This window comes from Rhinatrema bivittatum, chromosome 12 (assembly GCF_901001135.1).
Source record: "Rhinatrema bivittatum chromosome 12, aRhiBiv1.1, whole genome shotgun sequence".
Lineage (NCBI taxonomy): Eukaryota > Metazoa > Chordata > Amphibia > Gymnophiona > Rhinatrematidae > Rhinatrema > Rhinatrema bivittatum.
In genome coordinates, this window is record NC_042626.1 from 20,700,860 (window position 1) to 20,820,624 (window position 119,765).

The 119,765-nt window shown below is 46.5% G+C and overlaps 2 protein-coding genes across 6 annotated transcripts; both read left to right on the forward strand.

Moving 5' to 3' along the window:
• Positions 1-34,895: 34,895 nt before the first annotated feature.
• On the forward strand, positions 34,896-54,502 carry OAF (out at first homolog). Its single transcript, XM_029573016.1, has 4 exons — positions 34,896-35,510; positions 51,083-51,217; positions 51,582-51,762; positions 53,400-54,502. The coding sequence occupies exons 1-4, from the start codon at positions 35,292-35,294 to the stop codon at positions 53,672-53,674; spliced, it is 810 nt and encodes a 269-aa protein (XP_029428876.1). The 5' UTR covers positions 34,896-35,291; the 3' UTR covers positions 53,675-54,502.
• Positions 54,503-58,337: 3,835 nt separating this feature from the next.
• POU2F3 (POU class 2 homeobox 3) lies at positions 58,338-118,375 on the forward strand. Of its 5 annotated transcripts, XM_029572276.1 has the most exons (14): positions 58,341-59,018; positions 59,608-59,725; positions 67,047-67,112; positions 89,293-89,327; positions 92,704-92,808; positions 93,857-93,959; positions 100,612-100,676; positions 106,079-106,261; positions 107,314-107,455; positions 113,529-113,665; positions 115,037-115,198; positions 115,610-115,667; positions 116,341-116,473; positions 117,814-118,375. In XM_029572276.1, the coding sequence occupies exons 3-14, from the start codon at positions 67,055-67,057 to the stop codon at positions 117,851-117,853; spliced, it is 1,221 nt and encodes a 406-aa protein (XP_029428136.1). In that variant the 5' UTR covers positions 58,341-59,018; positions 59,608-59,725; positions 67,047-67,054; the 3' UTR covers positions 117,854-118,375. The 5 variants fall into 5 exon arrangements, with proteins under 5 accessions (XP_029428135.1, XP_029428136.1, XP_029428137.1 ...); XM_029572275.1 differs by lacking the exon at positions 59,608-59,725 and having other exon boundaries at positions 58,338-59,018; XM_029572277.1 differs by lacking the exons at positions 58,341-59,018; positions 59,608-59,725; positions 67,047-67,112 and adding an exon at positions 86,839-87,091.
• The last annotated feature ends 1,390 nt before the right edge of the window (positions 118,376-119,765 follow it).

The window sequence follows — 119,765 nt, forward strand, 5'->3', positions numbered from 1 at the left end:
ATGGCCCTTTTCTGCAGCAGTTCCCATTGCTCCCTGGCAATGCAGGTTTCAAGGTCTCTTCCCCGTTACTTTATATATTTAATTTGCAATGTTCCTTGTCCTGATAACGGTCCCGTCCCCACAGGATGTTTCACTCTCCTCAGGCAGAGGCTGTTTGTCGCATAAGCTTTATCTTCTGAATTTTGTAAACAGCTTTTAGGAGTTTCACTCCTTGCCTTGTCTTTGGACCTGGTGAAGGGAGAATAAGCCCACAAGCTAAGTCAAGAAATGTATTAAGTTAGTCCAGTAAACAGGTATCATCACTAACATGGCAACCACAAGTACCATATCCAAGATGTAAACAATGCTGTGAGGAGGGAATCGTGCATAAAGTCTTACAGCTGTACATATTAATATCAGGCACTCTTACAGGTATAATAATGCAGCTATTACTACCCACACGGCACATGGCTCAGCCAGGGGTGCCAGTGGAGAACATTAGAGGCTATGCATGATGGACCTCTGAGAAGAACCAGACGGTGAGACGCAGAGAGAAAAGCCGGGCCTGCAGGAAAGGGGAAACAAACAGCCAATAAAAAGGATCTGTTTGGGCACTAACTCACTAGAGATTGTGCTGGGTGTGCACAGGAATAAGAAGGAACCCCTAGCCATGCCTGGGAAGTCTTCGGATTTGGCCAGGAGACTGCAGAATTCTGAAAGGAATTGCAGGGTCTCCGGACCAACACCTGGAAAACTCTGGGCGCTGTGGCGGAAGAAGAGCCTCAGTTACATCGGAAGAAGCAGCAGCGTGGGACCTGCGCAGCCGAAGGAGGAGCAGTGGACCTCCAGAAGAAGAAATGGGCAGCAGAGAACGAGGAGGAAAGCAGTCATTGCCTCAATCTGAAGGAAAAGACTTCTGCTACCCCAGGGGGTCCCAGGGGAGGGGAAGAGAATAAGCGAGCATGAAAGTGTGAGTGGGCACAGGTGTGAGAGTGAGTGGGCATGTGTGTGCGTGTGAGAGAATTAGGAGCGAGAGTGAGTGTGTGAGAATGTGATTGTGAACATGTGTAAGTTTGTGCACATCCGGTCTTGCCCGGAAACCCCCTCCCATCTACGGTGATCTCAGGATGACTGGAAATCACAGGTTTCCAGGAATGCCCTCACAAATGCTGGGAAAGCAAATGATATCACATTGCTCATCCAGCGCAGACTGTGATTACCACTTTGCTGGGGGCAAAGGCGGCTTCCTTGGCACATTCAGATGAATGCACAGACCTGCAGCGTCAGGGTTTCCCACGCTGCTCCTGCCCTGCACAAGGGGACGCTGACATCAGAGCCCTGATTGCACTGAATTTGCTTCCAGCAGGTTTCTCATGGCTTTAATGCCCTGAGGCGCCTCTGATCTGGAAGGGTTCTCCCTGGGAAGCCAGTCCTGGGAGTGGTCAATACTCTACAGCGCGACTGCCCGAGAGACACGGAATGAACCTGGCAGCAGTCTCAGAGAGGCTGAAACTTCTGAGCAGTAGTGTAAGTTGTCAAGGCTTCAACCCCGGCTGCTTACTGTCCAGGGAGCAGAAGGCTCACAGTGCCAGCACCTGCGCCACTGGGCTGTTTGGTTTTTGGTTTGTTTTTTTTAGCACGTACACTATTGGTTCATAAGCACAGAATATATTTTTGTGGTGTGAATAAATGCGTATTTAGAAGGAAACTCCAAAATCTGCGTGCCTTGGTATCCTTCATTTGGAAAAAGAAGTGCGGGAAGACGATTTATATTTCAAGACCTGAGGGCACATCTTTCATATATTTTCATATTTCAGTCATCTTAAAAAAAAAAAAAAATTAAAGTAGACCCTGTAGCTCACATTTACTTATCTCATGCATTCAGGCTGCAAACCAATCAGGAGTTTCCTTAGAAAATGTAAATATCAATAGGAGAGGAGTGACCCTGGGACTCTTGGCACTCTCGACCCAAAGGGGAGAGAGGGCAGCGGAAGCCATGTTTTATCAGGTGATCCCGAGAGGGGCGTTCCTTAACATAACCTGGGCAGAGCTGTGCAGGATGCCCAGAGCTGCTGCGGGCAGAGGAGAGTCCCAGGCACTGTAAACCAGATCCTCGGCCAGGATCTAATAAAGCCCCAGTCTGGCTCTTCTTTTCCGCCATTCACGTTTATTCTCCACACCGTGCACAGATGTGAGATCATCTCCTTAACCTCTGCATTTCAGATTTGCACTAGAATAGGGGCGATGCGTGTCAGGATGTGTTTTCCCAGTTGCAATTGCTTACTGAGCATCATTTGTCCTTTCACTTTGCAGTTAACCAGTTGCCCGAGGTACATTTGGCCCGCCCAATAACCGTCTGTCCCTACACTAGCACAGGCACCGTACTGGACTTGAATCCCCCAAGGTTTGGTGATGTGAGTCTTCCTTATGTTTGGGTGCTAGTGTGAGGAGGGGGCCGATGTGCCAAGACTCAGCCCTTCATCTTCCAAATGCCATTTTCCATTGCATGCAGCCCCTGAGATCCATCGATGGAAACATAGGGTCTGCATAGTCCTTTCACTAGTCCTGTAGGCCAGGGCTTGGAAAGCTTCATAATGAGCCGGGGGCATGGGGGAAGGACCGGTCCATATGCAGAAACTGGAATAAGACTGGGTTTGCTTTCAGCAATTGCACAGCAAGAGTGTGGGTGTGAGTGAGCGTGGTTAGCCTTAACCTCACTCACTTCCTCTGAGGTCAGCTGGAACCAGCCCCACTATGGGGCGGGGGAATTGGGAGCTCAGCCTGCTGTGGACATGATTTTCACCTTGCAGCCGCCTCAGCGAGACTCCACCATCTAACCCCTCTAGGATAGAAAACACTCCATCCCTACCGTGGGGGAAATGAAGGATCCCCAGCCCTAGTATGAACTTCTTTAATGAGTGCACATCCTGCGCTCAGGGACAAGAAATCTGATGCTGCTGGAAACCACACTTTTCTTTTCTTCATATTAAAAGTCTGAAGTTTGGGGCAAGGAAACGCCATTCAAGAGATTTTTAAAAAATACTATAGCTCTGGGCTTCCAGTTAGGTTTCTTTTGTTTTTTAAATGCTCAGTCTTCAAACTAAAAAGATTCCCATCCAGGGCTTGTCTGGGAATTGAGGTCTGAAGATCCTGGCCGGGGGGGGGGGGGGGGGGGGGGGCTGGCAGAGAAGGGAGAGAAAGCAGCAGGGATGCGAGAGAGAGTGCAGCTTGGAGGAGAGAGAAAGAGAAGGGGAGGAGAGAAAAAGGGGATGGGATATTGTAGATGAGTGACAGGGAAATGGGAGAGAGAAGGCTGAGTAAGGATGAGACATAAAGGAGTAGAAACAGGAGGAATTTTAATCTATTATTCAGCAGTCTGTTTTCCTAATAGGAGGTGTATTGGTGTTCTAGGGACTGTTAATATTTGCAGTGCTGGCTATTCACGTGCAGGATTATTACTGTGCAAGTTATTGCTGTATTGTGTGGTTGGTTTGCTACACAAGTACTGAATGTGTTTTTTGCAAGGTTTTCTGTGCACAGAGTGGCTGGTAGTGAAGGAGTTTATGTTGCCATGACCAAGGTGGCACCAGAATTAGAATTTTTTTTTTTAATATGGCGCGTAGTACGGGAAAACCTAGTTCTATTTTGCACCCATTGTTGGGGGAATTTCTGTGGATGCAGAGTGTTTGTTACAGAACTGGAGATGCAGGGTTTATATTGGGATCCTGTTTCCTTCTGTAAACTTTTGGGATTAATTAGTAATAGACTTCAGACTTCACTTTCATAATAAGAGAATTGGTGAATGATGCTACGGAATACTTTCAATAGTAGTTTTACCAGGGGATGCCTGGAAATAAAGGGCAGCAAACAAATATAAGGTGACACCTTTTTATTGGACTCACTTAACACTTTTGAGAGGATAATTTTCAAAGAGATTTGCATGGGTAACTAAGCAGTTATCCAGGCTAAAAACTGCTCTCCGCTTAGTGGCCAAAATGATGTGCCCTGTGCAACAACACACATAAGGAAAAGGAGCAGAGATAGGGATGGGCAGTCTTTATCATACGTCCTTTACATCTGCTATGCAGGGGACCTAGCAAGCTCACAAGTAATGGGGTCTGTCTGTTTAGATCAGTCTGCGTTGACAGAATCAAACCAGCAACTGAGCCTGTCCGCCAGGCCGCAGTGATAAAATTAGCGAGCAGCTGGGTCTGTCTGGCAGGTTGCGTGTACAGCAATAACTAGAAATCCTAAAAGCAGAAACCAGTATGGCAGTTCTTATAAAACACAGGCGCTCGCACAACCAGGTGAGTCTGGTAGGTAATGCAGGTGACCAAGATGTTCAGGCAATGACCAGGCCAAGATTGCTGGTTATTTAGATTCTTACAGAGCTTGTAGGCTCATTTGGCCAAGATGGTGGCGTACAAAGCTGCAAGACAAAACAGACTGTCCTGGATAAGGTGAGAAATCTTGCAGGTGGTCACACCCTGTAACTAGCAGCCGGAGTTATTATATTTTATTTATTTCTACTTACAGGTATATCCTGCCAATGCCGATGGCTCTAGGAGGCTTACAGAGTTACATATACTATCAAATATTGTTAGTAGTGTGGATGTGGACAGGGGGGGGGGGGGGGGGGGGGGGTTGGTTGGCCTTTTTTCTGCCATTATCTGCTATGCTAGTATGTTCCTATGTATTTTTGTACTTGTAGTCCCTCCTGGCTCTGAATTTTCAAAGGAGAACTCTGCCGGTACTTCTTGCTTCCTGGGCAGTTTCAAAATGGCCGTCTTCTTGATTAGCTTTTGGGATTTCATCAGATGAAAACCTTGGGGTTGAAAGGCTTTCTTTTTTTTATTGTACTGAAAGTCCTAAGAGCTTTTTCTTGTTGCATCTTTATGGCTAACTTGTATGATCCTGACTTCAGGCAATCACATAGCTAACACTACTCCATTTCTTTCAGCCCCATTCAGGATAAACCTCCAAGGCTCTCCAGAGTGCCAGTAACAGAGCTGGACACTATTGTGGTGTTCCAACATAAACTTTACTGAAAAATTAGTTCAAGCATGAAAGGTATGGCACTTGATACAAATCTGTTAGATAATATCCATAAATCAACTGAAAATAGTAAATCTGGGAATCTGTAATCCCTTGATCTCTCCCTCAGAATGTGAAGCCTCCCTGGGTACAAACTGGAATGGGTTCTTCTTTCTGTTAAGAAGTCCCCTGCAAATATCTGGGATCCGTTGCTTCTCTTCCCATTCTCCACTTTTCTCCTCTGCTCTACCATGTACCTTGTAGATACCTCCTTAGCTGTGTGTGAATACCAACATGCAGGGCCGGTGTAAGGGTATTAGGCACCCTAGGAGAACCTTCTGCCTTGCGCCCTCCCCTTCAGGCCCCGGCGCCAGCCTCAACATCATTCACTCAGACAGGCCCCTTCTTTTACACACACTTAGGTTTCCTTGTCTCATTCACACATGCACCCTTGCACAGGCTCCCTCCCTCTCTCTCACGTAACATTGATCTCTCATACACACACAATCCCTCTCAGTCACACACACACACACACACACACACAAACAGTGGCGCTGCTCGTGGCCGCCAAGACTGCTTCTCTCGGCTGCGAGCAGGATAGGCTCCCCTCGTGACCCTGTATGGCTGCTCTTTGCCGCCCCCTAATGGCTGGCGCCCTTTTGGGATGCGCTGGCCCTGCCAACGTGGGGGTTCAGTTTGTCTGCTCTCCTCCTTCCTGGTGCGGGAACACGATGGTATCCACTCCTTCTTCACTAATTGACAGATGAACCAAGGAATCCTTTGGACTGTGGGCGCCAAGATGATTTCTTCTTTGCACTCACTGCTCTCATGAGGAAGGGTAGATAAAATTTTCCTCCTAATAAAAATCACTTAAACAGCAGACTAGTCAAAAATCTCCTAGAGTTAATTTAGCAACCACTGGCTTTGAGTTGGAAATTAATCCCTGTACTTTCTAAGAGTCCTCAACCAAGGCTTTGAGCTTTTACTATACAAAGTTAAGGGAACGTGAAAGGAAGATAACATAAGATTTGCCATGCTGGGTCAGACGAAAGGTCCATCAAGCCCAGTATCCTGTTTTCTACAGTTGCCAATCCAAGCTGATGGATTTCATGCTGTTTATCCCAGGGATAAACAGTGGATTTCACCAAGTCCACCTATGATATTTTTTCCCCAGGAACTTGTCCAAACCTGTTTTTAAACCCAGCTAAATTCACAGTTTTTACCACATTCTCTAGAAAAGAATTTCAGAGTTTAATTATGCATTGAGTAAAAAAATATTTTCTTCTATTTGTCTTAAATGTATCAACGAGCAATTTAGGTACAGCTCCTTCAAATGCAAACTTAAAAAATTCACACAGACACTAGGGGGCCACCTACACTGCTCTGACTTAAATACTTGGCCATACTCCTTAATAGGGATCCCAGTGGGGCCATTCACTTGAAACTTCTAGATGCACTGAGTGTCAGGCCAAGGTATTTATAGGGTGTGCTACTTGGTGCTTGTTTAAATAAAATTTTCTTTTGTGTTGGAAATTCTTTTGATTATAATTTTTCACTTTTCCAGATTCGTCTGTAAGGCCCATGATTTGCAATCAGTTGCTAGCAGGTTTCACTTCTCTTACAAACCTTCTGAGGTAGGGGATAAAATGACCAGATGTCTGCAGGAAATAGGCGTTTGATAGCTGATCTCTGTGTTCAGATTCAGGAAACTTTCTTGGTCCGACAATTTTGTTCCTGCTGCCAAAGTAATACACAAAGTAGATTAAAAAAAAAAATCTAAAAAATGAGAAAAATATATAATATGGTACTGTATCTGTCTTTCTCCATGAACAGAAAGTCCATTTAAAACCTCCAGAGGGACTGAATTCAAGGCAACTCCCCCCCCCCCCCCCCCCCCCCCGCACAGTTCCAGGAAAAGGCCATGCCGCCCCCTAACACAAACATAGGCTGGGTCAGGGGAAGGCCTGGCGATGGGCTGCGGCAAGCAGGAAGGGGGCCGTCCAGGATGGCGAGCGAGGAGGGGGGCGGGCAGCTCTTCACATGACTTCCAGGGAATTCCAGGCCCTTTGTGTTCCGCTTTCTGTTTATCTTGCGGTCAGATGACGGCCTAAGTCTCTGCGAGTCTGGATTTTGTGTCTTGCGCTCTGTTAATGAGAAATCCCTGCACTTTGTCCCATGAAATGCTGCCAGGGTCACGTGACAGCGTGGGCTGATTTCAGACAAGGCTTAGGCTGTGCTGCCGAAAGAGCGCGCGGCAAAGTTGCCAGAGTGTGGGAGCCACTCCCCGGCCGTACTCTAGTCAGAGGAGCCGACCCCCGACCCCTCAACTGTAACCCCTTTCAGCAAAACCGGCTGTTATGTATTCAGCCTCACATCTGGGATTTGCTACCGGCAGGGCCGGTACTGGCTTTTATGCTGCCACATCACCCCCCCCCCCCCAGTTCATGCAGTCTCTGCCCCAGCCTGTCAAAGCCCAGCTCCTTCCAGCAATCTATATTTTTTAACAACTGACCCCCCACCCCTGCTCCCTCCAAGGAACCCATGGTCAGTGGATAGTACCCGAGGCAAACATTACATCCTTGCACACACAGCCCTCCACTCACACCCTCTACAGATGCATACACACATTCAAACTATTCATTTCTAACAGATTTTACATGAAAAAGAACATTCAAAAGTACAGTCTTCTGAGGTAAAAATATCACATGCATATTATATTTACGTGCACTGCTGTGGTGCCAACCAGAAAACTCTGCAAAAAAAAGATACTTGGAACTCCTATGAAATTAGACGTTTTGAAATGCATGCTGAGTGTGGGCTTGGCCCTCAGAAAACCATGAATAAATGGAATTACCATTCAAATATAGTAAACCTCCCATACCAAAACAACCCTAACTGTCAGCATGCAAATAATAACAACCTTATATATAGGAAAAGGCAACACTGCATATATTACACCAGGACCTAGAACACCAATTCACCTCCTATTAGGAAAACAGAACAAATCAGGCTGCTATAGATCCTTACACAGAAACTACAGGTCACCAAAATACCTCACCTCAAACACATATGCAGAACATAGATGGGCCCTGACCAAATAAAGAGACCATAAAGTATAAATAGAAATGTGCAGAAAAACAATTGAACCGGAACCCACAAGCCAACCTCTATATTCAAAGCAACATTGGAAAAACAGAAATAGTACCATTCTTCATAAAACATAAAACAATAAAATCAAGAAATATAAAACATCAAACACTAAGCAATAATTAAAACAAATAAGGATAAAAATTCCCTCTCTCTATACCAAGAGACGTTTTATTTCCAGATGCCCTGAGATTGTTGTGGATTAATAGGGGAGAGGAGGGGAAGACTCACACAAACACACACATAACCCAAGCAAACATCCATTCACACACACACACATATCCCAGGCAGGCTTCCATTCACACACATCCCAGGCAGGCCCCCTTTTCACATACACACACACACACATCCCAGACAGGCTCCCATTCACACACACACATATATCCCAGGCAGGCTCCTATTCATGCACACACACATCCCAGGAGACTCTCATTTACACACACACACACACATATCCCAGGCAGGCTCCTATTCATGCATACACACTCACATCCCAGGCAGGCCCCCTTTTTTCACGAACACACACATCTAGGCAGGCTCCTATTCACACACATACACCCCAGGCAGGCTCTCATTTACATACACACACATCTCCCAGGCAGGCTCCCATTCACATACAAACACACATACAACCTAGGCAGGCTCCTATCCACACAAACACATATATCCCAGGTTGGCTCCCATTCACACACATACACACACACACACACACATCCATCCCAGGCAGGCTCCCATTCAAACACATATAACCCAGACAGGGTTCCATTCACACACATATACCCACCCGAGGCAGGCTCCCATTCACACACACACACACACACACAGACAGACATAACCCAGGCAAGCTCCCACTCATACACACACATAGCTACCAGGCAGGCTCCCATTCACACACACACACACACACACACACAGACAGACATAACCCAGGCAAGCTCCCACTCATACACACACATAGCTACCAGGCAGGCTCCCATTCACACACACACACACAACCCAGGCAGGCTTCCATTCACAGATGCACATACATATACCCACCCCAGTCAGGCTCCCATTTACACACACACAACCCAGGCATTCTCCCATACACACACAATCCAGATAGGCTCCCATTCACACACACAGAACCCAGACAGGTTCCCATACACACTCACTCACAGCGCCTCCAGGCAGGCAACCTTACACATACACACACCCCAGTCAAGGTCCCATTCATATTCACACAACCCAGTCAGATTTCCTCTTACACACACACACATACAGGCAGGCTTCCTCTCTCTTGCGCACACACACACATATACAGGCAGGCTTCCTCTCTCTCTCTCTCTCTCTCTCACACACACACACAAACAGGCAGTATTCCTCTTTCACACAAACACACATGCAGGCAGTCTTCTTCTTATACACATTCAGCAGGCTTCTTTTTTCATATAAACACACATGCAGGCAGGCTTCCTCTTTCACACACACATATGCAGGCAAGCTTCCTCTTTCACACACACATGCAGGCAGGCTTCCTCTTTCACATATAGACACACACACTCAGGTAGACTGTTCCATGGCAATCAGCAGAACCGCAGTCTCTCCTCTTTTTCAACTGCCGGTGGGTTAGGCTCTGCCAACAGCTGCAAGGCCTGTCCGCTGGCAGGTTGGGCTCCACCGGTGGCCATACTGCATTGAACAGGCTGAATAGCCCCCAAGGCCTCAAGGAAGGATACAAGAGAGAATAGGCCAAAGGCCTCAAGACAGAGAACAAGGCAAGACAGGCCCAAGGCAAGGCAGAAGGCTCATAAGCCACAAAGCAAGACAAGAACAAAGGTCAGATCATGGAGCCAGAAATGACACCATGAAAAGACAAGGAGAAACAGGCAAGGCTGGTTTACATAAGGCTGGGACTTGGGCGTGGCAAGGGCAGTGAGGAGGAACTTGGCAAGAGTAGTGATGAGACACACTGAAGACCTCTGCTGGTGGGGAGGCTGCATGGCAGGTGAAATCCTAACAATGAGGCTTGGCAATGATGAAACCAATCAGTGCAGTTACTGAGGACAGGCCACTGAGCTGAGGCCACACAACCTGACAAAAAGAAACATGTTGCATCCTCTCGGGGGAACCAGAAGAAGTTTTAAACCGATTGCCGATCAAACTGCCTACCACCTCCAAAAGCATGAGAGAAAACCTCTGGTGGAAATTACACACCAGGTTTGTGCCTATTCACAGATGCCGAGGAGGCAATCTTCAAAGTTTGCAGGTAATCTTTACACCTTGCCTTTGCACCAGTTTTCAAAGAGAGAGTACGCACATGCTTTAACTTTGAACCTTCTTGGGGGTACAGAGTACCCACGGTTGTTTGCACCTGCTTCTCGTGTGGATAGCATTTTTGTGGCCATACATGGAGCTGAAGATGCGTTTTTTTTCTGATCTCACCCAAAGCACACTGCCAGGAACTCCTCCCCCAGCAGTCTGCCCTTCATTGGGAAGAGGATTCATTTTATCAGGGTGTGAGCCTGAGTCCTGCATCAGAAGGCGACTGTACCTGGACCCCGAGTGCTGAATCGGGTGGAGGGCGTACGTGGCAGGGCGTGAGGCAGGGGTTTGATTTCTGGAGCTTTTGCCTTGCATTGTGCCTTTCTCACCTGCTCCCATTTGTAGAACTGAAGCTTTAGTACAGCTCTGCCGAATGATACTGGAGAGACAATGCCACATCAGCAGGAGTCCTAGCGCTCTCAGCCAGGCTCACCATGACCTCAATGAGAAACAGATTGTCTCTCAGCCCTTTTACAGGCTCCTCCCTCAGCAAGGCTGGGAGCTGGGAGCCCTTGAAAAGAACTGAGAGTTAAAAATAGGGAAGCAGGACATTAAATCTGCCAGAAATCCCTGAAAGGAGCTGCAGAGATGAAGCCATGTTGGAGGAGAGGGATAGAAGAGTGACACTAAAAAAGCTGAAAAAAGCAAGAAAACCAAATGTGTATTTATAGTCGGAGTGTTTACAGCAGAAGGAATGTTCTCTGAACTCTTGACAGTCAAAGATTTCAGTGATTGTTGTAATCTGTTTGTTGCTGATTTATCTGTACGTGTGTTGAAAGTGTTTGGGTGGGTGGTCTGTATGTCTGGGAGACAGAGGAGTGGTCTGTTTTTGTGTACAACTTGGAGGGTCTGGTATGAAGTGCTGCACCTCTGCCACACCTAACCTGTAGGACTCCACAGCAGTCATACAGGAACCTATACCTTCACATATGACACTCCGGCCAGGACACAAGGACACTGGCCATCACGTCCATAATCAACGTTGAGAAAGTGACCTGTATGATGGAAAATCATGCTTATTTCCTAGTGTTTCAGCACAGTACCAGGATACCGCATATCAAACATGCCAGAAATTGTTACGCTTGGGCTCCGGACAGGAGTCGTGCACACCACCCAGCAGGGTGGCTCCAGGTGGAGAGAGACAGGAAGCTCGAACAGAGTCAGGTACCAGGCTGGGTCAGGGCAGGCAGCAAGAATCAGAGTCTGGGTTCAGGCTGGGTCAGGGCAGGCGGCAAGTGGCAGTGTCTAAGTACAGGCTGGGTCAGGGCAGGCGGCAAGTGGCAGGTCAAGTACAGGCTGGGTCAGGGCAGGCGGCAGTCAGCAGTGTCTGGGTCCAGGCTGGGTCAGGGCACAGTAAGCAGGGCAGGGCAGGTCAGAAGGCCCGTAGGCCACACACACACACACGGAAGGCCCGTAGGCCACACACCAATAGCGGGGCAAGGCAGGTCAGAAGGCCCGTAGGCCACACACACACACACGGAAGGCCCGTAGGCCACACACCAATAGCGGGGCAAGGCAGGTCAGAAGGCCCGTAGGCCACACACACACACACGGAAGGCCCGTAGGCCACACACCAATAGCGGGGCAAGGCAGGTCAGAGGGCCCGTAGGCCACACACACACACATGGAAGGCCCGTAGGCCACACACCAATAGCGGGGCAAGGCAGGTCAGAAGGCCCGTAGGCCACACACACACACACGGAAGGCCCGTAGGCCACACACCAATAGCGGGGCAAGGCAGGTCAGAGGGCCCGTAGGCCACACACACACACATGGAAGGCCCGTAGGCCACACACCAATAGCGGGGCAAGGCAGGTCAGAAGGCCCGTAGGCCACACACACACACACGGAAGGCCCGTAGGCCAGGTATGGAAATCAAGGAAGAAGGCCCAAAGGCCACGCAAGGCAAGGATAGGCCCGAAGGCCGCACAAGGCAAGGCAAGGATAGGATAGGCCCGAAGGCCGCGCAAGGCAAGGCAAGGCAAGGATAGGCCCGAAGGCCACGCAAGGCAAGGCAAGGATAGGCCCGAAGGCCACGCAAGGCAAGGCAAGGCAAGGATAGGCCCGAAGGCCACGCAAGGCAAGGCAAGGCAAGGATAGGCCCGAAGGCCACGCAAGGCAAGGCAAGGATAGGCCCGAAGGCCACGCAAGGCAGGCTAGAGCAGGGAGCCCAGGTGAGCTCGATGCCGAAGCACCGAGGCAACTGTCAGGCAGGGTTAAGAGGGCACACCCAGAGCATAGAGTGGACATAGGAGATGGACTGGGCCTGTCAGGAAAGCCAGCACTAGAGGGACCCCTGGTGGTGAGGCGGTAGCACAGCAGCCACAGCCGTAACAGTACCCCCCCCTCAAGGCCTCCCCCTCCTCCTGGATCCCATCTGTGCAGGAGGTAATCAAGAATAACGGGAGACCACTCCGGGGGTGATGCGGCAGGTTCAACTCCTTTCCGAGGCAATAAGGCAGTCCATAACCCCTCCTGGGACAAGGCGGCAGGGTTAGACCCCTCCTGGGGTAGCAGAGGCGGTGCAGATTTCCATAACCCCTCCTGGGGTGACAAGGGGAACACAAACTCCACCTGGGGCAGAGAAATAGTCCGTAACCCTTCTTGAGGCGATAGTAGGACCGGTCCGGACCCTTCCAAGGTCGGCATTAAGACCGGTACAGGCCCCTCCAGGGGCGGCAGCTGGGCCAGTACAGCAGGCTCGGATCCTACTCGGGCAATAGTAGCAGGCTCGGACCCCTCTCGGGGCGTTGTAGCAGGCTCGGACCCCTCTCGGGGCGATGAAGCAGGCTCGGACCCCTCTCGGGGCGATGAAGCAGGCTCGGACCCCTCTCGGGGCGATGAAGCAGGCTCAGACCCCTCTCGGGGCATTGTAGCAGGCTCGGACCCCTCTCGGGGCATTGTAGCAGGCTCGGACCCCTCTCGGGGCGATGAAGCAGGCTCGGACCCCTCTCGGGGCATTGTAGCAGGCTCGGACCCCTCTCGGGGCGTTGTAGCAGGCTCGGACCCCTCTCGGGGCGTTGTAGCAGGCTCGGACCCCTCTCGGGGCGATGAAGCAGGCTCGGACCCCTCTCGGGGCATTGTAGCAGGCTCGGACCCCTCTCGGGGCGTTGTAGCAGGCTCGGACCCCTCTCGGGGCGATGAAGCAGGCTCGGACCCCTCTCGGGGCATTGTAGCAGGCTCGGACCCCTCTCGGGGCGTTGTAGCAGGCTCGGACCCCTCTCGGAGCGATGAAGCAGGCTCGAACCCCTCTCGGGGCGTTGTAGCAGGCTCGGACCCCTCTCGGGGCGATGAAGCAGGCTCGGACCCCTCTCGGGGCGATGAAGCGGGCTCGGACCCCTCTCGGGGCGTCAGCAGGACCGGTATGGACCCCTCCAGGGGTGGCAGCAGGACCGGTATGGACCCCTCCCGGGGTGGCAGCAGGACCAGGTCAGCAGACTCCGATGGCTGACTCAGGAAGTCTGTCAGTAGGACTGGTTCGGACCCCTCTGAAGACGGCAGCAGGGCCGGTTCGGCAGGCTCAGATGGCAGAGTTAGAAAGTCTGTCAGCAGGGCTGGTGCGGACCCCTCCGAGGACGGCAGCAGGGCCGGTTCAGCAGACTCAGGCTCTTCTCGGGGTAGTGCAGCAGGTTCAGATGGCAGAGTAGCATGGTTAAAGGTAGTGTGCATGGAAGACACAGATTGTACTGCCGTGGGCTTGATACCTCGAGCCAAAGTCTGATGCTCCTGATTTTGTTTCTGGAGGAGCAGTTTAGAGAAGGCACAGGCAGTTCTAGGACGTCTAGGGAAGGTGCTCGTTAGTGTCCACTTGGCAGCTGTGGGAAGCTGAGCCCTGCTAGAGTTAATCAGCTCTCTCCGTTGTAGAGAAACCTGTTCCCGAGGCTCTAGCACTGGTCTCACAGAAGCCTTCTTGGCCAGGTAAGTCCTGGGTTTTTCTACCCACAAACTGCCAGCAAAAATGTCTGTTTTAATTGAGTCAGAAACAGAATACTGGTTAGGAGAGCTGATAGCTTTTTCTAATTGCACAGCTGGTCCTAGAGCAGAACAACAGGGGCAGGGTTTGCCTGGAGGTAACAAACACGGGAGACAGGAGCATTTCCACCACCCTGGTTTAGGAGCCAGACAGTTCAAACACTCCTGATAGACAGAGACATTTTTCTTGTTGCAGTTATTGCATGACCAGTGTTCCTGACCAACAAGTTCACAGGCTAGACAGTTCTGATAACTTGGATAATTCAAAGTCTGACAGGAATGGCAGGTATAAAACTTTAAAGAAGGAGGCATCTTGAATAGTGAAAAGTTGACTCACCGGCAGGACACAGACCTATCTCTTCCCCTGGAAAATGTGATGGCTTCGGCATACTGTTACGCTTGGGCTCCGGACAGGAGTCGTGCACACCACCCAGCAGGGTGGCTCCAGGTGGAGAGAGACAGGAAGCTCGAACAGAGTCAGGTACCAGGCTGGGTCAGGGCAGGCAGCAAGAATCAGAGTCTGGGTTCAGGCTGGGTCAGGGCAGGCGGCAAGTGGCAGTGTCTAAGTACAGGCTGGGTCAGGGCAGGCGGCAAGTGGCAGGTCAAGTACAGGCTGGGTCAGGGCAGGCGGCAGTCAGCAGTGTCTGGGTCCAGGCTGGGTCAGGGCACAGTAAGCAGGGCAGGGCAGGTCAGAAGGCCCGTAGGCCACACACACACACACGGAAGGCCCGTAGGCCACACACCAATAGCGGGGCAAGGCAGGTCAGAAGGCCCGTAGGCCACACACACACACACGGAAGGCCCGTAGGCCACACACCAATAGCGGGGCAAGGCAGGTCAGAAGGCCCGTAGGCCACACACACACACACGGAAGGCCCGTAGGCCACACACCAATAGCGGGGCAAGGCAGGTCAGAGGGCCCGTAGGCCACACACACACACATGGAAGGCCCGTAGGCCACACACCAATAGCGGGGCAAGGCAGGTCAGAAGGCCCGTAGGCCACACACACACACACGGAAGGCCCGTAGGCCAGGTATGGAAATCAAGGAAGAAGGCCCAAAGGCCACGCAAGGCAAGGATAGGCCCGAAGGCCGCACAAGGCAAGGCAAGGATAGGATAGGCCCGAAGGCCGCGCAAGGCAAGGCAAGGCAAGGATAGGCCCGAAGGCCACGCAAGGCAAGGCAAGGATAGGCCCGAAGGCCACGCAAGGCAAGGCAAGGATAGGCCCGAAGGCCACGCAAGGCAAGGCAAGGATAGGCCCGAAGGCCACGCAAGGCAAGGCAAGGCAAGGATAGGCCCGAAGGCCACGCAAGGCAAGGCAAGGATAGGCCCGAAGGCCACGCAAGGCAGGCTAGAGCAGGGAGCCCAGGTGAGCTCGATGCCGAAGCACCGAGGCAACTGTCAGGCAGGGTTAAGAGGGCACACCCAGAGCATAGAGTGGACATAGGAGATGGACTGGGCCTGTCAGGAAAGCCAGCACTAGAGGGACCCCTGGTGGTGAGGCGGTAGCACAGCAGCCACAGCCGTAACAGAAATAGCATGTACAAAGAATCAAACCATGACATGTTTTTCAATAAAATGTGTTTTGTTTTTTACATTTTTCCTCCTCTGTCATTAGAGGTACATACACATGATTGATGGGTATGAGTGATGGAGTACGGGTGCATGTGTACATTGTGAGTATACGTAATGTATGTACGCGAGAAAAGCTGTGACAATGCAATATGAAAAAAGAGTAGGGTATTAGGTAAGTAAGCCTATTAGATTGCTTGTGTAGAGCCTGCCAAAGCACTTTTGAAAAGGCACTAAACGTGCTATGAACCCCAGCAGAAAAAGTGGTACTGTCTCCTTAAAGGCGGTAGGGAAGGCAACCAAAATGGTATCCTTTGGGATCTCTGGCCTGATACTACTTTTGCATTTCTTGTAAATGGAGTATGAAAGAGTGAAAAGTCAGAAGATGGCCCAATGCCAATGATTTTCCTTGGGAGAAAAAGAAAATAACGTGCCACAAATTCACTCCCAAAAAACATAATATAAGCTGCATAGCATAAGAGAGGAAAAGTCAGACTTGCTTTACACAGGAATAAATATATTCAGGGTGAAGGCCTCTAGGAGACAACTAAAATCACATAAGCATGTGAGCAAATAGCACCTTGGGATCAGGCCAGGGGTTACTGGGTGTGCAAACTGCAATTGCATGGGGCGGCACACCTAGAGGGGCGGTGGAATTGACAGTCGACTAATGCAAGTTGGGTATGAAGACCCAAGGTATGCTATCCATAGCTGCCTCAGTGAAAAACGTCCAGTTCCTATGATCCAAAATATACAAATTGACCCCCTCCTCTCTTCCCATACCCATATTACCCCACTTGCAGGTCCACAATGTCCAAATGGGGCAGGAACAATCCCAGATGCTCCTGCCTGACCTGCTGGTATTCTAAAATGGCATTGACTGGCTTTTTGGCCACCATACAACAAAATAGCACTGGCCAGCAGTAGCCGACGCAATTTTCAAATCCCAGCAGAAGGACAGGAGTGCCTAGGGATTGCCCCTGCCCTATTTGAACATTTTCGGCTAGGGTAAGATGGGTTTGTCAATTTTTACATCTTGGATTGTGAGCTGGGCTCTTTTTGATAGGGGAGAGGGGGGGGGGTCATGCTGCCTAGGTAGAGAAAGACAGGAAGTTGGGGTTCACAGGGAGAGAGAGGAGGGTGGGAACAAGGAGAGGGAGAGAGCTCCTACTGCTGAGTATGGTGGGGGTGAAAGGGAGGAAGCTGCTGTGTGGGAGCGTGGGCAGTGCCAATACTAGCTTTTGTGCCATCCTGGGTGAACAATTACTGGATGCCCTCTCCTAGTTGTTTTTAACCCTTCATTTTTATTGTTTTCCCAATGACCAACACACAATAGAAATGATCTGTCAGACTCTCTGTAGAACAAAATGGCTGCCACTGTTACATACCAGCAGGAGGGGAAGAAGTACCTGAGGATCACTTGTCCCTGATTTGGACATTTTGGACAAGCAGATGCGGTTAGATGGATTCAGGAGGGAGGTGGCGGGCAGGTGTCAATCTTAAAATTTTGGATTGCCAGAGCTGGGAGGCATCTTCAGGGACTCTATCCACACTGGCCACTGATGCCAGCCGATTGGCCCATTCTTGAAATCCACCCACACTGGTGATCAATGCTGCTGCCTCCCCTGATGTGCCACCCTGTGCAATTGCATGGTTTGTATATCCAGTAGGGCTGAGCCTATCATGATTTAAATTAATATGTCCTGGTTGTTCCTGAATATCTTTCCCCTTTTTTTGCTGCATCAGCTCCCACTGACGTGTCACTTCATTCCTGAGTAATGAAGAGACCTCCCAGAAGACTTTCCATAGGAAACAGAGTGTGAAGCTGCTCAGTACTGTACATCTGCTGGATATGCAGCGTTACTGAGACAAAGAGCCTAGGGTACCACAGTATACTGGAGTATTTTATCGTCTCCTAAGGGGCACTTTCAAAAATGTGTCCATGTGCTACCCAAAAGCACTCAGAAATGTTTCTATAAGTATGCTTATGTTTCTGAAATCTTGTACCGAACGTCATTAGGTCTCATCTGCTTTACAGAAAGTTTCATAGTTAATTCCAGAGGGAAAGGGGAACATGAACTAGCAGAAAACAGAGAGGAGCTTAATGGAAGAAATCGCAACTACATCTAAATATCCTCATACCATGTAGAAAAAGGAGGTGTGGAGGGGAGGAGTCATGGTCATTGCTTAAGGGTGGCACCTGATGGCTAGATCTAGAGCCAAGACCATGTCGGCAATGACTGGACTAAACCGAAATTGGGAGGGATTATGAAAAAAGGAGAAATAATCCCTTGCTAGTATCAAATGAAGACTCGTGGTGCCAGATCCCACTTCTGGTTCTGACTTTATATTCACAATTATTAAAATGTATTGATCACTCAACTCAAATAGCCTAAGTTAAGTCCATAAAACCATTTATATCCAGAATGTTGGACAATGCAAACATATCCTACAACATAAAATGTATACAGATCCTTGAATTCAATCAGTGCCTAGAAGATATTCTTATACAGAAGTCACAACCATAAATATTAAGACCCTTGAGTTCAATCGCCTAGAGGATAGACTTGACAGAATACAATAACTATTGCTCTTATAGATAAGCCTGCCTGAAAAGAAATGTCTTCAGAAGACCTCAATGTTTTTAGACATTCACACAGTCATAATTCCATTGATAAAGAGTTCCATAAGACAGGAACCGCCACAGAAAAGGCACATTCTCTGGTCACAGAGAGGCGGGCACACCTCATGGAGGGGACATCAAGTAGACCTCTCTGCGATCACATTAACAGACGCAACGGCTGGTTCAGTTTGAGGAGGGTATTGGACCATGGGCACTACCCAGAATTAATCAATTTAAAAATAGTTATTCCTATTGTATATGCCACCCCCTGACGTATGAGGAGCCAATGCAGAATCATAAGAGTAGGTGTGATATGTTCATCATGTTTCACGCCAGTGATAAGTTGCACAGCACCATTCAGAAAGAGCTGTAAGGGTTGTAAAGAGATGTCTGGAAGACCTAGGTAAAGACCATTGCAGTAATCAATTAATGTAAATATTGAAGCTTGAATGATCATATGAAAATCTACCTTATGTAGGATGCAGTGTAGACCAGAAGCAACTCGTAATTTACAGAGGCCATTTCTTAATACAGCCTTGAACACAATGAGAGATTGGAATCTAGCCGAATTCCCAGACTTTTGACACATTCACTAATAGGAAAAGAAAAATTATCAATAATTAACAGATGATTACTGAATCAAGGAATGGGATCTCTGAATCAAAAGAAATTCTGCTTTAGACATATTGAGAGCTGGAAGGACAAAAGAGCAGGTAAGAAACTGCCGGGTCAAAAAGAAAAGAAAAAAACTATATCCCTGACAAGGGAGGTTTAGGGGATGGCCCCACTTATCCAAAGTGTTACCCTCAAGACTAGCGGAGGTCAGCAATGTCTTAGTCCTCCTATAGACCCATCAGGCCTGACCATCCAAACAAAGAAAACACTGTACTCAGATAATGAGTGAAGTCAGGAGGCATGAGGACTGCTGGGCCATAGCACTCCAACCAGTTCCTACTGATCTGGAAAGTCATGGGAGGACGAAAACAGTTCATATGAACATAAGATATGCTATACTGGGTCAGACTACGGGTCCATCAAGCCCACCATCCTGTGTCCAACAGTGGCCAGTGCAAGTCACAAGTACCTGGCAAGTACCCAAACATTAAATAGATCCCAAGCTACTATTCCTTATTGATTAATAGCAGTTTATGGACTTCTCTAGGAATATATCCAAACCCAGTTACACTAACTGCTGTAACCACATCCTCTGGCAATGAATTCCAGAGCTTAACTATACGCTGAGTGAAAAATAATTTTCTCCGATTTGTTTTAAATGAGCTACTTGCTAACTTCATGGAGTGCTCCTAGTCCTTTTATTATCTGAGAGAGTAAATTACCAATTTACATTAACTTGTTCAAGTCCTTTCATGATTTTGTAGACCTCTATCATATCCCCCCTCAGCCATAAAATTCAGCATCGTTTTCCTGAACCCGCTGACAGCCACCTCTCCTGGGTTTCTGCTAATGAGGCGCTAGGGACGTGCTATTGACCCTAGACCCTCCTTTTTAGTGCGACCCCCTCATTTAAATACAGGATCAAGCGCCCAGAAAAGGTGGCTGGGCACACGTTGGGAGAGCTGAACTACAGCAAGTGTTATTTTTCCCTATATATACACATCACCTTGCACTTGTTCACATTAAATTTCATCTACTGTTTGGAAGCTCAATCTTCCTGTCTCACAAGGTCCTCCTACAATTTATCATAATCCGTTTGAGATTTAACTACTCTGCATAATTTTGTGTCATCAGAAAATTTGATCACCTCACTCATCATACCCCTTTCCAGATCATTTATAAATATATTAAAAAGCACCGGTCCAAGTACAGATCCCTGAGGCACTCCACTGTTTGCCCTTTTCCTCTGTGAAAACAGATATTTTAATCCTACTCTCTGTTTCCTGTCTTTTAACCAGTTTGCAATCCACAAAAGGACATCACCTCCTATCCCATGACTTTTTAGTTTTCTTAGAAGCCTCTCATGAGGAACTTTGTTGAACGCCTTCTAAAAATCCAAATACACTACATCTACTGATTCACCTTTGTCCACAAGTTTATTCACCCCTTCAAAAAAAATGTAGGAGATTTGTTAGGCAAGACTTCCCTTGGGTAAATCCAAGCTGGCTGTGTCCCATCAAACCATGACTATGTAAATGTTTTGTGATTTTTATTCTTTATAACAGTTTCCATGATTTTTCCCAGCACTGAAGACAGGCTAACCAGTCTATAGTTTCCCGAATCACCCCTGGAGACCTTTTTAAATATCAGGGTTACATTGGCCACCTTCCAGTCTTCAGGTACAATGGATGATTTTAATGATAGGTTACAAATTAATTTAATAGGTTAAATTAATCATAGGTTACAAATACATCTGAAATTTCATTTTTTTAGTTCTTTCAGAATTCTGGGGTGTATACCATCCGGTCCAGATGATTTACTACTCCTCAGTTTGTCAATCAGGCTTTCTACATCTTCCAGGTTCACCATGATTTGGTTCAGTTAATTTGAATTGTCACCCTTGAAAATCCGTCTTCAGAACATGTATCTCCCCCAACATTCCTTTCAGTAAACACCAAAGCAAAGAATTTGTTTAGTCTTTCTGTGATGGCCTTATTTTCCCTAAGTGCCCCTTTAACCCCCTCGATCATCCAACAGACCGTAACACCATTTGACAAGGTGCTTCCAAAATAAACAGGTGAGAGGAACAGGATAACCAGAAACGCAAAAGTATGTTGAAAGAAATAAAGAGAAAGAAAAAATAGGCATAGAACATAAAGGTTTGTAACAGGGATTCCAGCTCCCCACAGAAAGGAGAAGAGTCCATGAAACGGGCCACAATCTCGCCTACACCAAAGAGCACAAGTGCTCGGTAAGTCTTGGAATCAGGGCTGAACAGAAGGAGGAAGGGTGTCCCAGCAGGTGGCATCTGGTCAGGACACGAGGGCGAGGTGGGGCACAGGACTGCAGAGGTATTACCTGGCTCTGAGACCCAGACCATTGCATCAGTGACCTTAGGCTCAGGAGAAATGCAGAACTATCCAAGCTCCGTTTGAAATTAAAAACGATCAGAGCAAACATAAAAGGACTTAGCAGAGGCACGGGCTTTGTACCTCACTACTAGGCCTTATTCTGCTGCCTCTCTGCCACCTCCACCACCTTCACACCACCATGTAATGTAATCTGCGATTCATGTGGGGATTCAGGTAACATCATCCTCTGTCTTTCCCTGCTCATTTTGTTTCGATCCGATGAAGGGAGTGTAACTTCCGAAAGATCGTCAAGAGATGTATTAAGTTAATAAAAAGGGATCATCTTATATTTTTTTTGTTTGCTGACCTTTATTTTCACACATTGAAATGGATTAAGACGCCAGTCACACCACTTTAACCTAAAACACAGCATTAAACGGTGTCTAACACAAAATGCTCTTGCTTTCCAGAATCCTAAGGGGATTAGACCTCCTAGGGACCTACCTGGTCCTTCTTTCTCCCTGAAAGGGAAGGGCTAAGTGTGCAGCTTCCCTTTCACCACAGGGAAGCAGGAAAAGGTCTGCAGCCAGGGCTCCCAAGGCAAAGGCTGCAAAATGCAACCCTCCCTGTGGAGTTTGCCTCTCCCCGCAGAACGGCCGTGGGAGAGCAGGGCCCAGAGCAGGGGTGGGGGCGGGAGGGAGGGAGAGAGATCCAAAAGATAATGGGAGGGGGGGGGAGGTTTGAAAAAAAAATCTAGGGGTTTTTACTATTAAACTTTTGAATTTGCTAAGTTCAGCACATACCAAGGACTTGATGCAGGCGAAATGCTTTATGTAATTAAATAAGGTTTACTGCTGCGCTGTTTTGGGGGGATGCTGTGCTTCCTGTTGGTACAAGTAGAGTTTGTTAAGGAGGCTTGGGAAGAGGTCACTGAATAAATAGAGGGGCTGAGGTGAGGGTGGATGGGTGCGTGTGCACCTGGGATGGGGGGCAGGGCTGGAGCCAAGGAAGGGCTGAGATTTCCTTTCTTGGATTCCAGGACCACCTTCTCCCTATTCTGTACCCCCCCTTCATGATCCCAGAACCTCCTTCTTCCCCAATGTACCCCTAAGATCCTAAAACCTTCTTCCTCTCCTCTTCTTCAGCTCCTTCCCCGTCATCTATCATCTCTCTTCCCACCTTCCCTATCTTTCATCCTTCCTTCTTCTCTGCCCCCCATCTCTGAGATCTCCTCTTCCTCCTATAGCAATACCCGAAATGTCCCATACAAAAAACTCCCAAAAGAACCAAATAAATTATTCAGAGACAAAGATTGGAATAGCACGTTATTTGTATTATGCAAAATAAATTTACATTTCTTGACATGCAAAATAATTTTAATGTATGCAAATTTGCCATATAGTTGCCACAGAATTTGCTAATGCTTGTCGCAGAATCTTGAAAAAATCTATTGCAGGAAAGCAAGTGCACTGCTTATATGTAATCTGCCTCCTATCAACTGTTGAAAGGTGTTAACGCTTTCATGAGATCTAAGTGCAGAGGTCAAAACCTGTGTACTGGGTCAGAGTTTAACGACAGCACATTACCTCTTATTCCTGGTAGCGCTCACAACAATGAAATTTGCCCAGTTTGATTTCAACCTTGAATTTTTCCACACCTTCCTCATCAGAAGAGTGATAGCAGAGGGTGGCTTAGTGGCAGAGCTACGTACCGGCCATCGCAAAGGACCTGGGCTTGATTCCCCATGCCGGCCGCAGTTGCGAAGGCCACGGAGGCAGCGTTCACAGCCCCCCCCCACACACACACACCTTATCGGAGAGAGGGAGTCTCACTTAGCGCCCAGCAGTGACGCTCGGTGGCCAGACACCAAGTCCACGTTTAGCCAAATCGTGGAGGAAGTCACAATCTGGGCCCCTGGCTGAGGCCTGTCGCTCGAATGGCCACCCAGGATGGGGATGGGGGGGGAGTACAGAGAGTTGGGAATGCCCTCAGAGGTTGGTTCTCAAGGAGCAGGAGAAATACTGCCAGGCCACGAAAAAAAGAAGAGTGACAGCACACCTCCAAAAAGGAGCAGCAAGCCAGATGCATCTGTTTATTTTTCCCCTTTATATCATTTGTGGTTTTTTTTTTTTTATTTGGATGAGTTTTCCTAACTTGATCTGTGAATGCATAACTGTAAGCCGCCTAGAACCTGGGACAGTGCGGCACATAAATATTTTAATAACCAGATCTCTAACACTGCACTGAAGTTGCTAACGTGGTACACAGCAGATGGCAAGGGAGGTTTATTGGGAGTTGCTGATTTGCGCAGGGACTCTTGGCAGCAATCCCCAAACTCAGGATACGCTCACACGCAGTCAGCAGCAGGGAGTACATTTCTGCCAGAAATGTCATCATTTCATCTTAAATGTGGAACCTCTGGGATGGATGGGGGGGGGGCAGGGAGGAAGAGGAGGTCCCTGTTTTTTCAGTTTCTTTACACAGGGGCCAGATGGTGGAACGGTAAAGTTACTTTTCTTTCCTGGGCGTGTGGAAGCTTTGTGTGGGATTACAAGATGCAGCTGTTTGTCTGCCTCTCTCCTGCACAGCTGTAAAGGCTCAGAGGGGTCAGACCCACTGGTGCAGAAGGGGATTGGGGGGGGGGGAAGGGAAGGCAGGAAGCAAGGAATGTGCAGCCCATTAACCCCTACCTACTAAGCATTTGATTCCTTAGGCACAGAATGGGAGGAAAGGTTCAGTGTATCTGACCCTTTAACGTACACCCTCCCCCTCCCCCAGGCACTTTTATTGGTTTGGTAGCTCAAGGTGAGTTACATTCAAGTGCTGGGGGGGTTTGAGGGCTCACAATCTAAGGGGTCATTTGCGAAAGGTTTTCTCCTGCTTTGAGTCTTGGTAAACAGGGCCCTAAGGTTATTCCTGAGGCAAGGGAGGCTAAAGTGACTCGCCCAAGGTCACGAGGAGCGTCAGTGGGAGACGTTTGAACCCTGGTTTCCCTGGACCTCAACCGCTAGGCTACTCCTCCACTCCTCACTTACCCGACTGCTACCCTTCTGCTCTTCACCTCCCCTTCTCTTCACTCCCCCTTTTTTCCTTCCTTCCTTCCCCTTCTGCTCAGCCCCTTCCCCCCCCCCCTCTTCTTTTCAGGTCTCATTTGAGTTTCTTCTCCCCCATATCTCGCTTACCCTGCTGCTTCCTCCTTTCTGAGGATCCTGCTTGGGTGCTGGACTTCTTCTAAGGTGCTCAAGCCAGGGCCCTTCATGACAATTGTTTGGTGCAGGTGACAGAACCAAGCTGGGGTCGTTAGGCATTTGAATAAACCAGTTTGACAAGCTGGGTTCGGGGTTTCGACAGGAAGATTTGTGTTGGGGAAGGGCCACTGGAGATCAGGTGAAAACGTATTCCAAGGAGAGGGTGCAAGGAAGGAGCTATCCTGATGCTTAGGGGTGGCCTGTTTAGTGCTGGGATCCAGAGTAGCGAGTGAAGAGGACTATGGCAGCGGGCAAGAGGCGAGATATAATGAGAAGCTAAGCCCTGGGGTGCATGTAAAGGTGCGGGCATAGCATGGTCCACTGGCATCCCATGTAGTGCAGGGATGAGAGAAAAGGGTTTTGGAGAGGTCAAAGGGAGGAATCCAGGAGATTGTGGCACCAAAGCTCAGAGAAGAGCATATACTTAGATGCTGAGGTGCTGCTTGCAGAGGCTTTGATTGTAGGTATTGAGACAATGGTGTGCGGGTTTTAAATCATCAGTCCCAGCCAATGAACCTTAAGCTGTAATGCACAATTTTGCTTCAAAAATGTATTTTTTTTAAATGCTGAAAAAAAAGTAACACTCAAAAAGTGCAGAAAGAATGCTCTTGCATTCAAAATACGCCAAGAAAGGCTGAAATGGATAAAGCAGCAGCTGATGATTTAGGGGGACGGATGGATGGAGTCCAGTGTGTGTAAAAACACTCAGAGTCAGCGCTAAAGATGATCTGCTGCAGCACAAGCTGACACTAGCTCAACAAAATACCTAAAACACGTCTTCTATGTCAGTGCCCAGTCAATCCCATTCAAACTCACACTGATCACCAGCATATAAACACTTCTAAGTGAAATAATGAATTGCAAAGGAGGTTCATGGCCATTCCCAAAGTTCAGTGGCAGTGCCCTGTAGAAAGTCTCCAGTTTGATCCCCAAGTTGGATCTTCTACTCGCCGGATCAGCTAGGTCTAGGGACGCTGCAGAGGCAGCCTTCGCTTTCTTTGAGAGGGGTGGAGTCATAGTCATCAAAGGAAATGACGACAGGTAAAGACCAAATGGTGCATCAAGTCTGTCCAGCAAGTTGTTTATGGCAGTAACTGCCTCTCTGTGCAGGTTACCCCCATGCAGAAATATTACACCATAGGTTATGCCATTTCTTAATTCCCATCCTCCAGCCTCTAGGGATCCACAGCGTTTATCCCATGGCCTTTTGAATTCCAAGACTGTTCTCATCTTCACCACCTCCTCTGGGAGAGCATTCCAGGCATCCACCACGCTCTCTGTGAAGAAATACTTCCAGATGTTGGTTCTGAGTCATCCCCTCTGGAGTTTCATATCATGAACCCTAGTTCTACTGTTTCTTTTCCAGTAGCAAAAGTTTGATGTTTGTGCATCATTAATACTTTTCAGGTATTATTTGAAGGTCTGTATCATATCTCCCCTGCATTCCTCTCCTCCAAGGTACACATATTCAGATCCCTCAGCCTCTCCTCTTAGGTCTTCCAGTACAGACCCCACACCATTCTGGTTGCCCTTCTCTGGACCTCCTCCATCCTGTCTCTATCTCCAGGTGATGCCTCACCACCTCTAAGGAGGTGGTGAGGCATCACCTAGAGTACTGAACACAGTACTCCAGGTGATGCCTCACCACCTCCTTTTTCCTGCTGATTATTCCCTATGGCTTTAGCCACTGTCGTATTTTGTTGCCTTCAATTTGCCAAACACTATCACCCCAAGTCTCTCTCCTGGTCTGTGAACATCAGTCTTTCACTTCCCATTGCATACAGCTCTTTTGGATTACCGCACCCCAGATGTATGACTCTGCACTTCCTGTCACTGAATCCCAGCTGTGAAACCTTCAACCACTCTTCAAATTTTCTTAAACTGTTTTTCATTCTATTTTTTCAGGAGTATCCACCCTGATGCAGATCTTAGTTTTCTTTCTAATCCCTTCACAAGGTCAATCATGAAGATATTCACCAGAATCAGTCCCATAATGGATCCTTGAGACACTCCACTTAACACTGTCCTCTCTTCAGCGTAGCTTCCATTTACCATTACACTGTCTCCTGTCAGTCAAGCAATTTGTAATCCATTCCACCACCTTGGCACCCACTCTCTCATTTTATTCAGGAGCCTCCTAGGCGGGACCGTATGAAAAGCTTTGCTGAAAGCCATGTAGATTGCATTGAGTGTTCTTCCTTGATCCAATTTTCTAGTAAACCAATTTAAAAAAAAAATCAATCGGCTTCATTTGACAGGATCTTCCTTTGGTGAAACCATGCTGCCTCGCTCCAGCAACCCACTGGACTGTAGATAGTTCACTGTCTTTTCCCACTACTGAGGTAAGGCTCAGGTCTCTAGTTTCCAGCCTCTCCGCTATCATCTTTCTGAAGTGGGGCCACTACTGCTCTTCTCCAATCTTGTGGCACACTCCCATTTCCAGGGATATATAGAACAAGTCTTCCAGCAGTCAACTCATCTGGCCCAATGGCCTTGTGCACTTTCAGTTTTCCTAGCACTTCCCATACACTCTCTTCTGTAAATGGGGATGTACTGTATCTATCCAATTCCAGGGTCTTCTTTAGTGAACACTGAATTGAAGCATTTGTTTAATATTTCTGCTATTTCTTCATCTTTCTCCACACATTGCTCCCCAACCCCTGTCAATTTTTACAATAACACCACGGGCCTTTCTCCTTTCTCTGATATATCTGAAAAATGTTTTGTCACCTCGCTTTACTTCTTTGGCAATCCTTTCGTCAGCTTCACCTCATTCAAGGATGACACCTAGAGACAATTTTCAAAGAGTTTGGGCACCTAACATTGGCAGTTAGGCTCCTAAATTGGCCTTTTGGGAAATTTACTAGGGACGAGTTCCTAAATTTAAGATCATAGTTTCTGTAGGATCACAAATTTAAGAAATTACAAATTGGGTGGCTACAGGGGTGGAGTTAGGGCAGGGGAAAAAAGTAACTTAGATCTCTAAATCCAGGCAAATGAATAGCAGGGCTAAATTTAGGACCCCAAGTATTATGATGCTAAATTTAGGTGAATTTTCAGCTGAAAACCTAGGCGCCTAGGATTCCTAATTTAGGTGCCTAAATTTAAGGGCTCAGTCTTTAATCTGGATCCAGGTTCTAGGGTTCCAGAGGGGTCTCCAGTAAATGACCCCTCGCTGAAGGATTGTCACTGCAGTCAACATGCTAGATATCACTGGATGGGAGAGAGGAGAACTTGCAAAAGAAAGCTCATGGTGCCAGGATCTGATTATGACTGAGCTACTGACCCAAAGGAGCAGGCGGAAATCAGCAGGGCCAAGCAAAGCATCAGGTTCCTGGACTGGGACCAATGATGAAAACGTTTCCAGTTACAGGAGGCTTCTCCAAGTTCGGGGGGGGGGGGGATTGTTTTTTTAAAATGATTATCCCTATTAAATTTAGAGTATAAGTTCTATACAATGATTTTCTATCCAAATGAACTGAGATATGTTTTTATAGTTTGGCCTGGAATAAAAGGCCAGGGTGGCTGCTCATTAGACTTTTAGCAGAGTCAGCAAATGATGAGAGTGTAGGAGGAGGAAAGGGGCACATGGGAAGATGCTGGGGAGAAAAACAACAGGGATTTAATAAACGGAAGCTGCTTGTATCCAGGATACAGCAATGGAAAGAGAGGAAGACAGAGGGAAGAAATCGATGGACAAGTAGTGGATAATGAGCGTGAAACGTGAATGTCAGCACCGAAAGGGTGGCAGAAGCGCTCAGAGGAGGCGGCCTAGGATTAACAGTCGGACACAGTGGCCCCAGCAGGACACAAGCTTGTGGAACCCCAACAAAGAGCAAGCAGAGTAGCCGTTATCGACCTGGATTTTAAAGGCGTGGGAGAGGAGGAATCTAAGGCACAAGGGACAAAAAAGGAAGCTGGGTGGCAAGAGAGTGGTCAGAAGAACATTAGGGCCAAGGAAAGGTCCAAGAGAGCAGAGGAGATGGTGAAGGGGGGATTACATGGACTGTGAGGGTGGAAAGCATGGGTCAGCCCATAGACTGCACATTCCAGGCGATTAGCCTTCCTCTGTCTTGTGCTGAGGCTCACGCAGCCTTTCACGCCTTGTTATGGCATAGGATGGATCAGGTTTAGGAATGCAAAAAAAAAAAAAACCAGAGAAGTTCAGGAGGTAATTTTAAAAGGAGTTACACGCGTGAATGTAACATACTATCGAAGCAATTTTAAAAAGCCATTTATGCGCATAAAGTGCACTTACACGTGTATAACTTTGGACAATTCAATGGCATATATTGTAGCAATTTTCAAAAGCCCACTTACAAGTGTAAATATGAATTTTAATTCATTTAAATGCTTTTTTTAAATCAGGCCCATAGAGAAAGCAAGATCATCAAATTGAAACCTTGCATAAAATCAGGTGTAAAACTGGTTGCAGAAAAAAAAAAGAGTTAACAAACAATACTACTACAAAGAGGCTCCAGTCTTCAGTGAAGCAAATTTCCTACCTTTTATCGGGAGAAAGCAGTTTTTATACTAACCTGTGCAGAAACATGAGGAAAACAGACTGAGTGCTACAGGGAATGATGTCAGTAGAAGGGCATTGAATTTGTCTGTCTTATGTGTTTTGTTTTGTGCACATACACAATGAGACTTTAAAATAAATTAAGATTTCAAATTATCTGCACCATCCAGCAATATTTCACCATGAGCAGAAATGTGCTCCGAGGAAACACCGTTTGCTATTTTATCTACATAAAAACCTAAATATGAGAACAGATAAAGACCAATTGTCAATCACAAAAATTAAGAGATCACATTTCAGTGAACCCAAAAATAATATGGTATCCAAAACTATTTTAAATTACCTTCACAAAAGCAACCAATTGTTTAACAAGCAATCTCACTAATTGTGTCCAGTGTATAATATGCAAAAGGGACTCTCATACACACTAGTGTCAGGCCGATTGTACGGCCTTTCAGCTCAGACTCAGGAGCTTCTAGCTAGCAACATATTATCAGAGGTCCCCAGATCTCAAGTCTCCTTTAATTTTCTTCAATTCAAATGTATCTATTTATTTTTTTTTATAATGCAATAAAAACTTATAACACTTCACTTATGCATTAAAGGGTCCTTATTTCAAATGTCCAATACCCAACATCAGTGGCTGTGAGTTACAAAATGTTTTAACAGTAAGAGCTGCTGTTCAGCTTGTTTCTTCATGGACATCTGTCTCAAATGAATTACGAAGTAATTAATTTGAGTTGCAGTTGGAGGGTCCTGCCAGCAGGGCGGTTGCCTCAGAGCACCAGAATTTTGGAGGTGACAAACAGAGTCATTCTTGCCAAGGTTTGCAGATGTAGTGCAGACAGAGCACATCCTGTTTATCTATTCCCTCTCCAGCCCCCCACATCTGACATTTGTTGCCATGTTTGTTCCCGTGTCACATAATGATACATAGGAAGGGGAAAAGAGATGAAAAGCATATTTCCAGTCTGGACACTTTTGTTTCAGTTTGGATGGGCTTGCGATTCCTTCATGTGGTTCTGTGCAGGATTTTAGAAGTTTTAATAGTGTAGCTTCGTTCAGCTGCAAGATTTTGGCGCACAGAGCAAAAACCTCTGGCTCCACTGAAGCCACGAGCAGAGAAAAGAACAGGTCCTTAGACAGAGGATTGTACCTAGAATGGGGAACGAATTTTAGTGAAGCAAAACTAATCGTCTGCTGTGCATCTGGTTAATACTTTCCTCCTAATTCCCTGCTGTGTATGCCACCAAAACCAAGACTCCAGCAATCATGGGATGACAAAGATACTTCTTCATGACTCAGAGCAATGTTGGTTCCCAAAATGCACAAAATCTCAGGGGGGTGGGGACGAATTAGTTCCAGCATGCTTTAAAGCATTAGAGCTTACCCAGAAAGTTGTTCAGATGGGTTTCAAAACTGACATCATGGCATGATACAGGTCCAACAGTTGCAACAATGTGAACACATTAATAGTTATTAAATAAGTAAAGAACAGCAAGGAATCAGCAGTGATGTGCTGGAGATGCACTATTTAATGACAAGAGTGCCAGCCAGAGAGAGGGGCCGATGCAATAAGACGCACGTTAAAATGGGCACTTGTATTGAGCACCTGCTTTCCTAACGCGGGCACAGCCACATCCCCTGGGTGCCCGATGCAATATTAAAATCAGGTGCTGCATTAAAAAGGACGCGCTAGGGAAATGCATCGGGCGTGCGTCCCTTTTATCCCGCTTCAGTCCAGTTTCACCCCTTGCTATTGTGCGTTTGCATGTAAAGTGTGCATCCCGAATTTTTTTTTTTACATCACGCCATTACATTACACCTTAATTTTTATACATGCACAATAGCAAGGGCGAAATCGGCTGATGCCGGATAAAACAATATCCGCACCCATTGCAGTTCTGAGCACCCGATGCATTTTTTTCTCATGAGCCCTTGACTCGCGGATTGATTTAACGCCAGCTCCGGGGCTGGAGTTAAATTTGCCACGTTAAAAAATGCGCCCAGTGATTTTCTGCATCGTGGGGAAATAGCTAATAGCCTCATCTGCATGGAATTTACATGTGATGAGCACTGTCTGCTATGCATTGGTTTGGGTGCGCGTTTTGGACGCACTAATTTCCTTATTGCATCGGGTGCTAGACTAGCGCGTCCAAAACGTGCATCTAACCACACTTAAACTTGTGCGCTGGCTGGGAGCACTTTATTGCATCGGCCCCAGAAAGATATAAAAACGGGCAGCACAGTACTCTCTCCGATTACCCATCCCCTCGCCACATAAAAATAATTACTTCCATCTGCCCTAAGTCTAGAATATACTTGCTTAGAAGATAAAAATGGCATAGTTTTAATCCTAGCTCCAAAATGAAACTCACCAGCCTCTAAATTATCAGTGGGGCTGTCTATCCAGGCTCCCCAACAGCTAATACGCTCCATCTTTGATGACATCTCCTATGGAAAGAGGATGTTTGCATTTTTTTTCACAAATGTTCAGAAACTGTATATTTTATCAAGGCCAATTAAAAAAAAAGCTGAGCATTAAAACTGTGCTCCACAGTTTTCTAATGCACAAGCTAATTAAAAAAAAAAAAATCCCAATAAGGAAGCTAATGGTCTGTTAATGCAGCGAGAGTTGAAAAATATAGAAACATAGAAATGATGGCAGAAAAGGACCAAATGGTCCATCTAGTATGTCCGATTGCCCGGCAAGCTTATGGTAGATTCTGCCGTGCCATGCAGGTTACCCCCATGCTTATCAGTTTCCCAAACCATAGAAGTCAGGGCCCTCATTGGTTACTCTCTGAATCCAATTCCCTGTTGCCCCTTTTCTGCAGGCACATCCCAGAAAATGCACATGCAGAAAAGGCTTAATACACAGAAAAACAAGTTTATGCGCAGAAAACATGGTTTATGTGCACAAATCACGTTTTCCATGCATACAATAAGATTTCTGTGCACAAGAGATGATTTTTGCACAGAAAGCATTTTGGGTGTGCAGACATATTTTATGCATGAGAAAACCGCAATTTAAAAGAAAAACCAGCCAGAGACGCTAACAAAAAAGGGGCGCTCAGCACAGTTTGCCGATGTGCCAAGGAGCTGTGCGCACAAAAAACGCTCGTGCAACACTGTGCGTTTCCTGGTATGCAAATTCCATACTAATGATGGCATTAGCTACTACTCCCCAATGCAGAGAGCTGCGCTGCCTTCCCTCCTGTTTTCTTAGTGCTGGAAACTTAACTCTTAGTCCAAGGTGGCATAAAGTTTCCAGGGCTAATGTTAGTCTATGGCAGAAGCTGGAGCTCTGGTGCCAGGACCTCTAGTTGGGATTTTATGGACGTTGGAGGAGGTTTAGTGCTTAAGGTCTGTACAGTCCCAGGCTTCACAAGTTTAAACCTAGATAGAGCTGATTCCGCTGTAAGGCTGATACCACCATCTGTAAGAGGATGATAAGAATCTCGTTTGATTTGTAGAGAGGCAAGCCGAAAAATGGGACAGGGGTGCCAAGCTAAAGCTGCCAAACAGCAGTGTCACTTTATTAATTAGCACAGGAAAAACCCGTGGCGATCCTCAGCAAAATTAAAATGAACTCTTTTCCAGTTCCTAGACAGAAACATGGAGGCACTTCGATGCAGTGCCATCATTTTTTTTTTTTTGGGGGGGGGGGGGGGGGGAGGCAAGAAACATTTGGAGGCCAAATAGGCCTGCGGCAGTGCTGTCTCCTCCAATCAGCTATGGAGCTCCATCATGTAGGGTGGTGGTCCTAGCCCTTCCGGACCTCCTTCCTCCTGGCAGGAGCCATAAGCGAGCGGTGCCCTTACCTCCTCTGCTGCCACCATGGTGCCAGGAGAGAAAGGATGGAGAGAGGGAGAAAAGCAACAGTGGGGAGGATAGGAGGGAGAGGGGGAGGTTAAGAGAGAGAGGGCCCCTACTGGTGCTTTTCTATTTCCTTCCCCTCCCTCATCCACTAGTGATTCTCTCTCTGCTTCGTGCTTTCCTCTTCTCTCCCCTCTCCATGCTTTTCTCTCTTTCTCCCCTCAGTCTTCCCCCACAAACAAACATGCTACAGTGCATCTCTCTCTCCCTCCTCCCCAACATTCAGCCCTTCTCATCTTTCAGCCTTCACTACCACCACCTTGCTGGCAGCTGAGCCTTGAATCCCAGGAGAGCAGACAGCTGTGGGCCTGCTGCTGCTGCGTCCACTCCAGCCCCTCTCCTCCTGTCCCCAGGCAAAAGGCAACACATGGAAGGCGGAAGAAAGATGCCAGGAACAGGCTGCTCTCGGAGTGAGACTCAGGGCACTGGTCAAGAGGGATGAGGCAGCAGCCGTGGGTGACCCTCTGCTTCCTGCTCCAGCCAGACCTCTCCCCTCCCAGGCAGCAGGCAAGAAACAGGAGGGGAAGGGTGAGGCTCAGATTAGAGGAGAGGAGTCCAAGTCTGCTCCCTGCTGTCATTTCCCAGGGACTGGCATATACCAGCACTAACAAAGCCCAACCTTTTAACATTTTTTGTGCTGTCTCTGCTTGTTCCTTCTCTCCTGGCTTTTGTCTCTTGCCTTACTCCTCCTCAGCTTCCTATCAGTTTTGCAGCTTCTCTTTTGATCTGTCCTCTTGCGGTGCACCTGTCCATATCCACACCTTCCCTTCTCCCCAGCTCACCTTGCCTCTCTTACTCCCACTGGCCTTCAGTCCAAATCAACTCTGTCCCCTCCACCTTTATACCTCTGTCACCAAGTCTAGTGGTCCCTCCACTTCTATGCCCCAGTCCCTCCTGCTTGTCTACCTTTCTCCCACTCTAACCCAGTTCACCCTGTCCCTCCACCTCTTTTTCCCATTCCCCATCCCCTTCTCTCCAGCTTTTTATTTCCTACTCTTTCTTCCTCTCTGTCTCTTCTCCCCCAGCCATGTCGGTCTCTCTCTCTCTCCTTTCCCTGCCTACTTTCTTATTTCCTCCAAATTTGCTTGCTGCCTTCCATCTTCTGCTCACCCTGCCATCCAAAGGGATGGGAGAGGGAGGGGAGAGCTGCCCCAACAGAGTGATCCAGCGGGGCTCATCCCAGAAGCAAGTCCCAGTGAGGGCCTTTGTAAAAGGACTGCCCACCGCCCAGCTGTGCGAGTGGTCTGGACGGAGAGGGGGGCTCTGTGTAGGAAGGTCCTAGGCTATCCATTCCAGCTGAGGGACTTGTCCAAGAGTGAATGTGACCCCCCCTCAGGCACGGAGGGCTGGGGGAACAGGTGGTGTGATTTATTTAGGACAGGGAGCAGTTTGCAGGCACAGATGGTGGGCAGGGAACAGAGGTTGGAGAGGGCGTAAGGGCTGAGATCTCCTTAGGGCAGGGAGCAGTTTGCAGGCACAGAGGTGGGAGGTGGGTTCAGGTATTGTACTTTTTGGATGGAGCAAGCTGTGGTTTTGGTTAGGACAGGAGCAGCGTGCGCTGGCGGCAGAGGGTGGGGTGGGGGTGGAGAACCGCTGCTGTCCCTTTAAAGTTGCTGGTGCCTGTCTCTTTAAGGCAGCCCGTGGGGTGTGTGCCTGTGTCCGAAGGAAGTGACGGGACTGAATGAAAAGAGAAAGAGAGAAACAGAACCGAGCCAGAGCCCCGCGAGCAGGGAAGCTGGATCAGTGGGCAAAGAGGGGGGAGAAAGTCCCCCAAGCTCAGGGGCGGAGCGGAAAGATCCCCGGGGGCAGCGTCTCCAGCTCCAGGGGCTGGGAGGAAGGAGCCCGGAGCAGAGGTCAAAGAGAGGGACGAGAGTCCCTTAACCTCCGACGCACAGGAGGGAGAGGTAAAGAGGGGCAGAGAAGGGAAGGAGTCCAGGACCGGAGGCGGGCAGGCGATCCCTCCCCATCCCCCCGCCCACACAGAGCCAGCACCCGGGGAAAGTTTGGGGAAGTTTGCGGGGAAGAGGTGGCCGGTGCCCTGGGATGTGCTCCGGCCTCAGCCCCTGGCGGAGCCTCTGCCTCTTGCTGCCCCTCCTGGCCGGCACCCTCATGGGCCGGGCCGAGCTGCGGGTCCGGGTCCGGCTGCAGGATGGCCGCGTGACGGAGGAGCGGCTGCAGGCGGACAGCGAACAGGACTGCAGCAGCCTGGAGTACCGCAAGGAGGACGGCACCGTCATCACCCTGCTGGCGGACTCCCGACAGGTGAGGGGGAGGGGAGAGTGTCATCCCGCTCCCGGCCGACTCCCCAAAGGGGCAACAGGTTGGGAGGATCGGGGCAATGGGCAGAGGAGAGGGGCAGGCACCGTCATCACTTGCTGGCAAACTCCGGACGGGGGAGGGGAGATCACTTTCGGCAGCCTGCCCGACAGGTGAGGAAAGGGGTAAGAGGAGGCACCACCATTACCCAGATGGGGAGATGGGGGGGGGGGGGGACAACGTCATCAGCCCCTGTTGGGAAAACTCATAATAGGTTGGGGCAAGAGGGGACAAGATCCTCCGGCCCCCCCCCCCCTGCAGGAAAGGGGCATCTTATTCTGTTGGCAGGCTCCCAACAGGTGAAAGGAGGGAGTTGGGCAGGAGAGGAGAGGAGAGGCTTCCTGATGGCTCCGCTGGTAGACTCCCAACAATACAACCTAGAGAGAGAGAGAGAGAGCCTTCGTTTCAGCCGGGTCCCAGGGGAATGGGTTAGGCACAGACAGCATAATGCACGTACAACAGTACAGCACTCACATCAGATCAGTTTCAGAAATTGCAGATCCAAACATTTGCAAATATGTTTAGTCATTATGCATCTAGAGCAGATGTAAAACATTTGTGCAGGAGGTTTTCTTTCAAGACATTGGGCCCACATAGGCTTGGTTACTTAAAAAAAAAGAAATTATTATTTTTCTTTTTACACATTTGTTGTCCTTTATCTGTTCACCTCGAGGAGTAAATGTTCTGGTTAGAAAGAAGTTTAGAAGATGCTTGGCAGAAAGGGAAAAGCCAGATTTCAAATAGAGTGCAACATCTAGGGAAGATGAGCCTTGTGGGGTTTTACATGATGGCATGATCTCTGGTTTCTGCGCATTTTTTTTTTTAATTTCCTGGTGCCTTAGCATTAGTTTACTGCACCCAGAGTTAAAAAAATGTATATATAGTTTGTGCATTAGGGATTTTCAGTGCAGTTTTAATGTTCAGCGTTCTGTGTTGGGAGGTTTTGTGGGTCTCTGCTACTGTTTCACAGCAGAGTGAGAGCTGGTCAGCAGCCCGCTGTCTCTTTTTCCCCTGTATGTTGTAATATGATTATTTGTATAGCTCCATAAGGTGTAGGCACCTCTTTTTACAGAGAAATAGGAGAGAAAGTCCCTGCTCCTTGGAGCCTGCAATCTACATATTCTCCTGGGGGAATTCTGAGCAAAACAATAAAACATTGTACAAGTTATGCACGCAGATTTTATTCTGATAAAACAATTTAATCACTGTCTTTGAGTAATAGTTAATTTATAGTGCAATACAGAAAAAAAATTACTCAAAGATGTAAGATTTTAAATCTTTTTGTGCAGATTTTTCCTATCATAAAACTCGGCCCCACCAGATTGCTCTCCCCTCCCCCAGGACTCAATGTCCCTCCTTCACTGTCAGTGCACTGCTACCTCCCCCTCCCCCAGGGCTAACCCCTTTACCCCCAGATTTCTATCTCTGCCCCACATTGCTCAACCCTCCTCCCCTCATTCTCTCTCTCTCTCTCCCTCCTACATAACCCCCAGGAAGCCCCCACAATGCTTGAACCCCAGCTCTTTCCTCCCAGTTCTCTCCCCTCACCGGCTAAGACCCCCTCCCCCCCCCAGCCCCTCTCTTTAGCAAGTCCTCCAACCCTCGCCTACCTTTCCTCAAGCTTGCTGTCTACTGGACCCCACTGCTCCCTCCTTTGGCCGAGGCAGACACTGCAGGCTCATCTCTCCTGGCCTGGATGCACCAATGAAAACTCTCACTCTCTTCCAGACTGTATATGCTGGCTGGCTGCTGCTCCTTTCTCATCTCCAACTGACACTAGCTCTATTCTTCCCTCCCTTCTGGGTCCATGCAGGCTCCACTGCCATTGCTGCTGCTCTCCTCCGTGCCTAATTCTGTGGGGAAAAATACAGAATTCTGCACAGGAGGGGAAACCTGAGCCAATTCTGCACAACTGCGCCATGCATGACTGACGAGACAGGCAAAAAACATAAGAGGTTCTGAGGTAAAACAGTGAGGCAGTGATAGGAAAGAACTAAAGCAGGTGGGATTTGAGAAAGGAGGTAACTTTAACTGAGTAAAACTGCAAGGAATGATGTCTTTTAAGAGATTTATAGGGGGCTGGTGCACCAATATTCGCTCAGAAGTCATGATTTTACGTGCACAAGGGTTTTTATCTGAACTCGTATGCAGATACGTCTAGTAGAAAACTTACGTGCAGAAGTTGCCCACAGACAACTTTGCAAAAAAGATAGCTATGCTTCACGGAGATGAAATTATCTTTTCTGTAAACCAGCCTGCAAAGGCCTTATTGCAATGTATTTTAGCCCTGCAAACATAGTTAATGAGCTGCTTGCATGATTTTGCATCACAGCAGCTCATTACATTTAAATTTGCATAATATTTAGCAAGAGTAAATTTCTGAGCATGTTTACTATATGCAGAGCCAAAAAAAATTGCGAAGTGCACATCACGCAAAAGAAAGCACAATTTTCCCTATTTAGTCCAATTTAAGAACCTGATTTTAAAAAATATTTACACACAAAATTGGGTTTTACACATGTAAATGCACTTTATCTGTGGAGGTGAGCATTTGAAAATTGCTACAATATATACCAATGAATTGGCCATAGGATTTACCCATGTCAGTGGCTTTTTGAAAATTGCTACAATAGTAGTTAGGTTTACACTTGCAAATCCTTTTGAAAACTGCCCACAGGTTCAATAACTTTGAAACTGCTGCATGGGCATACATGTACATGCAAAAGCCGGCTCGTGGCAAAGGATGTGGCCATTTTAACCATACACACATATACGTGCGTATGGTATAACATAGGATGTACACGCGTACATGTGTGCAAAACTTTGATGCGCACACATGCTGCCTCTACTGCCTAGGTGGGGGAATTTTACAAGGAACATGTGCTGACACCATAGGTTCATGTCCAGATTAGGGATTGGAGTTCCCAACCCCTTTTTATTTTATTACTTATACGCCATCCATAGCAGTAGTAAAGTTACGAGGCCGGAGACCCCGGCGCGTACTTATGCACATAAATACTTCCTCACGCATTCCACGTTAAAATCCAGGAATGCCCATGTCCCACTCTTGCCCCGCCCCCTTTTGTGGGCGCTCTCACTTGTGCGCATACTGGGAGATACGTGTACACGAGTGGCTTTTAAAACTCGCTCGGTACACGCCGGCCAGATATATTCGCATATCTCCCGGTGCGCTGGGCTTTTAAAATTCACCTCCAAGCGTGTAAGTTGCTGTTTTTATGCACAAAGCATTCTTTACATGGGAAAACAGAAGGATGTTTAAGAATTGAGCCATATGCAAGCAGAATTAGGTTTGAGTTATAAAAACAGAATTAGAGGTGAGTAGTTAGGTGGGATTTGAATCTGGTAAGGGGAGGAAGATGCGTGTGTTCAGGAAGGCTAATCTAGGCATTGAGAAGGCACTGATACCTGCTCCAGTCTATTCTTCAGTTTTGTCGCTTTTCTCCAAGAAATGTTAGGCACTCTCAGCATTTTACAATACAATGAAAGGTAATAAAAACGCACAGTATACAAGTGTAATGAAATCCATAATCCAAACACAAATTCCCAATTAAAAATCATTCACCAATGCCATATCTTCCCTTCCCTCGACAAACCCCCCACTCTCACAGAAGGGTTAAGCTCATTCCAAATACCCACTTCCCTCAACCCAATAAACCAATTCTCCAGCATGAAATATAAACTGGGGCAAGGGAGAATAACATCACAGAAGGGTGATAATTTATAACCTCTCCTCTCCTCCTCCAGCCACTGTGAGAACAGCAAGGTTTTGTGGGTAAAGGTTAACCAAAATGTAACTCCCCCAGGTCATCAAGGAAGGAGCACAGCTCTGTGGTGGCAACTTCCCACCCTAGGAGTTGTAGTCCTATGTAAAAGCTATTTCTCGGTCCTGGGATGTTGGGAGGGGTCTCTATTATTTATTGATTTAGCCATCTTATTTTCCACAGATTCCAGAAAAATCTGTTTGCTGTGGATTCCTACAGTAATAATACATACAGGGTGATAAAAATACAGAATAGACTAACACATTGTACTATATGCCTGCTTAAAAAAAAAAGTTGGCTCTTAACTTTGCTCCTAAAATGTAAATAAGTGCATCCCCCCCTCCTCCAGGAGGTGTGAGAGTGAGCTGGCTCCTGTTTTATTGGGGAGGGGAGGGGAGGGGTTGCATGTGTGTGAGATTGTTTGTTTGCAGCGGGTAGGGTTTCTGTCTGGGCCAGGGATGGCTGCTGGGATTTACCAGGTCAAGCTGCCAGCAGGTCCCCTTTCAAAGCGTGGGGCAGTTGCAGCTGCACAAACTTGCGCTGGGTGTCTTTTGGCCCTTGTTCCAGGGTTGCCTGATCGGATGGATTTTCAGTTTGGTTTCAGAAAAAGGAAAGGTCCCTGCTGCTCTATTTCTTGAGCACAGGGGAAATCCCGCTGGGACAGCGGATGCCTGCCCGGGCTCCAGGAAGACCCAAGCTGCAGTATTTCTAGAGGCCCTGGCTCTTTCCTTAACTTCTTGTTCGCCACTTCTGCAGCCTCCATCTAGCCCTAACGAACGCAGAGAAGCTTTCCTTCCAAACTTATCCCATCCTCAGCCAAACCTCCTCTTCCCAGGGCCCACGGCCATGAGCTTTGCCTCCTGGAAAGCAGGAGGCCCCTTGAGGGCCCTCCCTAAGCAGCTCCTTGGCAGCAGGAAACCTGCGTTTCATCTGCTGCAGACTCTTAATATGCAGATTAGAGCAGCAGCCAGCAATTATTAAGCTGCGGTACGGGCCGCTCTCGTTTTTGTCTGCAGGGTTCCTAAGAACGATTTAAAAAAATAAATAAATAAAGTTGCAGGAGATTTGGCCCTCCTGCTCTGGCCACTGTCATCACGTCCTCAATGGGATCGAGTGGTAGGGACGTTAACCTCACTCCGCCACTTTGCACAGAGGCAAGCCTGGTCCCCGCACTTGGATCTTTATCAAAGGCCGGAAGCCATACTCCAGCCGATTGCCTGCTCTGAGAGAGAACAGAATGAAAATATTGGTAGCAGCACATGAGCTGGGCAGTCTCGCTCTCCTCCAGCCCGTGGGCTGCATTGTGAAGTACTTTTATTTATTTATTTTATTTAGTCAGTTTTATACACCGACATTCATACTGATTTCATGTCGGTTTACAATGATTAAAATAAGTCAGCATTGTCTGTTTACAAGGATTAAAAAAAATTCAGCATTCATTAACATATAATCACTCTTACATTAAACCTAATAAAATGCCCTTAATCAGTAATTATACAATATAAAATAGAAATAAAAACTACATAGAACCTTAATTCTAATATTATTACTTATTCATAAAACTAAAATTAAATAACACTAATTAAAAGAAGTAAAACTGCATTAAACTTATTTTAGTCATAAAATATACATAGGATAAGTAAGTATTCATGTAAGGGGAAGCCATGTATAGGTATTAATTAGCTTGAATAAAAGCCTGTTCAATAGCCACGTTTTTATCTGCTTCTTAAAGCTATTTATATTTGCCTCTGTTCGAATATCGGGGGGCAGCGAATTCCAAACTTTGGGTCCAGCCAACTATTTTTTTTTTTTATCTTTAGTATTCGAGAGCACCTACACATCTGTGGCCATTTCACCGAATATCACTGTGCCACGCGTGCACTGATCCTACGCAATTCTTTGTATCTATGAGCAATAAACCAAATGTGGGTAAGAAGTTAACGGCTAAGGTTTGATGCTTTTAACATCTGCCTTCCTGGCACAGCTGCAGGGTTAACCTCTGGGGGTGGGAGAGAGGAGGAATTAACTGGATTTTTATTTTATTTATTTATTTTTTCACTGCTTCACTGACACAAGTTAAACATGACCTAGCTTCCATTCACAATGATGGCATTATGGAGAGAGGATGCCATGGCGGGTGGGGGAGGGAGAGGCGAAAACCTATTACTGAATCAGAAGGTTTCATGCACTGCCCTGTGCTTTTCACCTCTTCCATTAACATCGCTTGAACCTAAGCTGCCCAAAGCTGTGAAGCTGCTGCTTCATGTTTTGTGAAAGGCACACTTGGACCTTGTCATATCTAAACAGAAAAAAAAAAATGCCGGGTCACACAAGGACCTTAGGGCCCATCTAGTCTGTGCAGTTTCACTTCTGCTGCATTGTGATAAGACACCTGTTGATCTCTGGCTTTCCCTTCACTCCTTTGTGATCAGGGATCCTCTCTACCTTATCCCGGGCTTCTCTGAATTCTCTTCCTGTCCTTATCTTCACCACCTCCTCTGGGAGGCCTTGCTAGGAATCCACCTCCCTTTCCATGAAGAAATATTCCTGATGTTGCTCCTGAGTCTGATATACTGTGGGGCCTTTCTTCTTGTTCTAGCACATTTATTTCCTCTTAAGGTCTGCTTCTTCTGCAATATTTGAATGCCTATCCTATTCTCCTTTCCTCTTCTGTAGGACGTATATATCTATATATTTATGCCCTTAAGCTTCATCTCATGCGTTGTTTGGTGCAGGCCTGGCACCATTTTGGTAGCCCTACAGCGAAGCACCTCCATCCCTCTTATCTACGTCCAGGGCCACCTACATATGTGTAGCAATGAGGCAATTGCCGAGGGCAGGTTATTTTTCACTATAGAAAGCTTTTCTCTCTCTCTCTCTCTCTCTCTCTAAAACACTGTGAGAATTTTCAGACTTCACGGGCTGGCATTTCCTGGATGTTGATCTCGTGTGTCGGAAGATCAGCAAAACAGGGAGTGCTGGCCCGTGAGTTCTGACAGCGCTCGCAGTACTAGCCCAGGGCAGCTGGGGGAGCCCCTCCTACCAGTCACCAAGAGAGCAGGAGGAGGCCCGCAGTGATGATCAGGAAATTAGGTGGGGGGAGGGGGATAGGCACAGACCACCATGGCAGGTGGTAGGGGGAGAGAGCAGGAAATGGCACACCATATCATGGTTGGGAAGGGAGAGAGACAAACAGTACATGGTTTTTAAAATGATTTTGCTGCTTGTAGGTTTGATATGAACCAAAAGCAGCAAAATCATTTAGAGGGCGGTTTACCTGTTTAAAGGCTGTCTGAAAAGTGCTCCTTTTTTACCCATGGGAAAAGTAGGTGGGATCAGGGGCGAGATTAGGTCTGGTGGGGGGAGAAAATACTGGCTTTGCATTTTCAAAACTGAGTGTTATTTTTCAGGGAAAAAGTATCCACAGAAACTCAGGAGCAAACCTCTGCAGGTGCTTCTCTAGGCAGCTTTTCAAGGGAAGGCATGCAGGTACTCTCCCCTATGAGAATTGGTGGGGAGTCTGCGGGTAGAAGTACCCCCCGGGTTTTGCAACCACCCACATAGTCTTCAGAATCGACCCCTTCATAAAAATTCCATGACCATTCCACCTCCACAAGGGACGAGAGAGAGAGAGAGTCCTGCATTCGTGCACACACCTCCATGGCTAATCTCAGGGGAGCAGAAAGCTGAACCTCCAGAGTTCCCCCAGGAATGGTAATTGAGCTCTCTGTGTAGGAGGGGTTCCTCTCCTCCGTCTTACATGTTGTCATCATCTACCACCCTGCTCACTCCCCCACCCTATAAGACCCACTGTGGGGAGGGGGGGAGGGAGCGCCAAATTTAAGGTTAATCCCGGGCTGCCATCAAGCCTATATCCTATTGTAGATATGGCCTCCAGTGTTGGACACAATACTTTACGTGAGCTCTTCCCAGTGACACCCTGTTCTTATTGATTATAGCCTCTCCGTGTGCACCTCCGCATTCCTCCAGATACCGCCTGGTCGCATTGTTTCGCTACCTTGATAGCGGACATTATCGTCCTACGGCTTCTCTCTTGGTGGCACACATTGGAATGTCATCTCGCATCACGTAGTGCTCTGTTGCACTTCTGCACCAGGAATGCATGTTCATGCATCAAACCTGAACTGACAGGTCCTTCACCATTTCTCAGATCATGCGTCATGCCTCACCTCATTCTGTTCCTTCCTGAAAAAAAGGCAAACTTTACCCCCCTTATTCAGAGCCACACAGCTCTGCCTTCCTCTTGCTTCTTGACTTTGGGTTTTTGGGCTTGGTTTGCCTGGACTCTGTGGATTTGTACTATGCTTCGGATGCTGGGTTTCATCCCTGGCCTAGCAGTGGCAATTTTGTGTTTCTGTGTAGCTGAGATAAGCTTTCACAGTTGCAATGAGAGTGATGAAAGCTGAGATTAGCGTTAGGGACTGGGATATCGTTACTTAGAAAGGTTCTTCATGTTGCATGAGGATTACTCAACAGTGTGACAGTTATATTTTTTCTGTTTCACGAGGTATGGGATCATGGACATCTAATTTCTGGTTTTGTGACCATAAGTGCCTGATACAGCAAACCAGTTCTGAATCAAACCTTTTCTAATAAAACTTCTCATAGCGCATTGATGGAGCCGGCTTGGCGTGGTAGAGGATGACAGAGCTGTCCTGGGGCTAGGGAGGCTGAGCCCTGCTCTTCTTCCCCTGTACCTCTGGAAGCAACTCTGACTGGAGTGGTTACAAATTGCCTTCCTCACACTGCTACCTAATTGGCTAAATGTGTGTGCTGTCATTTGTGCTGACACAGCCCATATAGGCAGACCTGGGAACTCCCTGGAATTCACTGGGGGTGTAGAAGTGGGACTGAAAACTTAACTCAGAATTTCAGTGAAATCCTCCATCTCTGGGTGCCAGACCTTTCCCTTCTGTTCCCAGCAGGCTGCCTGGGAGAGAAAAGAAACAGGAAGTGGGAGGGGGCTGGATTAGGGAGCAGAGTGACTCTTCTCTGCTCTGTCTATCCTTGCCTCAGTCTTGTGTTCTCTGCATGCTGCCAGGGAAGGGGCTGCAGAGGTCTGTTCTCTGCTGACTGGGATATGTCCCTGCCTAACCAGGAGTAGAACCCCGGGGACAGGGTTGGGGGAAGAGTGATGGTGTCATTCCAGAAAGGGGGCAGGGGAAGGAGTGGAAGACAGAGAGCGGACACATCCCCCATTACCTGCCACCATAGTCCACACCAAATCTCAGGGTGACCACAACTCAAACGTTCCCAGGCATGAATACAGGTCGTCAGATGCACTGTGAGAGATGTCATTTGCAGTTTTTACAAACATGGCGTCATTCATTGCCACAGAGAATTGTAGGGGGAAATTAGAAAACAAACCACCTTCCTAGTAGCTATTTTAAATGCTACAGGGTAAGTATTACTGTTTTCTGTATGTAGCCTTGAAATACTGCCCAGAACACAGTGGGCATGGTGTGTATAAGAGAATATGGGCAGTAGCGGGAAGACGGATGGACCTTGGAGAGCTCGGTGGGGAAAATTCTTTGCAGAGCCGGTCTTACTTCGCTGTCTGAACTTTTGCAGGCTCTCCCTGCTAAATACCGAGGGCCTGACCTAGAAAAGGTTATTCCCACCATATGGTCAAAATGCAAGAAGACGCCGTTATAAACCAAGGACTTTGTGTGCATAAATCAGTCGGTGGTTCGGGGCCAGTGCTTGGAAGGGTTAATGTGGCATGTTGGAGCCTGTCTTTTTGCTTTGAAAGAAAGCATGGGTGGAGCCTTTTGTCATATTGGAACTTGTTCTCTTGCTGGGAAATAACTTGTTAGGGTCAGGGGATTTTCACAAGTTTCTCTACTGACTTTTTTTTTTTTTTTTTTTCAAGAACCGGGTAAGTGCTGAATCATTCTGAATTCCAGTAAACTATTTTTTTTTTTTTTTTTTTTAAATAACAGGAGTCCTGCTGCAAACGGTCTCTCTCTTGCCCCCACCCTCCGAAAGGGTGTCTCCTGCTATGCACGGAGTCACTTTCCCTTTCGCCTTCCTCTTTGGTGCGGGATGGCCTATTCTGGCACTTCCTCCCCGTTTGTTGGGCTATACCAGTAGAATCTTGGGGTGGACTCTGCCCCTTTTTTTTTTTTTTTCAGGAAGTTGTCGTGTCGTACCAGTGCCTTTCCAACAGGGATCTGTGGAAGCATCCGGCAAGGGGACCGCTTGTGGAGCAGCTGCTGCACGGCCTGCCAGCGCGCGCAGCGAATTGTGCCCGAGCTCCCGTGCTGTTCCCGTGAGACCGCAGCATTGTGGGGCCAGGGCGGGAGTGCTGGCAACGTGCACGCAAATCGCAGAGCTCTGCGCAGCGCTGGAACAAGGCGAGGGGGGAATTGAAGTCCTCCCACAGTTCATACATGGCCATTCGGCAACAGCAGCCTTTGGGAGGTTTACCTTGTCACCTTTGGTAGCTGTTCCAGAAGGAAGCCTGTGAGCGCTCTTCGTTAATCTTGAGTGTTGCAGGGGTAGTTAAAAAATAAAAATTAAAAAAGGGATCTTCACCATCAGCAGAAAAATCCTTGGCAGTCAGCTTAGGTGAGAAATCAGCCTCTCTCTCACTGAGGAATATTGAGATCCTGGTTCTGGAGGGCATGGCTCATTAATGAGGGGAGATGAAGTAGTGTCCCCATACTTTGGATAAGATTTTAGCTCACTGGTGATGCTGAGAGTTTGGGTGTTGCTAGGTGCAGAAGTTGAAAAGGATGAAGTTCATGGCTGATACAGAATGAAGCCGGCAAGAATAAAGCCACCTGGTTTTATTCTTGCCGGCCTCACTCATTTATGCTCTTTATCCAAATAAAACCTCCTGGTTGCTGAGCTTGAAACCACGGACTAGCACTTCATGGCTTGGTCTCTTCGTCTTCCACTTTTGTTTTCTCTGCTGTGCTGTGCCCGGTCTCTGAGCAGAGTCTGCATGGGCAGGGGGAGAGGGGTCCCCATTTGGCACGACACCGTTTGTGGTTTGCACATAAAATGGAATACAGAAGGAAAAAACTATTTTCTTCCACAAAATGAGGATTCAAAGTGACTGATTTTAGCAGGACTGAGGCTAGTCTAGGTGGATTAAGAGAGTAGAGAAGGGGGGGGGGGAATGGAAAGGCAGTTGGCTCTCTTCTTGGGGGGGGGGGGGGTCTAGACAGTAAAGTTGTCCTGTAACAGTAACTCCTTAGGCCCTGATTCTTTAAGCCAGTTTTTAGTTAATAAACCTCCCTGGGAACCTCTGCTGTTTAAGCTTTAGTGAAACCTTCTGAGTCATTATCAACAGCTGTCATCACAATGGTCCAGATGTGTCCTGTGCTCTGCTAATTTTTTCTGTCTGGGAAGGAGAAGCAAAGCGGATTTCTTGCTTTCTTTTTCTGTGAATTTGCAGGTAACTGGAGAGTGTCTCGAATTTCAGGAAACACATCAAATGGCCAGAATACATTCATGGAAGAGCTGAAGAATTCTTCCTAAGAACAGAGAGACATTGCAAGATTTTTCTCCCTCCCTATCCAGCATCCCGCTTGTTGCTCAGGGTGGCCAGTGGATCAGCACCCTAATGGCCAGGATTATTCAGTTTGCAGAGGGTTCCTGTGGGATGTGGGAATACCTCCTGCTTGACATCATAACCCTGCATCTGGCAGGATTCAGGTTTAGATAGCCTTCTCCCCTTTTTGTGCCACAAGGTATATTGGGACTGGCTTTTGGGGCTGCACAGAACACCCCAAGCCTAAATTTGCCTTGCAAGAAAAGATTTGCAAGTGCTGGATGCTGCTGTTTGCTAGGATGGATGGGCATAAGAGACCAAGCTTGCATTAGCTTTCCTACAGAGCATGGAAAATATAGGCCAAGAAAAGGTGCACATGGCATTTTCCAGTGATAAAAGGAGTTGTGCTGACAGCAGTAGGTGACTGGATTCTCTATCTGAGGCAGGATCCATGGTGTCTTGGAGATGATTGGATTCCCTGGTGTAGGAGGCACAATCCAGAGGGTTTCAGAGGTGAATTTTCCTGGTGACTTTGCTGAATATATCCATGGGGTCTGTCTGTGGGGCTTTGGTAGAATTAATGTCTGCCTGTTCTGGGGTCTCAAACACTCACTGTGCCTGGAGTCTGCATTTTGTGAGGGGGGGGGGGCTAGAATTTTACTTTCACTTCCTTGCAGATTCCTGGGCCTCTGTACCATGTCTTCACACCCTTAATAGCCCTCTCTCAGTGAGAAGGGGGAGGGGGAATGTAACTTACAGAAACTACTTATTGGAAATCTGGCCTCTCCTTGGTGACCTCTTTACACGCTGCAAAGAGAAACAGCTGCTGGCATTAGCCCTAAGATCACGTTAACCCTTGGCTGCACTGTCGCAGGCACCCCTGCGTGATGGGATTCAGGGGGCACCAGAAGGGGGAGAGCATTCCATACTAAGGACATAACGGCAAAACGCAGGAGCTCAGAATTGTTGAGCATCGTGGGCGGGGGGGGAGGAGTGACGCGGAATCAGAATTTCTCAACGCTTCCCTCATCATGTGGTAGGGTGGGTGGTGTCTGAAATCTTGGCGCCATCATCATCATCACCATCACCATCATGCTATTTTGTAAAAAAACAGGATGACAGTACTTTGTGGTTCTGTATTGCCTTTTGGCCAGTGTGCATGCAGTGTGCATGCAGCCACCTCTGGGGTGAATGGTCTGGCAACACATGTTGCACTTGGACAGCACAAAAGCTTCCAGAGCAGAAGGGAAAGGAAGAGTTGGTGTATATTTATATATACGGCATGTTTGCAAGGCGACTGATTTCTTAGGTGGAACACTTATGATAATGCATGTATTAGGTGTCCAAGGAATTTGGGGGCTCTTGTAGTATTGTTTTATCTATTGTGTGTTTAGTTTGCTGTTACTGTTGGGTGATCTTGAGGAAGCCTTTATTGCTTGCTGATTTTGCATCTTCTATGGTGGTATTAGCTGTACCCCTCGCCAACAAGGCCAGGTAATGATTGTTCAGGATAGAAATGCAATAAATAGTCACTTACTAGAATCTGTTTGACAGCATCTGTACCAGCCAATGGCAGGGCAACTTTAATCGTGCCCAGAGACATCAAAGTGTCTTTTCCTAGGATTTCAACTCTTGTCTCTCCTGAACAAATAAAAGCAGGAGAGGATTCAGGGCATTAGGGATTCACTTCAGGCCCTTGAGACTTTTTTGGGTTTTTTTTTTTGGCTGACTGCCTTCAGCGCTCTGCCAGTCTGGAATGTGCTGCTTCACTTAAAATCTGTTTGGATGCTGATTTTTACAGTGGAAGTTTGAATCCCGTTGGCGTGTCAGTGGGAGCAGAGCACTCTGTGGTGACACTGGGCATTTTCAAAGCTGCTTCTCCATGGGTTAATACTTGGAGGGCAGTGCAGGGTCAGATGGAAACTCTCAGACAAGTCACAACACTTTCTCTGAAGCAGTTTATAAAGGATTTGAATGTACTTTGAAAATGTCAGACACTCCTCCCTTGGTTTTGTGGCTCACCATGCAGTCACCGTCTACAGGGAAATATCTGAGCGCACACCTTACCATGTGTGGGAGACCCCGCGGGGAAATTTAAAAGGTCTTGGGCTATGAGGTGAGGATAGGTAACTGGAAAGACAGGAAAAAGAGCAGGACTAAATGTTTAATTTTCCTGATAGAAAGAGGTAAATCATGGTGTGGCCAAGAGAGCTGTACTGGGAACTGTTGCTTGACTTTTTCATTAATGACCTGGAAAAGGAGGCAACAAGTGAAATGATCAGATTTATAGATGACGCACAAGTATTTCGGAGTAGCTCAAAGACAAGCAAAGGAACTGCGCCAGGATCTTGCCGGACTTGAGAACTGGGCATCTCAAACTGCAGATGAAATGTAATGTGGGCAAGTGCAAAGTGATGCACAGAGGGCGCACTCATCTAAAGCTGTAGATCCGTGATGCTGGGCTCCATATTAGCAGTCACCACCCAGCGAAAGGGCCTTGGAGTCCTTGTGGACCGTTGAGTGAAATCCTCAGCTCAGAGTGTGGCAGCGGTTAAAAAACACAGACAGACTGTTAGGAATTATTTGGAAAAGAAAAGAGAACCAAGCTGAGAAAATCATCACGCCTCTGTGTGGGTCTGGGCTGTGACTGCGCCTTGAGTGCTGGTTGGCGTCAGCTCCAGGAAGATACAGCAGAACTAGGAAAGGTACAGAGAGGAGCAACAGAAATGGTAAAGGGGCATGGAACGGCTTCCCTATGAGGAAAGGCTAAAGAGGTTAGGGCTCTTCAGCTTGGAGAAGAGACGGCTGAGGGGAGGGAAGCTGTAGTGGCTTATAAAATCATGAGGGGGGGGGGGGCGGGGGGGGGGGGGGGGGGGGGGAACAGATAGTTTGGACAACTTCTTGAAAGAAAATCCCATACAAAATTCCTAGCCAGAAAGCCACTGCTGCTCTTTGGGACCTGCTGGGTACTCGGCAATCCTGGACTGGCCACTGGGCTAGAGGGGGATCTGTGATCTGAATCAGTCTTATGGACTAAAGATTGCTTTATCTTCCCACTTCAACCTTATTCCACAGACACTGGAACCAACTCGCACCCAACATATTAGTGTAACGACACTGCAGGCTGGGCAGGCGACCCGTCTATATACAATCCTCTCTGGCTAGGATAAGACTGATAATAGCACGCGCTAGATTTTGGAATGACTGTTAGATATAGGTTTGCATTTTTATATTGTGGATGTGTTTTGTACCTTGCTGGGAGCAAGGATTTAGGACCAGTGAGTGGGAGAGCTCCCTTCTGCTCCCCGGGCCATTTCGCCTGCCCAGATAACGCACGCTCTCCAGGCGAGCGGATTTTTAAGCTGGCCACTGCCCGTCGTCGCAGGCCTCGTGACCCGTTCAACATCACAAAGAAAGCAACTAAAGGACTCTTGCCACGTTTCAGAGGGCAAGTAAGTCCTTCGAAATCTGGACCTATTCAGAAGCCCTCCCAAACTTGGTTTCAGACTGCATGAGCCTGCATAAGCAGCTGGCTCCAGATGCCTCCATTTACCCACCTGTAGTTAAGTAATAAACATATGGATGACAGGGTGTAAGCTGTTTAAACTCTCTCTGCATTAAAACATCACAAGCTTTAAACAATCGCCATTTATTTAGAAACATTAAGCCCTAAGCAGGCAGCAGAATTGTTTGGGGCCTGTGGGGGGGGGGGGGTGAAGAATAGAGAGAATGCGAGGGCTTTGGGGGGGTGGGGGGGGGGAGAAAAGAGGTAGGAGAGTGTGAGGGGAGGAAGAGAGGATTGCAGGGGAGGAGAGCAAAAGGTCTGCGCTGGGGTGGGGTAGCAGAGAGGTGCACTAACCAAGGAAAAAATGTTCTCCTTGCCTGCTCAAGCTATTGCATTTCCTAGCTGGTGAATAAGTCCCTGGGCAGTGGTGTCAGGATGCTCTGGATCTTGCAGGAAGGGTCACTGTACGCAACATCTGTTTTGCCTGTCGTCTTTCTGCCACCTTCTGGCAGGTGCACACCAAGCATGGGGTCATTCTCGTGTGCTGTCAGTGGGCCGCATTTCCGACAGGATGGCCCTTTTTTATGTGGGTTTTCTGGATGGGTGGAGGAAGAGGGGACCTTTTTTCAGGGAACGCAGTCCATTGTGAGCTTATCAGGCGCAGGCTGAGTCGGGGACGTTTCATTAATGGTTGGTGTTCTTTTCTCAGGGGGTGAAGATTTTCCGTGCCTTAATTCTTGGGGAGCTGGAGAGGGGCCAGAGCCAGTTCCAGGCCCTCTGCTTTATCACACGCCTTAACCGTAACGAAATCATCCCCAGCGAGTCCATGGCAAAGCTGCGGCAGGTGAGAACACTCCGTAAAGGTTCTTGTGCTCCAGTATACAGGAAAAAGGGGATTTACCATGGACAAGGAGAGATGTTCCGGTGAGGAAGCACCTCCGTGCAGGCACTTGGGAGGATGGGGATGCTGGAAGGGATGCTAGCTTGTTTTGTTTTGTGGTGAGTGACCACTAATGCCCTCCAGAATCCTGCCTGCTCATTCTGGATTAATCTCATGAAAGGTTATGATTTGCTGAAACTGCGCACACAGGATTCTGATTAGACCCGAGCTTGGCTTTAGCACTGGGAGATGAACGTTACAATGTTTCACACCTCCCTCCCTCCCTCTGTCTTCTCTTCTCATATATAAAACTGGTATTTCTCTTCAGAAAAACCCAAGGACAGTTCGTCAGGCGGAAGAGCTGCGCGGACTGGAGCACCTCAGCATGGACATGAATGTGAATTTCAGCCAAGCAGCCCAGCTGAGCTCCCACATTTACAACGTCTGCTCGGAGGCCAGAGACGCCATTTATACACGCGAGGAGGACGTCAGGTTCTGGCTGGAGAAAGGTAGATTGCTAATCTCTTCGCAGCTGCTGCTGCCTGGCCCTTGGTGGATTTTATTTTATTTTATTTTTTTGACACCATACATTTAGTGCCTACACGGGGAAGGTGTGAATTACATAGGTAGCTCAGGAGCTTTAAATCCATCAGAATTTGCTCATCCTGTTGTAGCGTTGGCTCTTGAAGTTTCTCAAAGCGAGCAGCACAACACATGACACTCATTCTAATATAAGACGCATAATAAGAACTTGACCTATATTTGAAATTCAGTGTAAATGAAGTGAAAAAAAAGTGTTCATATGAGATTATCTCCCTTCTTCACTGAGTTTTTAAATTGAAGGTATTTTTGTAATTGACATGTAAAAAAAAAAAAAGCACTTCAAAAGCCTTATTATCCCCAATAACACCCCTACAGAAAGTGATTGTAATACTTTTTATTATTACATTTTCACAAATGAATGCACTTTATATAAGATCCAGAGTGGTTCCTAGAAAGTGATTTTAAAAGATTTGTTTTCAGCACGCATCTTTAAAAATCAAACCCTCATGTTCTCACTCCTGATTTCAGATAAAGTTCCTTGGTTCACCCAACTCTGGGCTTCCTCAAGGAAATTTGTTTTAAACAGAACAAGCAGTCAACACTCTGTGGCTAAAGCAAACTGAATGTGTGGTCTTAAATCTTCTTCGTTTTACACTGTAAAATCTGAAAACCAAATTTGTATTTTTTTTTTAAATCATCTAGCTACAAATTCTTAAAGCTGGCTCTTTAAAGTGAGATCATGCACTTGACTCTCCCTCCACATAACAGTTACTGGAAAAACACAGCTTGTAGCTTTTCACTGCAGGTACCAATGTTTAATCCATCAACTTTAAACTCCACTGCCGACATCTCCAGGCTGCAACCTGTAGGTTGCCATTCACCTAATGAAGGGCATAAAAATCCTGCTTCCTTTTGTTTTGTCACTGCAAAAATACTTAGCAGTCCACTTCCTGATGTAACCCACTCCCACAGAAACCTGTCACCTACACCCCCCACCCTCCCAATACAAATCAATCTATTTAATAGCAAAAAATCAAACATCTTCCATAGTGTATGTTACATTATCCCACTGACTCTGGATCCAACACTTACATTCAATAACCCAAGTTTTAAATCCATTGCTCTGTTTGACCAATGTATGAACAAGGGAGTATAATCTCATACACAGTAACCTTCAATCCAAATGTCCTGGCAGTCCATACAGATGCTTCATAGAGGGGTGCTCGGACCCATGCATTTCCAACTCATTCCGGACATGCAGGACGATTAACACAGTTACAAAAAATAAATAAATAAATAGCTCAAGTTCTCTTTATACCTCTTAAGTCAGTGATATGAGCGTGGACCCTTCCGGTCTTGAGTACTCATTATACCTGCTGGTTACTATACCCTGCTGGGGCACAGCCCAGCAGAGCATACACTGCAGTGGTACCCAGCTGCTGCAGGGCTTCCCTTTGCTCACCAGAGGAAGTCTCCTCTCAACACTTAAGGCGATACAGTGAACTCCTCCCGCTGCGCCCGAACAGGGCGAGGCGAGATGATTCCCAGAGCATAGTATGAAGGTGTTTTCTGTGTGGTTTGTTTTTTTTTTTTTCCCCCCCAGGTGTGGATGGCTCCCTGTTCGAGGTTCTGCCACAGTCTGCTGACCTTCCAGACTTGCTGAGCTGTAAGCTGTGCACCGACCGCTGGAAGCCCTGCATCTGCACCTACGGTCTTAATGTGGAGTGGTACCCGTGCATGCTTAAGTACTGTAAAAATCGGGACCCGGCTGGTAAAGTTTCCTCCTACAAGTGTGGCATCCGCAGCTGCCAGAAAAGCTACAGCTTTGACTATTATGTACCTCAGAAGCAGTTGTGCTTGTGGGACGAGGAGACCTAGAGCAATTCCACGTATCATCGGTCTGTCATTGGGCTTTCAAACCCCCCCTGATGCACCCAGCAGCCATGGACACTGCCTCCTCTGCGGTCCCGTTTGAAACTTGGAGGGCTGCCTAATTATCCTCTCTCATCCTGCAAAGATGACGCGGGTGTCCTGTATTGCAAATGCAGCACGATCCTTTGCTCGGCTGCTTCTCTGATGCATATGGACATGCACCTTCAGAAGATGAGGGGATGACAGATTTTCAAGGTTTTTTGTTTTGGTTTTTGTTTTTTTTGCCTACTTTATCTTTCTCACAGCCAGGGTTGATTCCTTGGAAGGACAGAGCAAAGATCATCAACCACAGTGTTCTTTAAAAAAAAAAACAAACAAAAGAATAATTCACTTTCTATTTCTTAATCTGATTGGAATGTTAGTCGCAGATTGGCTGCTTAGCTGGTTTAGATCTTGACAGATCCAATCAGCTAAGGGTACAATAGGATTGTGAAGAACAAGTAACCTGTCTGGGATTTACCGAAGTGCTTTCATAACAAAACTGTGAACCAGGACTCAAAGTATCTGTGCATTTAGAGCCACGACTGATTTGTGTGGTGTGAGCTGCCTCTTCCCGTACAGTCCTGGCAGCCCTGGCTTTCCCCCTTCATGGGCATTTCAGTCTTAAGTGTTTTTCCAGATACTCACAGCTATTTTTATATGCTCCTCCTAGAGAAGGGAGGAAATTTTTATATATATATATATATATTGAAATATGAAGTAAAAAGAAACTTGAATTACAGATATAAAATTATTTATCATTTGTAAGGAAATAAAGATATTTTTCAGCGCATGGCTGTGCAGTCCTGGTTTTGCTTTCTTGGAGATGGAGGTGTAGCGTGGTGGCCTGGTGCCCCCTGGAGGACAGATGTCTGCACGTGGCCAAGCTTCTGCGGCTGAAAGCTGGGATGTATCCTTAGGAGAGCAGACCAGGTGGGGCTAAGGGCTCCTCTTGTGCAGTCACAGCACCTGTTACTAGATATGCAACATTTATTTGTGTGGAGGACAGGGAATTACAGTGCAGGGTACAAGAGTTGTATTTGTAAGCTATTGCCACCTAATTACAGTTGGAAGAACTGATTGACACCTGAATTTCTAATAATGCTGTAAGCTGCCTTGAGCGTTATGTGGAAAGATGGGCTAAATCCAAGTTATTTATTTTTTAGAATGATTTCAACTTTTCCCAAAGTCCACATTGACCGCGGAACCAGTGCTAGAAAGAACCCACAAGCCTGAGAAGCCCTCCTGGCTTCTCCTCATCTATTATAACCATAAGAGTCTATCCTTTCTGTCCAGATAGCCTGTCCACACTGCTACGGATACAGTGCAGCTGCCAGCCAGAGTGTCCCTACCTCTCTCCTTAGCCGGGGCCCTTCTCTTCGTTCCTCCAGCATCTTGGTTGATGAGCATATAAGATCCCCTCCTGCATCCTACCTGCCTTATGTCTAGGTTTCTGTTCTTATATATAATCAGAATTCCTTGTCCATTTCTATAATCACATTATTCTCCGATCTCGAACTTCAGTTGTAGTGAGATCGGATCTGAATATATATATATATATATATATATATATATATCTGTGAAGGGGGAATGCTGCTCCCCTTGTTTATATCTCTCTATATCTATAGATCTATATATCTATAGATATAGAGAGATATATAAACAAGGGGAGCAGCATTCGCCCTTCACTCAAGCCCCTCTCAATATTGGAGCTGCCAATGGGGAGCAATTGAAGAGATTTTTAACCAATACCATCACAACCTCCTCTCCCTTCCCTGCCATTAAAATATCTTATCTAGCCCAGTGATTGCAGGATTGGAAGAAAAGGGCAGATACTACTCCCCCCCCCCCCCCCCCCCCCCCCCCATCCAACCTAGCACATAAATCTTCACCAATCTTCAAATAAACAATTTCCCAACCTCTGTGTCTGTAATTTGAATTTATCCTCTGTCTTTGCTTGCTCTTGGCTTTCTTTTAGTTTCCTTTCTACCTTCTCATTTCTTTATTATCCTCCATTTTTAAATATCTTCCTATCTGCTGGTTGTATCTCCACAGCTAGTCTTCTCTCACTCCCCTCCTGCCATTTCTGCCCTCTCCTCACCCCTTTATACACCTTCCCTCTACTACAATCCCCTCTTCTCACAACCCTTCCCTTGATTTACCTCCCCTTCCTCTTTGTCCCACTCCTCTTCACCTCTCTCTCTTACATTGCCTTCACCTATCCCTATTCCAACAGTCTCACAGCTCACATCCCCTCTCCCCCTCTCTCTCTCTCTCCCATAGCTCCACTATGAGCCACTCTTCCCCTCACAGTTCCTCTCCTAGCCAGCCTTCTCTCTCTCTTCCTATCAGCAATTCATCAGATCTCATCTCTCCATACTACTGATCCCAGTCCCTCTATCAGCAGACCTCCCTATCTGTCCACTAATGCCCCTCAGTCTTCTCTGGTGCCCTTGCAGCCCATTGGTCAGACATTCCCCAGGCAGCCACTAGGCAGGAGCAGTAGCAGGGAGACTGAAGCCCTCCCTTACTACCCTCCCCTGTAGCATGGAGCTCCCAGTTGCTGATTCACAGAAATACACAGGAGATGAGCACCCACAGCGCTGGTGTCCATGCTTGACCAGAAGCAATGGGAAATAGAGGAGCAAGTGTGGAAATGGAAGAGACAGCGATGGAATACTTGTTTTGCTGCTCCTGCCATTTATTTATTTAAAATATTTTATACACCACCCATACAATGTGTGCCTGGGGCCCCCATAGCCAGTTGGGTTTTCAGGATCTCCACCATGAACATGCATGACATAAATTTGCATAGACTGAGTCTCCATGGTATGTACATTTATCTCAAGCATACTCATGGTGGATATCCTGAAAACCAAACCCCAGGCCAGGTTTGGGAAGCCCTGACATACAGCCTCTGGACCCTGAGCAGAGGCCCAGGGAAGCTTTCTCAGTCTTTCATCCTGCTCCCATTACAGGGATTTTAACACCATTCACTCGCACATTATAGTTCATCTGGTGAGGGGCTGAGTGACGGAACAGACAGGAGACCTCTTGGCATGTCCCATCTTCTACGCATAGATTCATAAGACTGCCTTTTCTTTATCATTACATTCATATTAGCAGTCCCTTATCTCATACAAGTGAGCGCAGATGCTACAGGATAGAAGATGTCCCAAAATGTATCTAAATGTTCCATGGCAAAAAACAATGAACTCTCATACCCCATATTAAGGCAAAGCTGTCAAGAATATTTACAACTCCATGAAAAGCTCATATTTTGGGTCAGTAACTGATACTGGACCAAACCACTGGTTTTACAACAGGTACATATGCAAATTCTTAATTGTTTTGCCCAACTGTATGGTGTACATAACAAGCTCGTCTTTATTGCCGAATTCCCATCGCATGCTAAAATAAAGCTGACTGGAGGGAAGTACGTGTTGGGTGTATTGCTATGTGTAAGGGTCTAGTTTCCCTTGTGTAATTCTGTAGAGACCCCATGGGAATCTCCACTAGAGCTTGGCCCTGGTCTAGGCCTGGTGAGGGAAGGAGCAGATCACTTTGCCGGTTGCTGCGTGGTGGGCTCCTGCTTGAAAAAGAGCAGGTGGCACCTGAGAAATGGGATTTTAGTTTGGAATTTGAGAAGATGGCACCCTGTTCTTTGTTCCTCTATTCCTGGGTTGGCTGGGGCACACATTCTTCTTCTTAGGATAGGAAGCAAGACACCATCTTGAAGGTCCATGTCCTGCGCTGGTGGAAGGTGTCTCTGTGTTCAGATTTTTTATTTTTTTTTTTTAAAGACTTGGATTTTGTTCTAATTTTCTTCCGGTTCCCCTAGACTGGCTCTGTATGGGAAGCACCCCTGCTCTGGGAAAAGCTAGGAAGAGAGAAATTCAATTCGTATTCAGTGGCTGAAGTGTAGTATTTCTGCCTTTCGTGAAGTTATTGTGACTTTCTATTCTGGGATGATGGGGTGAGGGAAAAAGAGAGGACTCTTCCCTGCTGTTGACTTAAAAGATGCAGTTAACATCTGAAGAGAGAGCTGGGAGGGTAAAGTATTCCATCTGGGAGGTCCCCCACAGGAGTCTGTACCCCCTAGAGGAGAATTGACTGAGAGGATTGGAGGCCTCTGATAGTTGGAAGGGGCGAGCCATTCCATCCTGGAAGCCTAACGTTCCATAACTTGGAGGGGAGGATACCCCGGAAACTACCTACTGAGGGACACTTACACAGATCAAACTGGAATTTGGATTTTTTTCTATTGAAGATGGATGTTAGATAACTTTTCATATTTGAACACAAGATGGAGACATGGACCAGATTCAGAAAACGTCTTTGTGCAAAGGGAATGCTGTTAGAATGGAAATGTATATAGACATTGAATATGTCATGATTATGATATGAATTTTTGCTGGATATTGTGATTTGTGTTTGTGGTTATAAAGATTACTGTACATGTCAGATATTTAAGTAACAAAAGAAAAAAAGATGATCAAACCACAACTAAAAGAGCTTAATTTCCAGCATGCACATGTGCATGGTCCAGGGGAATGCGTGGATCTTAAAATAAACCCCCTCCCCCCCCCTCTGTTAGAGCCCTCATGTCCTGACAATCTGGTGTGGATAGGATCTACCATTGCCAGGTAAACCTCTATAGAAAAAAAGATGTTAATTTTCAAGACAGGCACTGCCCATATACCTTTCCATGCCTGTTGTTATTATTATTCTCCTATATTCCAAAAAGAAAATGATAAAAAAAGCAACATAGCAGACACTGGGAATATCAGGTCCAGTCTGGGCTTTGGGAGCTGCTGGAGGTCTCAAAGATTCTCTCTCATTTCTGCTAAGACTTCCTGCCAGTCCAATAGCTTGAATTGAACGTCAATTTGAACTTAATACAAAGGGTTTTGTCCCGTAGAGCCTGGGTTTCCCCTCTCTGGGAGAAGAAAGCAAAGAGCGCTCCTGAAGTGGAACTGCGATGGGCACACCTTTAGCAAATTTTGTTCTGGCACCTTTTTCTCATTTTTTGTTGCAGAAACTGACAGCTGTAAGAGTCACCGTATGCAAATCACTGTTTTGCATTGGCCTCAAGCCAGAGGCTCAGGATATGAGCTCGATGCCAAGGGAGGTGGAGCCAAGGCTGCTTTTCCACAAACTTACCTGGTTAGTGTAACAACCTGCACACGGCACATTGCTGGCCCTCTCTGGGAGACCCAGGAAGACTGAAGCAGATAATCTCCCGACACTGAGGAACAGCTTGGCGTTTATTCCTTAGACAGCATGGTGAACCTAGACTGTGCATATTCAGGTGAGTTACCAGAACATGTGACAGGAGTTTGCTGACTTGTGGAAGAGTTTTTCATAAAGCAAGTATTTTAACTCAGGACAAAATAGCTGACTTGTAAGAGTCTTAACTCAGAGTCCTCTTAAATGGACTGTGTGTTGTATGGGAGAAATGGAAGAACGCGGAATATTTTCATATAGTCCGAGCCTCCCATATCAACCCCAAGTTCACGATCCACGTATTCTAGGCAGAGCGCTAGCTAAAGGCCTGTGCAGTCTGTGTGCGCCAGTCCCAACAACATGAACAGCTCGTGTCAACCTCAAACCAACAACCTGTACTACAAGTCAAACTCAAGCTATTAATGGTTTGTACAGTCAGCATGCCATATCCACACTGTATATACCAAATGCAAGCTAGAATTCTGCACAGCATTCCAACCCAAGCCAGCAACTCACACAGGGCCAGATGCACTAAAGATGGCTCCCATTATGTGTCTATGGGAAAGAGGCCTAGCACAACTGGGCTACGGTGTGTATCAGCTTCAAACTGACAACCCGCAGAGTGTGTAACAGGCCCAAGCTAAAGTCCTGCAATAAGTCTTTCTACCTTTTAGTGGACAAAGAAAAAGAAGATGTAGGACGTGTGCTTTGGGGGCCACTTTGGGTCCGTCTTCTGATGTCATTGGCAATTTCAGCATCTGAAAGAGAGTCCTTCTGGCCACAGAAGCTCAGGTACTACAATGTCGTTTTTGTTGGTCAAATAAATGGTACCATAATATACAATGGCCCCAGTTTTCTCCAGGACCAGTCTGGCTACTAGAACTCTCTGCTTAGTGTGTAGCAACCTCAAGCCAGCAGCCTGCACAGAGTGCATAAAACTCAGGATTTTGGAAAGGGGTGTATGCGAGGGTCTCCATCTAGCTAGCTGTCAACAGACAGACATTTAGAACCAGCACTCATTTTTGTAGGCCAAAACAGATCGATTTGCTCAACTGGGTGACCAAAAAAACTCAACTAGGATATGCAATGGATGTGTGCGTGGATTTCAACAAAGGCAGTGTCCCACATAGATGCGTAAACTAAGAAGACTTGTAGGGATATGCAGTCCCCAGTTTTTATTTTGGTTTGCTTTTTTCATTTGGAGGGAAGATTTCATTTTTCAGTTCATTTAACCTTTTGGGTTTTTTTGGTTGGGTTCATTTGCCAAACTGAAAAAAACATTAAACTGGGGGGAACGAAAATAAATAAATAGGCCGGCATCATTCTGGGACGTCTGTATGGCTGAACATCATGCCAGCACCAGAGGATGGCGCAGAAGTGACTTTGTTTCAGCACTGTCCTCCAGACTGAGCCATTTTTAGAGGACTGAGATGTGGGCATTGCTCCTGACCTTTTTTTTTTTTTTTACACAGGATGGGGGGAAGGGAATAAATGGGAGACAGGGTGAGAGCTGCTTGGCCCCAGTATGTTGGGGAGGGGGGGGGGGGCCCACAACCAGGTTCAGTGCCAGTCCTGGGCCCGGCCAGATTAGTTTTGCGTATTTTCATAGGCAGTCTTTTTTTTTTTTTTGTTCCATTCAGAATGAACTGAAAATGTTTGTTGCCTTTTTTTTTTTTTCATTAATTTCAAATGAACGCGTACCCCTAGGTGGGACCCAAGGTGGTGGACTGGGTTAGAGAATGGTTGAAGGAGAGATGATGGAACGTGGTGGTAAATGGAGTTCATGCTGAAGTATTAGATAAAGTTTGAGGAAGGGAAATAAAAATAAGTGAAAGTGAAGGAATGGCTCCCTCACAAGGCAAGGTTTAATAAGTTAGGGCTCTTCAGCTTGGCGGAGTGGCTAGGATAGAGGGTTACAAAATTATGAGTGGTGTAGAACTAGTTAATAGACAATGGTTATTTATTCCAGCAAACAATATTAGGACTAGAAGACATTTCATGAAACTAGCAACAGATTTACATTAAGCTTAAACAAGTATTTTTTCAGTCAACAAACAACTAAGCAATGGTATCTGTTACCAGGGTATGTGGCCATGGGTAGTAATATAGCTGAGTTTAAAGTAGGTTTGGACAAGTTTCTGGAGCACAGGTCCATAAACAATTATTAGCCAGCTAGAACTGGGTGTTTCTACTTCCTATTTCTGGAAGTGTGTAATAGGGAATGGCTCCTAACAGGACCTGTTGGGTTCTTTCACGTGACCCAGATTGGCCACTGTCAGACACAGGATGTTGGGCCTAGTGGATCATTGATCTATCTTAGCTTGGCTGTTCTTACGTTCTGTGAAGTGTATGAGAGCCCCAGACTAGTGATCTGCATACTATGTGCCAGCGCTAAGGTTATAATGCTTAATCAAAATGTGCCAAACCCAAGGGAATCAAGTGCCAGAGCCATGTTAAGATCCTGCACAGCAGTTAATACGAACCCTAAGCTAAAAACTGACACATCAGGTGCTAACCCCAAGCCAACAACCCTCACAATTGGAGTAATCCATCAACCCACAATATTGTTGCCAATCCCTAAGTTAGCTGCCCTAGCATGCCTAACACACAAATTGTGGGCTAATCCTAAAATAATCTCAAAATCTAGTGTCCATATACAAGCCAGACGTCACAATGAATGCCAACTTCAAACTTAAGACGCACATGGTGTGTGTACCCAATCTCTCACACAATCCATGTGTGTCAACCAGTGGGGATCTCCTGCCACCTCACAGAGTCGGAGGAATCTTGTTGAACTGCTTCCTTTTCCAAGCTGTATCTGGAGTGGAAGGTGGAAAGCCACTCGAACATTTTCTTTTTACTTAGAAAACCAACTCTGGTGTCGGTTCACTAACAAGAAGGAAAGCTGAGATGGTGGCGTTAATGAGACTGTGAGCATGCCGGTATATTCTGGGCATGGTCAAGATTCAACCCCACATGGCTTTAAAAGAAGAGTCGGGTCAAAAAGGAAAAATATAGTAAAACTGGAGGATGAGAATAAGGGATTTTCATGTGGCAGGAAAGAAAAGAAAGAGAACTTTGAGGACAATATATGACAGGATAAAAATGGTAACCTAGTAGATGATGACAAATAAAGATCAGTTGGTTCACCAATCCCTGGATTCATCACAATGCTATAAATATAGTGGAAATAGCGCCTGCCTGCGATAAAAAAGGGGGTGTGGTTAGGACAATTTCACTGCTACCACCAGAGGGAGAGAGAGAGCGAGATAACACCTCTGTAGAGGCTCACACATAAGTTTGTTATTTATACTGCTGTAAGAGGGGGCACTAGTAACTCAGGGTGAGGAAGGTTTTGGGGGGGCAAGAAACGATCCTTCACTTCTAACTATTGTTAGGAACTGAAATACTCTCATTACTCTAATAAAGAAACAAAGGAGATGTCAGTAGACTTGGATCACCCAGTCTGCCCATTTGTACCTGCTTACTGGGCTGCCACAGATCCCTCTCAGTCACTGATCCCCTCCCTTTCCTGTATTCTGCTGTCCTCTCTTAGTGCTTCTCCTCTCAAACATATGACCCTTGGATTTCTGCACCCCAAATGCATGATTTTGCATTTTTGGGGGTTAGAATACAATAATAATACCCTGGACTTTTCTTCCCATTTTTTTACATCCTTTATTTTATCTATGCCCCCAACATGTCTAATCTGTTGCAGATTTTCATATCATCCTCAAACAGGTGCACCTCTCCCTCTAGCCTTTCCTCAATGTCATGTGTGACGATGTGGATGAGGACCACATCTAGCACTGATTCTTGTGGGACCCCTCAGATCACCTTCCTTTCACCACTCGGAGTTCTGTTTCTTAACTACCTCATCGCCCAGAATGGAACTTTTTTCTTCCACTCTCAGCTTGCTAGCTTGCTCATTAATTTTCTTAACTGAAACTGTTCTAAGGTTTACTGGCTAAAGTTTCGTGGTTGCCGTGTTAGTCCACTTGAATGCATGGAAATAAAGGTCAATGCACAGAGAAATGCCAGGTGATACCTTTTATTGGACTAACTTAATACATATGTTATGTATTATTCTGCACTGAATAATATCCGGTGCATTAGTGGAGGAACATGAACAGGGTTCGCTTCTGCTCCATGTCTTTCTCACGTGGCTAACTGTAGGGTCCTGTGATGTGTGCTGACACAGCTTGCAACCTTGCACTAAAACATCAAACTAACTTTAATTACAAGATGATTTCAATGATCACATTTGTCAGTTGGTCAAATCAATTATTTTGTAATTATCTTTAAGTTAATTTTCCACATTTGTTTGTTTTAGTGCAAGTTTACCATTCTGTATTTATTGCTATTTATTGGTACGTGTATAAAATACACTCTTGTTTTTGATGCTGGCATAGTTTGCAACAAAGTTAGCTGAATAAAGTAATCTGGTCAACTCTGGCGGGATATTCAGTAGCGCAGCTGCGCTACTGAATACACCCAACTATCTTAAAGTTAGCCAGATTGCCAGTTGTAGGATATCCAGTCAATTTTTGTTTTCATTCTCCTCGGTTCTCTCCTCTCCTAGGAAGGTGAACCTACAGGATCCCATATTTAATCCAAAACCCAGCTTTTACTCCTCGTCCCATCTCTTACATCTAAACTTTGTAATAATCTAAACCACCACCAAAATGAGAGAGACTGTTACCCAAAATCCAGTCCTCTATGTCTCCCCTCCCCTATGTCCACCAGGACCAACCTGCTGGTTCTGACTTAGTTGATATGGGATATTGTAACCTGGCTGCTCCATGGCCTGCAATATCATTCAGTCATTCTTTCTGTATTCGTCCTTATCACCTCTCACCTTGCTTCTGCTCTCCCAGGAATCGTGATGACAAAGTGCCATAGGTGTGACCCCAAAGCAAAGAGCAAGTGGTGTATAGATAGGGTGAATCTGGAGGGCTCCAGCAGGAGCAGGGACAGGCATCTTCTGCCCGCATCAGCCACCTTCCCCAAGGATTGAGTCCTTAGGTGCTAGTAGCTGGCAAGACTTGGACAGGAAAAACAGGAGACACAAGACAGCCTCAACTGCAATGTATAATCCAAATCTGGAGACATGAAGATGCCCATATAAACAGGGCAGAACCACTGCAGAAAAACCAGGAAACATGAAGGTGCCAACAGGAGCAGTGTAGGACCACTGCAGGCATACAAAACTTACAGTGGAGTAGGATTGGACCAAGCAGGAATACTGACTACACAATACAAAGTAGACCCAGTCAGCAACACAAAACATTTAGCCATTTTATATACCATCGTTCCATATAAAGAACACAATGGTTTACAAAAGTAAAATTCATACTGTAAAATCAACAAATGATGACATTTTATGGAGGTAGTATTCATAAACAGAAATAGGACCAAGCTCTAGCAAAGTGCAGACTGTCAGCCTGTAATAGGTGACCAGACAGGAACAAGATGGCCACCACCTGGACGTGTGGGCCATAGAGCTGGGAGGATTGAACAGATAGTCCAAGAAGCCCACTGATGCCTTCTGCTGGCAGGAGGCAAGAACTGTCCATTGGAGCCTCACAAATGTAAAGGGTAGGAAGTGTGGAATACTGCAACTTCCCAGTCCTGTCTTTACCACTCTCATAGAATATGATAGTAGATGAGACCTTTGGGCCCATCCAGCCTTCCTACCTCCTTCTCACTGCAACATCCTCAGCCTCCCCCTCTTGCTACAAGGTAACTTCTTTTCTTATTCTATCCTTTTTTTTTTTTTTTATTCTGTTACCATTTTTATCTCCAACACCTCCACTAAGAATCCATTCCATGCATTCATGAAGAAATAATTTGCTCCCGAGTCTACCTCTCTGGAATCTCATACTGTGACCTCTTGTTTTACAACTTTCTTTTCTCTGAAAAAGGTTTGTTTTCTCTGCCCAAGATCTGCATTTGAGGTATTCGAATGCCTCTCTCATATCCCCCTGTTTCTCTTTTCCTCTAGGACACATTTATTTAGCTCCTTAAGTCTCATCTCATGCGGCATTTGGTAGCCTCTCTCAGGACTGCTTCCAATTTATATCATTTTGGAGACATGACCTCCAGAACTGGACACAGCACTCTAGATGGGGTATTTTTACAGGGGCATTATCACCTCCCTTCTACCAGCTATGCCTGTCACTAGGCACCTTAGCAGCATTCATCTGGATCTAGCTGTCACCTTAGCTCACTGTTTCGCTACCTTCAGATCGTTAGACAGGGTGATGCCATCAGTTTTTCACCCTTGAATTTCTTCACCCCCAAACTCAGAGACAGACCCTCTCAGGGCTGCTGTTTCTTCCCTGCAGTCTGACACAGGGAGACGTGGACTATTTTGCCCACAGGGTGTCCAATATTTTTGATATAATGAATGCTCTGGCCTCTCTCTCTCTCTCAGCCTGCTTAGACAATGTGTCCTGCATACAGCGCTTTGCTTTCCTGATATGAAAGCCAGTCACCGGAGGCTCTTGGCAAATCAGCTCTTCTGTCAGTGTCCTAAGCACTTCAGCCTGACACGGTGGCTGTCACAAGCACTTTCTCTGTTTGTTTTATTTTTTTGCTGCATCCTGGGCTTTCGGGATTTTAGTTGCAAGAAACGGATGTAATAGTCATGAATTATTTTGGTAAAGTGAGTAAACTGACATTCAGGTGCTGGAATATCAGGATTGTTGGTTTACTCTGCTAGGTGGGAGGGAGGGAAACACATTTGGGATTGCTATCTATGTTCTTATAGTATCTTCGTTTTATTTATGTACCTGTCTCCATCTGTCTCTTGGTGTCCTTGCATTTACACTGCTGTTTCTGTGTACATCCCAGGTTCCCATATCTCTGTGGGCTGCTCACACCATACATGCATGTGTAGTTCTGTATTTAGTTGGCTGCATGTATACATGTTTCCCAGTGTGTAGCTAATGTAGTGTGGCATGCGTCTGATACTGCAAGGATAAAGCCAGGGGCTTCACGACAGTACCTGCTCTTTTGCATTAACTGGGGAATCAAATTAGTTTAGGAAGAACTTGCCAAACAGATACAGCGAGAACAGTTACTCACTACTAATGCTAGCAGATGAAGGGTGTCCATTCCTCTACAATCTGGTTTTATGGGCTGATTAAAGAAAACACAACCCTGTCTTTTGGTTTTTTTTTTGGTTTTTTTTATCAGAGTGAGTGATGCTTGCTCCTGTCTGGAAATACATTATGAGAGACAGCTTTAGCTCTGGAGGGAGGAGGCTGTAAACGTCTGAGTGTATGGATTCAGGGTATGTAGAATCCTCTCTCTTTCTTACCTGTAGTCTGTTCCTACTGCTATCCTGGGCATAGCACCAGCCCTGCCCCTGCGTGCATCGTTACCTGATGCAAAGCAGCTTGCATTCCAAGCTGTGATTGGTTGCTGCAGGCCTATGCAAATTGCAAGCTTTTTTCTCTTTGGTTTACCTGACTGCAAAGAGTTAACTTGCTGCCAGGGGGGTCACTGTAATTTGTATAAAATATTCCTTCTCTCTTTAACTGATTGTCTTGTGTGCTTCTCTATGGAGGCTAAACACAGATCAAGAGAGATTGTTGTAAATATTCAACTCTGAACCATCTTTTGACCTGGAACTTGAAGGGAAGGAGATCTGGGATTTGCCCTGTGGGCTCTAGGGGCAACTTTCAGCCAAGGGTAAAAATTTTGATTTATTAAACTAAAGTTTGGAAGTCAGAATTTGATGTACCACTGATTTCTAAACACCGTGCAGGCATCTGTGTCATCCTCAGGAAGTGGAACAAAGAGGGTTGTTTGTTTTTTTTAACATGTATGGAGAGCAGTGAGCCCAAAGGATAGGGGGAACTGTAGCCCAGACACTAGCAGGCTCTTCAGATGAAGGTGGCGAGAGGGCAGGTGAGACTCTATCCAGAGTGAGAGCTACGAACATCTAATGAATATTCTAATGGCTGTGTACGCAGAGATTTGACAGTCGAATGGTTTATTATAATTATAAAGTTCATTTTCCTGTTTCGTGAGAACTCTGCCTGTGCCCTAGCGTGGAATTGTGTCCAGTTATTGAAATTAGATTTTTTTTTTTTTCCCTTCTCAGGTATTAAGATGAGTCGAGAGGCCGATTCAACAGAAGCTCAGCACGGAGCCAGCCAGGAGGAAGCAGGTAAGGGGCATAGCTGTGCCCGCTCTAAGCTCGAGCAGGAAGGCAGCTCTGTAGAGCAGGCAGGTGTCCTTAATGCAGAGCACTTTTTTACACCTCTGACATTAAACGAGTTGTCACAAAGCAAAGATGCTGCACGTTGGACATCACGTGCAGTCCATGTGAGCTGCAAAGCCATTTACGAGGAAAAAAATTAGTTAGCTTTTCTTTTTTTTTTTTTTTTAATTTGTCAGTCGGCAATTTCTCCTGCTCCTTTGTACTTCCAGCTCAGTCGGAACCAGGCCTGGAATTGGCACCACGAGCATTCATTCGCAACTAGCTGGGCATTTTTTTTTCCCTCTGTTTTATGTCTCTTCCCATCGTACCCAGGGGCGGACTTCCTAATAGGCAGAGGAGGCACCTGCCCAGGGGTAACCGCTCTCCTGCAGCACTGATACTGCAACCGCATCGTTGCACGGGGACGGACGTTAACCCAATGCGCCACTGCGAGGGGACCTCTTGCAGGCTGGAGAGAGGTGGTCAGATGTCTAAATGCCGGGAGTAGGGGGTGGGGGAGGTTTCAATTCCACCGCTGAACAGACCCAGTCCTGGCTCAGGGGCCGTGTGCCGGGGATCCTTCTGGAATCACAGGCTGCTAGGTGTCACCCTTGAGAAAACGACCACAACTCCCCTTCCCCTTGCCCCAGGGACTGTGTCGGCCACATCCCCAGTCCCATCTGACCAGGAGAACGGAAGACCCAACTCGGAGATCAAACTGGCCCAGGATTTAGCTTTCTGCGCTGTGCGGCTTGCTTGAGATATTTAACTGACCCGCTGTGGTTGTGTAAATTCCTGACAAGGCTCTGGTAGTCCATGGAGGGGCCCCGAGGAGGATGGAAAGGGACTGCATGCTTATTGGCCTTTCTTGAGTTGGCAAGAGCCTGACACTAACGGGTCTGAAAAGAACTTGCCAGGAGTATTGCACAAAGAGGTTGCTTCTGGCTGGAAGAATTTGATATTATAAATAAAGAGGTCCATATTGAGTAAGACAGCGAGCATGAAAGTTATCTTGAATACATTACATGGAAAACTTTAGCTGGGCATTCAACAAAGCCTACCCGGATAAATCTGCCACTGAATATTGGGATAACTTTCGGGCAGGCATTTGTCCGGTCAGGGGAGCACTGAATGTCAGCACTGGCTGGACAAAGTGAAACCTTGTCCCAGGAACGCCCTCAGCACTGCTTCTTTTCGCCTGGGCACATTTTTGCTGCTCAGAGAAAATATAGCCAGGGAGCAGAGGGAAATATTCAGATCTCGGGGTTTGTTCAGATAACTCCAAAAGGCAGCCGGACAAACCCTTTAACTCTCGCCCTTGATAGTGAATGATTGCTGATGGCTTCCGTCACTGGGAATGAAATGTGCGCTTTAGCCCTGAGTGAGAAGCAGGGACAATGTCCCGTAACGGCTAAAGGAGACCACAGGTCTCAAGAAAACAGAAAAAGCTGTCCTCTGCTTTCTTTCCTCTCTAACTCTGCACAGGAATGCAGGGTTCTCTTTCTCTCCCAGACTGTGTACGATGGGACTGACTTGCACTGGGTGCAAAGTGTTTTGATCTGCACCTTGGAAATGTAATTTGCTGAGCTGGAAAAGCAGATTACTGGAAATCCCTTGAAGTCTGCTTGGAAATGTCCGTCCCTTGAGCTGCGGAACTTCAGGGTAGTCAGAAGGGGTTTTCTCTCTCTCTCTCTCTCGAGCAGCTGCAAATTGTATTTGAAAATAGAGCCCAAAGAATTCCACACTGAGAGCCCAGGTTTGGGGAGAGCTGCAAGGGTCAGAGAGCAAACGCGCAGATGTCTTCCAGACTGAACTTGGGAGCAGCTGCTGTCCTGGGAAAGTCAGTCAGGTTTTGCACTACTGTTCCTTCTCCTGTATCCCCGCTCTGTATGGGATTATTAAACCTTCAGAGGTAATTAGGTGGAACTCTGGGACTTACTACTACCCAGATAAGAACAATGTGGTATATACGCTGAACTTCTCTTTCTGCTGGTTGTAGCTTACGGGGGTGGGGAAGCTGGGCAAAGGGGAAGCACTTTCAAATGCAGCTGTTAGGAACTTCAGGCACTGTGAACGTAACCTCTCCTGTGGCTTTTCGCTCTACGCAGCGGATGGATGACATGAGCTCTTTAACCCCTCGAGGGCAGGGCGACAGATCTGTCCTTAAAAGCAAGGTTCGGCAGATGTCCCCATGCAGACGCAAAGCCAACAAAACGAAAAGCACTTGTGTAAGAATTTGCTTGCCTGTATTTAGGTTAAGCGGTAAGCATGAGCCTGGAAATGCAGGGGGCATAGCAGCCCGCATACTAGCAAGCCAGGCAGGCGCTCTAAATGCATGTCCTTTACGTAAATTCCCACCCTTTGGAAATTCGCAGCCACAAAGTCTGCCCACGCTGTTTGTGTTGGTGTGCACAATAGTGCGTGTACATCTGAAAATCTAACGTACATGCATTGCGCTTTCCTCCCCTACCCTAATCCAACCTGAATAGACCTTCAGCAGCATCTGAAGTTCAATGTTCAGTCAGGCCATTTTCCCCAGGTAAATCTCTTTTGAAAATTGCCCTGGTAGTTTATTTGGGACATATTTTGTGTGCAAAGGGATCCTTAGATTCCCCAGTACATAATGTATCCTCTTTGTGCAGGAATAGCAAAGGGTGGTATGTTCCATTTATTACAGCAGGGGTGCTCACACCGGCCCTTGAGCCCTCCCCCAGTCAGTTGGGTTTTCAGGATATCCCTAATGATTATGCATCAGAAACATTTGAAGACATAGGAGGTACTGCATGCAAATAAGCTCATGCATATTCATTAGAAATATCCCAAAAACCTGACTGGCTGAAAGGAGAGGGCCCCAAGGATTGGTTTGAGCCTCCCTGTGACTGAGCAGTCCTTGGGATGGATTTTTATGTTATTTATAAAATCAGTAATAATATTAAAAGCGGTGTACAAATTCATAATAAAAAACACAAAAACAATCCAACAAAATAAACACAAACAAAACAGAATGGATTGTGCTGTAAGTAGTACAGAGATCCACAGTTTTCTAGCAGGGTCAGCGAGGTACTAGTCCCTGCAGGAGCGTCTCTCTCTTTCCCTCCTTGTCATGCACTAAGTTCACTCCTGGGGGAATTCAGCACAATAAAATAAAAAATTCTGCACACTTTATTTGTTCAGATAGCACAATATAATCACTGTCTTTGAGCAATAATTGTGTAATGCAATACAGAAAAAGGTTATTACTCAAAGATGCAAAACAGCAGTTCCAACCTTTCAGGAAACGTGGACCCCCTTTTCAGCCTCAAAAAAGTTTGTGGAGCCCCCCACCCACACTTCTCTTTAATTGTATGTCATAACAAAAGACATTATCTTCATTCCAGAATCATCCATAATGTATACAACTTTGTATTAAATAATGTATGTACGACTTTCCATCCCCTGACGTAGCTCTGCCCCCGCAGGTAAAAGTGTACCCGCTGTTTACAGAGTAAGTGCTTGTACCCTCGGTGATGATGGGGGGGGGGCAGTAGCAATTTTCAAAAGGTCGTTTTACACGGGTAAATAGTTGTTTACCCACATAAACATTTCTGAAAATTACTCTCCCTGAACACTGACCCCCTTTTTAGCCAGCTTTCCTTGTTTATTTTCTTTTATGATTCTTACAAATGCATACAGAAAATGATTTTCAAAAGCAAAACAGCCGCCTGCTTTTCAAAGGGAAGAAGGCTTCTGCGATGTCCATGTCTGCCTGGGTGCTGCCCTAGATGACTTTGTGGTTAATGCCCTATCCACACCTGGCTGTTGTCTCTTCCTTCTTCCTCCTTGATCTCTCTCTCTCTCCTTCCCTCCTGAATCATGGGAATCCTCTATCCTGCCCTCTTCATCTCTCTCTCTCTCTCTCTAGCTCTAGTTCAGCATGATTCTGGGGGTCCTCTGCTCTTACCCCCTGAACTAAGTTAGTCATAGATTCCTGTCTCCCTCCTTCTCCCCTCCGTCTTTCCTCCTTTCTCTCAGTCATTCTACTCACTTGTTTTTAGTGCAGCTTTCTCCTCCTCTCCTCCTTGTCAGGTCAATAGCAAAGCAGGTAGCAGTAGCAGGAAATGCTTCTCACTGCTGTGATCACCCTGCTTTCTCCTGCTTTTCTTCAGTGAGCAGCAGGGACTGCTGAAGGCTCTGAAAGCCACAACTGGCCCCTTTCTTCCCCACATCCTCCCAATGGATGCAAACGGTCCCTCTCTGTTGCTCCTCCTCCTGGACTGCAGCAACATGGGGGTGAAGTTTCTGGGGCAGCAAGAGACCCCGCCCTCACTCTCCTGGCCTGGGGCAGCAGCCCAGCTAATCACAGGTAGCAGCATCCACCCCAGCTAAACCTTCTTGCATCCCTTCTGGAGGAACCCCTAGGATGGTCTCACAGCCCCTAGGTTGGGAACCAATGATTTCTAATTTTTTTGTGCAGAATTTTACCATCATAAGGTCTGGTCCCTCCATTAGGCTCGACCCTCCCCAGTTTTTTAATTTAAAAAAAATATGAACTTTGTCGAAATGGGGACATACCTGAAGGTAGAACTAGACGACTGGGAGAAAATGGGAGAGATGGGCCAAACTAAAAGGAGCAATTACAAAGGCAGCAAATCTATATATTAGAAAAATAACAAAAGCAAGAGAAATAAGAAACCAAATCTGGTTCTCAAAAGGAGGTGGCTGATAAAATAAAAGCAAAAAGAACAGTGTTCAAGAAACAAAGATCCCAAAAAGAGGAACACAGGGAAGAATATCTGGTGAAACTGAGGGAAACTAAGAAACAAATCAAGAAAGCAAAAAGCCAAGCGGAAGAAAGGATTAGTAAAGAGAGGTGACAAAACATTTTTCAGATACATCAGAGAAAGGTCCAGAGTGATATAGTGAAATTGAAAGGGGAAAAGGATCAATGTGTGGAAAGAGATGAAGAAATGGCGAAAATACTAAATACTTCAGTTCAGTGTTCACTAAAGACGACCCTGGCGAAGGACCATTACTGGTTATCAAGACAGCGGATGGGGTGGAGTAGATGAAACTCCATTTACAGAAAAGAATTTATGGAAAGAGCTAGGAAAACTGAAAGTGGACAAAGCCATGGGGCCTGATGAGGTTCATCCCAGGATAGTGAGGGAGCTCAGAGATGTGCTGGCGAGTCCTCAGTGTGACCTGTTCCATAGATCCCTGGAAACAGGAGTGGTGCCGAGTGATTGGAGAAGAGTGGTGGTGGTCCCGCTTCGCAAGAGTGGGAGCAGAGAGGAGGCTGGAAAGTATAGGACGATTAGCCTCACCTCGGTGGTGGGAAAATTAATGGAGACTCTACTGAAGGAAAGGATAGTGAACTATCTACAGTCAGGAGGATTGCTGGACACAAGGCAGCATCAATTCACCAGGGGACGGTCTTGTCAGACAAATCTGATTGACTTTTTTGATTGGGTGATTAAAGAATTGGATCAAGGAAAAGCGCTCGATATGATCTACTTGGATTTCAGTAAAGCTTTTGTGAATAAAATGAGAAGCTTGGGAGTGAGCACCAAGATGGTTGCATAGATTACAAACTGGTTGATGGATAGAAGACAGAGTGTAATGGTAAATGGAACCTACTCTGAAGAGTAGGGGTTAAGTGGAGTGCCACAAGGTTCAGTGTTGGGACTGGTCCTGTTCAATATCTTTGTGAGTGACATTGTGGAAGGGATAGAAGATAAAGTTTGTCTATTTGCGGATGATGCTAAGATCTGCAATAGAGTGGACAGGCCAGAAGGAATAGAGAGAATGAGACGTGATTTAAGGAAGCTTGAACAGTGGTTGAAGATATGGCAGCTGAGATTCAATGCCAAGAAGTACAGAGTTATGCATCTAGGGTGTGGAATTCTAAAAGAGCTGTATGTGATGGGAGGGGGAGGGGGGGTGAAGGTCTGTTGTGCACGGAGCAAGAGAGAGAGAGACCTTGGGGTGACAGTGCCTAGCAATCTGAAGACAGCGAAGCAATGTGACAAGGCGACAGCTAAAGCCAGAAAAATGCTGGGCTACATAGAGAGATGAATAACCAGTAAGAAAACAGAGGTGATGAACCCCTTGTACAGGTCCTTGGTAAGGCATCATCTGAAGTATTGTATACAGTTCTGGGAGGTCGCATCTCATAAGGAACAGAGACAGTATGGAGGCGGTCCAGAGAACAGCGACCAAAATGGTGGGGGATCTTCATTAAATGATGTATGAGGAGAAGTTAAAGGACCTAAATATGTATTCACTGGAGGAGAGGAGGTGCAGGGGAGATATGATACAGACCTTCAGATACCTGAAAGGTCTTAATGATGCACAATCAACAAACCTTCTCCGCTGGAAAGAAATCAGTAGAACTAGGGGTCATGAAATTAAACTCCAGGGAGGACAACTTAGAACTAAAGTCAGGAAATATTTCTTCACAGAGGGTGGTGGATGCCTAGAATGCCCTTCCGGTGGAGGAGGTGAAGACAAAAATGGTGAAAGATTTCAAAGGTCATGGGATAAACACTGTTGTTCCATAAAGGCTAGAGGATGGAAATGAGGAAAAGAGTGCATGGGGTAACTTGCTGGTGTGGCAGTTATTACCCTTAACCAATGGGCCTTCATACTGGTGATGCAACTCCATTATTGCTCTCTGCTTCAACGGCAGGGGGAAAAGAGGAAAAGGGAATTAGATTCAGAAAGCAATGAACAAGGCATTGAATTTTATGGTCTGGGAAAACAAATAAGCTTGGGGGTAACTTGCTGATGTGGCTGTTACTACCCTTAACCAATAAGCCTGATACTGTTGATGCAACTCCAACATTGCTCTCTGCTTCAGCGGCAGAAAGTGAGGGGTAGTTAGACTCAGACAGCAACCAACAAAGGCCCTGACTTTGACAATTGGGAAACTAATTACGGAGATGAACTGTATGGCGCGGCAGATGCTACCATAAGCTTGCTGGGCAGACTAGATGGACCGTTTAGTCCTTTTCTGACGTCATTTCTATGTTTCTATGCCGCCTCCTCTTTGGGTCAGTTCTCCAGTTAGTTCACTACCTCCCTCTCCCATCAGCTTTCTCTCTTTGCCCCACTGAGCTCAAACCTCCTCTTTCCATTCTCTCTCTTGCCCCCCCCCCCCCCCCCCCCCCCCCCCCCCCCGTTTAAGCTCCCCCACAAGGCTTGAACCCATCCCCAGCTCTTTCTCTGCTTTCCCCTAGTTCTCTCCTCTCACCTCAGCAAGACCCCCAGCTTTCTCCTACCCTCCCCCCCCAGCTCGCTGTACCTCACTCATTCAGGCTCCACCAGACCCCCTACTGTTCCCTCCTTTGCTTGGGTTGTGCAAAAACCTCAGGCTCATCTCTTCTGGCCTACGCGGGCCAATGCGGACTCTCCCAACCCTCGAGGGATATTCTGTGCAAATTCTGTACAACGCAGAGTCCCCCCAGGGGTATAAATTGCAGGAGGCACAGAAACAGCAGTGGGGCTATTGCGTGCAGAGGGTTAACTGCAGACATAGATCAGGAGGCTGTAGACTTTTTCCCTATTTTGGAGAACCAATGAGGGGAAAGCAAGTCTGATGTCTTCCATTCTTATTTTTCTTCTTTAATGTCATAAGATTATGGACTGAGGAGGAGTGATTTCCCAAGTGTGGATGATAGCTCTGGCCATTAGGGTTTTTCCAGGAAGTAAAGAATCCTATCTTGGGATGAGAGTGTTCCAGTTGGTTTGCCAGAAGATATCTGGAAATCACACCGCTACCTTCAGGGAGAAGGCATTTCTATAACGACTTGTCCACAGTGCTAACCAAGTACTGCATTCCAAGGAAGAAAAGGTGTCTGAGCCAACCAAGTACAAGAAGGAGAAGAAAAGCGGCTGTCCTGCTGAGGAGCAGTGCGGGGCCATTGGATTTAAGGTACCAAGAGGTGTCCTATGAGTCACTGGAGCTTCCAGATCCTGTCTAATAGGAGAGCTGCCTGCTATAGAGAAGCAAGGGGATCCTGTTTGTCTGACTGGTGACTAAGTGAAAGAAGCAGATTCATCTCTTAGCAAATACATCGTTTGCCACCTTGTTGCAATCAAAGAAATTGTATTTTAGCAAAATTTATGGTTGGAGCATCATCCAGTGCATGGAGACTGTTTTTAAGTCCAAGTGTACAAACTCCAAGGGCCTAAATGGCGGTCTTCCCAGCCATCCTTTCTTGTGAACATATCTACACCTGCAGGCCCCTTCACATGTGTGTTTTAGATATGTGTGGGGGGGGGGGGTAGGTTTGGACATGTACTAATTGTGTATATTTGGTTATGTATATCCGAGTGTCTGTGAGAGTGGGTATGTATTTAAGTGTGTTGTATTATGGCAGGGTATGTGTGTGTGTTTGTGTGAGAATGTTTAGGTATGTGTTTGTGTGTGTAATGAGCATGCTTGTGTGTTTTAAGTGAATGTAGGCATGGACTTAAAAATCATCTTCCTGGCAACAGGTCACACTGTCATTCTTACTGAAATTGCCTTGAGGGACACTGGCATCACAAGGATCAACTCCTCATAACCAGGGCTGATGCAATAGCCTGCAGCACCTTCCCCCTTATCTATCACAATCTCCCCAAACACAATTAAAAATTATGCATTTTTAATAAGAGATGTACAGGAACAAGAACATTTAAAGCACAGTCTTCTGAGGTAAAAATATCACTTACAACATGTATATTGTATTTACATGCAGTGCTATAAAACCATGCAAAAAAGACCCTTAGGTCTATTGCAATGTGTGTTGGACATGAGCTTGGCCCTCAACAAGCCATGAGTAACATGAATTACAATTTCAATATAGTAAATCTCCCATATGAAAACTGCAATAACTGCCAGTACTCAAACAATATCAATCCTACTTTTGAAGAGGCAACACTGCAATTATTACACCAGGCCCTAAAATGCGAATACAACTACTATTAGGGAATTAGAAAAAGCCAAGCTGCTATAGATCCCTACACAGAACCTACACACTAACAGAATATCAACCCAGTCACACATGTAAAACACAAACAGACCCTCACCAAATGCAGAATAAAGTGACCATAAAGTAGTAATACAAACATGCAGACATGTAACAACCCAGCCTTTGTATGCAGTGCAACAATGGAAAAACAGAAACATTACAGTTCCTCATAAAACATCAAACAATAACATCAGAAAATATAAATCAATAGAAGTAAAACCATACTAATAAGAATTTCAAAACAGCTGACAAATAGAATAACAGCCAATAATTTAAAACTTATATACATTTTCCAAAGAACAATAAAAGATTTCAAAACAGTAGATGCAAAAATGGATTTTAGAGAACCCCTGCTGTCCCTACCTTGAGATCTTTTGATTTCCAGATGCCCTGAGATTGTGGTGGTTGCTGCTCACAATCTTTCTCCTCTCTCTCATATATACACACACGCTCAATCTCTTCCTCCCTATGAAAAACGCAAGTCCAGCGGCTGCCTCCTCCTTCAGCCCCGCGGCAGACGGGACTTCCTTGGGGCCACGCTGTGGTACCGCGGAACGCTGCGCGGGCGCGGGCCCGGGCCGATGCTGCCTTTCTGTTCTAGCCGCCAATGCGTGCCCTCTCCTTCTTCCCGCCCGCGTGGACCCACCACTTCCTCTTCCGAGCCATGCAATCGCCGTCCCCCAAACCCGTAGCCCTCCAGGCGACTTCCACTGGCCCTACGCATAATCTTCCTCGACGCCTCTTTCTTGAAATAATAATTGGCACAAACAGTTCCTTTCATGCTGTCACTTGACAAACTGGAGTTTACACTTCACCTCTGAGGAAGAAGAGATATGAGGAAACATAAATCGGAGGCGCTGTTCATTCATTATTCATACTTCTGAGTGGGGGTTTTGTTTCTGTCAGCTTTTGAATGCTCATGAGTACGTGCCACTGCCTACAAACCTTAGCAATCTTGGTAAATAAAAATAAATCAAATCATATTAAAAAAAAAATGCAGCTTGGAGATCTTGCACGTTTGAGGAGAAGCAAATAAACTCGTTTTGTATAGGTTTTCAGGTCAGCCTCCGCTCAAAAGTTAGCAGGGATCGCAATTTCCCGGGCATCTGGCCACGTGACTTTGTAAAAGCGCGAAGGCGGCGGTGAGCAGGGCTGAAAGCGGTAGCTGCACTTCTGCCTGCTCCCCTTACAAAAGGAGGGGCTGCTGTGCCTGGCTTCCTCTTTCTATTGGGCCGGCCAGCAGCTGGGAGACAGAGCAGGCGTGCCCTCCCCATCCTCGTGATTGTATCTGCCATTCCTTCCCCCGGTTTAGAAAGGAAGCGTTCACTGCAGGGGTGGGCATTTGAGGAGCATCTCTGTAGCAGACGTGCTCCCCATATGGGCCATATCGTCTGTTGCATCTTACCTATGCGCTTGCCTTGGTCTTACTTCCACTTGTGCCCTGGCATCTACAATCAGGAAACTGCAGAGGAGTCACACAGCCTTGAGATGGGGCTGGAGGGGAAAGAGGTGAGAGCTGGAGGAGGAAGAATGAAAACTAGTAGAGAAAGGAGGACTGAAGAGAAAGGAACAAGCCGGGAGTGGCATGAGAGCTAGAGAAGAGGGGTTGGCAGAAGGTGACAACTGGCAGACTTGAGTGATTCATCTGGCACCACCCTAAGGCTGAGATAAAAGGCAGGAAGAGAAAAAATGGGGAAGGTACTCCTCAGTGAATTCTGTACAAAACAATTAAAAATGCTGCACAAAAAAAATGTAAAAATTCTGTACACAATATTTTAAAATTCTGCAAAATTCTTCAAACTTTGTCCCAAAAAAACAATATTATCACTGTCTTTGAGTATAATAGTTATTTATAGTGCAATGCGAAAACAAAGTTATTACTCAAAGATTTTTAATTATTTTGTGCAGATTTTTCCCATCTTAAGGTCTGGCCCCTCCAGATTGCTCTCCCCTCCCCCAGGCTCAATGACTCTCTTCAGGTGTTTCCCCCTTATGACTTGAACCCCTTCCCCATGCTCCCCCTGGGATCAATCCCCTAATTCACTTGCTACTTCACTCCAGGGCTCTCGATCTCATCCTTCCCCCCCACCAGATTTCTTTCTCTGCCCGTCATGTTGAACCTCACTCCCCTGATTTATCTCTCTCGCCCCATCCCCCAGGGAGCACCTACAAGGCTTGAACCCCTCTCTTTGTCCCCAACAGTTTTCTCCCCTCTCTCTACCACCCCCCTCCCATTAGTATGACCTCTAGTTTCTGTCTGCCCCCCCCCCCCCCGGCTTGACTTCTAGGGAGCAGACAGAGAGAGAACTTCTCTAGTTCTGACCCTCACCCCAGTAAGACCTCCAGCTCTCTCCTCCCCTCCCCCAAGCTCGCCCTCTACCTGGCTTGTTCAGGCTTCACTGCACCCCCACTGCTCTCTCCTTTGTTTGGGCCACACAGGCCTCTCCCAACTCTCCTCCGGTACGTGTAGGGAAGCTTGCCGCTGCTCCTTTCTCATTTCCAGCTGACACCGGTGCTATTCCTTCCTTCCTTCTGGCCCCGCACAGGCCTCCACTATCATTGTTGCTGCTGCTTTGTGATTCTCAAGCCAAATTCAATGGGACAAATGTAAAATTCTGTGCAGGAAAGCAATCCTGTGCAAACGGCACCATGCAGAGTTCTCCCAGAAGTGGGAAGGGAAGCAGGGCCAGTGCTTCCCTTAGGCAAACGAAGTGGTCAACTAGAGCACCACCCGACGCAGCCCATCCTCTTGGCAGCCTACGTGTGTGGAATGAGGCCTTTGGCTTCTGGCGGAGCCTATTCCATCAGCGGCCAGAGAGTACAGGAGCTGCCACCAACAGATACGTCTTGGGGAGGGGGGGGGGGGGGAGAGTTTGTAAGGCCTAATACCCTTGCACCGGTGCTGAAGGGAAGGGGAGAAGGAATGTATAGGGAGATATTTCTGTGTTTCCATGAGATGGGAAGAATCATATTAGATCAAAGTATGTTTAGAAAAAAGTGTGAAGAAGGGGCAGAAGCACTGTATCCAGCAGCAAGACATGGTGACCTCTGCCACCTCTTGCTATGAAAAGTAGTGTGATACTCGGAGGGTTTGCTGAAAATCTGTCCCTTAAAATGTCACAGGTCTCACAAATAAGAGAAAGACAAGGCTGGGGGCTAAACAAGTGGTTTTCGGCTTGTTTTTCCCTATTTCTTAAAATCTCCTGAGTTTCCAATATTTTTCCAGTCCTGTCGGCTTTATTGTAATAAGAAAGGGCCTCATTAATTATCCCCTTTCTGGATATCTAGAGTTGCTCTCCTGACATCACCAGCACTTGGAATTAAGAAGAAGCCCTGTGAGATATGATCACTGTGATGCTAACTTGAATTAGCAGCAAGAAGTCAAGGAACACTTGCCAACATTTTGGTCACCACACTGCCTCATTTGAACACATTCAATAACTCGTAAGCACCCCTTCGGCCTTTAACAGCCCACAAATTGAAACTATTGAAGCTATAACAGCACAGAAGAGCCATGTTACAAAATAGACAGCTCCAACATACAAACATATGTTCACAGCTTAACCCCATAATCCTGAAGAACCTGCATTCAAGTGGCCAAGAGATTTGGTTTGACTTTTTTGTTTCTTGTAAATAAATATTTTATATATTTCTTGTGTTTGCTAGAAGCCATTCAGCATCCTCAAGTTTCTTCTACCAATCTCATGTCAACTTTCCCAGCTGAATCACTCTTTCGCGGGACCACATCAGCTTTTGCTCAGCAAACATGCTCCACTAGGTGGTTGATGAACTGTGAAAGACTGTGGTTCTTCTCTGCTGGTTTAATTTCTCTGGGCCTTAAGTTGTTATTATTTCCATAAAGTGTTTTTCATTCAAAATCTCATTTGGTGTCTGTTTACTTTTGTTTCTCGCTGCTGTTAAGGAAGTGACAAATTGTTTTATATTTCATCCTCTCGGGATTTCTTTCTACTGCTTGTATCCGAGCGAGAAGGAAGAAATTGATTCATTTAACAGAATTATTTTTTTTGCATCCAACTGTCTCTTATAATTCTCATGAAACAGACTCTAAGGTAGGCTGATACATGTGTCGGGGTCCTGAGAGGTTTGGTTTCATGATTCTTTGCATTATCCAATGGTGGTTTTCTGTCTCTTGGTCTTTAGCAATACATGATTACTATGTACATGTGTTGTGTGATTACATGTATGGCCCTCTGGTGTTCGGCACAGTGGAGGAGTAGAGTCCATGGAACGACTGCAAAATTTTGTGACTCAGTAATTGAGATTCAGAGATCTATTTTCTTAACTGTGCATATTATATATTACCTTGCACAAAATATTAATTTTTATTGAAAACCATAGTTTTAAATATTTCCTATAAGAACTTACTAGTGCTCGTGTATGCCTGAATGGTTTTTGGTTTTCTTTTTTCATTCTTTCATTGCTCTAATTTTTCCCTGCTGTTTTCATTTTTAATTCACTTTGTCTTTCTTACCTCGGTATCTCATACAGCCTGGTCATCCTTTCCTCTAGGTCTCTCTCTAAACTCCCGCTTCCCTTCCATTCAGTCTTTCATTCTGCCTTGGTTTCTCTGTACACTTGCCTTCCATCTCTGTTTCTCATGGCAGCGGCCCTGGCCTCCCTCCCCAGGCCCCCATGCTGATGCTTTCCTCGCCTACTCTCCTCCTCGTGCACCCCCTTCCACCTCCACATTGAAGTTGCCAACTTTCTCCCATCCATTCCCAAGTCTTGCTCCAACACCAGTGCTACTAGATCCCCACCACCACCACCACCTCTTTTCCCTGTTCTCCCTCTCCACTACCAGCTACAACCACTCCACATCCCTGTTCCTGTTGGGGTCGTCCACTCTCTAGCTGTTTCCTCCAGCCCACTTTCTGCATGGCTGTGTTTGCTGTCATCTACAAGGCGGCAATTGTTCTTCTAAGAACAGGCAGCTCCTAGCAGTCAGAGCCATGCAGTGCACAGGCAGGATGGAGCTGCAGTCACCTTTTCAGAGGGGTAACAGTTATAGCCAGTGAAGGGAAGGAGGGAGGCAGTATCTTTGGGAAGGTAAAAGGCCCAGTAGCTACTAGCTGAGGGGGAAGAGAGATAGGAGCAAGCAGGTAATTATGGTTCCAAGATAGGAGTGAAATTTTGCTACGCTTGGTGCAGCTGCAGAATCATTGTAAACTAAGCATCCTGGAGGTATCTGTGGGACAGAGAAGCAATTGCGTGTAGCAGTGCTCTAAGCAGTCAGAGTGAGAGGCCCATTACTGCCATAGCATTGCTGTCTGTGCCTTCTGATCTCCCAACAGTCTTGGGAATCCACAGTGCCATGGATGATCGAGGGGTTAAAGGGGCACTCCATCACGGAAAGACTAAACAAATTCTTTGCTTCGGTGTTTACTGAAAAGGATGTTGGGGAGATACCTGTTCCAGAGACGGTTTTCAAGGGTGACAATTCAGATGAACTGACCCAAATCACGGTGAACCTGGAAGATGCAGTAGGCCAGATTGACAAACTGAAGAGAAGCAAATCATCTGGACCGGATAGCATACACCCCAAGGTTCTGAAAGAACCAAAAAATGAAATTTCAGACCTATTACAAGTAATTTGTAACCTATCATTAAAATCATCCATTATACCTGAAGACTGGAAAGTGGCCAATGTAACCCCGATATTTAAAAAGGGCTCCCGAGGTGATCCTGGAAACTATAGACTGGTGAGCCTGGGAAAAATCATGGAAACTGTTATAAAGAATAAAATCACAAAACATTTAGATAGACATGGTTTAATGGGACTCAGCCAGCATGGATTTACCCAAGGAAAGTTTTGTTTCACAAATCTGCTACATTTTATCAGTAGATATGGTGTATTTGGATTTTCAGAAGGCATTTGACAAAATCCCTCATGAGAGGCTTCTAAGAAAACTAAAAGTCATGGGATTGAGGAGAAGTCCTTTTGTGGATTGTAAACAGATTAAAAGACAGGAAATAGAGAGAAGGATTAAATGGTCAGTTTTCTCAGTGGAAAAAGGTAAACAGTGGAGTGCCTCAGGGATCTGTACTTGGACCGGTGCTTTTTAATATATATATATATATATATATATATATATATATATATATATATATATATATATATATATATATATACAAATGATCTGGAAAGGAATACGACGAGTGAGGTAATCAGATTTACAGATGATACAAAATTATTCAGAGTAGTTAAATCATAAACAGATTATGATATATTTCAGGAGGATCTTTCGAGATTGGAAGATTGGGCAACCATATGGCAGATGGAATATAATGTGGACAAGTGCAAAATGATGCATACAGGGAAAAATAACACATGCTGTTGTTACACGATGTTAGGTTCCATTTTAGGAGTTACCAACCAAGAAAAAGATCTGGGTATCATAATTAATATTACATTGAAATGTTGGCTCTGTGCTGTAGCAGTCAAAAAGCAAACAGATTGTTAGGAATTATTAGTAAGGGAATGGCAAATAAAATGAAGATGTCATAATGCCTCCATATGCTCAATTGTTAGACTGCAGTTTGAATATTGAATGCACTTCTGGTCACTGCATCTCAAAAAAGATATAGTTGCACTGGAGAAAGTACAGAGAAGGGCGACCAAAATGATAAAGGGGATGGAACAGCTCCCCTTTGAGGAAAGGCTGAAGAGGTTAAGACTGTTCAGTTTGGAGAAGAGACAGCTGAGGGGGGACTATGATAGAGGTCTATAAAATCATGAGAGGTCTAGACTGGGTAGATGTGAATCTGTTATTTACACTTTTGGATAATAGAAGGACTAGGGGGCACTCTATGAAGTTAGCAAGTAGCACATTTAAAACTAATTGGAGAAAATTCTTTTTCATTCAATGCCCAATTAAGCTCTGGAATTTGTTGCCAAACCTTTTTTGAACCCAGCTACACTAACCACATCCTCTGGCAACAAATTCCAGAGCTTAATTGGGCATTGAATGATAAAGAATTTTCTCCAATTAGTTTTAAATGTGCTACTTGCTAACTTCATAGAGTGCCCCCTAGTCCTTCTATTATCCAAAAGTGTAAATAACAGATTCACATCTACTCGTTCAAGACCTCTTATGATTTTAAAGACCTCTATCATATCCCCCCCTCAGCCATCTCTTCTCCAAACTGAACAGTCCTAACCTCTTCAGCCTTTCCTCATAGGGGAGTTGTTCCATCCCCTTTATCATTTTGGTTGCCCTTCTCTGTACCTTCTCCATCGCAATTATATCCTTTTTGAGATGCGGCGACCAGAATTGTACACAGTACTCAAGGTGCAGTTTCACCTTGAGTACTGCACTTTCCATCCCCGCCACCTGATGTGCCCATGTGGTTCCTAGCACCCTTCTACACCCCCTTCCCAAATACCAGACATGCCCATATGTTTCCCAGGCTGACCAGTAGCAGTCCAGCCTGTCCCAACACGAGGCGATGCACATCACACAGGGAAAGAGAAAGACTGAAGTTGGCCACAAGCTGACCTGAGCCTGTCACTGGCTCCCTGTAGTAGCACCGGCAAATATCAAAGCAATGTAGTAAGACTTCAATTAATGTTTAATCATTTAACCCTTTAATATTTTACATCCCTTGTATATGTAGGTGAGAGGATTTCCATACACAGTGTGGATGTGTGAAGTGTTAGAGATTGAGTGATGCATAAAATGAAAAAAAAAGGCTGTAATTAGGATAGGAAAGAGGGTGTGAATGTTGTTTAGGGTGTGGTTTAGGCCTGAGTGGTTTTTAAAGAGTCAGTGCCACCATCCCAACTGGGGAAAATTGGCACTAGCCTTTTAATAGTGGTTTTGGCATAAGACACTGTTTTCAAATAGGGAGCAGTTATTAAAATGTTCTCTGTGTGTTATCTGATAGAGTTAAAGAAAAGAGGTTGTTGCAGATATCTTTTCCTTGTTTTTCAAAAACAAAAACAAAATATTTAAATGAGTGACATGCCCTGTTATACAGGCCAATACAGTAAAGTGCGGCCGCGGTTACCCTGCTTCTAACCCGCTTTCTACTCACAATTTGGCCGCGTTAGTCCAACCTGCGATTCACTATCCCTTTTAACCCATCCTTACCGCTTCTTTAAATCAACGGGTAGCCCTTTCCGATCGGATTAGCTATTCCCTCCCATACAGTAACGTGCGCCCCGACTATCGCCTTTTTAACCTGCAGTTTAGCCGCGCGTTTAACCTGCTAATTTACCGCCTACCCTTACCCCTACGTTAGAGGCAGGGGTAAGGGTAGACGGCAAACTTTCCCCCAGCCCCCGCCCACCTGTCCTGGCCGCGTCCATGGGTGCCGGTCTCTGGGGCAGCCCCAGTCCTCCTCTCTCCTTTCGCTGGCTTGAGCGCCCATCAATTTGGGCGCTCAAGCCAGCGAAGCATATGAATGTACGCCGTGACATCATGCGCTTCGCTGGCTTGAGCGCCCAAATTGACGGGCCCCCAAGTCAGCGAAAGCGTATGAACGTACGCCGTGACGTCACGCACGCCCGTTCATGTGCTTTCGCTGGCTTGAGCGCCCATGCCCTACGGGCGTGCGTTCATCCGTCTTCGCCGGCGGGGGCCTCTGGAAGCCGCTTTCGCCGCCGGCTGCCCCCAGGAGGCAGGGGAGCCTTGGCGCGCACCTCCGGAGGAGGGCAGAGAGGGCTGACAGGGCTGAAAGAAAGAAAAAGTAAATTAACTTTGGTTACACTTATTCACAATACTTTACATGTCGAGTCGCTTCGGGAGGAGGGGATTTTAGGTTTTTAGGTTTTCTTTTGGTTAAAGTTGGGATCCACTTCCTGGTACCTGTCATTTCAAATGTCATGGACACGTGTTGGGCGCGGGTTGGACGCGGCTTGCATTTGCATGCCATTTAAATAGAGTATCGAGCGGCATGTGATCCGAACTGTGCGTGCGGCAAACGCGGGTGCGCCCGGCCCTAACACACCTCTTTCTACCGCACCTTACTGTATCGGCCCGATAGAAAGCAAAGGGAGCTGTGCAAGTGCTGGGGCTGAAGGCTTGTGGAGATACAGAAAGGCGTGAATCGGTGTTTGTGGGCGAGTCTTTGAGCACACTTTGAATCCTTTTTACAGATGGCAATGAATATTTTCTTTTTAATTTGTAATCAATCCCATGAGTATCTCCTTTTTCAGAAGTTGCTATTCAGCATGATCCAACTCTTGGCTGCTCTTTGGCTTGAGCCCTGAGCATAGGAGATTTTAAGTCCTGACTGAGAAAATGAGAGAGACAATGCTAATTAATTCTTGCAGGAATCCATGTCTGCCAGCTCCGCAGGTGATCCTGGGAAAGCAATGGCTTCTGTAACTTCTGGTCGCTGTCATCTCCGTGACAGAGCAGAGTATCACTCTGCTATCTACCACAGAAAACACACATGGGTCGGCCCAGTGACTGCACACTGTCATGCAGAGGTTACCTAGCTTTCATTGCTAGGCTCAGGGGCCTTCGCTCCCCCAGGTGGGCTGGGTCTGGGAGGCGGCATTCTCAGCACCCGGGGAAGGAGAGGGCCAGAGTCATTGCGCAAGAGCGACACCTAGTGGCTGGAGTTAGGGCCCTGTGATTGCAGAGTTCCAGAAGGAGCCCTGGTGCACAGACCCCAGACAAGGCTGCTGCAACAACTGGACAAACATAAACTGGAAAGGGATATCAAAGAGTAGAATAATGCCTCCTCCACTCCCAGGGTAGTTGCAAATGAAGGCGTATGGCATCTTAGCGCTGGTTCCTATTGAGTTGAGGTAAAAAAAAAAACAAAAAACACAAAACAGGAGGAAACTGCTGGATCACAAAAAAATTTGACAACACATGTCATGCAAAAAATGTGTTTCTCCAAGTTCTGTGAAATTGACAAAGAAAAAAAAATTGCCAAGAGGTAAGGAAGGAATTAAAAGGAACAGAAAGCGTCTAAATGTGCTGCATTTTGTCAATGGGTGAATACAGATGTGTTAAACAAAATCTGTTTTACAGGAATGTGGTTTTTATTTCATTTTATTTTTTGCATTAGCAGTTAGAGGTCCTTATTCAGTAGGTCGATGAGCAGCAAAGTTATCTGGGTAAAGTTACCTGGTTAACTGAAGGCGAATATTAAGCCGGATGAATTTCCAGCTGAATGTACACTGCTAAAATTAACTGGGCTCCCTCCTATTGCCCCACCTCACCCACTCCACCTGGAACCACCCCCCCCCCCCCCCGAAGGCTGAGCCAGGAGGCGATAGAGTCTCACCATACTCCCAGCCGCCTCTAGCATTGCTCTGATGGCCCCACCGGGAGTGTGTGCTGTCAGGTGAGAGGCTGAAAGGCTTGAAATGGACAGACAGATTTTATGCTCCCGACCTGTCCGGCTCATACCTATCTGACCTCGCCTCCCCAACCTACATCATCATCCGCAAGCTGCACACCTGGAACCCCAAGACCTCGTCAGAAAACACAATAAAAGGCAGAAAAGGAAGGGAGACCTCTGGTTGCTATGACAACGTGGCCTGACAGGATTTGCATAGGCTGCTCATTTTCATACTCTGTCCTTATAAGACAGTAAAACATTTACATATTTCAGGATCCCAGTCTGTGATTGTGAAGAAGCAGAGGAGAGGAGGTTGTTTGAAATTCAAATTTGGGTCATTATGGTTTTCATGCCAGAGAGGGAAATAACAAAAGAGTAGGTAGACGCACAAAGGCTTGTTATGAAAGCACACGTGCACCTGGCCCTGTAGCCACCTGGGCAGGACCCCTCCCCCTACCTGTGGCTCCACTGGAGCAGTCTAAGATTGAGTAGCAGTCCCTAACCTAAGTCTGGATACAAATTTACTGAGAGTGATGCAAGTCTCCATGTGTAACCTAGGAGTCAAATTGTAAAACTGAGATCATCCCCGATGAGTTATCTTTTCCTGAATTCTGCTGATCTCATCAATAAGTGGTAAGGGGAAGGGATACTCAGTGCCATAGGACAGAATTAAGAATCTCCAATAATAGCTTCATTTTGTCTTGCTTTAGAACTGCTGCTTCCTCTTCCTATAGCCGCAGCATTAGCGTTTAATAAATGATAAGCAGTAGTGCTAGAAGTATTTGTTCTGTTTTAGATTCTGCCTCCTCTTTTTATTGCCACAGTGGTAGCTCCTTGATTGCTATCCTGTTTTACGACTGCTGCCTCACTCACTACTCAAGTTTGAGAAAGGAGATAGTGCAGTCTTAAAGCAGAATAAATTCTCCATGTGCTGGTAACGTGACTGTGAGAGCAGGAGGCAGACCTAAAGGCACAGACAGCAGAGGCCAAGCAATGTTGCAAACTTGGCAGAGTTCCAAGAGTTAATGCCATTACTTGTTCCCAGATATACGATTGCTATTTGTTCACATGGAGAAGAGAGCAAGGCATAGAAACCAGGACGACGTCACCAGATTAGCTCCACTTGGACTGCCCAGCCTCCCTTTAGTGCAACCCTGCTCCATCTGTGGCCTTCTCCCACCTTTCCCTTGACGTTAAGGTCCCATTGCGTCTGTGCCAAGCATGAATTCTGTCTGTATTTGGGCTCCTGCCGCTTCTGCTGGAAGGCTGTTCCGGGCACCCACCAACCCTCTCAAGGAGAAAGTCTTTTCTCACATTCCTTCTGGGGCTCCCTTCCTCCATCTTCATAAGATGATCCCTTGGCCTTGAGCTTGGTACCTGAAGTCTGCTGGATAGCCGATGTAATATTTGCAGTATGGCTTTTTCATAGGTTGAGTGCTGGCAATTATGATATGGAAGGTTTACTATATATTGGAATTGTAGTTCAGTTTATTCCTGGATTTCTGTGGGCCAAGTCTACACTCAATGCACTTTACCATAGGCCTAATACCATATGGGATCCAGTAAACTGCCTTGATTACTATGAGAAAGGTAACTTATTAAATCTATTAAACTATTATTATTGAAAGTGTGTTTTTTTGCAGTGTATGCCTATATAATAGATATGTTGCTGCAAGTGATATTTTTATTTCAGTAGATTGCAATCTGCCTTTTTAGGTTGGGGAAGTTAATAAATGTTAAAATGGAAAGAATGCATAAGTTTTAATTATGTGGAAAGGGGAGGGAAGAGGGAATGAAAGGCTGTAAGGTTTGTCTGGGGCATCTAATACCCTTGTATCAGCCCTAAGAGAGAGTGTGTCTCACACAGAGACTCCCACCGTTCACCAACCTGATCCGTGTGGTACCCCGATGGTCACTTTCTCTGACCATCCCTTAACCAACTTCTCTCCACGTTTATAATTTATTTCCTGAGACTGTTTCCTGTCATTGGAAATAACAGGAGAGGAACAGCTGCTGCTGCTTTGTCTCATGTCCATCCATCAGTATTTCTTTCCACTGATGATAAGAAGCAGCGTGTGCACAGGAAAACTTATTCGTTTTGTTTTGTTTTTCCTGTTTTCGTTGCATTTCTAAATTTCGTTTTGTTACGCGTGTAAAATCAGTTTTATGCACATAGATCAGATTTTAAATCCATAAAAACGTATGCATGAAAAGCAACGAAACAAAATGCATGCCCATTCCTAGAAGCTGAAGAAGATGGCCAGAGCACATGTGAAATGCGGTCATGACATGAACTACAGGGCCTGAAAACAGAGAGCGCGTTCCACACACCCCAAAGCTCACCACCTCCTGGTAACACCACCCCCTCCTCCTCCCCATTTCTTTCCCAATCCTGCCTCTAAAGTGAAGTGAATTTGAATCCCTTGGAGATTTATTTATTTATTTATTTAACAGTTTTTTATACCGACCTTCATAGTAAATTACCATATCGGATCGGTTTACAGATTAACAAAAGGGAAAAACAACAAGAGTAACAAATCCACGTAAACGAAAGATAACAATAAGTAGGAATAAGTCAAAAATTACAATCAACAAGGGGAGAGAACTTGGAAGCTTGGATGTGAATAATGTGAATAATGATTGGAAGCTTAATGTGAATAATGATTGGAAGCTTGGATGTGAATAATGTGAATAATGATTTATTTTTATTTTGTGAATATTTTTATTTATTTTTATTATGAATATTTTTATTTAATTTTATTATGTGAATAATGTGAATAATGATTGGAAGCTTGGATGTGAATAATGTGAATAATGATTTATTTTTATTTTAGGGAACGAAAGCAATGGACTGGAGTTCAGCAGGCAGGTAAGACTGTGTGAGATAATCCACAGATTGAACTTCTTTGCCAGAGAGGAGGGAGCCCTCAGGGGTACTTTTCAGTCGGGGGGGGGGGGGGGGGGTGGTAAGACAGTGGGCCCATGAACTGTCTGTGCTCTGAAACTCTGGCACATTTAGGGCCAGGTTTCCATTTCAGGCAGAAAAGAAATAAGGGCCAAAAAGCCTGAAAGTCTTCCTTCTCGTACAATTTCAACATCGTGAGAATTTTGACCACGGATGTCATTTTCTGCAGCTTCTGGAAGGGGAAGAAACCTACAGAGAAAGTTGTTCTCCAAGCACTGCGGGTCTTTTAGGCAGTTCTTAAATGTAGGTGAAGGCCCCACGGCACTTTGCGCAGAAAGCTTGTTTCGCACCGTTTTTCTGCCCCCCCTTTTTTTTATACTCTGTTCCTGAAGTTGTAAGATTTAATCCTTGGCCTATGGCTGTGCTATTTCTGAACTGCAGGCCCACTGACTGGCGGGCTAGTCGTGCATTTCTTTCTCTGCCCGAGCTAAAAACTTCACCCCAGCCCTGCAGGGCTTGTTTATCCTAATCATGGACTTTTTTATTCTTTTTTTTTTTTTTTTAGGGATTTAAAATCTTGTTCCTTTTTTTTTTTTTTTTTTTTTTGCCATATTAACAGCAGTGATTAAATCACATGGAACATCCTTGCAGGGCATGAAACTCAGCAGTAATCTCTTAAACCAATATTTGCCTGGAGAGAAGGTGGAAGGCAAAGAAAGGGGGAAAGAAAAAAGTAAGGTAGAAAGAGTCTGAAGCTGCTGATGACAAGGAGTAATCTGCAGGCTGCTCTCTCTCTCACTCTCTCTCTCTCTGCTGTGGCAGCTTCCTCCCAGTGCTGAGCTGGGTCAGTGGCTGATGCTACCTCATTTGTGTTTGTCGCGCTGGTTGGGATTTGGGTGGGTTATTTCCACCCACAAAAGGTGTTTTCTATTTTCCGTTTGTACTAACAGCGAGTTCCAGCATGTTGCACAGTTTTTTCTTTCTTTTTTTTTCAGTGCGGGAAACCAGTCTGGTTTCTTTCTCCTCAGAACTGAGTGTGCGAGGCGTCTGCAAGTTCTGGGCTGTGCAGAGAGGGACAAAGTTAAGAGTCAGATAAACAGGGAGGGGGAGGCCATGGAAACCTCGCCTGGCCCATCAGGCGAGGCTGGCACAGGAAATAAAGCTTTTTAACAGGTGCCAGCTCCCGAGAGAAGTGCCAGTTTTATTTTACCTCTTTATCGGATTCCGTGTTAAACCCCCAGTAGGTTTTCATGGGGGAAAAAACCTGAGAGGCACCTGAAAACACATGCAGGCACTTGAAGAATTTAGACAAGCGAACGAAGAAGACTCCTTGTGCCAAGATGAGATGAAATGGATGGGGGAGTTCTAGAGTGAGAAAGGTAGGGGTAAATTAGAGGTTTATTCTGTGGAGAGTCCTACAGGAAGCAGGAGGCAGACTTTTGCTTGCCTAGCCCAAGGAGAAGGAAAGGTCCTTGTATCTCGTGAGGGAGAGCCGGGAGATAGAAGAATGTTTCTCTGCTCCGCGGTACATAAATACAACAGGTACCATGTACTGAAAATATGTATGCATAGGTTTGGTGCACTGTACATAAATACAATAGATAGAGAAGGTACTGTGGAGTGTTCATGCATGCACAAGGTACTATGTATGTACTGTACATGCAAATAGAAACACATGTAACCCAGCCTGCAGTCTTGAAATATAAATATAAATGAATAGTCTGCTTACACACACAGGGTCTGTGCACTGTACTTAATAGAAATGATTACCAATGGAAATGCTATACTGTATATCAGGTATAGCTATTAAGCACAAATGTCACAGCAGCGAATTCATATCTAATCTGCCCGTGTTTTCTTCCTTTGGCAGTGACTTAGACTCCAGCGGATCGCTGGATTTCCCTTCATGATCCCAAGCTTTCTTGGATTCTGTCTCTGTTCTTGCATCCATTGTCTTCCTGGGAGGCTGTGCCACTCATCCACCACCCTTCATGGGAAGAAACATTTTCGAATTTAAGTCTGTTCCCTTTGAGTGGCATAGCTTGACCCATTCTTTTCCACTGATAAAGGGTTTCTTCTTATGCATTATTTATAGCTTTGAGGAATTGTGTTTTATTATTATTTATTGGACTTTATATATTGCCTGTAAAACGAGTTATCCAGGCGCTTTACAAGTAAAACCTACATAATAATCAAACTACATAAAATGTATTAACAATCTGCATACAGTAAACATACAAATTAAAATGTCAAATACATAAAACTTAATAACAATCTCTCTATTTATTTATTTATTTTATTTATTTTTTTTATTTATTTATTTATTTAATAAATTTAATAAATAAATAAATAAATAAAATGTCAAATACATAAAACTTAATAACAATCTCTCTATCAAATTCACCCCTTCCAACTCTCCCCCCCCCCACCCCCCCCGATATACATATTTAAAGGGATTTGAAAATTCCTCCAGGACTTACTTGCTAGGACAAAATGAGCTCACCATGTACCTGTTTGCTCCCTTCTGCCCTCCCCCCCCATAACTTATTGTTAAGGTGGGGTGGTTGTGGTTGGAGTACAAGGTGAGTGCACACTCCCCACCTGATCCCGGCCTGGTGCAGCCCTCCACCTCTTCCCTCTCCTAGTTCACCCAGATGCACTTCTACCTCTTCCCCTCCAGACATACCACATCCCTCTCACTCTCCTTCCTTTCTTCCCTGTTCCCTAGCCCTCTCGCTCTCTTTTTCTCCTCCCTAGCCCTGATTGCAGCTAAAGATTTTTCCTCCTTTCCAAGGGGGCCCCAGTTGGGGTGAAAATGCTTCCTCTTCTCTGCATGGACTGCTCCTGCCGCCTCTTCTCACTCCCAGGGCCCTGTCACCAGGAGAGAAATTCTACTTGCCTGGGGCAGGTTTGGTCCTTCTCATCTCATAGGGCTTTTATTGGCCCATCTCTGTTTCCTTCCTTGGGGAAGACACTGCTCACCTCTCTGCGGTATTACTCAGAAAAATATTGAACAGAACTGGCCCCAGCACTGATCCCTGAGGCATTCTTTGCTCTAACTCCATTTACCACCACCCTCAGTTGTCTGTCACTCAACCTGTTTCTAATCCAGCAAGCTACCTTGGGGGGTGGGGTCCACCCTATCTGCTCAGTTTATGTATAAATCTCCTGTCAAAGGTTTACCAAAAATCCAAGTAAACCACATCCCTGCATGCCTCTGATCTAAAAAACCATACACCTTATGCATGTATGTATGTAAAATATATACACACAAACAGATATGTAATTTACATTCATACAAGCATGTACTCTATATCAGATTTTCTTTCTGAACTTTCAGATTAAAACTGAAGATCTTGGTGATGCACTGCAGTCTGGGGTAGCCCATCAATCGTGTCACTTGCCACAGGGAGCCCACATGATGCCTCCTAGCCAGGTGCCCGGGGTAGGTACTGTTCTGCAGTCACAACTCAAACTCTGCCATGATCACAGGGAAAGGTCTGTAAACAGAAGGTGCTGCCGGAGCGGGCAGGAGAGAAGCTCCTGACTTCGCCAATGCATTGTAGTTCATTTCCAGCCTTCAGGCCCAGGATATTGCACCTTCTGGGAATCCGTATTTCTACTGTGAAAAAAAATAAAGCTATAGAACGCCAGCTTATGAGATAAAGACAGAGTTAGAGATACCCCCGCTTCCAGGCACATAGAAACATAGAAATAGAAATATAGAAATGACGGCAGAAGAAGACCAAATGGCCCATCCAGTCTGCCCAGCAAGCACAGTGATAAAGGGGTAGCCCCACTGCCAGGGATGGAGATGTAGGATAGAGCCTCACTCCCAAGGATAGATATAAACAGATAGTGCTCCACTCCCAGGGACAGAGCCTCACACCCTGGGATGGGGATAGAGGGCTAGAACTCGGCTTCCAGTAATAGATATAAACAGATAGCGCTCCACTCCCAGGGACAGAGCCTCACACCCTGGGATGGGGATAGAGGGCTAGAACTCGGCTTCCAGTAATAGATATAAACAGATAGCGCTCCACTCCCAGGGACAGAGCCTCACACCCTGGGATGGGGATAGAGGGCTAGAACTCGGCTTCCAGTAATAGATATAAACAGATAGCGCTCCACTCCCAGGGACAGAGCCTCACACCCTGGGATGGGGATAGAGGGCTAGAACTCGGCTTCCAGTAATAGATATAAACAGATAGCGCTCCACTCCCAGGGACAGAGCCTCACACCCTGGGATAGGGATAGAGGGCTAGAACTCGGCTTCCAGTAATAGATATAAACAGATAGTGCTCCACTCCCAGGGATGGTTTTAAAGAGATAGAACCTCACTTCCAGAGAAAGGTATGAGGATGGCACTTCAGGTATAGGATTAGCATGTATATGTGTGTATATGTATTCATATACCCACATATACAGGCAGAAGTAATAATGAGGCATGTTAGTGATGGGCTAATTGTTTCTTTCCACAATCTGTTCCGTAGGATATGCCATCTCTTCACTCTCTCCAGCAACTTGTACTGCTCCCCAGCCATCTCCAGCCAGCCTCCCAGTTTCTGCTATCCCAAGCGCAGCCTGGACAACAAGGTAAGGCTTTTAGGGCCACATTTACTAAATTGTCATGCATGTTAATGCACATTGTTTACCTACAGGCCCTACGAATCTCAATGGGGCCAATTTACTAACCAGACGTGTTAACGTGTGCCACGCATGCTAGTATGTTACCGCATTTGAGCAGCGTGTGGTATTATTCCCATGGAGCAGATGAGCAGCAAGACTCCCAATGCGTCTGCTGCATGGTCAGAAGGTAAAGCAGCAGCTCTTGTGCAGAAGGGCCCTGTGAACGACTTGCTGGGATTATGACCCAGGTTTAAAATCAACAGCGTGTCACATAAATATGCAAATCCCTGCTTATTATTCGTGCATATGCATCTTCACTGGCTTAATTTCCTCCCTTCTTTTAGCTTGCTTTCCAGGAGAAGAGAAGGCTTAGGAGAAGTGCGTGCGTCATCAGATTGTCAGGGCATGAGGAGTCTGATGTGGGGTTTATTTCTTTTTCCTGGGATCCACGCTTATGCACAGATTGCAGACGTGTGCATAAAGTGGGCATGGTCGGTGCCGGGTGGAATTTCTCGTCTTTCCATTCCATATCAGACCCAGAAACGTTAAGTTACGTCTTACGTGGGTTTTTGGTGCCCAGGAGAAGGGGGGGGGGCACCCCTCCCCCACCACAGGCCCTGAAAACCATGTGCAGTAACATCTGTATATGAGACTGGTTTTGTTTGTCCAATAAAAGCAAACTCAAGATCTCCAGAGTTTTCAGTTCCTTTCTTATTTGGGGGGTGGGGAGGGGCACAGAGGACGAGTTTAAAATCCGTTTCCCTGGGTAATTTGGCTTGGGCTGAAACTTGCCCTCCCTCAGTCCACAGTCCGTGTGGTCTTCCGTAGCATGGCTGAAGGCGATCCCAGCGGCGTGTATTGAGCCAGATCGGGAAATAACGCACGGAGATTGTATTTTCAAACCTGCATGCAATATTTTCCATTAAAGATTTGATCTGCACTTAAAAAAAACTGAGTGCACAAGGCCTGTGGGTACTTTTTCTTTACCCATTGGCAGGTTTCAAAGGGAAGGTTCATAGAAACATAGAAATGATGACAGAAAAAGACCAAATGGTCCATCCAGTTTGCCCAGCAAGCTTCCCATGGTAGCATCTGCCGTGCCGTGCAGGTTACCCCCATGTATCACTCAGTGCTGCTTGACGTGCTTTGCTTATGGACGCAGCCGTAGAAGCCGTCCTGTTCTTTTTTCCTTAATGTCTGAGCATCAGTACTCCAGACTGTAAAAAAAAACAACAAAAAGAAGTCAGGGCTCGTGTTGGTTGTCCCTGAATCCAAATTTCTCTTTCCTTCCACCGCCCACCCCCCTCCTTCGAAGCAGAGAACGATGTTGCAGTTGCATCAACGGTATCAAGGCTTATTGGTTAATGTAGTAATCCATGTCTTCTGTTAAGGGTGGTAACGTCTGCTCTGGTCAGGTTATTCTCAGGCTTATCAGTTTCCCAAACTGTAAAAGTCGGGCCCCTCGGTTGCTGTCTAAATCCAATTCCCCTTTTCCCCTGCCATTGAAGCAGAAGGCAAATGTTAGAGTTGTATCAAAAGTATCCAGGCTTATTGGGTAAGGGCAGTAACCCTGCACCAACAAGTTACCCCATGCACACTTCTTTTGTTTCCTTTAGGACTTGGCCGTAGAAGCCGTCCTGTGCTTTTCCCCTTATGTCTGCATATCGGTATCCCAGACCATAGAAGTCGGGACCCTCGGTTGTTGTCTGAATCCAATTCTTTTCCCCCGTCATCTAAGTGGGAAGCAAAGTTGCAGTTGTATTAAAAGTATCAAAGCATTATGGTTAAGGGTAGTAATCTCCATGCCTTCTGCTAAGGGTAGTAACCGCCATACCAGCAAGTTACCCCCTGCACGCTTATCTCATTTCCGTCCTCTAGCCTTTAGAGATCCACAGTGTTTATCCCAAGCCCCTTTGAATTCTTTGACAGTTCTCTTCTTCACCACCTCCTCTGGAAAGTGATTCCAGGCCTCCACCGCCCTTTCCATGAAGAAATATTTTCTGACATTGGTTCTGAGTCGACCCTGTTTTATTGTTTTCTTTCCAACGGTAAAAAGGTTTGAAGTCCACGCATCCTTGAAATCTTTCTGGTATCTGAAGGTCTGTAGCATATCTGCCCCGCACCTCCTCTCCTCCAGGGTGTACATATTTAGATCCTTCAACCTCTTCTTGTAGATCTTCTGATACTGACTCCACACCATTTTGGTCACTCTTCTTTGGACTGTCTCGATCCTGAATCTATCATTTTTGAGATACGGGCTCCAGAAATGAACAAAGTACTCCAGGTGAGGCCTCACCAAGGACCTGTACAAGGGCAGTATCACCTCCTCTTTCTTACTGGTTATTCCTCTTTGTATGCAGCCCAGCAATCTTCTGGCTTTAGCTATTGCCTTGTTGTCACAATGTTTTGCCGTCTTCAGATCCCAAGATCCCAGCCTTGGTCTGTGCACATCAGTCTTTTACCCCCCCCCCCCCCCCCCCCCATCACATCCTTCGAAAATTGGTACAAGATACCCATGCATGGTTCGAAAGTCACCTCCTTCAGTGCCCAAAGCAGATCGAACAGCTATGCCCCAGTGTCTTACCACCCAGCTTTGTAATAATCTAAATGGGTACAAAAACGAATCAGGATGTTGCCTGAAACTAATTAGGCTATTGCCTGAATGTCAGGTTACTTATGCCCCTGTGACCTTGCTGATCAGTACCCGGCTATCACCAACTTGCCAGTAATGGCCCATTTGGTTTTTGATTCCCCCCTCCCCCCAGTTGCTCCCGTGGCCTGCAGCATTGCCAGATCGCGCTTCCTCCAGCTGCATCTTGTTCTCTTCTTATCACCTCACCTCTCTGCTCTCAAAGGAGTGAAGGGTGGGTCATTCGCAATGAATGCTTCAGCCTCCTAACCTCGTTCCCACCACGGTCACAGTGCTGGTTTCCACCACCTCTGCTGCTAGGTTCTTCCAGGGCATCCACCAGCTTCTGAGTAAAGACGCATTTTCTCACGTTTCCTCTGGTGCTGCCTCTCTGCGTCTTCAGATGATGACCTCTTGCCTTCGAATTTCCTTTTCAATGGAAAATTTCACCTTACCATGATTTAATGATGCCTGTTGAATAGTTGAATGCTTCTATCTTATCCTGCCTTTCCCTTCCCTCCTTCAGCAAGTGTATTTTGAGTGTGCTAAACCTTTCTTTATAGTGTTTTGTAATCTCAGGCCCTGTATCATTTTAGTAAGCTTTCTCTGACCCGTCCTCAGAACTGAACACCATGCTCAAGGTGGGGACTTGCTGGTGACCTGTACAGAGGTGATATCACCTCCTTTTTCCTGCTGCTGATACCTCCACACCTCTTCTTAGGCAGCTTAGCATGCTGTTAGTGTTCTCATTGTACTAGAGATTTTTCTCCTTCCGTTCTTTTCTTTTGTTTATGTATAAATGGAAGGTATGTATATTGTTGTCATGTCTATGTCCAAGGATCATTCAAAGACATCCCATTTAACATGTATCCAAAGGGTGTATTTTATGGACAGATTTTTTTCCAGTTTTCTGACAAAATTTAAAATATTACAGTGCAACATAAACACAGTTGCACCAAATACCCTGCTCTACGGAAACTTCAATGTTTTATAGATCAATCAGGATGATTAAATATTTTTTATATTTTCTGGCTCAAAACAAAGAGGCCCCATTGTTTATCCTAAACAAAAGGGCCTATTTCTTTCCAGTAACAAAAGTCACTGTTGCAAACCTGAGCTGGAGCACATGAAGCTGCTCTGTGCCTTTCGATTCCTCCCCCTCCCCCCCATTGTACAAGCTCTGTTTCACATCCTCATTGACACAAGTTCCTTGGAGGAGAAGTTTTCTGCAGTCGCTGTCTAATGACGTCATCCGATAACCTTTGGGTACAGCGGGTGCCGCACGCGCTACCCCTGCCATGTCCCGCTGCAGTGGCGGAGCACGGGAACGTCCGGCTCCCCTCGGCTGAGCCAGCCACGGAAGCTGAGGAGCTAGCACATCCCTTCCCAGGCCCTCTGGCACGACCCACTGGGTTTACACGCACGCTGGAGAGGGGAAGGGGGTCGGGTGTGGAGCAGTCGCTGTATCCTGGCAGGAGGGAGGAAAGATGGATATATGGGGGCACCGCTCTCTTTCCCATTCCCTGGTGGCTGAGCTGTGAACTCCGTGCCCCAGAGTAGCACAGCACCGGGCCTCTCTCGCTCTCTGCTGCTTCTTTTTCTGTTCTTATTTCTAGGTTTCATTTCTTCCTTGTTTTAGTACATTTCTTCATTTTATATTTGTTTAGGGAATAAAAAAGGTGTGCCTGTTTTGAAGAGGGTAATTTTATTACTACCCGCATGCTGCTAACGTCTGCACCACAGACTTCAGCCTGAAGTTTCAAGACGGACTTGAGCGCAGTTATGGTAGCTGCTCCTGTTTTATGGAATTCTCTTCCTGTCGAAGTCTGTTTATGAGAATGCTATGTGACTTTTCAAAAGAGAGTGAAATATTTCCTGTTTAAACAGGCATTTTCATCTCGGTCTACTTAAATGCTTCATGTTGAGAAGATGTTAACTGGGGTTCTTTGTGCAGTGGCTAAGTAATTTGCATTTGGAGATGTGTCCTGTGTGTTCTGTACTATGCACGGCTGTTTATTTTTTAACTGTATTTTTATTGTGAATGTAGCCTGCTGAAAACAAGATTGTCAGATGTGCCGGCTATAAGTATTTCTAAATAAATAAATCCACTTTGAAAATCTGTAGATTCACCAGGTATGCGTGTGCACACATACCAAACTCAACATTGCACCCACTCCTGGGCAGGTATAACATTCCACTTATAGCTTTACGTGAATGTTTCAAAAAATGTAATGCTTAAATCCTTTCCCTGCTCCTGGAGCTCCAACATCAACTGCAGTATGGACTTTGCACATACTTTTATAAGCGTATCCTCCAAGTTCATTTTCAAAACATCATTAACCTGCATAAAACAAGGTTTTATGCTCATAAAATGTTTTGAAATTCAACCCCAATAAGATCCCAATCCTCTTTTTAAAAAATGTCCTTTCCTGAGTCTGCTTTGCAGCTATGTAAGTTCAGATGTGCTAGGGTTAGTACCTCTTATTGTGTAAGAGTGACACTGCGTGTGCACTTGCTAATAGGAAAAGGAGACAAATCTAGCAAGGAGCGTGGCTCTAGAAAGGCAAGCATGTGAGTCCTGACACTTTTTATATAGAAAGAGGTCCTGGCCCCAGTCCATCTCAGCATTTGTTTTGTGTATCTCCTAACAATTTGACATTAGTAGATGGTTTATACAAGGTTTTTGCTCATAGTGAAGAGGTTCAGTTACCATTCTGATGGGTGCGTCGCACCTGGATGGGGGGTGTCAGCAGTGTGGTCACTGAAGAGTCACACTTTTCAGGTATCAGTATGCTGCCTGCATAACGATTCTGATGGTAATCAGCACAGGAGCAGAGTAATTTAATAGGACTCAGGGAGAAGCACATTTTGTAACTTTGAATGATGAAGAACCTTTTATATGTGGACTTTATCCCAAATTTTTAAAATGAACTTTAGCACATAAGTTTGCTTTGAAAATTTGCACCTAAATGCTTGAGCATGTAAACAAAGTTACACCCACTCTGTCGAGGACGTAACTTGCACGGGTGAACTTATTCTCATGTTTTTTAAAATCAAAAAGTATGCACGTATGTCCCAGCTTCACCCCAGCTCTGTCCCACAGAACGCCTCTGGCCAGTTCGTTTCAAACTATGCACGAAACTGGGTGATGTGACTACTTTTATGCAATCTGATCTCTGGGCTATTGTAGTACAGCTATTTACAAATGTAAAACCAAGTATTACGCATGGCAATGGCTTTGAAGATTCAGCTAAGTAGGAGCCTTCAAAGACTTTGACCTGTAATATTTCTTTGGGAATTAAATATGAATCTGATTGAAAAAGGGGGAATAGTTATTATTTGATTTATATTACTTGCCAGCCTATTGGCCTGATATTTTGTAATGTACCTCTGTATTAAATATGGATTTGTGGACTTGGTGCTGTAAGGTGTACTAGTATGGAGCTTTGTTGCCATCTAGTGACGATTTCCAAAAGACACAACATCTTTATTTGGTTGCATAGTCTGAAGACGTCATCGCTCCACCTCCTACTTTATTCCTCTACCAATTACAGGAGCTGTGTTTGGGTAATTGTTTGTGTGGCTCAAGATGAAAGCACAAAATCTGAAAAAACTTCAACTAGTTCTATTTACCTTCTAAAAGTTTCTTCTCATGCCCTGAAAGCTGAACAGAACTTATCCCTGGATCAGTTCCCATTGTGTCAAGGTGGGGCAAGAAATTGAATTTATACCATTAACCAAGTAAGCTGGGAGTTTCTGACTGCTCCTTTTCATCTCAAACAATGGAAGAAAATCATTGGTAAAACTAAATGGCAACCCTTTCATAAGATGATCACAGCTGAGAACCCCCAGATTTGACTGCAAGCCCCCGAGTCACATTATGACATCAGTAAATGTATAAATGAAGATATGGTGATATTAGAAGGGTGAATTTCCCAGGCGTACCTTATGTGTGATCGTATTTTCATATTTGTCCCTCATTTTTTCCAGCAATCCTTCAGCCAAGTCTCCTCTCACTCCCTCAGCAGCAGCCTGGGCTGGGCATGGCATCTCAGGTAAGCTGGGCACAGGGCCCGAGTGTAGCATGGACACACTCTTTTAATATTTCTGGGCTAACCAGCTCTTTTATTTATTAGAAACCAGAATAAGAGTGTCAGCCTGGCAGGTATCTTTTCACTTGGCCTCTTTCGAGAGAATACAGAAATATAACCAGAAATGTATTCCTCGATACACTCAAATGATAGAATTCTTTCTTTCATTTTAATGTTGTAAAACTTTGGACCTGAATTATGCAGTGTTTTGCCCAGGCATAGAATGGAGAAAACTTTTGATAAATCAGGTCCAGGATTATGGTCAGTATTATTTTGGAGGTACAGTCCTGCTTTGCAACGCTCCCATATTATAAAGCAGAGAAAGAATTGGCAATGCCATGAAGCTTCCTGATCAGATTCAGGAGAGTGGATCTTAATGTTTCCAGGTTGATTTACCCCTGCTGTTTCAGGCCTCCCCTTGTCAAATAGCGCTAGGTATTCAAAGTTTGCCCAGTAACAAACAGTGGCCAAAGGATTATGTTTGAGGATATTCAAGGCAGGCAGGGATCTGTTCAGTACAGTTTTCAGAAAGAAATATGGGGCATGTGAAATCATCATCTTGATTTCATTAACACTCTCCACTCTGGTGAAAATCCAGCCCATCTGGGGTTAGTAATTTAGCATTTATTTACCTCCCCGAGACCTCCACCCCCAGAGCAGGCATAACTTTTTGGGCCTCCCTTTTGGCCTTGTAGTTCCTATTACTTTTGTGGGAATACAAATTTTGAAATTTCTTTTCTTTACCTTCCATGAAAAATCATGGCCGCTGGCCTCTGCGACCTGGTTTCCTCTTACTCTAGCCTATTCCAGTCATATAGAATATGAAAAAAAAAAAAAAAGTCAAGAGAACTTAGGAAAATTCCATTTTGTGATGCATTTGAAGAGCCCACTCCATGACTGCTGCAGCACATCAAGGCCTGTTCTTCTGATACACAGGCAGGCCAAATCCCTTGCTAAGCACGCATTTCCTTCCCTATTAGTCATACCTCATCCTCTCTCACAGACATGAATTGCCTATATCTGCGCTGTGCAAATGTACCCACACTTCTGCACTCATCCACATTAATCAAAGTTACTACAGAAAACAGGCACAATACACCAAAGTTACAGAAAAGAATAAAAGTTCATGCATTAAAACAAAAACTGTACATTCTAAGTTTTGGCATCCTTACTGGGGTGGGCGCCAGGTCCCCTTCTCCGCTTCCTAGGGAAGTGAGAGGTTTCTGACATCTCTCGGATGTCCTCGTGCACCTGCTCTCAGTGGTGGTGGAGCAGCAGCATGCCATGTTAAAGGAAAATCAGACAGCAGTCTACAAACAGCACCGACACCAAGTACAAAGCAAAAAAAAAAAGTGGCATTAAGTACCTCTCTTTCATTCCAGGGTAAATCCCAGGGCATGCATACACTGGTGGCAAAGTGGACTAGCGGACCCATAGCCATTACAAAGGGCTTCTTCATGGTCTCTGCATTTGGGGCAGCAGTTGGAATATGGCTATAGAATCAGAATGGACAGAAGAGAAAGCACTCAAAATGTAAGGGTGTAGCCACATGAGAAACACCACTCCTTGAACACAGAAAAAAAAGCATGTCTTTCCTTCACCCAAAAACACAGGAATGAAATGGCACTTCACACACACACACAACCACAAAGGACAGAGACACGAGCAGTGAAACAGCTGGATCAGCACAAAAAAACCACTAGAACACAGCACCTGCCACACTAGCATACTAGACAGACACAGGCACTGCCCCCCACTATCATGCTAGGCAACAATAGTCATGGAGTGACTGTCCTCTGGCCCCTTGTTCTCCTCTGGCCCTTTAGAAGCCATTGGGCATCCTGGACTCTATGTGCAGCCCATTCTGGGAAGCGGGAGGGAGCAAGATCTTCACAGGTTCGGGGTAAGCCTGCAAAACACAAAAGAATACGCTCCTTTACTGATTCATTCCCAGCCTCATCAGGATCCCAGCAACCTGCAAATCAACTAATATTGTGTTAGGATGCATAAGGTCGAGCCATCAACAACGTACAATAGCCTAACGCTTTACACACACGGTGATGGAGTTAAGCAAGGATGCTTACTGGAGCTGGCAGGAGTATCCTGCAGGGGTTGTTACTGCAGATCCCAATATCAGTGTGGAAGGATTATTTGTTAGGAGAGGGTGACGTTGCAGCTGTCCTTTTGTGGCTTTCCTTCAGGCAATGACCTGTGTCAGGCAATAGTGGCGTTTTCGCAGTGTACAGAGGCACAGTGAGGGCAGCGAGGCACGGTTTTTGAAAGGGGCCACATCTCCCTTGGCACAGCTAAAAAGTCATCCTATGCTTTGTTCCACAATTGCAAGAATGCGTGGCAAGGGTCACCCTTCTGGCTCCAGGTGTGCCCGTTTCCTTGTAACCAGCATGGATCAATATACCCTCTCTGGAACACTCATTTGGCACCAGTTCCACAGGATCAGTGGTAATTTACAAAAATAAAATAAATAAATACAAGTTAGGGGTACCAGAGCCCATCCCCCTTTCGCTCCAGCTGCAGTAGGGAAAAGGAAGCAATTTCAGAAAGGTTCCAGCTTAGCGACCTGGCAGGCAATCACCACTGGGCAGGAGATAATGGGAGTCAAAAGTCAGCAGCCAGAAACCTAGGAAAAGAGGGAGTTTACAGACCAAACAATCAACGGCAACAGCTTGGCAAGATAGAAAGTGCAAACAAGTGCTGGCATACAACGTCAGCCCGTGCCAAAATGTAAATAGTCACTTCCCTCCATCTCAGCAGTATTTTCTTCTCCTTCTTTAAGATGGCAATAATCAAAGCTTCCTTCCCCCCCCCCCCCTCCAGCCTCTGTCTGTGGGTAGAGATCTGCAGGGACAGGTCCGGGGGGGGGGGGGGGGGGGACGTACATTAGGGGATTGCATCCTTTCCACCTGCTTCAATGCATTGTGCGCACTGGCAGAATTTGCAAAGGGGAAACTTAGGTTGGTCACTTCTGTGAGTCAAGGGGCCACGAGAGCTAAGGGAAAGGTGTGCTTTGCCAGCTGACATGTCCTGAATAGACAAGCCGGAGACCAGAGATGGAGGAAAGGGAATTTGCACACTTTCACCCGTGCTGACAATGTATGCCAGCGATTGTTTGTGCTTTGCAGCTTGCCAAGTCATTGCCGTTAATTGTTTGGATGGTAAGCTCGCTTTCTGATAGGTTTCTGGCTGCTGATTTTTCTCCCATTTTCTCCTCTGAAACTGGTGCTGAATGAGTGTTCCAGAGAGCTTGCAAATGAGGCAGTGTGCAGACTGACGTGCTGGCTCGAGTTCTGGGCTCATTGCCTTGAAATCTTGCTGAGGTTTTTTGGCGGGTAGGCTGCATTTTCTCGCCTTGCTTTTTCCGTAGGCCACTGAAAGTAGTGAGGCAGCTTTGCATTTCTAGTCAGGGGTAATGAAATCTTACACAGGTTTTAATGAGTCGTGCAGGCTGTGCATTGGAAGGTGAGTGCCAGATGCCAGATGCCTCTTTTTACACTTGTTAATGGCCTGTTCACCACAAATCTTGGGATAGCATTTTAAATATTTGCCCAGTCCACCCAAATGGCTGTTAGCCATGACCTCGTGGTTGGTCCCTAAGTGGATGAATAATTCCAGATCTCTTGAAAGTAATTTTTTTCAATATTTTAGAAACCATATAAACTACAATTCCCATTCAGAGGAAGAGGGATCGTGGTGTGACTTCCTGAGTGCTCTGTCACTACCATCAGCAAAGATTGGTTATCTATGCTTCTTATATACATAAGAGGGTGGCACTGTATACCACTGGGATGTTAGCGAGTGAGTCTGACTGATCTACAAGCCAAAGCAATGTGAAAAGAGATGGAGTGGAATGACAACTGTGATTATTTTGAACGGGTTCAATAACCATCCAAAGAGGAACACCTCATTCCACCTTCCAGGGAAACCAGGGTGGTTCTTGGAGATCTTTAAGTTCCTGACTGCAGAAATAGCATTGAAGTCCAAGCACCAAAAGCCCTCGGGAAAGAAACGGGAGAGAGTGAGAGTAGCAAGCAGAGAAAGAAAGAAAAAGAGGCAAGGCTGGTGCTTCCATTAGGCAAACTAGGTGGTCATCTAGGGCGCCAAAATCCCACCAGCACGATGCCCAGAGGAGGAAAGCAGCAGCCAAAGAAGGGAGGACTGCGCTGAAATTGCATGACTGAAGGGGTGCCTGGGGGCCAAATACTCTTGCACTGGCCCTGAAGAGAGGGAGAAAAAGCTTAAGCTTTTTAAGCTTAAGCAGTAAGAGTAGTTACATCACAAGCAGACTGTGATACATTACAGGAGGACCTTGTGAGGCTGGAAGATTGGGCATCCAAATGGCAGATGAAATTTAATGTGTACAAATGCAAGGTGATGCACATAGGGAAAAATACCCCATGCTGTAGTTACACGATGTTAGGTTTCATATTAGGAGCTACAACCCAAGAAAGAGATCTAGGTGTCATAGTGGATAACACATTGAAATTGTCGGTACAGTGTGCTGTGGCAGTCAAAAAAGCAAACAGAATGTTGGGAATTATTAGGAAGGGAATGGTGAATAAAACAGAAAATGTCATAATGCCTCTGTATCGCTCCATGGTGAGACCGCACCTTGAATACTGTGTACAATTCTGGTCGCCGCATCTCAAAAAAGATATAATTACGATGGAGAAGGTACAGAGAAGGGCGACCAAAATGATAAAGGGGATGGAACAGCTCCCCTATGAGGAAAGACTAAAGAGGTTAGGACTTTTCAGCTTGGAGACGAGACGGCTGAGGGGGGATATGATAGAGATGTTTAAAATCATGAGAGGTCTAGAACGGGTAGATGTGAATCGGTTGTTTACTCCTTCGGATATTAGAAAGACTAGGGGGCACTCCATGAAGTTAGCATGGGGCACATTTAAAACTAATCGGAGAAAGTTCTTTTTTACTCAACGCACAATTAAGCTCTGGAATTTGTTGCCAGAGGATGTGGTTAGTGCAGTTGGTATAGCTGTGTTTAAAAAAGGATTGGATAAGTTCTTGGAGGAGAAGTCCATTACCTGCTATTAAGTTCACTTAGAGAATAGCCACTGCCATTAACAATGGTAACATGGAATAGACTTGGTTTTTGGGTACTTACCAGGTTCTTATGGCCTGGATTGGCCACTGTTGGAAACAGGATCCTGGGCTTGATGGACCCTTGGTCTGACCCAGTATGGCATTTTCTTATGTTCTTATGTTTTCTTATGACACAAGACTGAGCAGAGAGAGAGAGACACACACATACAGTGACACTGCAGTTACTTCCCAGTATGAGAGGTTTTTCTCAGGTACAATTCTTTGTATTTTTTTTATTTCTGTTACAGGCAGTGGGCCGTGCAGGGCTCCCTGTGTCCTCTTTGGAGCCCCATCTGGAAATGTCACAGCATTTGCAAGTCCCAAAACACCTGCCACCATCTGCAGCACCAGACGAGCCCAGTGACCTTGAGGAACTGGAGAAATTTGCAAAGACATTTAAGCAGAGACGAATCAAACTTGGATTCACCCAGGTGCTGGAAGAGGGACAGAGGGAGGCACAACAAAGAGAAGAGAGAGAAGCAATTTTAGAAGGAGTGCAAGCAAGAGAGAGAGAGAGAGAGATACAGGGGGGGCTGTAGGTGAGGGGAAGTGCAGAATGGGGAGCAGGCAAGGGGAGTGATCATGGGGAGGCGCTGCTGTGCAGATGAGATGAAGGCTATGGGGAGGAACTGCTGTGGGGAGGGAATATAAGGAAGGAGGCACAGGAGAGGGGAGGGCAGGGGAAGGCACATGGTAATACAGACACGGACAGAAAGAGGAGTTATGGGAAGGGAAGGATAGTGAGAAGCACCGGTGAGGGGATGGATGGAGGAGAAGCTGTGGAGGGGAGGGAAACAGGGAGGCACCTGTGAGAGATGGGGTATGTGTGTTGAATGGGTGGCAGGGCAGGGGGTTAGAATCCAGCTAGCACTGATGAGCCTCATGGCGGTGACTGCAGATGTAGATGCTGCAGGGGTCACTGCAGTGCACATACAATGCGGGGAAGCTGTCAAGCATTTTGGAGGATTAGGGATTTGCTGGGTACTCTTCACAAAGTTCCTTATCACTAGATTCAATTTTGTGTTTTGTTTTTTTTTATTAGGTAGTTTTCTTTTGGGTTTTTAATTCCTCTATTTGGAAATGTTCTCTACTGGGGCTTCAGCACCAGCTATTACAGAGCCAATCCCCAAGCTGAGGCCACAGCACAACTCCCTCTAAAACCCATAATGTCTGCACCTTAGTCTGGGCACTAGATGGCACTGTGGAGCAACAGGCGGGTGGGGGGGGGGGGGGGGGGGGGGGGAGTCAGGGGTCAGCTATGAATTCTGCCTCCATAGGATCCTGGCCAGCCTGAGGGAGATCAAATAGATTTACACCTGATGGATTGCCAAACTACAGACAATATAAAGACACTACAGTGAAGCAGATGAACATCATCATTTTTCCAGTCATAAAAACTAAATAGAATCGCTTATAGGGAAAACTCAGGAAAAACTAATATGTGTGAGTTTTCAGATAACCTTTGCTTTTCATCCCACTGCAGGGTGATGTTGGACTAGCAATGGGGAAACTATATGGGAATGATTTCAGCCAGACTACCATATCTCGCTTTGAGGCCCTCAACCTGAGTTTTAAAAACATGTGCAAACTTAAACCACTGTTGGAGAAATGGCTGAATGATGCAGGTAAGATGCTGGGCTGGGAATAGATGAGTGAGACAGGTGAGATGCACGATTGAGGGTTGGCAAGTGATGCAGGTGAGATGCAGGGCTGGGAGTACGAGTGACACAGGTGAGATACAGGGTTAGGGCTGGACGAGTGGCACAGGTGAGATACGGGGTTGGGGCTGGGCAAGTGGTGCAGGTGACATACAGGGCTGGGGTGAGTGACAAAGGTGAGATGCAGAGCTAGTAAGAGTAGGTGAGTGACACAAGTGAGACACAGCTGGGGGCAGGTGAGTAATGAGTGTGAAACTCAGGGTTGGAGTAGCTGAGTGCTGCATATGAGAGGCAGGGCCAAGAGCAGGTAAGTGATATGTATAAGACATAATATTGGATGAAGGTGAGTGACACAGATAAGATTCAGGCCTGTGAGTAGGGGAGTGAAAAAGTTCCCTCTAATTTTTTGTGGGCGATGTGTGTAAAAAAATTCTCACTTGCAAATGTGTATGAAGTGTTCTTTGAAGCACTATTCTAATTTCCTTCTCTTGTGCATGTGATGTTTTCCTGTGTGCTTGTTTCATGATCTGGGTGCAGTTTACAGGGAGCATTGGTGAGGGACATGTGAAATACAACACCAGGAGTAGGTGAGTGAAGCAGGTACAGTGCAGTGCTAGGAGTAGATGAGTGAGATGTGTGAGATGCGGTGCTGGGTGTAGGTCAGTGACATGAGATGCAGGGTAGGAGTAGGTGAGTGAAGCAGGTACAGTGCAGTGCTAGGAGGAGATGAGTGAGATGTGTGAGACGCGGTGCTGGGTGTAGGTCAGTGACATGAGATGCAGGGTATGAGTAGGTGAGTGAAGCAGGTACAGTGCAGTGCTAGGAGTAGATGAGTGAGATGTGTGAGATGCAGTGCTGGGTGTAGGTCAGTGACATGAGATGCAGGGTAGGAGTAGGTGAGTGAAGCAGGTACAGTGCAGTGCTAGGAGTAGATGAGTGAGATGTGTGAGACGCGGTGCTGGGTGTAGGTCAGTGACATGAGATGCAGGGTAGGAGTAGGTGAGTGAAGCAGGTACAGTGCAGTGCTAGGAGTAGATGAGTGAGATGTGTGTGACGCGGTGCTGGGTGTAGGTCAGTGACATGAGATGCAGGGTATGAGTAGGTGAGTGAAGCAGGTACAGTGCAGTGCTAGGAGTAGATGAGTGAGATGTGTGTGACGCGGTACTGGGTGTAGGTCAGTGACATGAGATGCAGGGTATGAGTAGGTGAGTGAAGCAGGTACAGTGCAGTGCTAGGAGTAGATGAGTGAGATGTGTGAGACGCGGTGCTGGGTGTAGGTCAGTGACATGAGATGCAGGGTAGGAGTAGGTGAGTGAAGCAGGTACAGTGCAGTGCTAGGAGTAGATGAGTGAGATGTGTGAGATGCAGTGCTGGGTGTAGGTCAGTGACATGAGATGCAGGGTAGGAGTAGGTGAGTGACGCAGGTACAGTGCAGTGCTAGGAGTAGATGAGTGAGATGTGTGAGACGCGGTGCTGGGTGTAGGTCAGTGACATGAGATGCAGGGTAGGAGTAGGTGAGTGACGCAGGTACAGTGCAGTGCTAGGAGTAGATGAGTGAGATGTGTGTGACGCGGTGCTGGGTGTAGGTCAGTGACATGAGATGCAGGGTAGGAGTAGGTGAGTGAAGCAGGTACAGTGCAGTGCTAGGAGTAGATGAGTGAGATGTGTGAGATGCAGTGCTGGGTGTAGGTCAGTGACATGAGATGCAGGGTAGGAGTAGGTGAGTGAAGCAGGTACAGTGCAGTGCTAGGAGTAGATGAGTGAGATGTGTGTGACGCGGTGCTGGGTGTAGGTCAGTGACATGAGATGCAGGGTATGAGTAGGTGAGTGAAGCAGGTACAGTGCAGTGCTAGGAGTAGATGAGTGAGATGTGTGAGATGCAGTGCTGGGTGTAGGTCAGTGACATGAGATGCAGGGTAGGAGTAGGTGAGTGACGCAGGTACAGTGCAGTGCTAGGAGTAGATGAGTGAGATGTGTGTGACACGGTGCTGGGTGTAGGTCAGTGACATGAGATGCAGGGTAGGAGTAGGTGAGTGAAGCAGGTACAGTGCAGTGCTAGGAGTAGATGAGTGAGATGTGTGAGACGCGGTGCTGGGTGTAGGTCAGTGACATGAGATGCAGGGTAGGAGTAGGTGAGTGAAGCAGGTACAGTGCAGTGCTAGGAGGAGATGAGTGAGATGTGTGAGATGCGGTGCTGGGTGTAGGTCAGTGACATGAGATGCAGGGTATGAGTAGGTGAGTGAAGCAGGTACAGTGCAGTGCTAGGAGTAGATGAGTGAGATGTGTGAGATGCAGTGCTGGGTGTAGGTCAGTGACATGAGATGCAGGGTATGAGTAGGTGAGTGAAGCAGGTACAGTGCAGTGCTAGGAGTAGATGAGTGAGATGTGTGAGACGCGGTGCTGGGTGTAGGTCAGTGACATGAGATGCAGGGTAGGAGTAGGTGAGTGAAGCAGGTACAGTGCAGTGCTAGGAGTAGATGAGTGAGATGTGTGAGACGCGGTGCTGGGTGTAGGTCAGTGACATGAGATGCAGGGTAGGAGTAGGTGAGTGAAGCAGGTACAGTGCAGTGCTAGGAGTAGATGAGTGAGATGTGTGAGATGCAGTGCTGGGTGTAGGTCAGTGACATGAGATGCAGGGTAGGAGTAGGTGAGTGACGCAGGTACAGTGCAGTGCTAGGAGTAGATGAGTGAGATGTGTGTGACGCGGTGCTGGGTGTAGGTCAGTGACATGAGATGCAGGGTAGGAGTAGGTGAGTGAAGCAGGTACAGTGCAGTGCTAGGAGTAGATGAGTGAGATGTGTGTGACGCGGTGCTGGGTGTAGGTCAGTGACATGAGATGCAGGGTAGGAGTAGGTGAGTGAAGCAGGTACAGTGCAGTGCTAGGAGTAGATGAGTGAGATGTGTGAGACGCGGTGCTGGGTGTAGGTCAGTGACATGAGATGCAGGGTAGGAGTAGGTGAGTGAAGCAGGTACAGTGCAGTGCTAGGAGTAGATGAGTGAGATGTGTGAGATGCAGTGCTGGGTGTAGGCCAGTGACATGAGGTGCAGGGTAGGAGTAGGTGAGTGACGCAGGTACAGTGCAGTGCTAGGAGTAGATGAGTGAGATGTGTGTGACGCGGTGCTGGGTGTAGGTCAGTGACATGAGATGCAGGGTAGGAGTAGGTGAGTGAAGCAGGTACAGTGCAGTGCTAGGAGTAGATGAGTGAGATGTGTGAGATGCAGTGCTGGGTGTAGGTCAGTGACATGAGATGCAGGGTAGGAGTAGGTGAGTGACGCAGGTACAGTGCAGTGCTAGGAGTAGATGAGTGAGATGTGTGTGACGCGGTGCTGGGTGTAGGTCAGTGACATGAGATGCAGGGTAGGAGTAGGTGAGTGACGCAGGTACAGTGCAGTGCTAGGAGTAGATGAGTGAGATGTGTGAGATGCAGTGCTGGGTGTAGGTCAGTGACATGAGATGCAGGGTAGGAGTAGGTGAGTGACGCAGGTACAGTGCAGTGCTAGGAGTAGATGAGTGAGATGTGTGTGACGCGGTGCTGGGTGTAGGTCAGTGACATGAGATGCAGGGTAGGAGTAGGTGAGTGACGCAGGTACAGTGCAGTGCTAGGAGTAGATGAGTGAGATGTGTGTGACGCGGTGCTGGGTGTAGGTCAGTGACATGAGATGCAGGGTAGGAGTAGGTGAGTGACGCAGGTACAGTGCAGTGCTAGGAGTAGATGAGTGAGATGTGTGTGACGCGGTGCTGGGTGTAGGTCAGTGACATGAGATGCAGGGTAGGAGTAGGTGAGTGACGCAGGTACAGTGCAGTGCTAGGAGGAGATGAGTGAGATGTGTGAGATGCAGTGCTGGGTGTAGGTCAGTGACATGAGATGCAGGGTAGGAGTAGGTGAGTGAAGCAGGTACAGTGCAGTGCTAGGAGTAGATGAGTGAGATGTGTGAGACGCGGTGCTGGGTGTAGGTCAGTGACATGAGATGCAGGGTAGGAGTAGGTGAGTGACGCAGGTACAGTGCAGTGCTAGGAGTAGATGAGTGAGATGTGTGTGACGCGGTGCTGGGTGTAGGTCAGTGACATGAGATGCAGGGTAGGAGTAGGTGAGTGACGTGTGAAGCCCTGCTCTGGAAGTAGGTGAGATGCAGTTCTAGGAGTAGGTGAGCGATGTATATGAATACATGTGAGATGCAGTGCTGGGTGTAGGTCAGTGACATGAGATGCAGGGTAGGAGTAGGTGAGTGAAGCAGGTACAGTGCAGTGCTAGGAGTAGATGAGTGAGATGTGTGTGACGCGGTGCTGGGTGTAGGTCAGTGACATGAGATGCAGGGTAGGAGTAGGTGAGTGACGCAGGTACAGTGCAGTGCTAGGAGTAGATGAGTGAGATGTGTGAGACGCAGTGCTGGGTGTAGGTCAGTGACATGAGATGCAGGGTATGAGTAGGTGAGTGAAGCAGGTACAGTGCAGTGCTAGGAGTAGATGAGTGAGATGTGTGTGACGCGGTGCTGGGTGTAGGTCAGTGACATGAGATGCAGGGTAGGAGTAGGTGAGTGAAGCAGGTACAGTGCAGTGCTAGGAGTAGATGAGTGAGATGTGTGAGATGCAGTGCTGGGTGTAGGTCAGTGACATGAGATGCAGGGTAGGAGTAGGTGAGTGACGCAGGTACAGTGCAGTGCTAGGAGTAGATGAGTGAGATGTGTGAGATGCGGTGCTGGGTGTAGGTCAGTGACATGAGATGCAGGGTAGGAGTAGGTGAGTGACGCAGGTACAGTGCAGTGCTAGGAGTAGATGAGTGAGATGTGTGTGACGCGGTGCTGGGTGTAGGTCAGTGACATGAGATGCAGGGTAGGAGTAGGTGAGTGAAGCAGGTACAGTGCAGTGCTAGGAGTAGATGAGTGAGATGTGTGAGATGCAGTGCTGGGTGTAGGTCAGTGATATGAGATGCAGGGTAGGAGTAGGTGAGTGACGCAGGTACAGTGCAGTGCTAGGAGTAGAAGAGTGAGATGTGTGAGATGCGGTGCTGGGTGTAGGTCAGTGACATGAGATGCAGGGTAGGAGTAGGTGAGTGACGCAGGTACAGTGCAGTGCTAGGAGTAGATGAGTGAGATGTGTGAGACGCGGTGCTGGGTGTAGGTCAGTGACATGAGATGCAGGGTATGAGTAGGTGAGTGAAGCAGGTACAGTGCAGTGCTAGGAGTAGATGAGTGAGATGTGTGAGACGCGGTGCTGGGTGTAGGTCAGTGACATGAGATGCAGGGTAGGAGTAGGTGAGTGAAGCAGGTACAGTGCAGTGCTAGGAGTAGATGAGTGAGATGTGTGAGACGCGGTGCTGGGTGTAGGTCAGTGACATGAGATGCAGGGTAGGAGTAGGTGAGTGAAGCAGGTACAGTGCAGTGCTAGGAGTAGATGAGTGAGATGTGTGTGACGCGGTGCTGGGTGTAGGTCAGTGACATGAGATGCAGGGTAGGAGTAGGTGAGTGACGCAGGTACAGTGCAGTGCTAGGAGTAGATGAGTGAGATGTGTGAGACGCGGTGCTGGGTGTAGGTCAGTGACATGAGATGCAGGGTAGGAGTAGGTGAGTGACGCAGGTACAGTGCAGTGCTAGGAGTAGGTGAGCGATGTATATGAATACATGTGAGATGCAGCAATGGGATAGCACTCCCCCTCTCTCCCTCCTTGTTTATATCCCCTCCCCTTGCAGTGACAGCCCCTGGCCAAGGGCCACAAACCTTGGTTCCCTCCTGAGTCTGGTCAGCAGGTTTTTGAGCCTTGACCAAGACTCCCTCCCCCCCAGCGCAGTATCCCCAGGTGTGGTCAGCCTGGGAAGTAGAAACTGGGCCTGGGAATCGAACCCAGCTCCTCTGCAGAGCAGCGCGCAGAATTTGCCACTAAGCCTCTGGGTTACCTTTGCGCTGGCACGTGGAACATCATAGAAATCGAATCGTTGTGCCTTGCTCCACTGATGATATGTGCCTCACCCTCATGCAGACTGTAGAGCGAGACCCTCTTATGGCTCTCATGCAGACACCAGGCTGTCCTATTTCTCCATGTAGAATCTGCCCCCTCGGACTCAACTATGAGCACCCCCACTCCATACCCCTCACTCAGTGAAGTATTTGGACGGAAGAGGAAGAAACGGACGAGCATTGAAACCAGCATCCGCCTGACACTGGAGAAAAGATTTCAGGACGTGAGTTCAGATTTTTCCAGCTGTATGCTATGGAGAATGGGTATAGTTTTTTCATAAATTATGCTCTTTTTTTTCCTCTCTCTCCCATTCACCCCAGTGCTATAACGATCCATCAATATGTAGACATTTCTGGGGAACTGGGGACAGTTGTATGTGTGTGCCTGTGCTAGCTTTGGGTGTCTCAGAAGGTGTTTGTCCACTTGTGTGTGTGTGTGTGAGACAATTGCATGGGTGAGTGCATGTGTCTGTTCCTTTTAAAGATGGGAGCAAGGCTGTTGCAAGCAGGATTACCACCAGGGGGCACCACGCTGCCCTTTTGAGTCAGCCTGAGATTCTATGAACATGTCAATCTGAAAGAGGATCGGGGGCGCCAAAAGCAACCCTTGCCCCGAGGTGCCATTTTGTCCAGCAAGTGCCCTGGATGGAAGAGGGCTTGTGTCTGTTCTTATCTGTCTTTGTGCAACAATGTGTGGGGATTTTGGGGAGGGTTACTCTTAGACTCTCCTAAATTCTTGTCATTGGGAACCTGGAAGCTTCCGGGTCCCCTGTGTGAATTAAACATACAAAAAATGAGATCCCTGGAAGAGAACACAGCATCGCTCTGACAATGCAGCTTTTCTTAGATAGCAGTCACACTTTCTTGAGGATTGATAGTTTGGATTTGTATGCTTTCCTTCTTTTATCTGTTGCCGTTTTCAGATTATTTTATTTCTATAAATATGTATACTCTGTCTGGAGCAACAAAAAGGTACAGGAACATTGCAACAGTTGCTGTAACGATCATGTATACCCAAAACTCTTCACATACTGTGTCAGTGAGACGTCTCCAATCTGCTGTCAGTGAGACGTCTCCAATCTGAATTTCTCTGACTGTCTCCCTGTAGTTCATTTAATTATGTTCTCTCTTTTTTTGTGGGAGCACTCAAAATGACTAACAAAGTACTTCAAATAGTTGCAACATTAATTTCCATATATTAGTGCAGCTCTGTTAGCTGTACTGATGCTTGAAAAAAATGGGATCTTCGTAAGTAGTGAGACTTTTTAAAGGACCAACAGCAAAGATGGAGTAATATGCAGGCTGGTAATCTTTCTGGGCCGAGTGCCCAAAAAAAGGCAACCTCGATATTAGCAATGTTGCTATGCCATGTTGGAGAGAGAGTCCCCTCTGACAAGAACCAGCTGGGAGGTGCCCCGCCTCCCATTTTGGAAACTGCTTGTGGTGCCAGCATTTGGGAGGGAGCAGCATGCCAGCCCGGAGGAATCTGCGCGCTGTCGAGGCCTTGCCGACTCCACTTGCAGTACACGCGTTTTGGTCCAGATGGCAGACTTACGTGCTGGACTTGCTCAGTACCACTTTTAATCTGTTTCCAGAATCCCAAGCCCAGCTCAGAGGAGATCACCATGATAGCAGAACAACTCACCATGGAGAAGGAGGTGATTCGGGTCTGGTTCTGTAACAGACGTCAGAAAGAGAAACGGATCAACTATCCGATAACAGCGCCCCTGAAATCTCCTATGTATAATTCCAGACACGTGAGTGTTGGAGGAGGCGGCAGGCGTGTATTAGGCATGCGATACTGGTGTAGCAGGGTACATAAATGTATTATTTGGGAGCAGGTATGCCAGCAGCTATAATTCCAGAGCAAATTATGCGCAATTGTGGAAATGTGTAATTCTAAAGCAGGAATCTATGTATAATCTTGGCACAATAGTTTATACGGTTTCTAGATCAGATGTGCATATAATTTTGGAGTTGAAGTGTGTCCGGTTGTGTAGTTTTATAGCAGGAGTGCTCTGGAACAGGTGTATGTGCAATAGGTGGATCTGGGATGGAGAATCCATGACGACGTAGTTCTGGGGCAGGGATGTGCGCTGCGGACTCATTCTGGAGCAGAAAACGTGCATGGCAGTATTGTTCTGGAATGCTCTTTTTTTTTGTTACAGGTTCCTACTTCTGGACCATTGGCAGTGTCCCAGGTTCACAGCACCATGGCTGCAGCAGGTGAGCTTCCCTTGGTTCTTTTCCCTATATAGAAGCAGAAAATAAACCACAGATTCTTTAGAAAAAAAACAATTCACGTATCCCAGTCAAGGCAGGGCAGCAACAGTTCTCGTCCAGAGGCCATGCACTGGGGCTCCTAGGCACTCTTTCCTCTAAGCTGTGTGCACGTGAGCACGCATGCAGGTTGTGAACCCTGCGCACAGGACAAAGCACAGTGCAAACCAGAAATCCTGATATTATTTGCATTATAGTGCACAAATTTCAATCCAGTTTATAAAAAGTTGCACAAAAGAACAATTTTACGCATGTAGCCTTTCAAAAATGAGAAGGAACATTGCTCCATCTTCATTGTGTGATAATTGGAAGTTCCTCCCCACAAGGGGCTGCAGCCTTTCCAAACCCCGCCATCTCAGGAAGAAGAAGACCTGACCAGAGTGAAATGCAGCTCTTCTGCATGATATTGAAAGAGCAGGTCGACCCAGAGTCTTATTGCTTTTCTATTGGAAGTTATAACATTTTGTTTATAGCCAAGCACTTCCATAGCGAAAAGGAAGTGGCGAGAGCCCAAAAGCAAGGTCAGACTGTTAAAAAGTGAAAGCCAGAGGGTGTTGGGGAAAAAATCCGACACACGCAGGTCAAGAAGAAACCTGATGCATTTCTTCCTGTTGCACAGTCACATCATCATGTTCCCCTGCGAACTCAAGTCGGCCTTCGTCTCCTGGGATAGGACTCCATACCAGTGGCCCAAATACATCTCAGAGCAGCTCTAAGGCAGGAATAAGCCCTTCTAATTTCAGCTCCTCAGGGTAAGGAAAAGAGAGATCAGTTCTTGGTGTGACTCTGAAAAGTTAGAACTTGTTTCAGAAGTGGCTGATAGCGGAAGATAAATCCTGATGTGGATGTGGCTTTTGGCTAACAGTTGGTGTTTCACTTAGTTGTATCAGAAACATTTGTTTTTGGTGTGAGTAGTGGTCAACATCTAAACCGACTGTACCTGGCAGTAGTAAATGTTTGTTCCCAGTATGACTGGTAGTGGGCATGGCTGAAGGTATTGTTTGATCCTGGTATGACTGGTGGAGGAGTCTGACTCTTGACTCTGGTGTCACTCGTGGTGTTAGATCCCAGTATGACTGGTAGTGGGCATGGCTGAAGGTATTGTTTGATCCTGGTATGACTGGTGGAGGAGTCTGACTCTGACTCTGGTGTCACTCGTGGTGTTAGATCCCAGTATGACTGGTAGTGGGCATGGCTGAAGGTATTGTTTGATCCTGGTATGACTGGTGGAGGAGTCTGACTCTGACTCTGGTGTCACTCGTGGTGTTAGATCCCAGTATGACTGGTGGTACTGTTGCATCCCGGTGTAATTGGCAGTAGATATCTGGTGCCAGTGTCTCTGCTAGTCAGTGCTTGATCCCAGCGTGTGCTGTGACTGGTAGTCAGTGTTTGATCATGATGAGGTCCAGATTCAGCCCCATGCAGCTCTACTAATTAGCCAGTTATTCTTAACCAGCTAACTAATGTATACTCAGCGGCACAGCTGCCCCACTGAATATACCCAGCTATCTTAAAGTTAGCTGCTCATGTAAAAGCAGCTAACTTTAGGACAACCCTTTGACCCAACCAGAGTTGGCTGGATAAATCAGCCGGTTAACTCTGAATATTGAATTAGCTGATTAATTTATCCAGCTACCTTGACTCCTCCCCAATCCACCCATTCCCTGCCTCTGACTTATCTGGCTAAGTGGCACCTGCTGACCGTAGTGGGATATTCAGCGGTGCCACATAGCCGACTAAGCTATGTGGCACCGGGCTCACTGGGTTTAGTGGTGTTGCACTGTGGCATGATTAACTGTCAGATCCTGGTCCCAATCAGATTGGCTGTTTGGTTTTGGTCCTGAAGCAGGGCTATCCTTAGGGTTAGGGGTGGGGAGGAACGCGGTCCAACTACCTTGGGTCCCGCACTGCCATCGTAATCCCATCTGTGCCATCACAATTTCTTGGTCAGCCAGTGCTCCGGGGGTCCCCCCTGCGGTTAATGGGCCCTCAGCCCCGCATCCCCGTCCGGAAGTAACTGATAGGAAAACAAGAAAACGTTTCACTCTAAAAAAATATAAATTGTTCTAAAGGTGTTGTTTTCTCGCTGCAGTTCGTGGTACCGATGGAATCATTCCGGCTACCTTCATTGAGGCGCTCCCTAATAACCAGTCTGGCACTTGAAGGAAATAAAAACGATGCTAAGACCTTCTCTGGCCTGAGTTGCTCAGAGGTTTGAAGAAAATGTTCTGAAGATCATGCGAAGACAGAACTGGCAAAAACCTCTTGCTGCTGATTGCCCTGAGATAGTGGACTGAGACTTTACAGCCGAGAAATTGAGCCTCGCTTGTGCTGACAAGGACCTGTGCCTTATTTATGTCACCCTTGACCCCCTCATCCCTCTCCTCTTTCCGGGACCCCTGGCTTGTGTATGTCCTTGCAGCTTTTTGTTAGGTTTTGTATCCTTAGCACAGGAGTAGGATCTTCAGGATTCTCCTGTCTGGTAAATTATTGGAAACCCAAAGTCTGTAAATATCATCTGTGCTCCTTGCCACGTCTGAGGGCTTCTCCTTTGTTCTACAGGAGGGATGCGTCCAGAGTTATTGTGCACTGCTGAGTCTCTGCGAGCTACAATTGTAGGACTCTTGATACTGTGGCTTTTGCTGAGCATCTTTTAGGGGGGGGGGGGAGAGGTCACATGACCAAGAGGGGGCAAGAAGGGGGAATCCTTGGAAAGCACGACCCAGTGAGTGGGATGCTTTGCTTCTGGTCTCCCATTCTTTGTCCTTCTTTCTTGGCAGAAAGAGGGAAGGCTGAGTCCTATGGATTCCATGCTTGTCGGGAACCGAAATGGCAAGAGTTTTCAAAATCTGCTTGAATAAAGACGTAAACTGTTTTGATGACTGAGTGAGCCTGGCTTTCCATTTTGCTGATCTCCAGCACGTAGTGACGTACCTCCTGCATCAATTCTCTCCTCTCTGCCTTTGCTTCTGCTGTTGTCATTTTATTGCTGTGCAAGCGAGGAATTGCTTTACACCCAAGAACAACCATTTTTTCCTGCTTCTGAAGTTTCCGTTCATGTACTCGAAGAGGTCTTGCATGCTTTCTGAGCATTTTCTTAGCAATGTAAAACTACTAACGATAATCACTGTTAATTTCTTTTTTTTTCCATTCAATACACTAATCCATATTGCTCTGGAAGGGGTAGATAGCTAATTACTCTGGGATTAATGTGATGTTTTTACAGGCTGTCATATTACCTATCAGACCAGCATAAGAATAAACAAAAGATACAGACTATGAGCTTCCAAGGCCCCATTTTCGGATGAGATGTGATTGTACTTATGCTGGTTCAGTGCAAAGGATCACAAGTGCTAATAGCTGTGTTCTCCAGGACCAACATAGCTATTAGCACTCTGCACTCCAGAATCAAGATGAAGCTCCTTCTCCAGTCTACATAAGCAGTGACCGTGACGTCCGTGCTGCATGAGCAGCGCATGTGTGAAACCGGTCTGTGTTGGGGCGAGGAATGCTGCAAGTTCTTGTTTCTAATTGATGGCTTCTGCTACATGGAAAAAAGGTTCAGCAAAATCTGTCCAAGTCAAGAGAGAAATCAAAGGGGTAATTTTCACTCTCCAGTAGGTGGAGTCTTGAAAGGGAAAGTGCACGCGTGATTTGCCCTTGAAAACTGCCATAGCTACAAAGTACCTAGTAACATAGAAAATGACGTCAGAAAACAACCAAATGGTCCATGCAGTCTGCCCAACAAGCTTATGGTAGCAACTGCCGTGCCGTGCAGGTCACCCCCATACTTAGTTTCCCAAACCGTCAAAGTCAGGGCCCTTATTGGTTGCTATTTGAGTCGTTTCCTGTTACCTCTTGCCGTTGAAGCAGAGAGCAATGTGGAGTTGCATCCCAAGTATCAGGCTTATTGGTTAAGGGTAGTAACAGCCACATCAGCAAGTTTCCCCCAAGCACTCATTTTTTCATGCAGACTCGTGCAGCTGCCTTTTGTGCAAGTAAAGTTTCTTCTGAAAATAATGTGCACCCTAGGTGACCCTTCAG

What these genes read in the sequence shown, in the direction of transcription:
- OAF (XM_029573016.1), top strand. Translation starts at nt 35,292, where the DNA reads ATGTGCTCCGGCCTCAGCCCCTGGCGGAGCCTCTGCCTCTTGCTGCCC. An exon ending in TGCTGGCGGACTCCCGACAG is followed by an intron (nt 35,511 to 51,082) that starts GTGAGGGGGAGG and finishes TTCTTTTCTCAG; the next exon opens with GGGGTGAAGATTTTCCGTGC. An exon ending in CCATGGCAAAGCTGCGGCAG is followed by an intron (nt 51,218 to 51,581) that starts GTGAGAACACTC and finishes ATTTCTCTTCAG; the next exon opens with AAAAACCCAAGGACAGTTCG.
- POU2F3 (XM_029572275.1), top strand. Translation starts at nt 58,991, where the DNA reads ATGGTGAACCTAGACTGTGCATATTCAG. An exon ending in GAAATGGCTGAATGATGCAG is followed by an intron (nt 107,456 to 113,528) that starts GTAAGATGCTGG and finishes TTCTCCATGTAG; the next exon opens with AATCTGCCCCCTCGGACTCA. An exon ending in TCTAATTTCAGCTCCTCAGG is followed by an intron (nt 116,474 to 117,813) that starts GTAAGGAAAAGA and finishes TTCTCGCTGCAG; the next exon opens with TTCGTGGTACCGATGGAATC.